The sequence below is a fragment of the Zingiber officinale genome, chromosome 2B (assembly GCF_018446385.1).
Source record: "Zingiber officinale cultivar Zhangliang chromosome 2B, Zo_v1.1, whole genome shotgun sequence".
Lineage (NCBI taxonomy): Eukaryota > Viridiplantae > Streptophyta > Magnoliopsida > Zingiberales > Zingiberaceae > Zingiber > Zingiber officinale.
Window position 1 is genome coordinate 7,113,562 of NC_055989.1, and position 144,179 is coordinate 7,257,740.

General features: G+C 36.7%; 1 non-coding gene and 1 pseudogene across 1 annotated transcript; one reads left to right on the forward strand and one right to left on the reverse strand.

Moving 5' to 3' along the window:
• Positions 1 to 14,419: 14,419 nt before the first annotated feature.
• LOC122048127 lies at positions 14,420 to 76,387 on the reverse strand (annotated as a pseudogene).
• Positions 76,388 to 130,599: 54,212 nt separating this feature from the next.
• LOC122049880 lies at positions 130,600 to 130,705 on the forward strand. Its single transcript, XR_006131130.1, has one exon. It is a non-coding gene; the product is annotated as a small nucleolar RNA R71 (small nucleolar RNA).
• Positions 130,706 to 144,179: the final 13,474 nt, after the last annotated feature.

A 144,179-nucleotide genomic window follows, 5' to 3' on the forward strand; every position in this document is an offset into this window, starting at 1 on the left:
TGGAGGAATCTGACAAAAAGTAGGGACAATCATACATATAAATACACGTGTTATCATCAATAATTTTCACCCATAATTTAAGTGGAAGAGAAAAAGATGAAATATATAGAAAAAAGGAGGTAGTCATTTAAGATTCCATCTATAAATTGTTAATATCGTTTATAAGTTATCAATCAGCCATTTCCTTCTTAATACTCACTCCTTCAAAAATGAAAACGACAATTGGTGTTTTGTTTCTGACGATTATCTTCCTCGTTCTCTTTGACTCATTAGAGACAAGGAGTCTCTTGTAGATCATTTGGTCGCTGAGACTTTGGTGTCGAGATTACGTGAGGATTTGTTGCCTCCCTAATGGCACCTAAGTCTATTCATAACTTAGTGACGTACCGTGACTCTTGTTTAAACCTCTCTTTACACTATAATTAAAAATCATACCGTGGATATTTAAAAGTCTATATAAATATTCTACCACTACATCATAGTGTGAGGGCATGGAGTAAATTCATGATTCTTACCCTTAAATAAAAGACTAAAATAAAAATCATTGATCCACTTAACCAGAGCAACACTAAAATTTTAAAAAAAAACTAAGTGCTATTTTGACCCAAGCTAAGTGGATTAAAATATTTCTATTAAATAATTAAAATATTTTTAAATAAAAAGTGCTATATTATTTGTAAGATGGAAATTTTTTTTATAAAGTCTCTCGAAAAGTTATGTTCAACATATTTTATTAATTACATATTTCTTTGTTCCTAATTATAACTTTTCAACATATTTTATTAATTACATATTTCTTTGTTCCTAATTACAAAATATATTAGCACACGATGCAATTTTCTACCATGATAATACAATTACATTTTAAAAATCTAATTGTGACATTCAAATGATATATTATTTGTTAAAATGATATAATTTTTTATTGTAAAAATATATATAGCATAAATTTAAAAAGTATAATTTTATACTATCAATAGTTAAAGAATGATATTTTTATTCAATTTTAGGTTTTAATTATTTTTTATGATAATTGGTATTGTTACCTAAAGCTAGTAGATTAAAATATTACAAAATAAAAGATTAAGGTTAGATTTGAATTTTAAATTTCTTTATCAAATAAAACTAATATTATTTTATTTTATTTTTTTTTAAAATTAGAATAAACTGTTGATATATTTAGCATTTCAAACTAAAATTATTAAATAAATTAAAATATTTTGAAAAAAAAAGACTAGATTGTTTTGTAAAATTAAAATTTCTGTGTAAAATTGCTCCAAAAGTAATGTTCATGCAACACCTTAACCGTTGCTACGTCTTACACCTTATTTGCTGAGTCCGATCAAACCTCGGCACATCATTAAAGTTCTTCATATTTTGATATGCAGTACCATTTTACTACAGTCTCGTCAGATGAGATGAGATGAGATACAGGCTTCTCCGAACGACACGAATATACTGCCTGCTAGTGACAGCTCCAGTTTTAATATGCTGATTTTTCATTAATAAAATAATATAAATCACAGCATCATTTATGTATGGCAGATTAATGAAAGATAGGTCAATATTAGCGGTGTCAAAATGAATGCATGATGACAAGCACTGGTGCATCGAAATTAATACTTTACAATTATGTTAAAGTTACCCTTTATTAAAATTACTAGACGTGTGACATTCAAAATGATATGTCGTATCATATGATTACGTATCTCCTTTATATATTAATCATTATTTTAAAAATTAATAATTATTCATAATTTATCTTTTTCATATTAATTCTGAAATAAATTGACAAAAACATTAAGGATAAATATATTTATCTTTTATCACCATGACACTATTCTACAATTAATGTTAAAATTGCCCTTTATTAAAATTAGTGTATGTTGTAGTCTGTGTCAATGGATTGATCATATTTGTAAAAAAAAACAAAAACAAATAATTCTAATTAGTTTTATTGAAAAGTTAAAAAAAAACTCAAAAATGGGAGGCCATTTGTTATAAATAGATGACACTACAACAAAATACAGCATTAGAGACAGAATTAGAGATGGAAATATAGTTCCGTCTCTGATTAGAGACGAAAATATAGTTCCGTCTCTATTTTGACCATTTTTAATTTAAAAAAATGAATCCGTAAAATTTAGCGACGGAAATAAATTATCCGTCTCTAAATAGAGACGAACATTTTGATTCCGTCTCTAATTAGGGACTAAATATTACTATTTAGTAGCGAATTAAGCCCCATCATAAACAGATTAGAGACGGAACTATTAGTTCCGTCTCTAAATAGATAGCGACGGAACTAATAGTTCCGTCGCTATGTTCGCGATTTAGGACAGAAACCTCTTCTCCTTGCGATTTAGGGCAGAACGCTCTTCTCCGATCCTTCTCCTCTGTGCTCCCTCGCTCGTCTCCTTCTCCTCTCCGCATACCGCAGCCCTTTCATCTCCTCTTCGCAGCGGCTCCTTCCCAATTATGTCTTGGTAAGTTCTGTCTGGACTCCTTCCCTCACAACGGCTTGCCTCCTTCCCTCGCAGCGGCTCGTCTCTTTCCTTCTCAATTCCTGCAGAGAGCTCTCTGCAACAACGTCTTTGTTTTCCCAGTTCCAGTTCCCAGCGGCTCGCCTCCTTCCTTCTCGGTAATATGTTGAATTGAGTTTACTAGTTTATTTTTCAGTTTAAAGCTAGTTTCTAAAGCTAGATTACTAGTTTACTTAGTACGTCAGATCTCTCTCTAATTTCAATGCCTTGCAAAAGTAATAGTTCTAGCAAAACAGATGCAATGGATCACATTTGTACTGAACACTTGCCTTTTGAACTGTATAAGAATCCAACGGAAACAAATGAAGTAATTCATTTGCAACTAGAGTAATAGTTCTATATTTTATCCAATAAGGTTGTTGGATAAATTAAATTTATCCAGCAAGTGAAATGATGATGACCTAAGTACATCAGAATAGCAATAGTTCTGTAATTGCTATTTGCAACTAGAGTGGTCAAAGAAATATGAGCAAACAAACATATCAAAACAATATAATTATATTAAATATTATTTTCTTTGGTCTATCCCTCACACTTTAAACCACCATAAATTCTACTCAAATGAACTTGTTTGCTTATAGAATCTATTGATCGTCATTAAATCTATCCAATTTTCTATTTAAAAAAAATATAATTTCATTAGGAATGCTGCATATAGGAAATGTAGTTTGCTTAAACACATACAACTTAGTCAATCTATGATCTTTTCCTTTGAGGAAAAGTATTATATTTGATCTTCCTGTGGCATCAAACAGAATTGACTTGAAATGACTACACAAAACATATTACATTGTGTCACTATTGTAAAATTTGATTGTTAGAAACTGTTAAACTCTGCACACACCGCCATTGCTCAAAATGTTGTATTCATGGTATGATTTTTGAATACATTGAATCATATGTGTAATACCTCAATTATATTAATTGCATACTTACTAAGTAATCAATCTTATGTTTATTAGGATACAATGTACTTGATCAAAGATTGGATGTACAATAGATTAGAAAATGGATTTATCCTAGATGAATATTTTGCTGGAGTTGAAGAGTTTGTGAACTTTGCAAAGAGTCATCCAGAATGTATGGATGGTGTCATGTTACGTTGTCCGTGTAATCATTCCAAATGTAGAAATAAAGCTTTCCATGATGAGGATACTGTCAAAGTACATCTATGTAAAAAAGGATTTGTTCCAAATTACTACAACTGGTACTGTCATGGAGAGCCTTATTTGTCTCACCGTATTGGAACTTCGGTTGCTTCATCATCAGGCACAACTCCTTTAGGGGAATCATCATCTAATGAGAATGCAATGCAATCAATGGTTTATGACGCTATGAATGATGTTGATTATTCAAATATAAATGATGTACCAACACATGAAGTTAAACAAATGTATGACATGTTAAAGGCTAGTGAAAGAGAAGTGTGGGAAGAGATTCCGTTTGGTCATTCCCAATTATCGGCTACTGCAAGATTATTGAATATAAAGGCAGAGCATCATTTTTCAGAAAGATGTTACGATAACATCTGTCAATTGATGTCTGAGTTACTTCCTGCTGATAACATAATGTCTGATAGCTTCTACAATACAAAAAAATTGGTGAGAGGTTTAGATTTGCCCGTAGAGAAGATTGATTGTTGCATTAATAACTGCATGATATTTTGGAAAGAAGATAGTGAACTGATTGAATGCAGAATCTGTACTCACCCTCGTTATAAGCATAGTAGTCGAATACCAGGGAAGAAAAATAAAAAGATTTCATGGAAAGTTATGTATTATTTCCTGTTAACTGCTAGACTTCAACACTTGTACGCATCTACTACAACAGCAAGCTACATGAGGTGGCATCATGAGCATGTGCACGAAGAAGGTATAATATGTCATCCTTGTGACTCGTCTGCATGGAAATATCTTGATACAACATTTTCTTTATTTGTAATGGAACCACGTAATGTTAGACTCGGACTTTCTACAGATGGATTTCAACCATTTGGTCAGTCTGGACAGCAATATTCATCTTGGCCAGTTATAATAACACCTTACAACTTACCACCATGGATGTGTATGAAAGATGAATTTATGTTCCTTACTGTACTTATTCCAGAGCCGACTAATCCAAAAGAGAAGATTGATATTTTCTTACAACCTCTGATTGCTGAGTTGAATGAATTATGGAATGTAGGGTCAGTGACTTATGATATTGCAAGCAAAACTAATTTCAGATTGCATGCTGCATTATTATGGACGATCAGTGATTTTCCAGCATACTCAATGTTGTCAGAATGGAGCACGGCTGGTAAATTAGCATGCCCACACTGCATGAAAAAGTCTGATGCATTTTCATTACCCTGCAGTGGGAAGGTATCTTGGTTTGATAATCATCGTAAATTTTTACCAGTTGATCACCCTTTCAGGCGAAATAAGAAAAATTTCATTAGGAATGTTGTAGTCAGAAAACTTCCTCCAACAATCAAGTCAGGTGAAGAAATCCTTGACCAAATAGACAACTATGGTTTTCTACCAGTAGCTGAGACTAATTTTGATGAGATAAATAAATACATCATTAGGCAGTGCAAGTATGGTTGGAAGAAAAGGAGTATTTTTTGGGAGCTACCATATTGGAAGTATCTACTTATTCGGCATAATTTAGATGTAATGCACGTTGAGAAAAATTTTTTTGATAATATTTTTAACACTGTGATGAATGTGCATGGAAAAACTAAAGACACTGCAAAATCACGTGAGGAATTAAAAGAACTAGTTAGCAGACCAGAGTTGCATCAGGATGAAACAACCAATAAATTCCCAAAGGCTTGTTATACATTGGACAAAGATACTAAACAAGTTTTATGTAATTGGTTGAAAGAAATCAAATTCCTAGATGGGTATGCCTCGAATATGGCTCGATGCGTGGATATGAACATGTTAAAGATGTTTGGAATGAAGAGTCATGACTGTCATGTATTCATGCAAAGACTTATTTCAGTAGTTTTTCATAACTTACTTCCTCAAAATGTTTGGCAAGCACTAACAGAATTGAGTCTATATTTTAGATATTTGACTGCAAGGTGTATTATGATGGATGATATGCTTCGACTAGAAACAGACATTCCTCTCACACTATGTAAGTTTGAACGTATTTTTCCATCCAGTTTTTTTGACTCAATGGAACATCTACCAGTACATTTAGTGTACGAGTCACGAATAGCTGATCCTGTCCAGTACAAATGGATGTATCCATTCGAACGGTTTTTAAGGAAATTAAAGAATAATGTTCGTAACAAATCTAGAGTTGAGGGGTCAATCTGTAATGCTTATTTGGTTGAAGAAGCATCCTCATTTTGTTCCTATTATTTTGCTGATAATGTAAAAATCAGACATCAGAAGTGTCCTAGAAATTTAGATGATGCACAGCCTATAGACCCATCTATGCTTTCTACTTTCAAGTTTCCTGGCAAGCCAATGGGAGCATCTGTTTCTAGATGGTTAACTCCACAAGAATATCATGCTGCGAGGACATACATACTTTTAAACTGTGATGAAGTCAAACCCTACATAAAGTAAGTTGACTTCTTGAATCAAACATTTTTCAAAAAATAAGTTGTTTCCTGATAGTGTAATTTTCTTAAAATTACCTTATTTTTCAGCTTGTATGAACAACAACTACAAGTACAAAATCCATCAATTCATGTAAGTGAGATAACTGAAAAGTTAGAGATGGAATTTGCATTATGGTTTCAAATCTATGTAAGTTAGAAGATAATTTTAATTTCTTACATCCATATTAAATTATCAAAGGCTTATTTTATATTCTACTATTGTTATAGGTGTCCGATCGGAGAATATCTAATGTGCAAGATTCCAGGATAATTAATCTTGCATTTGGACCTCTCCGTAAGATAACAGTGTACTCTAGCTACTATGTTAATGATTTTAAATTTCACGTGACACAACGGGATTCACGCAGACTAACTTTCAATTCGGGTGTTTGTGTGTAAGGTGTTAGAGTGTATACTAAAAGCCTAGCTTTTTGTATAAACATTCATTTAGAAATAAGAATCACATTGGTCAAATGTCTACATTTATATGCTAAGTGTAGTTGTTCAATTAATTTATATTGTAGATAACATAGTGTGTGGTGTCACACGCAGAAGATCATGTTATCAATTCCTTATAAATTTTAAACAGTAGCTCACGACTAAAATGGAAAGGAACAAACCATTGGAATAGTCGTAGTGTAATTTGGTATTAGTTTATCTTAACTATAAAATTACACTAGTACACTCTGAGTGTATTGAGCAGGACCATTTAAAGTAAGTTCTTTTTATGCCGACTTAATAAAAGAACAAGACCTTAGTTATTATGGAAGTGTATGCTATTAATCCTAATATAATAACAAGCACATATATTTAGTATTTATTTCTTTGACTTATCAAAGGGTGATAAGTTGGGAAATGATATTACTTATAGTGTGTGTGGTTGATTATAGAAGCAAACTATGTCATAATAATCTAGGTTGATAATGTCCCCAAGAGGAGCTTATAAGAATTGTCATGTTAAACCCTACAGGTGGACTTAATCCGACATGACAATAAAGTTGAGTGGTATTATTCTTGGACTGGGATATTAATTAAAATGAGTTGTCAGTAACTCAATTAATTAGTGGACATTCGACATCTTAAACACAGGGAGACTAACACACTCATAATAAGAAGGAGCCCAAAATGTAATTTGGGATTGGTGTGGTAGTTCAATAATAATTTTTTAGTGGTATGAATTATTATTGATGAAATTAAGTTGAGTGTTCGGGTGAACACGGGAAGCTTAATTTCATCGAGAGACCAAAACCAATTCCTCCTCTCGATCCCTATCGTAACCTCTAATTTATAAAGTATTATACCCACCTATACCCACCTTTATACCCATCCTAAGGTGGCCGGCCAAGCTAGCTTGGAGCCCAAGCTAGGGTCGGCCAAGACCAAAAGGTTGAGCCAAGTAGGTGGCCGGCCAATGCTTGGAGCCCAAGCATGGTGTGACCGACCCTAAGAAAATTAAAAGGATGTTTATTTTAAAAAAATTTCTTATGTGGATTCCATGATTTTAAAAAAGAGTTTAAAATTTAAATCTTTCCTACAAAAGATTAAGAAAAGATTTGATGTCTTTCCTTATTTGTAGATTGAAAGGAAGATTTTTATTTTTGAGAAAACTTTCCTTTTTTGTAACCATATTCATGATTTAAAAGAGAGTTTTAAAATTATAAATTTTTCCTTTTATAAGTTTCTACAAAAGATTAAGAAAAGATTTGATATCTTTCCTTATTTGTAGATTGAGAGGAAGATTTTAATTTTAAAAGATAACTTTCCTTTTTGGAAATCATCCACATGTTTTAATAGAGAAATTTTAATTTATATAATTCCTTTTATAACTAACCATGAAGGGATAAATTATTAGAGAAATTTTTATTTTAAAATTTCTGGAAACAAATTAGGAAGTTTTAATTTTGTGTTAAAACTTTCCTTGCTTGGAGCAATGAGGTAGCCGACCATGTGGATTTAAGAAAAGGAAATTAGTTTTAATTAATTAAAATTTTCTTTTCATGGCAAAGTAATAAGGAAGTTTTTATTTAAATTTTTCTTATTTGCCAAGACCAAGGATTATAAAAGAGGGGGTAGGGGGTGCCTTCATGGGTGATAACGCTATTCTATTCTCCTCCTCTCTTCCTTGGTGGTGTGGTCGGCCCTTCTAGTTCTCCCTTCTCCTTTTTCTTTCTTCTGCTTGGTCAAACCTCTTCATCCTTTAGAGCTTGGAAGGTGGCTGGATATTGCTTGGAGAAGGAGAGAAAGGAGGTTTTGTTTCTTGCATCGCTTGGAGCTTGGTGGTGGTGGCCGAACCTCTACATCCTTGGAGGAGTCTTGGTGGCCGAAACTTGGTGAAGAAGAAATAAGGGCTTGGGTGGTTATTGTCTTGGTAGTTCGTTGCCCACACAACGTCCGAGATAAGAAGAGGAATACGGTAGAAGATCAAGAGGTTGTTGCATACAAAGAAAAGTATGACTAGTAATTATTTTCGGCATCATGCTAGTTTTTCTTTGTATGAATTCTAAACACAAGAGGCATATAATTCTAGATTTTCGGATTAGATATTCGAAGTTGTGTTTCTTTTATTTTATTTTTTCGATCTTGTGATTCGATTGTTCTTTTTGGTTAAACCTAATGTTATTTTAGGAAATTAAATATTGAATTTCATTAAGAGGCTTTGTCGAGGCAGTGGTAGATGTTCCCATACCCAAGAAGGTCATGTGCCTCGCCATGTTTGACCTGGGAGCTAATTTCCGAAATTGATATTTAATTGAATTTATAACATGGGTGGATTTGGATCAATAATGTTAAGTTTCGTTTGCGATCCAAGTCTAAACCATTAAGAACAGATAAGTTAAATTTGGAATCAATAATGTTAAGTTCCGTTTGCGATTCCGAATTTAATTTTTAAAGAACACAATAGGTTATTAGGAAAGGTTCGACACTTGTACAAAATTTTTGTACAATGGAATCGGTACGATCTTCCTAGGACCAACCAACAAAAGGATCTATCAACAACAGTAATTCTGAGTTGGATTATTATGGGAGACTTGAAGAAATCATAGAAGTTGAATATCCTACTTTACCCATCAAAGGATGTGTGTTATTTAAATGTTCTGGGTATGATCCGACTCCAAGAACAGGTACCAGAATACATCCAAACTACAATTTAGTCGAGGTAAATACAAACAAAAGCTTCAACAAGTATGAACCTTTCATTTTTGCGGTACAAGCGGGGCAGGTTTTCTATCTTGAATATCCCACAAAGAGAAGAAGAGTTAGAGAATGGTTAGCAGTTTGCCGCTCAAAGCCACGCTCTACCATAGAAATGCCTAACTCTATCGTGAACCAAAACCATGATGCATTTCAAAATGATACAATGGAGATATATTCAGTGTAGATTCTCAGCTTCAATCAATATCTCAATTATTTGTAGATGTTAATGTACCTTATGAGGAGATAGATGATGGAGAAATATCCAGCAGTGAGGAGCTTATTGAACTAACAGAGTCTAGTGAGGAGGATCTACAAAATGTTAATGATTAAAATTGTTATATCTTCAAATTAAGCATTGTTAAGCTAAATTTTAGATCTAAATATTCATGGTTATATCACTTGTCTTACTCTATTAGTCATTATTATTTTTTTTGATAAAAACTAGTGTGCATGTGTATGTGTTATAATGTAATTCTACAGATATAGACATGTCTGACGTTGGTGGCTAGATTGTTCTACAGATTATCGGGGGTTGATAAGTATTGGTGTTAATAGTATATTTTTTTTAACATATTTGTTTAATTTTATTTGTTAAATGCAGTTTTACCTCATATGGTCATAGAGTAGCAGCATACATCACCTTGAAATTTAAAGAGCGATTTAGCCCCGCTGGTACTACATGGAAGCGGGTAGACCTGGATATGAAGCAATTTTATTACGAAGAGTTTTTGGTAAGACATTTTAATTATCATGATTTTATTATGTTTTTCATAATAATTTGTAAACATATTATTGCAGAAAAGATATACTTGGGAGGCAGGGCACGAGGCAGAATTTTATGCTACCTGGAACGCAGCTTGTGCCAAACTATACAAAGACATGTTATACAAAGCAAGACAAAAGGGAATAAAACCATCCTATGTACCTGAGAACATTTGGGATGCATGGCGAGCCATCTTGGCTGCAGATAGATGGCAGGAAAATGCAATGATAGCTTGAGCCAATAGAAAGAGTGAGCTGACTCGCCCTAGTACCGGAGCGACAAAACATACCGCTGGATCTCGATCGATCGTCGAGCATGCCTTAGACTTGGTGAGTTTTCAATTTTAAAATTCTATAAGAGTTTTGTACCTAGAACATACGGCTAAAAATATTTACATTCTTTAATATTCAGGAACATGATCTACAGCGACCTCCTACGTGTTGGGAGATATTTACCAAGACACACAAGTCAAAAGATGACAACTTTATAGATCGTTGATCGTCGGCATTAGACATAAGAATCTACACTTGAATATATTTAACTATTAATAATGATTATCTATCATTTTAGTAAATATCTAATAATACTTTTTTTAATGTAAATAGGAAGAAATTGCAGTTAGGGTTGCACAAGCGTCTCAGCCTAGTTTAGAGGGAGGTGAGGAGCAGATTCTATCCACTGACCAGATAAATGAAATTTATTATGATGTGGTTGGTGGAAGGAAAAAGTGTTGGAACCCCAAGGTTGTTTTGGTGTGATCAACAAGTTATCTAACCTTGTGTCTAAGTGTGCAGGAGCTTAGGAACACAGGTAGTCGAGCGGAAGACGCAGCTAGCGAGAAGGACGGCAGTCCGAGGGACGAGGTGCTGCGAAAGAGTACACCGGCGGACGAGAAGGAAGCGTGCGGTGGTTCCGAGGGACGAAAGTCGGAGCGGAAGATTGCTCGAGAAGCAAGAGACGCAGCTAGCGAGAAGGACTGCACGCGGTGCGTCCGTGGGACGAAGACTGCGGATGAGTACGCCGGCGGACGAGAAGGAAACACGCGGCAATTCCGAGGGACGAGAAGTCGGAGGGAAGCCCGCTCGAGAAGACCGGAAGTTGGGTTCGGGTGAGCCCTTTTCCGGATGACAGAGATCACCCAACCGAGGTGAAAAAAGCCAACCAGAGTTGACTTAGGGTCCGGGGCGCCCAGACCAGCCCGGAGTAGTCCGGGGCGCCCGGAACAGCCCGGGGCGCCCGGAACAGCTCCAGGTGCCCAGACCTTGAAAATCGACCAGATCGCGTCAAACGCGATCTGAACGTTGGGGGATAAAGTTTTATCCCCCCCAGGGCGCCCGGAACCCCTTCGGGGCGCCCCGACCAAGGCTATAAATATAGCCTTGGTCTAGAAGCTTTTCAACGAACTCTGAATTGTAATTCCAACGCTTGTAAGCTTTAGTCTAGAGTTGAGCTTCTGTTTTATGTGCTTCAACGCTGTACGAGGCTTCTCCACCCGAAGGAGTTTTTAGTGAGCTTAATCTTCCTTGGATTAACAACCACATCGGTTGTAACCAAGTAAATCCTTGTGCCTCACTTTTTCTTTATGCTTTTAATTTATCGGCTTACTTTATATATATACAAGTGTTAGCTTAAAGAGTTCGAGGAAGGGTTGTTTTATTTTTATGTTTACAGGACTATCCAACAACCCCCTCCTAGCCGGCCGTCACAGTCCTACAAAAAGACCTCCACCCTCTATGGTCTTGGAGCCCAGGCAAGAGTTGTATATGATCAGGCGATGGCTCCTAGGGCCAGGAGTCGTCCTAGTACATCATCGAGTGCATCCGAATCATATGCTAGAGTAGACGCCTTAGAGTAAGAAAACACAGATTTGAAAACTCGACTATCGATCTTGGAGGCAGATTTTCGAGCAGAGCGGCAATCCAGATTGGATCTTGAGAAATTTGGGCGGGATATGCAGGCCTTCTTGGATCAAATGAGTGCAACACCGCATCGTTTTGCCTCTCAGGAGACTCAATACCCTAATAATCCCCCTGATCCGTAGATTGCTATAGGTATCTTGATGTTTAACTTTTTAATTTTTTTTTGTTCAACATTGCCATAGTTATCAATTTTAAACTATTTCTAACATTGTATTATATCTTTTCATGAACGTTGATATCTATACAACACTATCATCATATATCTAAACTAGTACTCAGGTATGTCAAATAAATTCATAATATTATATTTAATATGTTACTCATAATTGTGTATTAGTTTATTCTTTGTTTTATTAATAATCTATCATATTAACATTTTTGCAGGATTGATTACTACTCACTAACTTAGAATTGGATTTTCTTTGCTAGAAGGTATTGTATTGTGTTTTTAAATTTCAGATGTTGTAGTACTATACAATCAGTGTTTATGATTGGAGATGTTTGGATATTTATCTTTGTTGTTTGATTGGATATTTAGTTTTAGTTTTGTGCTTGGATTATTGTTATTGGAGATGTTGTAGGAATGTATTGTGCTTGGATTGGATATTTGGTTTGATATTTACATTCATATATTATTTTGTATTGTTATTGTCTAATTGTGTATATATTGTGTTGTTTAAAAACCATCGTATGTGATGGTTTAGATTGATATGAAATGTAAACAATGATGACTGCAGAAACAAAATGGTGCTGCTCAAATTTCCAGATATTAGAGACGGAATATTAAAATTCCGTCTGACCCTGGAAATTACTGTAATATCGATACCTAGCGACGGAACTTTAATTTTCCGTCGCTGAGTGACCTGAATTTGTCTGAAATGTTGATAGCTTGCGACGGAATATAAAAAAATCCATCTCTAATTAGAGACGGAATATTAAAATTCCGTCTTTAATTAGAGACGAAATTTTAATCTAACTAGAGACGAAATTTTAATCTAACTAGAGACGAGATTTCATTGTTAGCGACTGATGATTAAATTTCCGTTGCTAAATTTTAGAGACGGAATATTTATCCCGTCTCTAAATTTAGAGACGGAATATATATATTCCGTCTCTAACTAGCAACGGAATTTAAAATTCCGTCTCTAAATATAGTCAGCGACAAAACTCGTATCGACGCAGTGAATCCGTCGCTAATCTAGTTTAGCGACGGAAAATTCCGTCTCTAATGCTGAATTTTTTGTAGTATGAGATCAATCATCCGTATTGATTAAAAGAATTGTCGCTTTCATTACGAGGATGAGGGACAAGAAAGAAGTTTATATGGAGTTGAAGTATACGTTGAACTACATGATAGATTGATAGCTTATAGATTAAGTTTAAGATAATGATAAATGATTAAAATCTGATCAACTAAAATATACTTTTAAAATTATTATTAAGAATATTCAAGTAAAATTATCTCTCTATATTAATAATTAATTAAATTTACCATTAAGTTAAAAGATAAATTTGAATTTTGATAATAATAATAATAATAATAATATTATTATTATTATTATTATTTTTCTACTTTTCCATCCATTTCTAACGATGAATTCAGTGCTATATGCACATTGATTGCTAATTTCAAGAAAAAGTGATTAGTTTTTCTTATTTTTCTTACATTTATGTATATATATTTAAAAATTAGTCATTAATACTCCTGATGTTTATGTATATAGGATATGTATATAGGATAAATTCGACGCTGCCCTTAACGGCACTACCCTCACCTGTCACATGCAAGTGGATGGTGGGTTCCACCCCTTTTTTGAGGGGTGAGGGCAGAATCCAATTAACCCCATTATAGGTCGAGTGGACCCTAATTTATAGCTGACCCTAATTAAGATATCAGGTAGCCAAAGAAGTATGTGTCAGGACTGCACATTAATATTAAAGGTAGGATAAAATTGGATGGATTTGATGGGATTAATAAATTAACTTCTTACAAATTAACCATCATAATGGATCAAAAAGCAGATCCAAACAAAACTTAATCTCCAAAATTTTGCCTATAAATCAATCGTTCACTCACTTGAAAATTTATCCTCGGCCGTTCAAAATGAAAACGGTTTTCTTGGTGCTGCTGATGCCTGATGATCATCTTCCTCTTCCTTGCCTCTAACGAGTCCAGGAATCTTTTACAGATCATGCCACCGAAGCTGTGCTTTCTCGTTAGAGGCGAGGATGAAGAAGATGATTAACAAGGTAAAGAATCGTTTACAGATCATGCCACCGAGGCTTTGCTGCCGTCTGAGGAAGATTCGCTGCTTCACCACGATCTATTTTGCCTTGGTGATCACAGTTCTTTTTTTTTCTGTATGTTCTAATTAGTATTGGAATTTTTCTCGAGTAGTTAGTGTTGGTGATAAATTAGGGGCGGATCTAGACGAGGGCTGGAGTGGGCTAAGCCCTCGTCAAAATCTGCCGGACAAGGAGAAGCTATGGGGTTGCGGCGGTGGGGCTGACTGCTCTCCACCCTCACCGAGCGACGAAGTCCCAACCATGAGTCGACTGCTGTCTGCCGAGACTGCCGATGAGCGTCCAACCTGCTAACTGCGAAGGGTGGGAAGGGGCGCAGTGGGGGCAAATGCTGGTGCGGCAAGAAATCGAGGCAGTCAGGCAGAAGATGTTCTTCTCGTTCTTCTTGCGGCTTCCATGGGAGCCGCATCCCACGAAGAAGCTCTCCTCTATCAACCTCCCCAGCCATCCCGGCGTTGCTGCCGCCGCCGATCCGCACTCGCCTCCTCTTCTCCGCATCACCATCAAAATCACGCAGTTTGATGGACGATGGAGCAGAGACTGAATCAATGGCAATATGTATCTGGCGATCAATGAATGTGACGGGGTACTAGACTTATCAATGTGATACGGTTTAATTAAGTTATAATTACTATATTTTTTAGATCAAATTTCTTGCCTTCAGTCAAATAAAAATTTAATAATATTTATATCAACTAATTTTGATATTCATTAAAGAAATCTCGATAAAGATGTCAGCAACTCATCCTAACTAGCTAAATTTCACATATACTAATTTCAGTAGTATATATGATCATTTCAACAATAATTATAAAACAGTATCCTGCGCTTGTTTGTCATGTGATACGGTTTATTTCAGATGTCACTCATTCTCCAAATATAAATTGATCGCCTTCTGATACAAACTGCGACATTGGCTAGCAAGATATTCATGTACTCAATAGTCTTCATCGTTGCTCTAATTAAACTCGCTGCACCAATTCTTATTTGTTAAAATAATATAATTTTTTATTGTAAATATATCATTAAAGTTATGCGTAGATTAGATATAAATCATCCATATCAATTTTTTTATCACTACATCTAAAATTTAAAATAAATAATTCATTTTATTCAATTTAAATAATTATTTTTCATTACACACTACATCAACTATCCTAAAATTTTCATTATTTTTCATTTTTTATTATTTTTTTCATCAACTATCCTAAAGTTACAAGTGAGGAAAGCAGCCACGAGAAAAGATTGAGAACTTATACAGAGAAAAATAAACAGGTTTAGGTCTAGTTAGCAATAATGGTTTAGCTGTTGGAGATTAAACACATGCAAAAGAATTGAAGAGCTAGCCTGCGGTGACAATTGTTGTCGCTTGTTTTGGATAAAAGATCGGGGTGCAATAAATAAAGAAGAGTGACCTAAAGAGAAATGAATTGATATTTCAACAAATATGTGAGTTTCTTGAGCGGGAGCTATTACTGCTATCACCATTCAAGGAAGCTCTACATGCATGTAAATCATCATGGCAGTTACTATACTCATATGTCATCTCTCTTTAGTACTATGCACTGTTATCTTGCCTACAAATCATCACAGCATTGGAGCACTGCCTGCATGTTAAAAGTTCCTCGTTGTTCATGTAAGTGGGAACATCATAAGTTGAACAAGTAGACTGAAATAATAATTGTTAATAGTTGTTCAAATCATCATGTAAATTGCACTGCCTGTTATAATGTCACGTCCCAGGTAGTCCTTGTTAGAAGAAATTTCGACAACATCTCCCCTGTACGGGTGACAATATGAGACTATTCTACAATGCCCTCAAGGGCCACATATATCTCGGTCAACACGGTCGGAACAATAACAATAAAATACAACAAGCAATCCACACAGTTTATATATTTTCAGTCTCTGGCTGACACAACCATGCAGTTTATATTTGAAAGTCACCTACTCCACTACAACAATGGAAAATGTAAGCCCACGACAGAAAATCCAACACAGCGAAAAACAACGACAGTACACTAAAACTCGCTAAAAGTCCACCAGTACAGTTATATATCACAAGTATATAAAAGGTAAAACACATAAACCCAATGTCCAAAATGAAAACCCGTCACGACAAGTAGTGGGGGACTAGCGACTGGAACCTCCTGACAGCATCAACCTGAAATGGTAATATCAACGGAGTGAGTCAACTCCTCAACAGATACCAAATTGACATACATAGCAAACTATAACAAATAGTAATAAATATGCTGCAGCCTCCTGAGATAATCTACAATGCAAAACTGAAAGAGAAGGGAGAAGCTGCACTCACTAGGACCTCCTATCAGGATAGGTCGTCAGACCGAAAATAACATGTCCCTGTATGTATATCAATCATATGCATCCATCCAATATACAACTAATAAAGTGCAACAAACACAAGCAATAAATGCATCATGCATATGATGCCAATGACATGTCCTGGTTACCCCTGACGCCAGTCAACCATCTCACACACGATGGTGAGACCGAGTGGGTAGGGCTGTGACAACTGTGCACTCTGCCATCACTGCTCCTAATGAGTGACCGAGTGGACATAATGCTGTCGGAGTACACCTATCCTCCTACTCCAAATCATAAGTGGGGGAGCTCAATGCTCTCATCTCCCTAAGTCAGTCCAGAGGAGGGATCCCTGACATGCTACCATGCTGCAGTCACACTACCCATGAGCAGACTAGCGGAGCATTGACAGAGCAACCTGCTGCAACACACTCTGGCTAAATAAAAACCACTAACCCATGAGTGGTTGTATGTGCAGATTCATGTAACTGCAATGTCCTCAACAATAATGGAGTTGTCAATCACTTAGCATGTAATCATGCGAGATGGTGCATGACACTAAACATGAAAAATCCTGACCATATCTACCTCCAAAAATATGTACCAAAATACGTGGATCAAATAATCAGATCTAGGTATACAGGTCAGATATGGTAAATGACTAGTCCGGTATATCACATGGCATGGTATGTCACTACCTCTATAACATAAATAATAAACAGGGGCATGAATGTTAAACAGGTAACAACAAAACATGCTTGGAAACAAATATTGACATATCGATGTAGATATAAACATAATTATTACTACTTATTAAAAATCTACTAAGTATATCAACATGACATTATTTAAAATATAAGTCAAGGTATCCGCCTCTGATATCGCGCGTGCCAAAGGTAATCTCACGTAAGGCCACTCGTCGCAAATCAGAGTCCTGTAATCAATCGTACATGTATAATTTTATTTAGCTAAATTCAAATGAATTAAGTAGCTAGAGAAAATGCCTAACCTAATTAGGGAAAACCCTAATCAACATAAACATCACTCTACCTAGTCAAATCTAATGGTTAATTAGGGTTAGTTACCTAATCCCTAATCATCCATTAGACTAAAAATCCAAACCTAAATCCAACTTCACATGAACAATTAATCATGTAATCCAAATTACAACATGATCTACCACAAAGATCCATTATCTAAATTCAACTAATCAATCATACTAACCGTCTAATAATCCAAATTCACTATGATCTAAAACTAAGATCAATTACCTACTCCTTACCTCAAGTCATAGCCGAAAAGGTTGTTGCCGGAAACGAGACGCTGCTGGAATCTACCTCTCTGCCTTGATCAAGCTGTTGTCTACCAACCGAATACCCCACAGTACACGGAACCTCACCTCCTGGAATTCTTCCCCTCCGGTTAGATTAGGAAAACATCTCGGATGATAAAGGAAAAGAGGACTTGATCACACAATATCTCAACAATCACCAGAACTCGATGCCTTACCTCCAAGATCGCAGCTAGGGCACGGATCGTAACAAGAACACGATGGATCTAGGGTACGAATCGCAATAAGAACCAGACCACAACGAGAAGAAGGTTCTGTTGCTTACCCTCGGAGCCCTAAATGCCTCTTCACGTGGCGATCAGCTCCCTTTGTGTCAGCGTCGGGGAAGAAGAGTCGACAAATGCGAGAGGAAGGCTCGGGGAAGGCTTGAGAAGAGGAGATCAGGACGATCTGACCTCCTTGTTCGACCTCTGGCTACCTCCGACGACGAGCTCCTCTAGCGATGTCGACAATCGCCAAAGATCCGTCGGCTTTGATTCGTCCGCGAGAGAGAATGAGAGAGTCGGGGAAGAGAAAGGATAGGCCGCTAGGTAGCCAAGAACTTGACGTTGAAACTTGCGAGAACCCGAAAAGAGAAGAATCGCTCACCCTTGGAGCTCCTAGGTTAGATCCACCGGCGATTCCGAAAGAGGAATTGACAAAAGGGGAAGGCTCGCGCTCAAAGCTTTTGTACTCGTGGGGAAGGGGAAGCGAGGCGTCGACGGGTTTGGGGGAGATGATCGGTTCGGCGTCGCTTAGAGGAGAGGAGGAAGGGATTGGGGGAAGAAACGACGAAGGAAGAGAAAATAAAGGAAAAAGAAAAATAAAAGAAAACAAAACTTTTTTTGTCAGGTGTATTAAACAAGTTTTCCTGACACAATATTATCCCCGTAACCTACACCATACGATCTTCGAAAAATTTTCAGAAAATTTCTAAAAATTTCCTTATGATTATTTGCTATTTTTCAATATTTTACATATAATCCAGTGTCACATGCATGTAGTGGGAACATCATGTTCTGGTTTCACCCATGGAACTGATGAAATGTTTATATCTAACTAGTGAAGTAACTAAATTTGCATTCGACATCGATCATTTGCTTGTTCTGCAAGATCAGCCTCTCATGTGTATGATATTTCAACTTGAATGTAATTGTCACTTCTCTAATTTGATGAAACATTGACTTTGTTAAACCATGGCCAAGCACAAGACAGACACGTTAGAGGTACTTATCTTCGATCGGACATATAAAATTATAGAAAGAGTCCAACGGGACAGGGTGGGCTATAGGCTGAATTATTTTACACCATCCTTATGCCTTGCCTTGCCTTGCATCTTGTTTGAGTTGGTTGGGGACTAGGGGTCTTGGCCTCTTGGGGTCTAACCAATAAAATCTAAGTAAAAAATTAATACGATATTTTATAAACTGGTTGCATGGTTTGAAAATTAAATTAAATTTAATGTGGGTCAAGTTGAGGTGAGATAAAACATGAATTCCCATTTCCTGCTCGAGAGCTTTTATGCATGTCATGCCATGACGAGACTAGATAAGCTGTAGGACTGTCGGGGTGAAGCTTGGGTGAGAAATTATTTTGCCTCTTATCAACTGCTCCAGAAGTCTCCTCAAATCTGCAATGGTTTTTGTGGCATTTGCAGATATCTTTATACGATAAAATCTATTATCATTCTTCTCTAAGTTATACACCTGATAAAAAAACAACCAGCTATGAACATAAAATGACAGGCACATATAATTTAATAAAATGGTCAAAACTTCAGAACAATAGTTATTTATTCACTTATGAGTAAGATTGTATAACAGAATGTAACTGCATTAGCACAGAAGGTTGCATGATAAAAAATATGCTTGATAAAAAATGGTAGGTAAATTGTTATCTTTTGATGATGATAAATTGTTGATTGTTCTTTCCGCCATTTTCAAGCATGAGAAATCTAGAAGGTTGCAGGGGATATTATAAAAGTCGCTGACAAAAATTTTCCATGTCCAAGATGCATTAATATTTGAAGTAGCAATAGGTTGTAAGAAGTTCTTAAAAACAGATGCAGATAACAACCATATCGAGGTTTTGCATGAGGAAGCTATCATCCAATTAAGATCATCATCTTCCTCATAGCCATGTTAGTCTCAACTATTTGAGATTGACTTCAGCTATTTGAAAATATCTAGATAATTTACATCACTATCATCCAACTAAGATGACTAGAAAATGTGAATGGTTGCAAGAGGCCAATACCAATTAGATCTGCAACTATAATATTGATACAGGAGGGCAATATTTGGTAACAGAGGCACATGCACTATAGCCTACTTCGTGCAGGAAAGATCTTGTATACAACAACTCCTGTCTACAAGTTTATAACAGATCTTTTGCAAGCTCAGAAATTTAGCTTTTGGAAGGTGCAAGTTGAAAATATGCTACTAATCTTGTTGAACCCTGGTGTGCTAGCATCTCGTTAGAGTCATATAATGTGAAATAAGATATCTTGTATTTGAGTAACAATTGCATACCATAATTCAGTTTGCATCTATAGAGATTGCATGGTTAGTCCACTGGTCACTAACTTCCCTAGGATTTCTAGATAAGAACATTCAGAGCCAACTATCCTTCCTAGGATTTTCTGTTGATATAAATTGCTCTACAAAGCTCACTGAGTTTTTTTTTTAATAGAAAGATGCATTATGGATTTTTAAGTTCATTAAACATCCAATTAGAAAAAGCTTCATTCCACAACGTTACAATTATGGAGATTTTTATCACAATCTCTTAACTAATCATACCGCTGTCATGCCCTTTAGATTGCATTGTAGAGTAGTGAAAACAATGCTTTTACAATCACAAAGCAACAAAGCCAAGAAAATGCACATGGATATAAAGTGAAAAAAAAAATATGTCATCAAGTAGAAGTACAAATATTCCTTTGCGACGACTGAAACTTTCCAGTAGTGAATCCAGATTTTTCCTGATAACATGATAAACATGTGAAGGGAAACACAAAGAACTATGAAATACATGTTGGCATTGAATCTTCTGCCACGAGAGACAACCAGGCAGCACTTTTCCCTTGAATGTGTTCCAAAGCTTTAGCAGCCTCAAGATGCAGACTTCCATCAAATGTAATCATAGCTCTTGTGATTGAATCCTGGGGTGCAGGTCTGAAGATTTCGACACGGAAACTATTGTCAGAGAAATTTTTGTTGCGCATAAAAGGAGAAATTTCCTTGGTAAGTGCTTCTTCAAAGGTGGAAGTTGGCAGGTCAGTAATTACTTCTCTTCTAAGAAGGCGAATGTTGAAGATTTTCCTCTTTGTCAGACTTAGAAAAGCATCATAAAGTTCATCTTCTAATACATCTATGGGAATTCCTTTAACAAACACACAATTTTTAAATTTCTCATAGACCTGAAGATCAATGTATCTGCCTCCAATTGCTAAAGAAAAGCAGTCCTCAACAACATATTCAGCCTCTCCGGGTGCACATGTAACAAGTGCAATTCCCTTACTGGGCTTCCTTGGCCAACAAAGCTTTACTCTAACTCCAGAAAAAGGTATCATCTTCTGATCAGCTGTCCTAATCGGCAGGGCTTTTAGGATAGACCCACCAAACTCTAGCAAATTCAACTTCTTAATAGCATATTCAGCCATGTCAGGAGAAAGGAATGTTATCCTTCCCCACTTAGTTTCATATGCTCCCTCTTGTCTAGTTCCCACATACTTATGGTAGTTAGCTATTCTGCAGACGCAGTTGTCAACCATCATTAGTTGAGGGACACAACCCTCTTCTACTTTGTGGAGACTCTTACCCACTCAGTGGATGGAATTCTCAACAGTTAATGGATGAGGCTATCTCACTAAAGAACCTCCCCGTTGTTCATAAATTGTAAACGATTAAACAAAGAACTTCCAAAAGAATTTTTAAGTAAGTTCGAATGAGCATGTAAATTCTTATCAAATTTTGACGATAAAGCTTTGTTTAATGAAAATTAATGTGTACCTGTTGTTGGCTGTATATAATTTTTGTACCCTTTGATTTCCACCATGAACCAATCAGATATACATTTTCAGCATAGATAAATTCAAGGTAATGTGACAGTCCTCTTCTACTTTTATAAATATAATTGAGTCGGACAAATATATATCCTGAGTGAAATTAATCGTTGAGTGATATAAATGTTCTTTTGAGCTTTTCCCGACTGTATAATAAATCGATCGAAATTAGATGCTCGATTGAAATAAATGCTCCTTTGGGTTTTTTCCAACTGTATAATATACTGGTCGAAATTAGATGCCCGATTGAAATAAATGCTCCTTTGGGCTTTTCCCGACTACATAATAGACTGGTCAGAATTAGATGCCCGATTGAAATAAATACTCCTTTGGGCTTTTCCCGACTGTATAATAGACCAGTCGAATTTAGATGCCCAATTGAAATAAATACTCCTTTGGGCTTTTCTCGGCTGTATAATAGACCGGTCGGAATTAGATGTCCAATTGAAATAAATGCTCCTTTGAGCTTTTCCCAACTGTTTAATAAATCGATCAGAATTAGATGCCCGATTGAAATAAATACTTCTTTGGACTTTTCCCGACTACATAACAGATCGGTTGGAATTAGATGCCCGATTGAAATAAATGCTCCTTTGGACTTTTCCCGAATTTTCTCGACCACATAACAGACCGGTTGGAATTAGATGCCCGATTGGAATAAATGCTCCTTTGGACTTTTCCCGACTACATAATAGATCGGTCAGAATTAGATGTCTGATTGAAATAAATGCTCCTTTGGGTTTTTCCCAACTACATAATAGATCGATCGGAATTAGATGTCCGATTAAAATAAATGCTTCTTTAGACTTTTCTCGACTACATAATAGACCGGTCAAGAATTAGATACCCGATTGAAATAAATACTCCTTTGGACTTTTCTGGACTACATAATAGACCGGTCGAGAATTAGATACCCGATTGAAATAAATACTCCTTTGGGTTTTTCCTGACTACATAATAGACCGGTCGGAATTAGATGCCGCTTGAAATAAATGCTTTTTTGGGTTTTTTTATCTAATACTTATGTCAGGCAGTTTAGTATCATCGGCCGCCTAGTTAAATAATTTTATCTAATATAGTGGCTCTTTGTATGGAAAAAGTTAGACATCCGACAAGTTATTTCACACCCGTTTAGAATTGATTTCAAAATTTATTTGAGTAACCACTCATAAATTACTAATTATGTCGCCTTAATAGGGCTTAATTACTACCTATGCATTCCAATTCACGGCAATGAGTTTCAATTATAGGTTTTTTTTCGTTACTTAATAAAGACCATCATGGTAAAAGATGCAGAGTAGTTGGATGGTCAACTGCTCACCATGCATTGTGCATACATCTTTTTAAAGTTATTGTACATGTTAATAAAATAAAGTTTACGATTGAATAGGAAAGAAAATAACCATTGAGTAGATAGTGATGTGATCACCCTCATAACATGATACAATGAATCCACGAAAGTCATGATCATGAATGCATGGTTTTTGGTGAATTCTTGAGAATGGCAAGTATACCCGTGACAAAAATATTAATGTGAAAATGGACAATTTTGAGGAATCTAGGATAGATAGAGTGCATTTCATTTTGAATTCCTGATTCTCATCTATGATTCACGGAGTAAGCTGACAAAAATGTAAAAACTATATATATATATATATTATGACCAATAAATTTTACTCATGATTTAAATGACAAGATATATAGAGAAAGAGGAGGCAATCATTTAAGATCCTACCTATAAATTATAAATCCCGTCTATAAATTATCAATCAGCCTATTCCTTATTAATATCCACTTTTCAAAAATGAAAATTACAATTAGTATTTTATTTTTGACGATCATCTTTTTCATTCTCCTTGACTCATTAGAGACAAGAGTCTCTTATAGATCATCCAGCTGCTCGAAAAGTAATGCTCATGTAACACCCACCTAAACCGCTGTTGCGTCTTGCACGTGCAGATAATTTCCTTTTAATCTGTCGGGTTTAATCTGCCGGGTTTTTAATAAAATAATATAAACCAAAGCATCATTTATACTGACAGATTAATGGCAGATGAACATTAGGTATGTAATTAATGCATGATGGCAAGCATTGACATATCGAAATTAATACTCTATAATTAATGTTAAAATTATTCTTTATTAAAATTAGTCTCTGTTACAATATGTGTCAGTGGACTGACCATTTATTATTATCCTTCTTCCAACTGTTGCTTGCTTCTAGCTTGGGCGTTTACTACTTTGGTTTGATTTGATAATGGTCTCTTTTATTTTTTTAAACAAGTGTTATGGTAATAATTTTCATTTCATTATAGATTTAAATTGATATTTTATTTTTTTTCTTAAGGCTCATTTTATCTATTGTCACATTAATGAATTTTCGAATTAAAAAATAACTCCATAGATAACTATTTACATGCTTAAATATTAATTAATAAAATTACTAATTTATGAAAAAAAGTATTTACTTTCATAAGTTAATTAGTATAATTTCTCATAAATAGCATTTTTATAAATTGGTGTAAAAAAATACTATTTCAGAATGTCCATTAAAATTTAATAAATGATACATTTATTGTGTACATAAATTTAATTTGTAAAAATATTAATGCGAATAAATTTACTAAATCTCTTGCATATATACGACTTAAACAAGTTAGTTGATATGTTATTGGATTAGAAAATTAAATTTGCTTTTGGCGTCTTGACCTCATTGGTGTACCGGCCGAAGAAGGTGTATGGCAGGATTTATTAGCACTAGGTCTGTGTTTGGCATGACTTGCGGGCTAAGACGCTCCCTCCTAGCCCAATTCGCAGCATATGCTGCACTGGACTCAAACAAAGGAACCATTGTTACCCGACCATGGACTTAACATGATTGTTGACTCAGTTTCAACCTAACTGCTTATCATTTTCACCTCTCGACCATCAGCAATAAATAAATAAATAAATATATATATATATATATATATGAGCATCCGACGATCGAACCTCAGTTTTGATAATGGCAAAGGGATTCAAAGTTAAAATTCCTTGTTATCTAACGTGGTTAAATAAGGTTTCAGGAAAGTCCTAACTGCGGTTAGGAAGGGGAAAATCCTAAGAGGAGGTAACCTTAGGTCCTAGGGGGTGGTAACCCTAGTGAAGGAAAATCCTAAAGGGGGGCAACCTTAAGTCCTAGGGGGTGGTAACCCTAGGTGGAGGAAAACCCTAAAGGGCGGCATCCTTAGGTCCTAGGGGGCGGTAACCCTAGGTGGAGGAAAACCCTAAGGGGCAGCAACCTTAGGTCCTAGGGGGCGGTAACCCTAGGTGGAGGAAAACCCTAAGGGACGGCAACCTTAGGTCCTAGGGGATGGTAACCCTAGGTGGAGAAAAACCCTAGGGGCGGTAACCCTAGGTCCTTGGGGGTGGTAACCCTAGGTGGAAAGTCCAGTCGGTCTGGAGGACCAGACTGACATAAGGTAAATCTCCTGAGTGGAGTAGGTGAGGGCGCGTTCTCCATAGAGGGAACAGTAGGCGTCGGGTCGACCTAGGGTTTCCGGTCGGAAACCCGAAGTCAGACTCAGACAGTCCGGAGACTGTCTATACTTCATTTATCATATTTATTGTGCTAACTTTGTGTTTGCAGGATAGTGTTTGGGACTAACGTATCTTGCAGGTGCAAAGGAGCAACCTAAAGCCTCGGATGAACAGTGTCCGAGGCGCCTTCATGGAGCTTGGAGGCGCCTCGGGTGCAAGGCTGGAGCTGGCTGCGAGAAGCTGTTCAAGGCGCCATGATGAACAGTGGAAGGCGCCTTGAATCTATGATAAGGTTCGACCAGTTCGCCTCTTATCTCCGCGGCTGACTCGGCTCATTCAAGGCGCCTTGGTGAACAGTAGAAGGCGCCTTGAACACCCTTTATAAGGGGTTTCGACCAGCAGCTCTCAATAACGAACTCCAAGCAATACTTACGCTACAAGCTGCTCTAGAAACGCCCAGAAGTGCTGTTACATGTCCCCGACAACCCGGAGCTCCAGATTTTGCTATTTTATTGTTGTCGGTATAATTTGTTTTAGTTCTTTCAGTTGTAATATCTTATTGTACATTTTACGAGCTTATAGTTGTTGCCCACGAAAAGCGATCAAGGATCGCGGGCCTTCGAGTAGGAGTCGTCTTAGGCTCCGAACGAAGTAAAATCTCTCGTGTCTTTCTGTGCGTGTTTGTTTACTTTCCGCTGCGTTACTTCTCCGATAGTTTTGCGATTCGAAAAACGAAATAGCCGCGAGCGCTATTCACCCCCCCCCCCCCCTCTAGCACTTCTCGATCCAACAATTGGTATCAGAGCGGGGTCGCTTTGAACTGGTGCAACCACCATTCAAGCATTTTACGTGGCTTTGTCATTTGTATAGGTTAAAAATATAACCTTACGCCTTTCGTTTTTTTTCCTCCAAAATTGTTTTCAAAAAATTCATTTTCATCTTTTCACCATTGATTGGAATTAGTGAAATATCGTGTTTTCAAAAATTTGTAGTAATATTTTTTTATAATATTTTAATAATATTATAATAATATTTTATTATTTTCTCTCGAAATTCTTAAATTACTATTTTTATTTCTCTCCCGCACTACTAATCCAAGACCAAGTCTTGGAACAAGTTTTATTGTGTTTATTTTGCGAGATTCCTTCTAATGGCCTACGAAGATGGGTACAACTCCACATACCTACCACTACTGTCTGACGAGAACTTCAGATACTGGAAAGACCAGGTGGAGCATCAATTAAAGACCGAAGCAGAAATATGGACCATAGTCCATATTGGATTCACTCTCCCCACCAAAAAAGGTGTACCCTTCACCTGTGACAAGTGGGATGCACAAACAATAAGGACATTCAAGGAAAATGCAAAAGCAACTTACATTCTCCTATGCGGACTAACAAATTCAGATCTTGATCGAGTTGGAAAGTTCAACAATGCTAAGGAGCTTTGGGAGAAAGTGCTCAAGTTTTATGAGATCCCTTCAGAGTTAGAAGATCGAATAGAACCTGAGTCCGAATTTGAAATTGAATCCTCAGAGTCAACCTCCGAACCAGACTCAGAAAAATCAGAGCAAACCGATATCATAGCACTGATGGCCAAAGACGACATATCTGAATCTGAGTCAGAATTTGAAATGGCAACAGTCAAGGGGGAGGATCCTATCACGGATCTAAAAGGTAAAATTATAAATTCAAATTGTAAATCTCTCATAATCTGTTTTAAGTGTAGGGAGAGAGGGCACTATAGAAACGAATGCCCCACTCGTAAGACTCGACCGACACAATTGGAGGAGAAGGAGAAAATGATCAGGAGAGGGAAGAAATACATCAAATGCTCCAGATGCAAACTATTGGAGCACTACAAAAGACAATGCCCAGAAAGAAGACCCAAGAATCCAGAGGGAGAAATCAAGGTTAGTACATTTACATTATATGAAAATCCAATTTTTGCAACACATGATCGCACTAGCTTAACTAATCATGCTTGCTCTAGTATAAATTTCTCTTCAAAATTAGATATGTATGCTAATAATGTAATGAACAAAATTAATTCAAATAAAAATAAGAAATTAACTCTTAGAAAAGTAGAAATACAAAATAATATTTTAAAAGATAAAATTGATAAATTAGAGAAGATTGTTAATAATTTAGTCAAATCACAAAATCTAGACTTGGGTTATAAGTCTAAAGTAAAACTTAAACAGTACAAACCAAGTTATAATCAAGTACCTTTTATTTATTTAACTTAATAAAACGTAAATCAATAACATAGGAGGAGGCTCCAGAATAGCTGACACCTCCGAAATTAATCCACTCGATAATGGTAAATAAGAGTAGATTACCCGGAAGGGTAATTAAGGTTAGATTAAAATGGGTTAAGTTTAACTTAACCAACGGTACTGGTGAAGTTTTTGGATGATAGTACGTTAGGGAAGCTTGGGCATCGCATGTCTAGGAAGATATGGCTTCGACCTGGTGCATTTGGCCAAGTGGAACTGACCGAAGCTACCCTCAAATGGATCCTAACTAGTTAGACCAAAGTTTAGTATTAAGTTCAATGGGTAGGACTATTTGGAAAACTTCAAAGGCATGGTTACTTTAATGAGTTCCTTGTGACTCACCATAGCCCAGAAGTTTATCCAAAGATTACTTATTTGTTGAACCCAAAGCTAAACCTGAATCTAATACAAAGTTAAATCAAACCCTTAAATTGAACCTCAATTCATCTCACAAAAATTATAGGATTCCCTAATTGAAAATTTAGATGGGTGAGATGACTAAGGAATTTAAAAAATTCAGACGGATAGTTATTTAAAAAAAAAATCTAAAACTTAATTTCAAATTTCAAAATTCTTTTAAAATTTATTTGAGAAATCTTTTCAAAATCTTTAAAACTTAATTTTAAAATTCTTTTAAATTTATTTGAAAAAACTTTTCAAAATCATTTCAAAATCTTAAAACTTCATTTCAAAATTATTTGAGAAATCTTTTCAAAATCATTTCAAAATTTTTAAAACTTAATTTCAAAATTCTTTTAAATTTTTTAAAATATTTTTAATTATAAAAAATTTAGGTTTACTTTCTCTCAACTTTTTTTTTAATTAAAAAATGGGGATGTGGCAATGGTAGGGACCATAAAAATTAAGTCTGTAGCAACTGTGTTTGTGTATTAAGATAGATACATTGCAAAAATTAATTTCAACTATTAATTCCTATTAGAATGGACTTAGTCAGAAACCCAGGTGTATAAATTACCGAGCATGCATAATTATTACCGTGCATGCATATGGTTGTTCAACACTTGGATTCCTCTTTCTTAATACTCCTGGCCTCATCCTCGTAATGAAACTTGTGTTGGTTTTCATCGACGTCCTTACCCAAGGGTTCTACTATAGGCGCCACAACTAGATTCTACTGACTTCGAATAGTTTCTCACTTGATGGAGCCCATGGGCCACGTTTCAAGGCCCAATTCCAAGAAAGGCATTGGAACTTGATCTATAGGCCAGCCAAGTGATGCGGTTCCGTGAAACATCGGTCCCGTCCACCTGAAGCCCATAGGCCATATTTCAAGGCCCAATTCCCATAAAGAACTTGCAATTTGATGCGGTTCACCGGAGCATCGGTCCGGTTCATCGGGTCATTCATTCTCTCCAATTTATCAGCTCGATTTGCACGCCCTCGCACAACTTGAAAAGATTTACGAGTTTGATTGTGTCAATAACTTTTTGCAATTATAAATCATTATTGAACTAGTGAACTCAGTCCACTGATTATTTTTTTTAAAAAAAAATCTAGATTTAATTTAGGATAAAAATTAAAAGGTCTCATCTATCGTTTACCAAAATATCAATTAGTAGATAGCCATTACAAAGTGTAACAATTGATTGCTAGTTGATCTTGTCTGAAAACTATAGAGATAACGTGCTGGGCACGATGAACTGACGATTGACCGACAGAAGACTTTTTTCCTCCTCACATAAACTTTCCTACACACATTGAAACGAGCCAACAAATGTCAGTGCCAAAAAATCATGGAGGGGGTCCTTGGCGATGACCCTCCGACGCTCAAGTCAGGATAATACCAGACAGATGGATGAAGAACAGTAGAAGATGTGCACAAAAAGTGGCTTCAGATGGTCAGAGAACGTACTTTGTCAACGAAGAGGACCTTATACCACCTCTCATAACTTTCGTCAGCATGAGGTGGCAATGTGTCATAGTTTGTTACAGGAAATGGAAGTGCGTCACCTAAGCAACATGCAATAATTCTCATAGGAATCTTTCTTTCACTCACATGTATACCTCTTTTGTCTTTTGTGCTTTATATCTTGGCTAAGGTTGTTGAAGACATGTGCTGTTGTAATTTGTCGGCTAATAGGAGGCATAATAACCTGTGAAGAAGGTTTAGAAAAATATTCTCTGACATAACTTATTCTAACAGGCTTTCGGGTTTCTTTACTAGTGTTATCGGTTAACTATATCCCGATCGGTCTATAGAGTCGGTCGGTCCTTTTTTTTAGCATGCTTGAGTTGGCTCGTAAGACCAACCATCCTTATACTTTGGGAACTTCTTTGTTTCTAGGATTCCGATCATGTCATTAACTGCATGTATCTTGGTCGGCTCATAAGTTTGGCTAATTTTTCTTAAGTATTTCTTGGCCAATCTATAAAGTCATCTGCATTTATGTCTACCCTTGTTTATGTCATGTGTTAGCCGTTTATGTTGGAAATGTATTTGAGAATTAATTAGATCCTTCACCTCTTTAGGACGTAGTTAGTCATAGCCTGACGTGGTACCTTCCAAGTGCTTGGATTCTGTTGATATGCACTTCGTGCTGATCCTCGACGTAATGGACATTTTTGGCCAAATATGCTCCAGGCGCCTGGACTAAGTCAACCTCCCGGTTGATCATTTTCTCATTCGGTCACATGGGTGATTCTCCAGTCGTCCAGAGTTGAGCTCACCCAAATCCAACTATAGTCTTTTCCTTGAGCAGTCTTCCTCCTCGGCTTCTCATCCCTCGAAAGTGTCATCCGTGTCCTTCTTGTCCAACGATGTACTCTCTCGCAGCTTTTCGCTCCTCGGATAAACCAAGTCTGCTGACTCCCTTCCCGTTCTATCCTTCTCGTCTGTCACGTCTTCCGATTAATTTTTTATGTTCCTAAATTCCTGCATATTTAGACACAATGTATTAAAATTACATAGCCTATTTTATATATATATATATATATTTAATTAAATAAATAACTACAACAACTTAGGGTCTACGATATGAATCAGTAATAAATGCCAAAGCATTAAAACCTACAACAATATACAAAAAGTTGACTACTAAAGAAAATATGCTTCAAAGTCATCTACAAATGCATGAGAACAAATTAATGTAATTATTAAAATTGACAACAAAATTGTTTTGTGACTAACACAATTAAGTTTCCATTGCTAACTAACATTACACTATTAAAAATAGTCATTTAAACAAATTTATTTAATTTAATTAACTAATTAAGTTTATATACATATTGATGATATTGTAAATATTAAAATAATTATACCATAAATATAAATTATACTTTTATTTATTTCTAAAAATTTTACTTAATAATAAATTGATTATTATATAATATATTACATTTAGACATTAATTATATATATTGTCCGATGGACTTAACGAGGTTATGTATTATTTACTCTTTTGTTTAACATCTATCTTCATTTTAGAGAACGACAAAATAGGGTAAAAATTAATTAAGAATTTTTAATAAAAACTAATTAGGTATTATTGTGGAAAATTAAATATAAAAATAGGCGAGAAAGGATATAATTGACTCATGAAATATGATATTATTATCTTAAAAATTAGATATAATGATCCTAAAACTATAAAAAAAACTCATTCTGGCCCGCTAGAATTTAGTCATTTAGCATTGTCCTTTCAAGATATATATGGAATGGTTCGGTGGAGAGTAGAATTAGATGATCAATTTTTTTTATTTATACCAAGCATCAAATTTAAGTCAACTAATTTTGAGATGAATTACCATACCTAATATTTCATCCATCAAGTAAATTCAGAAAGTAAAGTGAGGTGACTCCCAACGTGGCACTTAACCTCACTAAATGGCATACCGTGAAGGCAAACTCCTAAATGTGTCAAATAAAGTTATTAGAAACTAAAATATTTCAAATCAATAAATAAAGTCATAATTAAAATTCTGAAATAAAAATACTCAAATAAATGTTTTTTGGGTATTTTATTAATTAGAAAAACTATATTGCGTGCTAATATATTTTATTTATATATTTTTTGTTTAATATTGATACTAACTCATTTATTCTTCAGATTTTATGCTACATATGACTGTTCTTGTCGCATTAAAGGTTTATCAAAATTAATGAATAGTTGAACATATTTAAAACCTAATTTCGTTTTAATTTTTTTTTTTAAAAAAATATAAACTAGGCAAACTGATATTTGATACAAATTTAAATATCTTATAATTATTTTTCCTTAATTAGTTAAATATATATTGGAACATATTGAATCAATGTATTATTGATTCTATTTTCACTCTAAATTTTAAAATATTGGTCATTGTTTTACAATGGCTACAAAGCAATGCAATGCGGTACTAGAAGGGCCGTTAAGGTAACGAATCTACCTTTTTACAAAGCAATGCAATGTTTAGACCAGATATAATTAGGAAACTAATCATATGTGAAATGTCTTGATCATCAAAATTTATAATTAGTTATAAATCATTATTTTACCAAATATGTAGTGGGGTTTATAGAATAAATTTGTATGTGTTTACGTTTATGGCCCGAAAACATTTGTGGAATAAGATAAAAGTTAATCAAATTAGATCAATCAATTAATTTCGAATAGTAATTTCTTTGCTATATATATATATATATATATTTTTGCAATCACTTTAATCTCTTTCCTATTATTTTCCCATGTGTATATATTATGGTTCCAATATTCTATAAACAAAGCATATCTTAATAATTTTATTATCTTAGTAATAACACAATAAACTTTTTAATTTTTCAAGTTGATCAATTATTTTCTCAAGTAATAATAATAATAATAATAATAATAATAATGATAAGATGGCCAATGATTCGCCAATTGAACAAGTACAAGCGCGACTGACAGTTCATCTGACGGATGATCCGATATTGCAAGTGCTAACCTTTTGCACATGGCTCATCAGCATTCCACTCTACATTCTGCAGACGATGTTGCTCTGAATTGGCGTTACGTTTTCCAACGGCCAGCAGTCGATCATAATTATATCCTTTGCTTAGCATATCATCCGTTTGCATTCGATCGTGTAGTTCTTGGGGTTTGGATTTGCAGATTGGATGACCATTACGAGCTTCTCAGGAGATCCTTTGCTTTCTCCTGCATTTATGATATTCAATATGTTGGTCGGATTTATTATTGGAGCAATGCATATGAGGCGAGAAAATTTCCACTCTTACGTTCTCGACCAATATCTCTAGAATTGTAGATCCAAATATATACTACAGCACATCGTTATTTATATTGCACTCTACAGGGTGTGATCTTGCTCTAGACACGTCAACTATTTCTCAGATCGCTCTCTTCTATGGGAGGTTCTCAGTGCCCACTCATTTTGTAACTGAATTAATTATTTGTAGTTAAGTATTTGTAGTCTTAACTTCGCCCAAACAATCAGTTCCAGTAAACAAGCAAATTAAACGAAAGGTATAAATAGTACTGTTTCGCAACGGATCGCTCTCTTGATGCTAGAGAGGCTCTACAACAATATACGGTGGAGGTGCTCAGGTGTTCGAGATAACAGTATTGTTTCGCATGCAATCCTATTACATACATAACCCCTCAAACATCACAAAAACCCCAAATAAATATAAGAAATGACACCATTTTCATTAAAACATGCATGTTATAATATCATATATCATCCTCTCTTATACACGTCATTCTAATGCAAATGCGATAATATAAATACATACCCAACTAACTAGCTAAGATACAAATTAGTGCAGAGATAAAAAACACAATCCATAAATACTGAGGATGAAAATATCCGTCACTCTCACCAACTCATGGATTGAGATAGATGATGTTACGAGCAGCAGAATCTTACATTATATCGGCAACAAATCGACGATAAATCTGACCGACATGTCTATAACAAGTTTCTTGCCTCGCTGGAGGCAAAACACAAACCATAAGTACTGGGGATGAAAATATCCGTCGCTCTCACCAACTCATGGGTTGAGATAGGTGATGTTGCAACCTTACATTATAGCGACAACATATCGATGATAAACCTTGACCAGCATACCTGTAGCAAGTGATAATGAAAATCAGCGCTGGGATGAAAAGCACCGTGAGTTTTATGATGAGAATGTCCACGGCAATTTATAGGGAGATAAGACTTATATGTTTAAGTGAATTATTATCACTCAAGTCAATTCCAATAACAATTAATAGTTGAAATTAACTATAGGTGTGGAGTTGCTGCAGAAATTATAGGTGTTCACGTTGGAAAAAAAAAATAACAAAATCAATTAAAAGCCTAGTATTAAAAATAAATAAATAAAATGCATGACAGTGTAAATTTATATGTTTGTGATATGGCAAAGTTTTTGATATCCCACTCATTATCAAATGAGTGAGTTCAGTTGCCTTTAATATCGGCTGTCTTTGAAGAAAGATGATGGACTGAATTTTCAAGAGGCATCTAAAAATGTAAGTATATAAAGATGATATTATTAAAATTGAATGAAGAAAAGAAGATATATTTTACTTACAAATCTTTCCAATACCTCCCATGCTTGGCATCAATTTAGAGTTGTTTTTTTTCTTCTTCCCTGAAGTTCCATGGACAAACCAAAATCACGCTCCACTTATCTTCATCTCTCCAGCCAAGCTGGAACATCCCACTGCACAAGAAAATTTTGCAGTGATGGATCTTGCTGTTGTTCTCACCTAGGAAATAAAGAGAAGAATTAGAACAGACTATTGTGGATTGGGAGGGAAAAAAACAGAAATTAAATGGAAGAAGAGAAAAACACTATTGTTCTTACTTAGCTCGCTAAACAAAATGACAACTGAAACATGTTGTTTAGTAGGATTGAAGGAAATTGGAAAAAAAAAAAAAACTTACTGTTGAGTTGTTGGCCGGCTTGTCAGAATATGGCTGCTAGCTCCTATGGTTGAAAGAGGGCGTTGGATCATAAGCCGTCGACCAAGCTCAGTGACCTGATCCGATGAAGTCGATAGAGGAGGAGGACGAGGAAAAGGAGGAGTTCCAGTAGCATTGGAAAATCCCTCTTTAGTCTTTCCGCCCCTATTTAAAGGCCCCTCGGACTCCCTTGCTTGGGAGAAATGAAGTCGGCGTTGTGAGGTGGTGACAGGGGGCGGTGGCTGCTGCGTTATGTGGAGATGGTTATTTCTCAACAAAAGCTTCGGTGATGGTTATTTTTTTATCGCCGTGAGTATTCTCGATCTGGAATTTAATTTAATTAAATCTTAATCTTATGTTACATAATGCCTAAACTAACATCTTTTCTCTTTAATTTCCTAAAGAAAGAAATCCTAGTGATCATGATCACAGCGTGCATAAATCCTCCTTATCGATAAGAGATATTAATAATCAATCATTAAAATATCTCTACTATTTATTTTTAGGAGTATTAATTTTTAAATATTTTCTTACAACTTTTTTTTTTAACAAACGCACGGAATTTTAAAAAATAAATAAATTACATAGATAAATATTATATATAATATTATCCCTTATCCCTTATTCAATGTTTCAAAAAAAAAAAAATATTCCTTAGAATTTTTTTTATTTTTAAGTGGTATAAACATACCGCTGTATCTAGATATCTTATTTACCTCTCCAAAAAAATAAATATCTTCAAAAAATATTTTTTGTTTAATATTTTCTTTTCTCTCCTCTCCAGGCGAACTAATCCACCTACTCAACTCCTTATATTTAAAGCAAGTTGTGTATCTATTCCAATAATATTATTGTGGACCATTATCAATGAAGATCCAGAAAAAAAAAAAAGCACTTACTCGAGAATAAAAAAAATGATCTACTTTTATTTGATATTTTGGAATAAATTCTTTTGATAGTCTATACTCAATCAAATTCTCTTTTTTAATAATTGAATTTTTGAATTCATCTCTACGATTTCATATTTAGTAATTCTCAAATTATTTCTTCAATCATCAAAAATGTTCGTAAACTATATACTTATAATTTTAAAAATGAATGTTGAATAATATCATATTATCTTAATTTATTCTTGGTTTAAAATTACAAACATTACATCATTTTCTAATGAACTCATTGCAGCAACAACAATCGCCGTGCATCTCTTGTTACTGCATATTGATTCCGGAAGAATCAAAGGAGAAAAATATAAAGAGCAATATGAAACATTTTCATTTTCATTTTCATTTTCAATCTGCAATTAGATGAGATTAAAAGTTACATCGTAAATTTTTCAATCAAACAGATGAATTCCTTATAGAGGTATATTTTTAATATTAAAATTTTAATTAATTATTTATTTACCTTTTAAAACCCATCATAGCAATGGTGGTATTACCAGGGTTGGATTCCCTGACCTGCCCAGCAGCCCGACAATTTTTAGGTTTATATATTAAGGTCAAATCTAATAGCTCAGTAACTTTAGTCTTCCAACTTAGTGGGATCAATAATTTTAGACTTATATATTAAGCTTAAATTTTACAGCCCAACAAATTATATGTTTATATATTGAGCACAAATTCAGTAGTTCAGTCATTTTTAAACTTATATATTGAACCTAATTTTAAAAAGGATTTCCTTTAATTTATCGCTTGATATATCGAGGAGCAGATACGACAGAAAGTACAGTTACAAAACAACAACAGGACAATTAAAAATCCTGACTATACTTACATCACAGAACTAACACGATAGTTTAAAACAACCGCTACAATTTTAATTGAAGCATTTAATCAAATCGAGTATTAATTATATCCAAAGAAATATTAATTAACGTGATTTATTTCTTAAGGTAGTTTTTAATTATTTTTTTTAATAATTAGCATCATCTATGGAATACTTTATCCTTACTTGCAAAAATAACTATAAAATATTTATTAAACTAATTATTTAATACATCGGATTTACAATGTTATTAAATTAATTATGGAATATTAATACCATGGACAAATAATTTAATAAAAAATCTTGAGTTTGTGACAAATAAGACAATAATCATGGTGGTAAAAGAGGATAGCACTCACTCTAAATGTCCCTTATAGTCTGTCCTTAGGTTACGTGAGGGGAGATAAATTACAAAATTTACTTGGGCCCACATCCACCATTAAATAATTAACTGCTTAACTCATCAAATTAAACTAAAATAAAATACTATTATAATTAATTAAATGATCAATAAATAAATATCTCATTGTACATCAACAAATATAAATTTTCTAATTAGACTTATATTTTTAACACTATTTTACCAAACACCTAAGAGGGATGATAATTACAATTACTAGTTACATGTTCATAGATAGTTGAATATCCCAATAATAATTATGTCTTAAATCGCACAATATGAAAAATAAACAATTGTAAAAATTGTCTCAAAATTAAACCTTACCTATGCATTCCATTTGGAGTAAATTAAAGGATGATAATACTTACGTCAGGCAGTTTAGTATCATCGGCCGCCTAATTAAATAATTTTATCTAAAATAGTAGCTCTTTGCACAGGAAAAGTTAGACACCCGACTAGTTATTTCACATCCATTTAGAATTGATTTCAAAATTTATTTGAGTAACCACTCATAAATTACTAATTATGTCACCTTAATAGGGCTTAATTACTACCTATGCATTCCAATTCACGGCAATGAGTTTCAATTATAGATTTTTTTTTTTTCGTTACTTAATAAAGACCATCATGGTAAAAGATGCAGGGTAGTTGGATGGTCAACTGCTCGCCATGCATTTGTGTATACATCTTTTTAAAGTTATTGTAAATAAAATAAAGTTTACGATTGAATAGGAAAGAAAATAACCATTGAGGAGATAGTGATGTGATCACCCTCATAACTACAATGAATGCACGAAAGTCATGATCATGAATGCATGGTTTTTGGTGAATTCTTGTGAATGGCAAGTATACCCGTGACAAAAATATTAATGTGAAAGTGGACAATTTTGAGGAATCTAGCATAGATAGAGTGCATTTCATTTTAAATTCCTGATTCTCATCTATGATTCACGGAGTAAGCTGACAAAAATGTAAGAATTATATATATATATATATATATATATATATATATTATCACTAATAATTTTTATCCATGATTTAAATGACAAGATATATAGAGAAAGAGGAGGTAATCATTTAAGATCCTACCTATAAATTATCAATCCCGTCTATAAATTATCAATCAGCCTATGCCTTATTAATATCCATTCTTCAAAAATAAAAATTACAATTAGTATTTTATTTTTGACGATCATCTTCTTCATTCTCCTATAGATAATCCAGCTGCTCGAAAAGTAATGCTCATGTAACACCCACCTTAACCGCTGTTGCGTCTTGCACGTGCAGATAATTTCCTTTTAATCTGTCGGGTTTAATCTGCCGGGTTTTTAATAAAATAATATAAACCAAAGCATCATTTATAATGACAGATTAATGCAAGATGAACATTAGGTATGTAATTAATGCATGATGGCAAGCACTGACATATACTCTATAATTAATGTTAAAATTATTCTTTATTAAAATTAGTCTCTGTTACAATTTGTGTCAGTGGACTGACCATTTATCCTCGTTTGTCATACGAGCAAGAGGTCAAAATAAGGATGGCTTCTATTCACAATTAATTCTGGTAAGAAGTAAGTTTGATTACATCTCAAAATTCCTCTAATATTATTTTTAATAAATTTTGTTGATAGGAATCTGATCCGTTAGAAATTTTTATCTCTTAATTATAATATATGTATGTATATATATGTAACTAATATATACATATAATATTACTAAAATATCCTTACATACACATGTATATATATATTTTGGTTGATCAAATTCTGATCATTTAATATTACTCTATTACTATCCTTCTTCCAACTGCTGCTTGTTTCTGGCTTGAGCGTTTACTACTTTGGTTTTTGACAAATCACTTGCAACCATTTGTACAGCCCACCAGGACAGATAGGGATGTGCTTTTGGATAAAACTATAATCTGAACGATGAATCCAAGCAACCAAAACTACTTGGTGGTCGATAGCTATATCGTGCGGAAGGATGATTTAGATGTCCAAAGTGATATTGAGCTTCATCTTATAAACATGAAAAGAGGTCAAAGTGAAATTACAATGCCAAGGGACCCTCGCTTAACCCAATGTAAGACATCATAATTGTTGCCCCAACCATTGAGACCATGGGCTAACTCATGTTGAGCCAGCTATAAGAGAGACCCTGGCTAAATTAATATTAATAATATTATTATTATTATTATTATTATTATTATTATATGCAAATGAAATGCACTCACGTCATCGCCCTAAGCCTGATATTTCCGTCTTTGTCTTCTTCATACATCACTGGTGAGAATTAAAGGTGACATCACTCACGTGCTTTACCTACTTCTTCAATAACAAGCTTCAAGATTCAGTTTCAAATTTTGTAGACTATATTCTAGAAACTCTTTTCTCCATGAGATTTTAATGTATATATATGTTTAATTTAAAATTAACATTATATGTTTTAATCCTTTTTATAATTTATTCACATATATATTGTCATTATAATTTTGCAAAACGGAGGAGGCGTTAATTACTGATATATTATTTATATTTTTATTTGGTTAGCTAATTAGTATATAATGTTTGTATAAGTATGCTCATCTATTTTTTTTTAACTAATCAATATCTTTTTATTTGTACTTGAGAATGATAGTTTATAAAAAATATTTATTTATGTAATAAACCTTATTTACCTCCTCTATTAAGGGCGCACACATATTTAGTTCTTTGTTTGCTTTGTTATTTTTGTGTGATTTAAAAGTAATTAACTAGACTAGTAACAGAACAATAAAGATATGTTATTTCTCTATCAGCCTTGCTTCTTTATCCATAGGTCGTTAATGATTTCATCTAATTTATTCAATTAAATGATGATTAATAAGTAAATTTATTTATATATAAATAAGTTAGCAGTGAGTTAAAACGGAAGGAGAGTGTTCATTCAAATATAATGTGTCTATCTCACATCACATCACGTTAATTTATGGGATGGGATGATATTAATTAATAGCTGACAATTTTAATTGGGAAGACAGCTTAATGTGTGCGCTCATGCAGCTCAATATGTGTCAGAAATTAAAGTAAGTAATTACGGTAAAAAAGTGAATATGTTCGTCTTAATGTCTCCGTTAATTTATCCTAAGATTAATACGGAAGATATAAATCATAAATAATTACTAATCTTTAGAATAGTAACTAGCACATATAAAAAATATTTATCTCAATTTTACTTAAATTCGAACCAAGATCTTATCCTCATGTATTAATCTAGATCCAGACATATTAAGTGATGTGATCGCGTGCTTAGTATTTCAAATCATGTGATAAATAATCGGCAGATGATGTCAGCTGCCTATCCCATCAAGGCTAGTAAGTAATGTGATCGCCTACACTGCTATTTTCGTCTCGTGATGACCACCATCTCCTCATCTCTGCCACAGCTTTCCTCGAACTTCCTTCTTCATTCATCTTATCGTTCTATGCCGAGCATTTCTCTGGCGCTGGCCCATTGGACCCATTCCCTTTACTATAGTACTTCAAACCTAAGCAAAGTTGTAAGTCATTAAGATATTTTTTTAATCATCTCAATTTTAATCTCTTTAATTTTACAGTAATTTGTTTATACCGTTGCTGCATGCAATTATATTAATTTCGAATCTTTTTCTTGATTTACTTGGTTCCTAATTACTGTGTGAATTTGATTAATCCTTGAGATGGGCATGACTTGGGTAGACTGCGGCACTGAGCAATAAAAATGCACTTGAACGGGTTACCACTGGGATTATAATAGGAAAAAGGGCAGCTGACTAGCTTTGTGTTGTCATTGTCATGCTCATCGTCTGCCAGACCTTCTGATTGTAATGGGGTTCAGTTAACGACAGAGGATTCAGATTAGATTCTAATGGGATTCAGTTAACCAGAGATTGAGATTAGAAAATTCTTAGTGTTAATTCATTATAATATTTCTATCTTATCAAAAGTATAAAGTTTATTATCATATACTCATTATAATAATATATTTTTTTTATTCATATTTTTTTTAACATTAATATTCATTATTTATGAGTCACATCATTTATTTACTGATTTTTTTTACTATTTTTTAATAATATTAAAAATTTTATAATTTAAAAAAAAATAAAAAAAAAATAAAAGAGAATATCGAAAGATATTTAAATCTTTGATGTTCACTCAAATGAAAAAGAAATATTAAATAGATATTATAATATTCATTTAATATCCGATTGAGGATGCTTTTAATAGCTGTGTTGCTATGCTCGTGATCCTGACACGCCTTTTGAATTACTCTATACGGTTTTGATATCCTGCGCGCCGCACAGTGCGCGACTGTGCGCGCGCGCAGGATATCAGTGATTTTAATTTGTTTTTTATTTTTTTTTTAATTTTTGAATTAAAAAAAATAATTAAAAAAAATTTTAAAAATTTTATTTCTAGGGTTCAGGCTTTGGGTATAGTGTTAAAGCTATTTTTTTTTTTTAGATTTTACATTTGGGGTTTAGGCTTTCCAATTAGGTTATAGTGTTTGGTTTTAAAAAAAAATTAAAATAAAATTAATTTAAGTTTTTATTGAGTATTGTAATATGTTAAGGGGATATATTAAGGTATTAAAAATTTATATAAGGAAATGTTAAATTTTTTAATTGATTTTTTAAATTTAAAATATTAAAAAAATTAAAAAAAAAAAAAAATTGACCGATCTCCTGCGCGCGCGCACAGTCGCGCACTGTAAATACGGTATTGTCAGATAGTTGCAGTGAGGTCACTATGCATCTTGACAGACGCCTTGCAGTAAAAGGAATTTGCCGCCTCACCATTTTCACACGTTCAGTTTTAAAATTATTTGTTAGGAGGTAAATTAAAAAATTACAATTAACACATAGAGAGGACATCTTTCTTGATTTTTAACGAGAGATCCATTACAACGATATTTATTTTACAATAGTCAACTCAATTATATCCAGGGTATAGGTAGAAAAAATACACGTTTTTAATTATAGAATATTATTTTCATCAGTAGTTAATTACTGATATATTATTTGTATTTCTGTTTGGTTAGCTAATTAGCGTATAAGGTTTGTATAAGTATGCTTATCTACTTTTTTTTTACTAATCAATATCCTTTTATTTGAACTTGAGAATGATAGTTTATAAAAAATATTTATTTATGTAATAAGCCTTATTTATCTCCTCTCTTAAGGGCGCGCACACATATTTAGTTCTTCTGTTTGCTTTGTTAATTTTGTATGATTTAAAAGTAATTAACTAGCCTAGAACAGAACAGTTAGAAAGATATGTTATTTCTCTATCAGCTTCACTTCTTTATCCATATGTCGTTAATGATTTCATCTAATTTATTCAATTAAATGATGATTAATAAGTAAATTTATTTATATATAAATAAGTTAGTAGTGAGTTACGTTAAAATTGGAGAGTGTTCATTCAAATATAATATGTCTATCTGACTTCACATCACGCCATTAATAGCTGACAATTTTAATTGGGAGACAGCTCAGCCCTCTTGTCATGCAGCTCAATATGTGTATGTTGTCGCGCCAATTCATTAAATCAAGTAACCAACTGCGGGTAAGTGGTGTGATTCAAATCATGTGATCAATAATCGGCAGATGATGTCAGCTGCCTATCCCATCACGGCTGATAAGTCATGTGATCGCCTGAATTAGGGGTGTCAATTCGGGTGGGTCAGGTCGGGTTGGATCGGGTTGAGTTTTTTTTTTTTTTTTTAACCCAACCCGAACCCGACCCGAACCCGAGTTCAACCCAAAACACCTCAACCCGAACCCGACCAACCCGATCAACCCGAACCCGACCCATATAACCCGAAAATCCGATTCAAAACGATTTTTTTGGGCTATTTTCCCTATAATTCTTCACTTTTATCTCAATATTTCATCATTTTCATACAAACATGATATTAATATACATAAAAACATCCAAATTTTTAAAATAAAATTTGATTTAACCCCAAAAAAACCCACAAAACCCTATATTTAAGTCAACCCGGGTCAACCCGGGTCAACCCGAACCCAACCCGACCCAACCCGAGACTCATTTACTCTCCAACCCTCCAACCCGAACCCGACCCGAACCCGAAAATGCCCAACCCGAACCCAATTTTTTTCGGGTTGACTTGGGTTGGGTCGTCGGGTCGGGTTCATTTTTGACACCCCTAGCCTGAACTGCTTTTTTCGTCTCGTCGATGGCCACCATCTCCTTCTTCTGCCACCGCCTTCTTCTAACTTTAAACTCTTTAATTTTAAGTATTTTTTTTACTACATTAATTTCGAATCTTTTTCTTGATTTTCATCACACCAGTTAATTATTACGGTTAGATTGAGGCACTGAGCAATAATAATGCATTTGAATGGGTTATCCACTGGAATTATAATTGGAAAAAGGACAGCTGTGATGAGGACAGAGAAAATTGACCGGCTGTGTTGTCATTCTCATAATCCTGACACACCTTTTGAATTACTCTATATATTAGGTAAGATTTCTAATTAAATTTCATCCTGACACATCATATAAATATGATGGTGTCAGATAATTGCAGTGAGGTAACAATGCATCTTAAACCTTTGTTGCAGTAAATGGAGTCTGCCACCCAGTATTTTCACACGTTCAGTTTTTAGATTATTTGTTAGAAGATAAATTAAAAAATTATAATTAATAGTATAGAGAAGACATATTTCTTGATTTTTTACCGAGATTTAACTTTTTTTTTTATATATAATAATCAACTCAATCGTATCCAAAAAGAGAAAAAAAACACGTCTTTTTAAAATAATGAATTCAATAATATTGACCATGTTTTTATACGATAATATTTGACGGAAAGTTTTAATCTTATAGTATATATATATCGTAAGGATTAAGATATATGGTAATAACGTGATGTACTTAAAAAGTAAAACGAAATTAAAATTTTAATATGGAATCACTATTTTTTTATTCAAGTTTTTTCTTAAATTTTACAATAATATTTACCCTTTTACCCTTTTTCTTATTCCTCATTCACGTTTTTTTATTCATTTTTTATTTTTTTTTAAATTTTTTGTTTTTTTAACTATTTTTATTTTTTATCAGTTTTATTTTTAATAATTTTTTTATTATTTATTTATTATCTTAGATGGTAAGAGTTATTATTTGTAAAAAATTAAATAATATAAAGTATGGATCAAAATATATATATATATATATATATATATATAATATATGTTAAGCGGCAGTAGTTTTTCCACCTCGACGTTTTATTTTGTTTTGTTTTATTTTATTGATTTTTGTTTTTAAATTAGTTTTTTTTATAATTTTAATTCTTTTTAAATTTTTTTATTATATATTTCTAATCTTTTATTTATTTTTTAATAGTAAATTTTCGCACACACTTTCTTCTTAGTCCCATCATATTATTTCCCTTTATACCATTTTTTTTTATATTTTCTTAAAAATATTTTCTCGACAAAAATGTCATGCTTTTATTTTTGTAATATGAGATTGGATCTTTTGTCCCTAATTTTCTCTGTCCTCCTATTTAATTCGTCGTCTCAAGCCCACTACTAACGACCTTTGGTCGTCGCCCCGACCATAATTATACCCTAGGGGAAGGTGAATCCGGGGGTCACTATCAGGACGGTCGACGTTGAAATTTGGCCGAATTTAAACAGGGACTCAGATTGTCGACGAAGGAAAGTTTACTCAAATCCGGCCAAATTTCAGGGTTGATTGTGTCGATGGCGACCGCATTCACCTTCTCCTAAGATATAGTTTTAATCGGGGCGGCGGTCGAAAGCCACCGGTGGTGCCGCCCCCAATGGGCTAGGACAATGAGTGGAACACGAGGATAGGTAATATTGGGATAGAGGATTCGATATCTTATAATCTTTGTTGTCCTTATTGTTTTTTTTAATAGTAGATTTTAGGAGTTATTATTTATAAAAAATTTAAAAGTTAAATATGAATAAAAATAAAAAAAATGATTAAAAAAATAATAAATAAAATTTATTTTAAAAAATAAAATTAAGGAAGTAAATAAAATTGAAAAAAAATAAAACTAAAGAAAGTAAGTAAAGTTGGAAAAAATAAAATAACTTGTTATTTTTAGGAAAGGGGTAAAAAGGTCATTCAACAGGGGAAAAAGAGGGAGTGTGCTGTTAGAGAGGGTGGAAAAACAATTTACCTTACTATTATGTTAAAGTTTTCCTTTATTAAAATTTATAGATGTGTGACATCTAAAATAATCTGTCATATCATATGATATGGTATGGTTAGTATTGGTGCATGACGCTACTCTATCATTAATGTTAAAATTATCTTTTATTAAAATTAATCGCTACTCTACCATTTATACTCTACTATTAATATTAAAATTGTCTTTTATTAAAATTAGTCTATGTTGTGGTAACGGATTGGTCATATTTGTAAAAAAAAATAATCCTAATTAATTTCATTGTAAAGTTTAAAAAAACTCAAAAATGGGAGGTCATTTGTTATAAATAGATGATCAATCATGCGTATTGATCTATTTAATTATGTAAATAATTTTACATAATAATTAATTTAATAAACTTAAATAAAATTAAAATGCTTGATTATTTTAATTATACAAAATGTAAAAGATAATATATGATTTTATATTATAATTACAGTTTATTATATATCGATGCTCTCTCTCTCTCTCTCTCTCTCTCTCTATATATATATATATATATATATATATATATATATATATATATATATATATATATTAACTAATAAAAAATGAATAGTTATATATTTTAAAACCTGACCACCTAATTAATAACATTGAATAACATTAAAATTCGATTTGCAAAAAATAAATATTTATATATTTTAAAAATCTGACCACCTATTTAGATCAGTTTAAAATCATAATGTACTTACACGTCGAATTCTGTAAAAAAACAAATAAGATATCATTTTTTATAAAAATATACTTATAAGACCATATCATCCCCTCTTATACATGTCCAAAATATAAGAGTGTAATCGAGCCGAGCTGAGTCGAACTCTTGAATATTTGAGTTTGACTCGTTTATAATCGAGTCAAACTCGAAATTTATTTAACGAATATATTCATGGCTCACGAGGTTATTCGTGTTTTTATTGAGCCTAAACGAGCTTAATAAATATAAATTATAAATTTAAATATTCATTAAAAACTAAATTGTATATTTTAAAAAATTATAATATTATGGTTAAAATTTATAATTTATTCTAATAAATAAATTTAATATATTTATCTATGTTTTTCATAAATAGAGTGTAAAATCTATAAATTTAATATCAAAATTATTATTATTTTTATTTAAAAGTTGATTTATGAGCTTAACGAACATGTTCACGAGCTAATAAGCCGAATATTGTGAAGCATGAGCTTGGTTTGTTTATCTTAACGAGCCTCATTAAACGAGCTCAAACGAGCTTTTATCGAATTGAGCTTCGAATAGGTCACGAGCGGCTTGACTCATTTACACCCCTACCAAAACACTATAGTACAAATGCATGCACGTATAAACAAAAATACATAACTAGGGGATGAGAATCTCCGCTGTTGTCATCAAATCATGCGTTTAGATGGATGATATTACAGACGAGATAACAACAGCAGATCTTGATGTGGTGACAACAAAAGCTTTGCAGTTGCCCCGGTTCACTCAGTCATCTTGCCTGTAACAAATTTTTTACCTCACTAGAGGTAAGGAGGATGAAGATCAACACCACCCATAATACAATAAAAATCACAATCATTTTCATTATGAGGATGAGGGAGAAGAAAAAAAGTTTCTATAGAGTTTGAAGTGTATGTTGAACTACATGATATCTTATAGATTAAGTTTAAGACAATATGATTCAGAATCTGATCCATTAAAATACACTTTTAAAATTATTATTAACAATATCCAAATAAAATTATCTTTCTATATTATTAATTAATTAAATTTACCATTAAGTTAAAAGATAAATTTGGATTTCGATATTAATATTATTATTTATTTTTCTTCTTTTCCACCTGTTTCTAACGATGAATTCAGTGCTTTATGCACATTAATTACTATTTCAAGAAAAAGTGATAAGTTTTACTTATTTTTCTTACATTTATGTATATATTTAAAAATTAGTTTATCCTATAGGATAAATTCGACGCTGCCCTTAGCGGCACTACCCTCACCTCTCACATGCAAGTGGATGGGATCCATCTATATGTCTGTGGGTTCCACCCCTTTTGTGAGGGGTGAGGGCAGTGCCCTTAAAGGCAGAATCCAATTAACCCCATTATAGGTCGAGTGGACCCTAATTTATAGCCGACCCTAATTAAGATATCAGGTAATCAAAGAAGTATGTGTCAGGACTGCACTTTAATATTGAAGGTAGGATAAAATTAGAAATTAATAAATGGATAGATTTGATGGGATTAATAAATTAGCTTTTTATAATTTAACCATCATAATGGATCAAAAAGCAGATCCAAACAAAAATTAATCTCTAAAATTTTGCCTATAAATAAATCGTCCACTCACTTGAAAATTTATCCTCGGCAGTTCAAAATGAAAACGGCTTTCTTTGTGCTGCTGATGCCTGATGATCATCTTCCTCTTCCTTGCCTCTAATGAGGAATCTTTTACAGATCATGCCACCGAAGCTGTGCTTTCTCGTTAGAAGCAAGGAGGACGAAGTAGATGATTAACGAGGTAAAGAATCGTTTACAGATCATGCAACCGAGGCTGTGCTGCCGTCTGAGGAAGATTCGCTGCTTCACCACGATCTATTATGTCTTGGTGATCACAGTTCTTCTTTCTGTATGTTCTAATTAATATTGGAATTTTTCTTTAGTAGTTAGTGTTGGTGATAAGACGAGGGCATGGGCTGAAGCCCTCGCCAAAATCTGCCGGACAAGGAGGAGCTATGGGGTTGCGGTGGGGCTGACTGCTCTCCGCCCTCACCGAGCGACGGAGTCCCAACCATGAGCCGACTGCTGCCTGCCGAGACTGCCGATGAGCGTCCAACCTGCGAACTGCGAAGGGTGGGAAGGGGCGCAGTGGGGGCAGATTCTGGTGCGGCAAGAAATCGAGGCAGTCAGGCAGAAGATGTTCTTCTCGTTCTTATTGCGGCTTCCATGGGCGCCGCATCCCACGAAGAAGCTCTCCTCCATCAACCTCCCCAGCCATCCCGGCATTGCTGCCGCCGCCGATCCGCACTCGCCTCCTCTTCTCCGCATCTCATCGACATCACGCAGCTTTGATGCACGACGGAGCAGAGACTGAATCAATGGCGATATGGATCTGGCGATCAATGAATGTGACCGGGTACTAGACTTATCAATGTGATACGGTTAAGTTAAGTTATAATTACTATATTTTTTAGATCAAATTTCTTGCCATCAGTCAAATAAAAATTTAATAATATTTATATCAACTAATTTTGATATTGATTAAAGAAATCTCGCTAAAGATGTCAGTTACTCATCCTAACTAGTTAAATTTCACATATACTAATTTCAGTAATATATATGATCATTTCAACAATAATTATAAAATAGTGTCCTTCACTTGTGTTTGTCATGTGATACGGTTAACTTCAAATGTCACTCATTTCCAAATATAAATTGATCGTCTGTTGATACAGAACATTGGCTAGCAAGATGTTTTACCTCAACGGCATGTACTCAACAGTCTTCATCGTTGCTCTAATTAAACTCGCTGCACCACTTCTTATTTGTTAAAATAATATAATTTTTTATTGTAAATATATCATTAAAGTTATGCGTAGTGTATATATTAAATCATTCATATCAAATTTTCTATCACTATATCTAAAATTTAGAATAAATAATTCACTTTATTCAATTTAAATAATCATTTTTCATTATACACTACATCAACTATCCTAAAATTTTTATTATTTTTAATTTTTTTATTATTTTTTTCATCAACTATCCTAAAGTTACAATTGAGGGAATCAGTCATGAAAAGATTGAGAACTTATCCAGAGAAAAAGAAACAGGTTTAGGTCTAGTTAGCAATAATGATTTAGCTATTAGAAATTAAACAAATGCAAAAGAAATGAAGAGCTAGTCTGCGGTGGCAATTGTTGTCGCCTGTTTTGGATAGAAGATCAGGGTGCAATAATTAAAGAAGAGTGACCTAAAGAGAAATGAATTGATATTTCAACAAACATGTGAGTTTCTTAAGCGGGAGCCATTACTGCTATCACCATTCAAGGAAGCTCTACATGCCTGTAAATCATCATGGAAATTACTATACTCGTATGTCATCTCTCTCAAGTACTATGTACTGCCATCATGCCTACAAATCATCACGGCATTGGAGCTGCCTGCCTGTTAAAAATTCCTCGTCGTTCATGTAAGTGTGAACATCATAAATTAAACAATTAGACTGAAATAATAATTGTTCAAATCATCATGTAAAGTGCACTGTCTTACCAAAAACAGACGCCTCCTTCGTATTTTTTTTTGAGGAATATATATAAACCTCATTTTTAACAAAGTCAATATCGACGCTGATACAGTTGTCCGAACAAGCATTTTGAATCTGTAAGTTTTGGTTTAGCCTTCCACAAAATCTTCTAAGAATGTTATTGCTAACTCCAGTAATCACATTCATCTGGATCTTACGACTTTCAAACTGGCAGACATCAAAAAGAGGAGGCTGAATCATGAGTAATTAAATCACCAAGGTCCACAGTAAAAGAGATAAAAGAGAATTACCAGAATTGACCGGATCAAATCATTAAATCAAATCAAATTAGTTTTATGATTATTCTAATAATTCTATTATAATTATTAGAATAATTCTCAGAATAATTTTTAGAATTATTCTGTTATTTATTAATTGGTTAATTGACCGAGTACTTGTTTAAATCCTATATATTGTATTGTCTTGAGGGTAAATATCAACAAAACAATAAGATTAATTATTACTCTCCTATTTTATCTTCGTTCTATTCTTCTTTTCACATGGTATTAGAGCCATGATCCTTCGTTCCTTCTCTTTCTCTTAATTCTCCCTCACAAATCCTCTTCCCTTCCTTTTTCTGCCGCCGCCCAAGACAAAAGAGGAGTTTCTTTTTTTTTTTGAAATCGCAAAACAAGACGACAAAAGGGCTTCTCCTTTTGTGCTACCGCCGCTGTCCACCGACCGCCGACCAAACTTTGACGTCGACAACAAGTGGTTACTCCAACCAAGGCTTCTATTTCTTCCAAGGGGAGTTTCTCCAGGCGAAAGGCCCCCTTTCCGGCGATTCAGTCTCTCTACAAGATAAGTTATTTTACTTTAGATGTCAAATACTCAACACTATTAAGGAGGCCAAAAACAAAATTCAGTCCGATGTCAAATTTGTCGCATCATTGGCCATACTGGAAATTTATGCCCTAAAAGATTTGATTACTCTCGGGTAAAATGTCAAATTTGTCACATTATTGGTCATCCTGGAAATCTATGCCCTCAAAGATTTGCCTCAAATTTCATTGGTGGTTCTACAGTCTCAAGACAACCGTCTATTTCACAAGCATATCCTAAAGCTCTCTCATCTGTGCCTACTTGCGGTAAACCCCAGAGTTTTCATCTACTGATTGGTATATTGACACTGGAGCAACTCATCATGTCACATCGGATTATAATATCCTTACAGACGTACTGTCATATTATAGCTCAGATACGGTTCAAGTAGGCGATGGCTCAGGTTTGCAAATTGCTAATCTTGGAAACACATATATTCATTTATCTAATCGAACTTTTCACATGCGTAATATCTTTCATGTTCCATCTATCACTAAAAATTTACTTTCTACCCATCAGTTTTGTCTTGATAACAATGTCATTTTTGAGTTTCATTATAATCATTATCTTATAAAAGATAAAGGAACAAATGCTATTGTGTTTCATGGGAGAATCAAAAGTGGCCTCTACTATCTTCAAAGTTCTTCAATCAAAGCTTTTGTTGGTGAACACACAAATAAACCAGCTTGGCATGCTCGACTTGGTCACCCTTCTCTTCATATTGTCCAGTCAATCATCAATAGGTATGGTTTACCTACTTCCATTACCTCCTCTCCATCTCATTCATGTAGGGCCTGCATGGAATCTAAAAGTCATAAGCTACCTTTCTATTCATCCGATTATGTTTATAATTTCCCACTTGAATTAATTCATTCTGATGTTTGGGGTCCTGCACCTGTTTTATCTAACCAAGGTTTCTAATATTATGTTACCTTTATTGATCAATTTAGTAAATATACTTGGCTCTATCCTATGAAAAGAAAATCTGATTTATTGGATATATTCTGTAAATTTCAAAATCAAGTTGAACGATATTTTAATCGTAAAATACTTTCTTTTCATTCTGATTGGGCAGGTGAATATCAAGCTCTCCATCGTCATCTAGTCTCTTGTGGAATTGTTCATCGAGTCTCTTGTCCTCACACTCCGGAACAAAATGGCTCTGCTGAGAGAAAACATAGACACATAGTCGAAACTGCCTTAGCTCTTCTTCATCATGCATCAGTTCCACGTAAATTTTGGGATGAAGCTGTTACCACTGCTGTATATCTCATAAATCGACTCCCTACTCCAGTGCTCAATCATAAATGTCCTTTTGAAGCACTTTATAATCAAACTCCTAATTATACTTTCCTTCGAATTTTTGGTTGCGCATGTTATCCATGGTTACGCCCCTACTCTAAACACAAACTTGACTCTCGTTCACTACAATGTGTTTTCCTTGGTTATAGCAATTTCCACCATGGTTATCGTTGCTTACATATACCAACAGGTCGAATTTATATTTTACGACATGTTACTTTTGATGAGACTCTATTCCCTTTTTCAGTATCTTCTTCGATCTCTCCTCCAGATACAGGTGACACCTTCTTAATACCACCTAATATTGTCATAAATGATGACATCCTAGGTCTTGCTCCGCTCTCTAATAACTCCCCTATACCATCAGAATCACCTCAGGATGCTGCTCCAATCTTGGAAGCCTCGCCGGTCGAAGATAATATGCTCTCTAGTTTTGAATCCTCGGATAATGCAAGTCCGTCATCTACATCACCATGTCAGGCTACTTCCTCATCACCATCAACAAGTGATTCAGATGATAATGTTCCTCGTCGCATACTTCCCATTAGTGACATTTATGAACGTTGCCCACCAAATGCGACTCGATATCCTCTTCCACGGGCTCTAGTGGTTTCTTCAAAATCTATTGAACCAACTTGTTTTTCGCAAGCAAACAAGGATCCAAATTGGCGTAGTGCAATGACTACATAATTTGATGCACTTCTTCGCAATGGAACATGGAGTCTAGTTCCACGCACTTCTTCAATGAATGTTGTGGGCTCTAAATGGATATTTCGTCTTAAGTATTGAGCTGATGGCTCTCTTGAACGATACAAAGCTCGACTTGTAGCCAAAGGTTTTAGTCAGCAACCAGGTATTGACTTCAATGACACTTTTAGTCCAGTCATCAAGATTACATATGTCAGACTATTATTATCGATAGTTGTTAGTTCTAATTGGCCTGTACGCCAATTGGACATCTCAAATGCGTTTCTCCATGGTCATCTTGAGGAAACTGTATTTATGGAGCAACCACCTGGGTTCATTCATCCACAATTTCCATCTCATGTTTGCCAACTTAAGAAATCTTTATATGGTCTTCGACAAGCTCCTCGTGCATGGTTTCATCGACTATCCAATTGGTTACAATCTCAAGGATTTTCTGGATTAAAGACTGACTCGTCTCTATTTCACAAATATAATGATGGATCTATGATATTTTTTCTTATTTATGTGGATGACATCCTGATAACCGGTAATGATCACAAGGGCATCATAACTTTATTAAGTCTTCTCAATCAAGAATTTCCTACCCGAGATTTGGGCATTGCTCGTTTTTTTCTTGGTATTGAGCTTATTCCACATGATGATGGCTATCTTCTCTCTCAGAGCAAATACATTACTAGACTTCTTCAAAGAGCCAAAATGGATGGAGCACGTCCGGTCTCTACACCAATTGCTATAAACAACTCTCTATCTGCATCCTCTCCTGCTCTGTCTAATCCACAGATTTATCGAAATATTGTTGGAGCCTTACAATATGTCACTATCACACACCCTGATATTACTTTTGTAGTAAATCGTGGTTGTCAATTCATGCATGCTCCAACTGAACAAAATTGGGATAATGTAAAAAGAATACTTCGCTATCTCAAAGGTACTATTGTACATGGTCTTCTTTTATATCGTCAATCGTCTCGAGATTTACATGCCTATAGTGATGTGGATTGGGCAAGTTCTCCTGAAGATAGACGCTCTACTAGTGGATATGCGACTAGTACCCTTAAATCTCCGATATTAGATTGTTTGTGTCTAACAAATAGATCATGCAAGAGAGGTATTTAGAAAAGATATTATTAAACATCTGATTCAACATTTGCTTTATGAATGGTTCAGCAAATATCATGTAATTGAAAGTGTTGATCTTAAATCCCGAAGGTATTTCCATAGTTATTAACACACAAAAGAAGAATTGATAGAAAAATAACAACATCGTGTGAGATGATAGCTGGATATGTATATAAAAATATATATATGTAGCAAAAGTTTGCTGTTCTTACGTATTACTCAAATTGCTGGATGTGACAAGCACAGGATGTTCGTGCCCATCAGGCTTGATCTAGACCTTAAGGAAAAAATGTATGTTATCAATAGATAGATGGATAGAGCAAACCTTGAATATTTTTTTTTTTAAAAAAATGCATTAGATCATTAGATGTGTATGTGCATGCGACAAGATTAACAAGCAACAAACATATACCTGGAGAGGAATGTCATGCTTGGATTCCGTCAAGTATGGCAAGTGTTCAGGATCCTGCAACATATTGCATATTAGTTGTGACCACAGTTTTGTCGTATATTAAAAATAGTGCACGTTGCAGACTTGTGAAAATGACAATTTGAGAAAAAATGGTAGGTTGTTGTCCTCCCTTTCATATTTATGGTGTGTTAGGGAAATGAACTTGGAACTCGTGGAGAACCCCAGTTCCCTATTTATGGTATGTCAGGAAAAATGATAGGTCACTACCCTCCACTTTTTCTGTCCTCACTCGTAGAAATGTGCAGGAAACTGAAGAAGGAAAAGTTACAATTGAGGGAAGCATCTACGAGAAAAGATTGAGAACTTATCCAGAGAAAAATAAATAGGTTTAGGTCTAGTTAGCAATAATGGCTTTGCTGTTGGAGATCAAACACATGCAAAAGAAATGAAGAGCTAGTCTGCGGTGGCAATTATGGTCGCCTGTTTTGGATAGAAAATCAGGGTGCAATAATTAATGAAGAGTGACCTAAAGAGAAATGAATTGATATTTCAACAAACATGTGAGTTTCTTGAGCAGGAGCCATTACTTCTATCACCATTCAAGGAAGCTCTACATGCCTGTAAATCATCATGACAGTTACTATACTCGTATGTCATCTCTCTCTAGTACTATGCACTACATCATGCCTGTAAATCATCACGATATTGAAGCACTGCTTGCCTGTTAAAAGTTCCTCATCGTTCATGTAATTGGAAACATCATAAGTTGAACATAAGTTGTTCAAATCATCACGACATTGGAGCACCCTCTTTCCTCAAACCACAGTCAAAGCAATCAAAAATTATTTTCCCCAGTCGTGGCTCAACGCCCAATTTCACCAAATATTGACCTATCTCTGTAAGGTCAAAGACCTCACCTTTCCGTGTGACAGCGCCTAAATGTATTATATTCTGAATTGCTATCTCAACTGCCCTAGGGCACGGAGCATCAACAAACTCAAAGTCATCAACATTCTTAATACCCAAAGCAAGGATTCGCAAAACAGCAACACCAAGGAAGACTTTCCGGATTTCAGGTTCCTAATGCATTTTCATTGCATGAAAATCGGACTCTGAATAGAGTCTGTAACACTTGCCAGGTTCTGTTCGACCTGCTCGGCCTGCTCGTTGGTTAGCAAAACTTTGACTGACTGGACTGACCTTAAGCACATTAGTCCCGCTCTAGGTTCAAACCTGCTCTCTTTAACCATTCCAGAATCAACAACGTATTTAATACCTTTGATAGTAAGAGATGTCTCGGGCAGAAAATAACTTTTCTCTTGCCAGGATAAACCTGAAAAACTTTTCTTTGCTCTTCAACAGAAAGTTTTCCATGCATAGGCATTACCAAAGCAGTAGGATCGCTAAAGATTTCGCAAGCCCATTCTACTTCAATCTGAGAAGTCAAAAATGCTAGGATGGCACCATCTTCTTCTATCTTGTGAATATAACTTTTACCATTTTCAGGACATCCAAGACATATGACGCACATTTTCCAGAAGGGACCTTTATATTAGTAGAACCATAAGGGCTAGCAGATACATCAGCTACATATTTGATTTCCACAGGAAAATTTCTTCCCATGACATAATAGGTGTTGCAACCAAACAAATAATCTGAGAATTTGGTTGCATCAGCTGTCGCAGACATTATTATAACATGCAATTCTGGTCTTTTAAGCAGCTTCTTTTTAATCAATGCTAGAAGAAGATCAGTGTTCAAACTTCTTTCATGAGCTTCATCTATAATAATGCATGAAACGCCCTCCCAACTTGTACCATTCATAAAGTGCTGAAGGAGACAGTGGGCTGTCATAAATATTATGCCTGATTTAAATTCTGGAAAGGGTGAATCACTGGAATAAGAAAGCACAAAGCTGTTAGGATAACACCCATTGGCTTCCTCTCTAACCCTTTGTGCCAATGTGTTCGCAGCAATTTTGCAAGGCTGTGTACACACAACAGCTTTGCGAGTAGCAAATCCCGAATCAGCAAGATACTGTGCCAATTGAGTACTCTTTCCTGAGCCAGACTCTCCAATCAAGACTATGACCTCTTAAAAGAAAAGAAAAAACAACATGCACTGACAAAGAAGTCCTTGATTCAAAAGATACTATATTGCAAAGAGGACCTCGAAAAGTATAACTGTAACAGAAATCCTAGAAGTCGCAAGAACATAATGGGCAATAGCTAAAATAAGAGTCTAGCGTATTCATTGAACAATTACAAAACTAAAAGTTAGCACTAGTTGTGCAAGATAAGAACAAAATCGTCACCCAAGTTAGCAACTCAATTGATCATGTTGTGCATGTAGAATACAGCTAAATAACTTACTCCATGACAATTGACAAGGGCCCTATTGGATCAATGGACAACAATGCCTCCAGTTAACTTCAATGAGCATAAAAGAAAATAAATTTATCTACAAACACACACACTAGCTAGAAAAGGTCTAAACAAAAGGCAATTGGCAATTGAAAGTCTGAAAGAACTTGGATGAATCATCCTTTCAAATTTAAAGTGAATCAACCAGTCAAATCTTCCCCTTCTTTTGGCAATATCTTGATCGACATCAGTTGTTCCACTTGCCAGTTGATCAACAATCTGTTCATTCATCAGCACTAATAATTATATTCCCCTATTCCAGATGCTTACCCAGCTGGCACAATGTTAGGAAACTTTCAGTGTTAGAAAACCAAAGGTTGTGAACTTCATGATTATCCTCTCAATGGTGTCTTTTTGGTGTCATCTCTCTGCTAGCTACTGATGCATTGAAAATATTCATACAATACAGCTATCTGACGGCACTATCTCCGAATCTCAGGCGTGGTAATCAATTGTATAACATCCAACATCAACAATTCCAGAGGCCTAGTTTGACTTTTTTTCGGATGAGTGCTATGGGGGTTCAAAAGGCTGCGAAATAATGTTGTAGATAGGAGCATTTTGAATATTTGCTATGCATATTATGGCTGGACAACTGCTGCACTCAGTTACAAACTCCTGAACCTACTCAATCCAATCGGACCTCAGGTTTGCATTAATAGAGTGAGGTCCGATTGTACATCTTTTTATATTAAATGAAAAGAATATTAAAAATTAATATATAAAAAATGGCAAGCTAAAAGAATTACCTTATTGGAAAAAATATAGGAAAGAATTTCCCTTCTACATCCATAGACGGGTTACCCATCCTCTGACCGTCGGTACTCTCTCATCGTCAATCGATGAATTTGATTCTCCAAGATAAAAAATTTCAACTTGTTCATCCCAATTATTCATCTCTTTATGCAAATCAAAGTGAATATCCTCTACTTGCTCTCCAAGTTTAACAAGAAGGCATCTCATGGCAGCCCTGAACTCCCGTAGTTGATCTCTCAAGTGCTTTCTCTCGCTCCTCAGTTCATTAAACCTCAGAAGAGTAGTATGACGAGCTGAAATATTATTAATCTTCATTGAGAGCTCGCTGATCTTCTGCTCTGAGAATTGCACTCCTATATAATAAAGAAGTCCTCTAATGTGACCACAAAAAAGAGCCTTCAAAAGAATCTCCTCCTCGGATTTATCATATGGAGCGTCGAAGGCGACTTCAATGAGAGGGGTGAGAAGGTGGGAGCCATAAAGGCGGCGGCCCCATAAGAAGAGAATGGCATAAAGGGCGTCGCCTTAGATGTTGAAGAAGAGACGCCCAAAAACAGGGCCTGAGGAGTATATGTAGTGAAAGACCGTGCAAGACGGAATGGAAGAGATGAGCTTAAGGACGTCGAAGAAACACATGTCCTCAGGTACACCGTGAGCCGAGCAATAAAGAACGACGACGAAGGGCGGCCACAGTGGATAATCCACCATTTGATGATGTTGGTGGTGGAAGTTGGTGAACCTAGAGGGAGGGAGAGGAGTGAGGTAGGTTGCTTCTAATTATCGTATAAATAATATATGGTCATGCCTATAAGGGTTTAGTGAATTGCCAATGTTGTCAAACTAGACATTGTTCATTGTATTTTATTTATTTATATATTTATTTATTTTTGTAGTTTTGATGAAAGCTTTAGCAGACCTGTGAAAATGACAATTTGAGGGAAAATGGCAGGTTGTTGCCCTCCCTTTCATACTTATGGTGTGTCAGGGAAATGAACTTGGAGCTCGTAGAGAACCCCAGTTCCCTACTTATGGTATGCCAGAAAAAAATAGCAGGTCGCTGCCCACTTTTTCTGTCCTCAGTCGTAGAAATGTGCAGGAAACTGAAGAAGGGAAAGTTACAATTGAGGGAAGGAGCCACGAGAAAAGATTGAGAACTTATCCAAAGAAAAAGAAACAGGTTTAGGTCTAGTTAGCAATAATGGTTTAGCTGTTGGAGATCAAACACATGCAAAAGAAATGAAGAGCTTGTCTACGGTGCCAATTGTGGTCGCCTATTTTGGATAGAAGATCGTGGTGCAATAATTAAAGAAGAGTGACCTAAAGAGAAAATGAATTGCTATTTCAACCAACATGTGAGTTTCTTGAGCAAGAGCCATTACTGCTATCACCATTCAAGGAAGCTCTACATGCCTGTAAATCATCATGGCAGTTACTATACTCGTATGTCATCTCTCTCAAGTACTATGCACTATCCTCATACCTGCAAATCATCATGGCATTGGAGCACTGCCTGACTGTAAAGAGTTCCTCGTCGTTCATGTAAGTGGGAACATCATAAGTTGAACAATTAGACTGAAATAATAGTTGTTCAAATCATCATGTAAATTACACTGTCTGTTATAATCCAGTGTCACATGCATCCAGTGGGAACATCACGTTCTAGTTTCACCCATGCAATTGATGAAATGTTTATATCCTCATGGGGTTGCATCTCAGCTACGAGAGGTTCTATAGAGTTATGGTTGACATTATCCACATTAGCTAAACTTTGATCCCTAGTTTCTGTTTTTTCAAGATTTAAACAATTATATCTAACTAGTGAAGTAACTAAATTTGCATTCGACATCGATTATTTGCTTGTTCAGCAAGATTAGCCTCTCAGGTGTCTGATATTTCAAACTTGAATGTAACTGTCACTTCTCTAATTTGATAACACATCGACTTTGTTAAACCATCGCCAAAGACAAGACAGACATGTTACAGATAACTTGTCTTCGACCCGAAATATAAAATTATAGAAAGAGCCAGGCCGGACGGGTGGGTCATAGGATGAATTATTTTACACAACATGCACCGACAAAGAAGTCCATGATTCTAAAGATACTATATTGTAAAGAGGACGTCGGAAAGCATAAATGTACCAGAAATCCTAGAGGTCGCAAGAACATAATGGGCAATAGCTAAAATAAGAGTCTAGCGCATTCATTGAACAATTAGAAAACCAAAAGTAAGCACTAGTTGTGCAAGATAAGAATAAAATTGTCACCCAAGCTAACAACTCAATTGATCATGTTGTGCATGCAAAAGACGGCTGAATAACTTACTCCATGACAATTGACAATGCCTCCAGTTAACTTCAATTAGCATAAAAGAAAACAAGTTTATCTACAAACACACACACTAGCTAGAAAAGGTCTAAACAAAAGGCAATTGGCAACTGAAAGTTTGAAAGAATTAGGATGAATCATCCTTTCAAATTTAAAGTGAATCAGCCAGTCAAATCTTCCCATAATTTTGGTAATATCTTGATCAACATCAGCTCTTCCACTTGCCAGTAGATCAACAATCTGTTCATTCATCAACACTAATAATTATATTCCCCTATTCCAGATGCTTACCCAGCTGGCACAATGTTAGGAAACTTTCAGTGTTAGAAAACCAAAGGTTGTGAACTTCATGATTATCCTCTCAATGGTGTCTTTTTGGTGGCATCCCTCTGCTAGCTACTGATGCATTGAAAATATTCATACAATACAACTATCCGGCAACACTATCTCCCTATCTCAGAGGTGTGATAATCAATTATATAGCATCCAACATCAACAATTTCAGAGGCCTGCTGTGACTTTTTTCGGAAGACAGCTATGGGGGTTCAAAGGGCTGGGAAAGAATGTTGTAGACAGGAGCATTTTGAATATTTGCTATGCATATTATGCCTGGACAACTGGCACACACAGCTACAAACCCATGAACCTACTCAATCCAATCGAACCTCAGGTTTGCATTTACAGAGTGAGGTCCGATTATACATCTTTTTATATATTAAATCAAAAGAATATTAAAAAGTAATATATAAAAAATGGCAAGCTAAAAGAATTATTTGATTTGAAAAAATATAGGAAAGAATTTCCCATCTTCATCCATAAATGGGTAACCCATCCTCTAACCGTCGGCACTCTCTCATCGTCAATCGATGAATTTGATTCTAGTCAAACTCATCTCGAAGAAAAAAAATTTCAACTTGATCATCCCAATTGTTCATCTCTTTATGAAAATCAAAGTGAATGTCCTCTACTAGCTCCCCAAGTTTAACAAGAAGGTATCTCAAGGCAGCCCAAAACTCCCGTAGTTGATCTCTCAAGTGCTTTCTCTCGCTCCTCAATTCATTAAACCTCATAAGAGTAGTTTGATGAGCTGAAATATTATTGAACTTCATTGAGAGCTCGTTGATCTTCTGCTCCGAGAATTGCACTCCTATATAATAAAGAAGCCCTCTAATGTGACCGCAAAATAAAGCATTCAAAAGAATCTCCTCCTCGGATTTATCATATGGAGCATCGAAGGCGACTTCAATGAGAGGGGTGAGGAGGTGGGCACCTTCAAGGCTGCAGCCCATAAGAAGAGAATGACATCAAGGGCGTCGGCATAGATGTTGAAGAAGAGACGCCCAAAAATATGGCCTGAGGAGTATATGCAGTGAAAGACCATGCAAAAGGGAATTGAAGAGATGAGCTCATGGACGTCGGAGAAACACATGTCCTCACATACACTGTGAGTTGAGCAAAAGAGAATAACGACGAAGGGCGGCCATGGCGGATAATCCTCCATTTGATGATGTTGGTGGTGGAAGTCGGTGAACCTAGAGGGAGGCAGAGGAGTGAGGTAGGTTGCTTCTAAGTATCGTATAAATAATATATGGTCATGCCTACAAGGATTTAGTGAATTGCCAATGTTGTCAAACTAGACATCAATCATTGTATATATATATATATATATTTTTACAGTTTTGATGAAAGTTTCAGCAGACCTGTGAAAATGGCGATTTGTGGGAAAATGGCAGGTTGTTGCCCTCCCTTTCATACTTATGGTGTGTTAGGGAAATGAACTTGGAACTCGTGGAGAACCCCAGTTCCCTACTTATGGTATGCCAGGAAAAATGGCAGGTCGCTGCCCTCCACTTTTTATGTCCTCAGTCATATAAATGTGCAGGAAACTGAAGAAGGGAAACTTACAATTGAGGGATGCAGCCATGAGAAAAGATTGAGAACTTATCCAAAGAAAAAGAAACAGGTTTAGGTCTAGTTAGCAATAATGGTTTAGATGTTGAAGATCAAGCACATGTTAAAGAAATGAAGAGCTAGTCTGCGGTGGCAATTGTGGTTGCATGTTTTGGATAGAAGATCAGGGTGCAATAATTAGAGTGACCTAAAGAGAAATGAATTGATATTCCAACCAACATGTGAGTTTCTTGAGCATGAGCCATTACTGCTATCACCATTCAAGGAAGCTCTACATGCCTGTAAATCATGGCAGTTACTATCTCGTATGTCATCTTTCTCAAGTACTATGCACTGCCATCATGCCTGCTGTTAGAGTGTATACTAAAAGTCTAGCTTTTGGTATAAACATTTATCTAGAAATAAGAATCACATTGGTCAAATAACTACATTTATGATAAAAGTAGTTGTTCAATTAATTTATATTGTAGATAACATGGTGTGTGGTGTCACACACAGAAGATCATGTTATCAGTACCTTATAAATTATAAACAGTAGCTCACGACCAAAATGGAAAGGAACAAACCATTAGAAGGTCGTAGTGTAATTAGGTATCAGTTTATCTTGACTGTATAATTACACTAGTACACTTAGAGTGCATTGAGTAGGACCATTTGAGGTCGTTTCTTTTATACTGATTTTATAAAGAAACAAAGACCTCGGTTATTATGGAAGTGTGTACTCTTAATCCTAATATAATAACAAGCACATATATTTGATATTGATTTCTTTAATTTATCAATGGGTGAGATTTAGTTCGATGAATCAATAAGCTCGATAAGTTGGGAAATGATATCACTTATAGTGTGTGTTGTTGATTATAGAAGGAAACTGTGTCCTAGTAATCTAGGTTGAGAATGTCCCCAAGAGGAGCTCATAAGGATTGTCATGTTAAACCCTGCAGGTGGACTTAGTCCGACATGACGATGAAGTTGAGTGGTACTACTCTTGGAGCTAGATATTAATTAAGTGAGTTGTCAGTAACTTACTTAATTAGTGGACATTTGTTATCTTAAACACAGGGAGACTAACACACTCATAATAAGAAGGAGCCCAAAATGTAATTTGGGATTGGTGCGGTAGTTCAATAATAGTTCTCTAGTGGAATGAATTATTATTGATAAAATTAAGTTGTGTGTTCGGGGCGAACACGGGATGCTTAATTTTATCGGGAGACCAAAACCAATTCCTCCTCTCGGTCCCTATCGTAGCCTCTAGTATATAGAGATTTATACCCACCGCATACCCACCTTCTTACCCATCCAATGGGGCCGGCCAAGCTAGCTTGGAACCCAAGCTAGGGCCGGCCAAGACCAAGTGGATGAGTTAAGTTGGTGGCCGGCCAAAGCTTGGGTCCCAAGCTTAGGTGGCCGGCCACTAGAATATTAAAAAGGATTTTTATTAAAATTATTTCTTATGTGGATATCATGTTTTAAAAGAGAGTTTAAAAATTAAAAATTTCCTTTTATAGCTTTCTACAAAAGATTAAGAGAAGAGATTAATCTCTTTCCTTATTTGTAGTTTAAAAGGATGGTTTTAATTTTTGGTAAAAACTTTCCTTATTTGTAAATCATCTATATGTTTAAAAGAGAGTTTAAAATTTGAAATCTTTCCTTATTTGTTGATTAAAGGAGGATTTTAAATTTTAAGAAAACTTTCCTTTTAAAACATGTTCATGATTTAAAAGAAAGTTTAAAATTAAATATTCTCTTTTATAAGTTTCTACAAGAGATTAAGAAAAGATTTGATATCTTTCCTTATTTGTAGATTAAAAGAGATTTTAATTTTAGAGATAACTTTCTTTTTATCCACATGTTTAAAAGAAAGATTTTAATTTATTAAATTTCCTTTTTATAAACCAATCATGAAGGGATAAAAATTATTGAGAAATTTTTATAAATTTCCGGAAGCAAATAAGGAAGTTTTAATTGATGTTTAAAATTTTATTTGCTTGGAAATTCTATGGTGTGGCCGGCCAAATAAATTGGAGAAGGAAAATTATTTTTGATTAAATAATTTTTTCCTTTTCATGGCAAAAGAATTAAGGAAGTTTTTATTAAATTTTCCTTATTTGCCAAGACCAAGGATTATAAAAGAGGGGGTAGAGGAGGCTTCAAAGCTAACGAATCCATTCTATTTTTCCCCTCTTTTCTTCTTTGTGGCCTGCCCTTTCTTCCTCTCTTCTCTTTTGGTGGCCGAACCATACATCTCTTGGAGCTCTTGTTGGTGGCCGGACCTAGGAAGGAGAAGAAGAAGAGGAGGAAGCCTCATCTTGAAGATCCCTTGGAGTATTGGTGGTGATCAAGTTCTTCTTCCTTGGAGGTGGTTCTTCTTGTGGCCGAACCTTGCTTGGAGAAGAAGAAGGTGCGTGGTGGTTCTCGTCTCGGAAGATCGTCGCCCACACGACGTCCGGGATAAGAAGAGGAATACGGTAGAAGATCAAGAGGTTTTTCTAAAAGGTATAACTAGTAATTTTTCTTTCCGCATCATACTAGTTATTTTTGGAAATAATACTAAATACAAGAGGCTTACGTTCTAGTGTTTCGAATATGGTTTTTCGAAGTTGTGTTCTTTTGTTTCTTTCTTTTCCTTGTGATTTGATTGTTCTCTTTGGTTAACCTAAAGTTATTTTAGGAAATTAAATATTAGCTTTCTATTAAAGGTTTTGTCTAGTCGGTGGTGGTTGCTCCCATATCCAAGAAGGCCATGTGCCTCGCCACGTCAGTACTGGGAACCTTTTATGGAAATTAATATTTAATGGAATTAATAACTTAAGGAGACTTGGGTCAAACGTGTTCTTCCGGAGATCCAAGTCAAAACCTAAAAGAACAAATAGATTAAGTTTTGGATCAAGCGTGTAAAGCGCAGCGATCCAATTTAATTTAAAAGAACACATGGTAGGTAGGAAAGGTTCGACCTTTGTACAAAATTTTACAGTGGAACCTATAGGTTTTCCGAGTAGCAACCAACAATTGGTATCGAGCTAGGGTTTTGCCTCTGTATTTAGTATTAGTTTAATTATGCACATGTCATACATAATTTAGGCGGGATAATAGTAGGATATGCTAACTTTGTGGATGCAGGATCCAACTATTATGGCTTATAGTTATTATGTGTGATTGGACCCTTGGACATGTCAAGGGCATTTTATTGTGTGTGCATGATTGTATTATAAAATACAGCAGAGTCGTATTTAGTTTTATTAGGATTTTATTTTGATCTAGATACATGTACATTCCTTTTATGGAATATAGGATCAAAATGTAAAATTCTATTTATGTCATGGATCGAATCTTGCAAAGCGTGGAACCTTCTATGGACCGGAGGCACAGCGGAACTAGGAGCAAGATGGATGCGAGACCCAGTGGCGGTGGCCAAATATGGCAGCAGCTTGGGATGACAACACACGGAAGACAACTAGAGATAAAAGCCATAATAGTTGAAAATTAGATTTTCTATTTATTGCTTTTATATTGTCTGTGCATGTTAGTTTACAAGTTTAGTAGGCTAGCATAGTTAAAATTCCTCATTAATAAATAACTAAGTGGGAGAGGATTTTAAGTAAATCCCATGGTCTCCATTACTGGTTTGTAAGTGATGCAAACAAGCTTGCGTTGGCTCGAGTGCCTTCCTCCATAACGGATGAGCTAGTTTGCAGATCACTAGAACAGACTTCCATTTTGGATGACTATAGGAAGTTAATTAAGAGCGTGTGATCTTCCCCAACGGAAGGGCATAATCTTATTAATGGACTTAGTGTCAAGTAATGGTATACACTTAGACACATCTAATAGTATCCTCCCCATCAGACTGCTATTATTTGTGTGACCAAATGAAACCAACTATTAATTTGTCATAAAACTAGGTTGACAAGATAATAAAATTAAAGGGTTAAAACCCCTCTTACAAATGATTGATTTTGTATACATCCACACTAACGTGGCATACAAAATTAACGGTGTTTGAGATAATTTTATTTGTCATAAAGTTACGTTGACAAGATAGTTAATGGGTAAAAACCCTCCTCTTACAAATGTTGATTTTGTATACGTCCACACTAACGTGGCATGCAAAATTCACGGTGTTTTGAGGTGTTGGTAAATTTAAATAGTATTGTTAGAGGAATCAATATTATTTTAAATTTAGAGTCTTGACCAAATATTTGATTAAAGATAGACTAACTATTAATTTTATTCGTCATAAAGTTAGGATGACGAGATAATAAAATTAAATGATAAAATTTCCTCTTTGAATTTGTATACGTCCACACTAACGTGGCATACAAAATTCATGGGATTTTTAAGGAGTTGGTCTTAACCAAATATTTTTGTGATTCATAGGATAATGATCAATCCCTAGCTGATATACTTAGTGGTCCCAATTATAATTGATTGGAAATAGGATTTGGACATTTAGGTAGACTGTCCTCTTAGAACTAAGAACAATATAGGTGTATTTTATTCATTAGTTGAAACATGTTTAGTGGAGAACACCGTCCACATGGGTACTACTGCAAAAGTAGTAGCTATTGCAGTGGGAGAGGTTTATTCTCTAATAGGAATAAAATTTGGATTATTAGTAATTGTCTTTACGTACTAAGTTTAGGAAGAACCTGATTTCAGTTTCTAAACTATTATAGAATAGATATTGTGTCTATTTTGATAACAAAGTTGTTATCAAGAAAAATAGTCAAGTTATCGATTCTAGTATGTTGGTTGACAATTTATAATCCAATAACTCCCACGATGTAATAAATGGAAATTATAACACATCTTCTAACTTTAAGAGGAAGCAACCTTCGGAGATGAACCAATTATATCTTTGGCATCTAAAGCTAGGTTATATTAACTTAAGTAGGATTCATTGGTAGCTGATGAACTTTTGAGTTCATTAGTAGTGGAAATCTTTCCAACCTACGAGTCTTACTTGGAAGGAAAAATAACCAAGAAGCTTTTAAGTCAAAGGGGTATGGAGCCAAAGATATGATGGAATTGGTTCATTCTGATTTGTGTGATCCTATGACTATCCAGGCAAGAGGTAGTATCGAATATTTCATCTATTTTATAGATAACTATTCAAGATACAAATACATTTATTTAATGTGCCGCAAGACTAAGTACTTTGATTAGTTCAAAGAGTACAAGGCTGATGCGGAGAAATGTTAAAGTAAAAGTATTAAGTCACTATGGTAAGATCGTAGTGGCAAGTACCTCTTAGGATAATTTGGGAGTCACTTATCAGAAGTCGGGACTCAATCCTAACTAACTGCACCTGGTACATCCCAACAGAATGGTGTAGTAGAAAGAAGGTATAAGGCTCTTATGGAATAATTAGATCGATGATGAGTTATTACCAAATTTGTTTTAAGGATATACACTAGAAACAGAAGTGAACATAATACCTTCTAAAGTCAGAACTCTCTACTCCCATAGAATTGCAGAATGGGCGTAAGCCTAGTCTGAAGTATATTCGGATTTGGGTGGTCTAGCACATAAGAGACACTGATAAGTTGGGCAGGAGTTCACTTGTTTGTGAGTTATCCTAGAGAAACAAAAGTAGGTTTATAGTCTTAAAAATCAGAAGGTCATTATCAATGACCGATTTTTAGAAAATGACTATATAATAAACCATGTGCCCATAAGAAAATTTGTTCTTAAGGAAATAATAGAAGACATGTCTAATCAAGTACCAACTGTACAAGATGAGATACCACAAGGAAACTGCAACACGTATCACAAATGATACACAATTGCAAAAAGTGCCTTGTCGTAGTGGGAGGGTTGATAAGCAACCTAAAAGGATTCATGTTTTGGGAGAGTTTTTGGACTTGATCCCTGGAGGGCATGAACCTGATCTCCGGACATATGACGAAGCACTCCAAGATAAAAATGCAACATCTTGGCAAAGAGTAATGAATAACAGAATTAGAATATATGTATTCTAATAAAATCTGGAAGCTTGTAGAAACACCAAATGGTGTAAAAAGCCTTTGGGTGTAAAAAAAAGTCTATAATAGGAAAAGAGGAATAGACAGGAAGGTAGAAACTTTCAAAAGCAAGGCTTGATGAAAAAGGAAACTTTTTCACTGGTAGCCATGTTTAAGTCTATCCAGATTCTTTTATCTATTTGGCAAGTGGATGTCAAGACAGCATTCCTTAATGGAAGTCTTGAAGATAGCATCCACATAAAGCAAACCAGAAAGGTTCATTACAAAGGGCTAAGAGCATCTTGTGAGAAAGCTCAATCAGTCTATGGACTGAGGCAAAGCTTCAAGGTCTTGGAACATCCAGTTTATCAAAGTAATCCAGACCTTTCGATTTATTGAGTAAACGGATAAGTCTTGTGTATACAAATGGTGTGATGGAAACGTGGTGGTGTTTCTTGTACTATACGTAGATAACAATTTTGGTAGTTGGAAACAATATCAAAATGTTGTCAGAAGTAAGGGTATGGTTGTCCAAATAATTCGATATAAAGGACTTGGGAGAATGTATATATTTTTGTGATCAAAGTAATAAGGAATCGCAAGAAATATATATAGATATATCCCGAGTTTAATATATCGAAAAAATCCTTACTCGTTTTTAGCATGCAAAACTCCTAGAAAGGTTTCTTACCTTTTAAGAATGGAGTGTTTTTATCTAAAGAGATGTCTTCGATGACATCAAAGGAGATTGAGGACATGTAGGTAGTTCTTTATGCTTCGGCAGTTAGACAACCTAATGTATGCTATGCACGAGATCAGAAATCTGTTTTGCCAAGGGCATAGTTAGCAGATATCAAAGTAACCCTAGACAAGGACATTGGACTGCAGTAAAGCATATAAGTACCTTAGAGGCACTAGAGATTATATGCTAGTTTACAAGGCAGTTATTTTGGTCCCTGTGGGTTGCATGGATTTTAACTTCCAATCGGATAGGGACAATATTAAGTCAACCTCGGGGTTTTGTGTTTACTTTAGGAGGTAAAGTCATAACTATGGAAGAGTGATAAGCATAGGTGTTTATCTGGACTCCACCATAAAAGCTTAGTATATGGCAAGCCTCTAAGGTAGCCATAAAAGCTGAATGACTCAATAACCTCAAGATAGATTTAGAGATGATTTCTGGTTTGTCCAAAGATTATTACAATTTATTGTAATAATGTTGGTGCAGTAACAAACTCGAAGAAACCATAAGTCTATAAGGCAAGTAAACACAATAGAGCGCAAGTACCACCCAATACGAGAAATCGTATAAACGAGGAAAAGTTGTTGCCGCCTAGATTGCATCAGATGATAACCTAAGGTCCTTAACAAGAGTTTGAAAGGCATGGGAATCAGATGTATGGCAGCAGATATGGCAGCTTAGTCTTTTAGTATAAGTGGGAGATTGTTAGAGTGTATACTAAAAGTCTAGCTTTTGGTATAAACATTTATCTAGAAATAAGAATCACATTGGTCAAATAACTACATTTATGATAAAAGTAGTTGTTCAATTAATTTATATTGTAGATAACATGGTGTGTGGTGTCACACACAGAAGATCATGTTATCAGTACCTTATAAATTATAAACAGTAGCTCACGACCAAAATGGAAAGGAACAAACCATTAGAAGGTCGTAGTGTAATTAGGTATCAGTTTATCTTGACTGTATAATTACACTAGTACACTTAGAGTGTATTGAGTAGGACCATTTGAGGTCGTTTCTTTTATACTGATTTTATAAAGAAACAAAGACCTCGGTTATTATGGAAGTGTGTACTCTTAATCCTAATATAATAACAAGCACATATATTTGATATTGATTTCTTTAATTTATCAATGGGTGAGATTTAGTTCGATGAATCAATAAGCTCGATAAGTTGGGAAATGATATCACTTATAGTGTGTGTTGTTGATTATAGAAGGAAACTGTGTCCTAGTAATCTAGGTTGAGAATGTCCCCAAGAGGAGCTCATAAGGATTGTCATGTTAAACCCTGCAGGTGGACTTAGTCCGACATGACGATGAAGTTGAGTGGTACTACTCTTGGAGCTAGATATTAATTAAGTGAGTTGTCAGTAACTGAATTAGTGGACATTTGTTATCTTAAACACAGGGAGACTAACACACTCATAATAAGAAGGAGCCCAAATGTAATTTGGGATTGGTGCGTAGTTCAATAATAGTTCTCTAGTGGAATGAATTATTATTGATAACATTAAGTTGTGTGTTCGGGGCGAACACGGGATGCTTAATTTTATCGGGAGACCAAAACCAATTCCTCCTCTCGGTCCCTATTGTAGCCTCTAGTATATAGAGATTTATACCCACCGCATACCCACCTTCTTACCCATCCAATGGGGCCAAGCTAGCTTGGAACCCAAGCTAGGGCCGCCAAGACCAAATGGATGAGTTAGGTGGTGGCCAAAGCTTGGGTCCCAAGCTTAGGTGGCGGCCACTAGAATATTAAAAAGGTTTTTATTAAAATTATTTCTTATGTGGATATCATGTTTTTAAAGAGAGTTTAAAATTAAAATTTCCTTTTATAGCTTTCTACAAAGATTAAGAGAAGAGATTAATCTCTTTCCTTATTTGTAGTTTAAAAGGATGGTTTTAATTTTTGGTAAAACTTTCCTTATTTGTAAATCATCTATATGTTTAAAAGAGAGTTTAAAATTTGAAATCTTTCCTTATTTGTTGATTAAAGGAGGATTTTAAATTTTAAGAAAACTTTCCTTTTAAAACATGTTCATGATTTAAAAGAAAGTTTAAAAATTAAATATTCTCTTTTATAAGTTTCTACAAGAGATTAAGAAAAGATTTGATATCTTTCCTTATTTGTAGATTAAAAGAGATTTTAATTTTTAGAGATAACTTTCTTTTTATCCACATGTTTAAAAGAAAGATTTTAATTTATTAAATTTCCTTTTTATAAACCAATCATGAAGGGATAAAAATTATTGAGAAATTTTTATAAATTTCCGGAAGCAAATAAGGAAGTTTTAATTGATGTTTAAAATTTTATTTGCTTGGAAATTCTATGGTGTGGCCGGCCAAATAAATTGGAGAAGGAAAATTATTTTTGATTAAATAAATTTTTCCTTTTCATGGCAAAAGAATTAAGGAAGTTTTTATTAAATTTTCCTTATTTGCCAAGACCAAGGATTATAAAAGAGGGGGTAGAGGAGGCTTCAAAGCTAACGAATCTATTCTATTTTTCTCCCCCTCTTTTCTTCTTCTTGTGGCCGGCCCTAGCCTTTCTCCCTTCTTCTCTTTTGGTGGCCGAACCATACATCTCTTGGAGCTCTTGTTGGTGGCCGGACCTAGGAAGGAGAAGAAGAAGAGGAGGAAGCCTCATCTTGAAGATCCCTTGGAGTATTGGTGGTGATCAATTTCTTCTTCCTTGGAGGTGGTTCTTCTTGTGGCCGAACCTTGCTTGGAGAAGAAGAAGGTGCGTGGTGGTTCTCGTCTCGGAAGATCGTCGCCCACACGACGTCCGGGATAAGAAGAGGAATACGGTAGAAGATCAAGAGGTTTTTTTCTAAAAGGTATAACTAGTAATTTTTCTTTCCGCATCATACTAGTTATTTTTGGAAATAATACTAAATACAAGAGGCTTACGTTCTAGTGTTTCGAATATGGTTTTTCGAAGTTGTGTTCTTTTGTTTCTTTCTTTTCCTTGTGATTTGATTGTTCTCTTTGGTTAACCTAAAGTTATTTTAGGAAATTAAATATTAGCTTTCTATTAAAGGTTTTGTCTAGTCGGTGGTGGTTGCTCCCATATCCAAGAAGGCCATGTGCCTCGCCACGTCAGTACTGGGAACCTTTTATGGAAATTAATATTTAATGGAATTAATAACTTAAGGAGACTTGGGTCAAACGTGTTAAGTTCCGCAGGAGATCCAAGTCAAAACCTAAAAGAACAAATAGATTAAGTTTTGGATCAAACGTGTAAAGTTCCGCAGGCGATCCAGAATTTAATTTAAAAGAACACATGGTAGCTAGGAAAAGGTTCAGACCTTTGTACAAAATTTTTGTACAGTGGAACCTATAGGTTTTCCGAGTAGCAACCAACACCTGCAAGTCATCACGGCATTGGAGCACTGCCTGCCTGTTAGAAGTTCCTCATCATTCATGTAAGTGGGAACATCATAAGTTAAACAATTAGACTGAAATAATAGTTGTTAATAGTTGTTCAAATCATCATGTAAATTGCACTGCCTAATATAATTGTTAGAGTGTATACTAAAAGCCTAGCTTTTGGTATAAATATTTATCTAGAAATAAGAATCACATTGGTCAAATGTCTACATTTATGATAAATGTAGTTGCTCAATTAATTTATATTGTAGATAACATGGTGTGTGGTGTCACACACAGAAGATCATGTTATTGGTTCCTTATAAATTATAAACAGTAGCTCACGACCAAGATGGAAAGGAACAAACCATTGGAAGGTCGTAGTGTAATTAGGTATTAGTTTATCTTAACTATATAATTACACTAGTACACTTAGAGTGTATTGAGTAGGACCATTTGAGGTCGTTTCTTTTATACTGACTTTATGAAGGAACAAAGACCTCAGTTATTATGGAAGTATGTGCTCTTAATCCTAATATAATAACAAGCATATATATTTGATATTTATTTCTTTAATTTATCAATGAGTGAGATTTAGTTCGATGAATCAATAAGCCCGATAAGTTGGGAAATGATATCACTTATAGTGTGTGTTGTTGATTATAGAAGGAAACTGTGTCCTAGTAATCTAGGTTGAGAATGTCCCCAAGAGGAGCTCATAAGGATTGTCATGTTAAACCCTGCAGGTGGACTTAGTCCGACATGATGATGAAGTTGAGTGGTACTACTCTTGGAGCTATATATTAATTAAGTGAGTTGTCAGTAACTTACTTAATTAGTGGGCATTTGTTATCTTAAACACAGGGAGACTAACACACTCATAATAAGAAGGAGCCCAAAATGTAATTTGGGATTGGTGCGGTAGTTCAATAATAGTTCTTTAGTGGAATGAATTATTATTGATGAAATTAAGTTGTGTGTTCGGGGCGAACACGAGATGCTTAATTTCATCGGGAGACCAAAACCAATTCCTCCTCTCGGTCCCTATCGTAGCCTCTAGTATATAGAGATTTATATCCACCGCATACCCACCTTCTTACCCATCCAATGGGGCCGGCCAAGCTAGCTTGGAACCCAAGCTAGGGCCGGCCAAGATCAAGTGGATGAGTCATGTAGGTGGCCGGCCAAAGCTTGGGTCCCAAGCTTAGGTGGCCGGCCACTAGAATATTAAAAAGGATTTTTATTAAAATTATTTCTTATGTGGATATCATGATTTTAAAAGAGAGTTTAAAAATTAAAAATGTCCTTTTATAGCTTTTTACAAAAGATTAAGAGAAGAGATTAATCTCTTTCCTTATTTGTAGTTTAAAATGATTGTTTTAATTTTTTGGTAAAAACTTTCCTTATTTGTAAATCATCTACATGTTTAAAAGAGAGTTTAAAATTTGAAATCTTTCCTTATTTGTTGATTAAAGGAAGATTTTAAATTTTAAGAAAACTTTCCTTTTTAACCATGTTCATGATTTTAAAGAAAGTTTAAAAATTAATAATTCTCTTTTATTAGTTTCTACAAAAGATTAAGAAAAGACTTGATATCTTTCCTTATTTGTAGATTAAAAGAGATTTTAATTTTTAGAGATAACTTTCTTTTTATCCACATGTTTAAAAGAAATATTTTAATTTATTAAATTTCCTTTCTATAAACCAATCATGAAGGGATTAAATTATTGGAGAAATTTTTATAAATTTCCGGAAACAAATTAGGAAGTTTTAATTCTTGTTTTAATTAAAACTTTCCTTGATTTGGGGCTTGAGGTGGCCGACCATTGCATTTGAAAAAGAAAATTATTTTTAATTAAATAATTTTTTTTTTCAATGGAAAAAGAATTAAGGAAATTTTCCTTATTTGCCAAGACCAAGGATTATAAAAGAGGGGGTAGAGGAGGCTTCAAGGTGAACGACTCTATTCTATTTTTCTTTCTCTTTTCCTTGGTGGTGTGGCCGACCCTTCCTTCTTCTCTTCTTCTTCTCTTTGTGGCCGAACCTCTTCATGCTTATGGAGTTTTAATTGGTGGTCGGATCTAGCTTGAGGAAGAAGGAGAGAAAACCTACATCCCTTGGAGCTTGGTTGGTGGAAAAGATCTTCATCTTTTGGAAGCTTTGTGCTTGGCCGAAATTTGAAGAAAGGAGAAGGTGCTTTGGTGGTTTCTCATCTCGGAAGATCGTTGCCCACACAACGTCCGAGGTTAGAAGAGGAATACGGTAGAAGATCAAGAGGTTTTTCTAAAAGGTATAACTGGTATTTTTTCTTTCCGCATCATACTAGTTATTTTTGGAAATAATACTAAATACAAGAGGCATATGATTCTAGAGTTTCGAATTTGTTTTCGATATAGTGTTCTTATGTTTTTCTTTTCCTTGTGATTTGATTGTTCTTTTCGGTTAACCTAAAGTTATTTTAGGAAATTAAATATTAGCTTTCCATAAAAGGTTTTGTCTAGTCGGTGGTGGTTGCTCCCATATCTAAGAAGGTCATGTGCCTCGCCACGTCAGTACTGGGAACCAATTATGGAAATTAATATTTAATGGAATTAATAACTTAAGGTGACTTGGGTCGAACGTGTTAAGTTCCGCAGGAGATCCAAGTCAAAACCTAAAAGAACAAATAGATTAAGTTTTGGATCAAACGTGTTAAGTTCCGCAGGCGATCCAAAATTTAATTTAAAAGAACACATGGTAGCTAGGAAAAGGTTCAGACCTTTGTACAAAATTTTTGTACAGTGGAACCTCTAGGTTTTCTGAGTAGCAACCAACAATAATCCAGTGTCATATGCATCCAGTGGGAACATCACGTTATGGTTTCACCCATGCAACTGATGAAATGTTTATATCCTCATGGGGTTGCATCTCAGCTACGAGAGGTACTATAGAGTTATGGTTGACATTATCCACATCAGCTAAACTTTGATCCCCGGTTTCTGTTTTTCAAGATTTAAACAATTATATCTAACTAGTGAAGTAACTAAATTTGCATTCAGCATCGATCATTTGCTTGTTCAGCAAGATCAGCCTCTCAGGTGTCTGATATTTTAAACTTGAATGTAATTGTCACTTCTCTAATTTGCTGATACATCGACTTTGTTAAACCATCACCAAGCACAAGATAGACACGTTAGCGGTAACTTGTGTTCGATCAGAAATATAAAATTATAGAAAGAGCCAGGCGGGACGGGTGGGTCATAGGATGAATTATTTTACACAACATGCATCGACAAAGAAGTCCTTGATTCTAAAGATACTATATTGTAAATAGGACCTCGGAAAGCATAAATGTACCAGAAATCCTAGAACTCGTAAGAACATAATGGGCAATAGCTAAAATAAGAGTCTAGGGCATTCATTGAACAATTAGAAAACCAAAAGTAAGCACTAGTTGTGCAAGATAAGAATAAAATCATCACCCAAGCTTGCAGCTCAATTGATCATGTTGTGCATACAGAAGAAGGCTGAATAACTTATCCCATGACAATTGACAAGGACCCTATTGGATCGATGGACAACAATGCCTCCAGTTAACTTCAATGAGCATAAAAGAAAACAAATTTATCTACAAACACACACACTAGCTAGAAAAGGTCTAAACAAAAGGCAATTGGCAACTGAAGTCTGAAAGAACTTGGATGAATCATCCTTTCAAATTTAAAGTGAATCAGCCAGTCAAATCTTCCCCTACTTTTGGCAATATCTTGATCAACATTAGTTCTTCAACTTGCCAGTTGATCAACAATCTGTTCATTCATCAGCATTAATAATTATATTCCCCAATTCCAGATGCTTACCCAGCCGACACAATGTTAGGAAACTTCCAGTGTTAGAAAACCAAATGTTGTGAACTTCATGATTGTCCTCTAAAAGGTGTCTTTTTGGTGTCATCTCTCCTGCTAGCTATTGATGCATTGAAAATATTCATACAATACAGCTACCCGGAAACATTATCTCCATATCTTAGAGGTGTGGTAATCAATTGTATAGCATCCAACATCAACAATTTCATAGGCCTAGTGTGACTTTTTTTCGGATGAGTGCTATGGGGGCTCAAAAGGCTAGGAAATAATGTTGGAGATAGGAGCATTTTGAATATTTGCTATGCATATTATGTCTGGACAACTGTTACACGCAGTTACAAACCCCTAAACCTACTCAATCCAATCAGACCTCAGGTTTCCATTAACAGAGTGAGGTCCGATTGTACATCTTTTTATATATAAAATCAAAAGAATATTAAAAAGTAATATATAAAAAATGGCAAGCTAAAAGAATTACTTGATTGAAAAAAATATAGGAAAGAATTTCCCTTCTACATCCATAGACGGGTAATCCATCCTCTAACCGTCGACACTCTCTCATCGTCAATCGATGAATTTGATTCCAGTCAAACTCATCTCCAAGACAAAAAATTTCAACTTGTTCATTCCAATTGTTCATCTTTTTATGCAAATCAAAGTGAATATCCTCTACTTGCTCCCCAAGTTTAACAAGAAGGCATCTCATGGCAGCCCTAAACTCCCGTAGTTGATCTCTCAAGTGTTTTCTCTCGCTCCTCAGTTCATTATACCTCATAAGAGTAGTATGACGAGCTGAAATATTATTGATCTTCATTGAGAGTTCGCTGATCTTATGCTCCGAGAATTGCACTCCTATATAATAAAGAAGTCCTCTAATGTGACCGCAAAATAGAGCCTTCAAAAGAATCTCCTCCTCAGATTTATCATATAGAGCGTCGAAGGCGACTTCAATGAGAGGGGTGAGCAGGTGGGCGCCATCAAGGCGGTGGCCCCATAAGAAGAGAATGGCATAAAGGGCGTCGCCATAGATGTTAAAGAAGAGATGCCAAAAAATTGGGCCTGAGGAGTATATGCAGTGAAAGAACGTGCAAGAAGTTTGCAGTTTTGATGAAAGCTTCAGCAGACCTGTGAAAATTACAATTTGAGGAAAAATGACAGGTTGTTGCCCTCCCTTTCATACTTATGGTGTGTCAGGGAAATGAACTTGGAACTCGTGGAGAACCCCAGTTCCCTATTCATGGTTGCCCTCCCTTTTGTAATTTTGATATTAATTAGATGTAAGCAAAATGGAGGAGGAGGAGGAGGAGGAGGGTGTTGGCGAGTTGGTTGAGAGAGAGGAAGGAATTTTCTTAAGCGCGTATATATATATATATATATATATATATATATGATCCGGCAGTAGACCAAGGGTAGGCTGATTAAGCGAGCCGAGCATCTGGGTATGTCCGAGCAGAGCTAGAGTTAACCCATTCAAGAGCTTGGGTTTCCGACAAGGCAGGGAGACCGAAGGGCCGAGCGGGAGTACGCTCGGGCCAAGCGGAAGTCCGCTCGGCAGAAACATGGGCGAGGGTAAAAGATGGCCGAGCGGCTCATGCGCTCGGCCCAGGACCTGGGATATTAGCAGGAGCATGTCTGATGATTAGGCCGTACACAAAATCGCGAGATGGAGGATCTTACCGTCACATCATGGGAAGGTGGGCGCAGTAGCGGTATGGTCTCAGGACGTTTCCCTGACAGATCCATATTCGGGCATGGTCCTTCTGATAAACCCATACTTGAGCATGGTCAAAGGCATGTGGTTGATTTGACCGGAGCATTCAGGTCTCCTCCAGAGGTCTATATAAGGCCTCCATTTCTTCACCGGAGGTATGAAAAAATCTTAATTGGAGAACCACCTTTTTGTTATCCCTCGCCTAACTTGAGCGTCGGAGGGCCGTCGCCGGGACACCCCTCCCGGCTCGGTTTTGTTGCAGGTTCACCGGAGCATTCGAGGATTCCGCAGGAAGCGCCACGTGCCCAGCGTCCCTTGACTCCTGATTCGGACAGGATCAAATTGGCGCCGTCTGTGGGAACGCTCCTGCATCCGATCGGAAACAATGGATGAGGCTGGACGACAACACGTGGTGACGCTTTCAACCGAAGAACTCGAAGCTCTGGTCGAGATAAGGGCTGCCAAACTAGTGGAGCAAAGACAAAAAGCAACAGCCGAGCGGCCGGAACAACAAGCGACGTCTGCGTCTGGTGGCCGAGCGGAAGCACCTCAAGCCACCGTCGCATTCCATCGGGCCCTATTTCGCACCCCTGAAGCAGCACCAGCTCGAAGGGATAGAGGCTCCTCTTCAGACGAAATGCCAAGGCGGGATGACAGAAAAGGGAAAGCCCCCCGGACGGACTCGTCTCCCGAGCGGACCAACCGCCAATTTTCGGAAGCCATTCTGCGAGATCCTCTGCCCAAGCACTACGTGCCCCCTACGATCGACGAGTATAATGGAACAACGGACCCGGATGATCATTTGGGTAAGTTTGATAATACCGCCACGCTCCACCAATACACTGATGGAGTGAAGTGCCGAGTCTTCCTCACCACGCTCTCGGGATCGGCTCAGCGGTGGTTCCGTAGGCTGCCGGACGGATCCATCTCAAGCTTCAAGGACTTCCGAACGGCCTTCCTCCACCACTTCGCCAGCAGTCGGCGTTATCAGAAAACAAGCGTTAGCTTGTTCGCCATCAAACAAGAGCCAAAGGAATCGCTTCGAACTTACATCCAGCGATTCAACCAAGTGGCAATGGATATCCCAACAGCCACATCGGAAACGATGATGAACGCCTTCACACAAGGCCTTGTTGATGGGGACTTCTTCAGGTCGCTCATCCGAAAGCCGCCCCGAGACTATGATCACATGCTACATCGGGCCAACGAATACATAAACGTGGAAGAAGCGCAAGCCGCTCGGAAAAAAGAAGCCCCAACCGAGCGTGCACTTGTTCATGCCGAGCGGAAGCAGCACTCCGCTCAGCAACCACCAAGAGGACCAAGGGCTGAAGCAATTCGATCTCCCCACACCAGATCGCACGTACAAGAAGTGGCTGCCGCTCGGCCCAAGCCAAAGAAGAGGTGGACTCCTATGTTCTGCTCCTTCCACCAGTCAGATACGCACAACACGAGAGATTGCCGGAATCTTCCCTTCGTGACTAATCCCGTTCCCAGAAGGGTTGAACGCCGGTCTCCTCCCCGTGACAGGAGGCAAAGGGCTCAGGAAGCCGACCGGACCCGCATGGAGAGGCAACATCACCAGACGCCCGATCGACACCGATCACCCAGACAAGAGAATCGTCGGGCGTCCAGGGAACGGTCTCGACCATCCACTCGGGAGGAAGAAAACAGGAGCAATACTTCCCGGGGCGAAATCAACGTTATTGCTGGTGGGCCGACCGGAGGAGACTCCAACCGAGCAAGAAAGGCGGGCGTCCGGCAGCTGCAGATCCACGCGGTCGGCTATAGCCAAGAGCGGGCGACTGGACCAGAAATCACTTTCGGGCCCGGGGATTTAGAAGGAGTAGAAGTGCCCCATGACGACGCGTTGCTCATTAAAGTGGTAATAGCGAATTACACCATTCACCGCATATTTGTTGACACAGGGAGCTCGGTCAACATCATATTCAAGAAGGCGTTCGATCAGTTGCAAATTGATCGAGCCGAGCTGCTGCCCATGACAACCCCGCTCTACGGGTTTACGGGCAACGAAGTTCAGCCGGTCGGACAGATCCGGCTGGCCACCTCACTGGGAGAAGAACCGCTCCGGAGGACCAGGACAATAAACTTCGTGGTGGTCGACTCTCCATCATCCTACAATGTCATTCTGGGACGACCGGCGCTCGGCGAATTCCGAGCGGTTGTTTCAACCTTCCACCAGAAGATAAAGTTCCCCGCGGAAGACAAAGTAGGAGAAGTGCGTGGAGATCAGCTAGCAGCTCGGCGATGCTATATAGAGATGATCCGAGCAGAAGCTTCTTCCGCTCGGAAGGCCCCCCGAATCGAGGTACATGCCATAACCGATAAGCCTCCTGCTTTAATTTATGATGAAAAGGAGGAAGTTCAGATCCATCCGACCCGATCGGAGGCCACCACTTTCATCGCCTCGGATCTGGAGGAAAAACAGAAGGAGAGGCTGATCCAATGCCTCCAGCAAAATCATGACGTCTTTGTCTGGTCGACACATGAGTTGCCCGGAATTTCGCCAAGCCTGATGCTGCATGAATTGCATGTCCGACCGGACGCTCGGCCAGTGAAACAGAGAAAAAGGGACTTCAGCGCCGAGCAGAATACCATTATCCGGGCGGAAGTAGAAAAACTTCTAAGGGCCGGCCACATACGCGAGGTACAGTTCCCGAGCTGGCTGGCCAACGTAGTCTTGGTCTCCAAGCCGGGCGGCAAGTGGAGGGTCTGCATCGACTTTCGAGACCTAAACAAAGCATGCCCCAAGGACTTTTATCCTCTGCCCCGGATAGATCAGCTGGTGGACTCTACGGCCGGCTGCGAATTAATTTGCATGCTTGATGCCTACCAAGGGTATCATCAAGTGCCGCTCGCCCGGGAAGATCAAGAAAAAGTAAGCTTTATAACGGCTGACGGCACATATTGCTACAATGTGATGCCGTTCGGATTGAAGAATGCCGGGGCCACCTATCAACGCTTAATGAACAAGGTGTTCAAGGAGCAAATCGGGCGGAATCTAGAAGTTTATGTGGACGACATTCTTATCAAATCCGTCCGGGCGGCTAATCTTTTCAAAGATATGGAAGAAACCTTCCGAACACTGCGCAAATATGGAGTCAAGCTAAATCCACAGAAATGCCTGTTCGGAGCTAAAGGAGGGCGTTTCTTGGGGTATATAGTGACTGAGCGGGGAATCGAAGCAAATCCCAACAAGGTGAAAGCCCTGCAAGACATGCCGCCCCCAAGAAATACAAGAGAGGTGCAAAGGTTGACCGGTCGGATAATTGCTTTATCCAGATTCATCTCTAGAACCGCCGATCGGAGCCTGCCCTTCTTCAAGATCCTGCGAAAAGCTACTAAGTTCCAGTGGGACGAGGAGTGTAACCAAGCATTTGAAGAGTTAAAGACATACCTAAATTCCCTGCCTATACTTGCCAAGCCGATCGGCGGGGAATCACTGTATATGTATCTGTCATCAACTGAGCATGCTGTAGGCTCAGCACTTGTGAGGGCAAGTGACGAAGAGCAGCCGGTGTATTTTCTGAGCCATATTTTGAAAGATGCTGAATCTCGCTACACCGGGCTCGAGAAGTTGGCCTTTGCTCTGGTTCTAGCCGCTCGGCGCCTTCGACCATATTTCTTAGCCCACACAATCATTGTCCGGACGAACAGTCCACTCGGAAGAGTCCTGTTGAATCCAGAAGCGTCCGGACGGCTTATCAAGTGGACAACAGAATTGAGCGAATTTGATATCCAGTACCAGCCCCGCCCGGCGATTAAAGCCCAATCCTTGGCTGATTTTGTGACCGAGGTACAGAGGCCAGAACTGGAAGCTCTATGGAGGATATATGTGGATGGGTCTTCCACTCGGCTCGGAAGTGGGATTGGGATATTGCTCATCTCACCGCAAGAAGAAAAGATGCACCTATCAGTCCGGCTGGACTACAAGGCCACCAACAATGAAGCAGAGTATGAGGCTATTATAACCGGATTACAGGCAGCACGGCATGTGGGAGCCGGTCGGGTGATTCTCTATTCCGATTCACAGTTGGCCGCTCAACAACTTTCTGGCACCTTTGAAATCAATAGCGTTCGGCTTAAGCTCTACGCTGAAGCCTTTGAAAAACTCAAAGCTACTTTTCGAGAAGTGCTTATTCAGAAGATTCCCCGAACGGAGAACCAGGCGGCCGATGAATTAGCCAAACTTACGAGCTCAATAACGCCGATCGCCATTCAACAGCCAATTGAGAAAACGCTGCTGGTGGCGCACGTCGACCGGATGGAAGGACTCTCATTTCCAGACGACTGGAGGACATCCATCATAGAGTTCCTCCGCTCGGAAAAAACACCTGCCGATCGGGATGAAGCCCAGCTTCTCAGGAGGAGGGCCGGTCGGTTTACACTCATCGGAGATCAACTGTACAAGAAAGCTTTCTCGCGCCCTTTGTTGAAATGTGTGAGCTCAGAAGACTCGGCGTACATCCTTCAAGAAGTACACCAAGGATCATGCGGCGGTCATCCGGGCGGGCGCTCGTTAGTCAAGAAGATCCTCTTGGCCGGGTACTTTTGGCCAACATTACAAGCAGACGCCGCTCGGACAGTATCTACCTGCCTTTCATGCCAGAAGTATCACAACTTCTCCCACCGACCGGCAGAGGAGATGAAGGTATCAACCATCTCATGTCCGTTCGATCAGTGGGGAATGGATATTGTAGGTCCATTGCCGATGGCGACCGGGCAGAGGAAATTTTTACTAGTGGCAGTAGATTACTTCTCCAAATGGGTGGAGGCCGAGCCGCTCGCAAAGATTACGGAACAAATGGTAAAAAAATTCATCTGGCAACACATCATTTGTCGGTTCGGCATCCCTCGCCGACTAGTGTCTGACAACGGGCGGCAGTTCACAGGGAAGATGTTAGAAGATTGGTGCAATAGCTACGGCATTGAGCAACATTTCACATCCGTGGCCTATCCTCAGAGCAATGGTCAAGCTGAAGTCGCCAACCGGGAAATCCTTCGTATTCTGCGCGCTCGGCTCGATCATTTGGGAGGGAGTTGGCCAGATGAAGTGCCGAGCGTCTTGTGGGCCATCCGGACGACGCCAAAAGAAGGGACGGGAGTCACACCGTTCCATCTGGTATATGGCGGTGAGGCCGTCATCCCGGTTGAAGTCGGCGTTGAATCCGCTCGGATCCAATGCTATGATGAGGTCAACGCCGAGCGGAGAAACATGGAGCTGGATTTGGTCGAAGAGGAAAGGGCAAAGGCGTCAGTTCGGCTGATGGCATATCGTCAGCGGATGAAACAAAACTACAACCGACGCGTCATTCCCAGATCATTCCAAGTTGGCGATCTCGTCTGGAAAAAGGTCAAGCCGGTCGGCGACGTCGGTAAGTTGGAAGCTCCATGGGCAGGTCCTTTCAAAATCATCGAAAAGCTCCGCTCAGGCGCGTATTATCTGGAGGATGAGGGCGGTCGACAACTAGATAGGCCGTGGAGCGCGAACCACCTCCAGCCTTACCGGGCGGGGTGAAAGGGGTATCACTGTAAACCACCACGTGTACATTCTTCGACTGATTATTGAAAATGCAGAAATGAAAAGTCGGAGGAGCAAAAATAGGACCAGATCATCAGAACACGAAGACCCCGAGCCGTTTGGCCGGGCTGCGTATGGGAGACGAGCTACACGCTTGAAATCTAAGACCTCAACCATTCGGTTAGGTCGAGATTATCGTAAGTATCCTCGAGCCATTAGGCCGGGGAGGGTATCACGAAGACCCCGAGCCGTTTGGCCGGGCTGCGTATGGGAGACGAGCTACACGCTTGAAATCTAAGACCTCAACCATTCGGTTAGGTCGAGATTATCGTAAGTATCCTCGAGCCATTAGGCCGGGGAGGGTATCACGAAGACCCCGAGCCGTTTGGCCGGGCTGCGTATGGGAGACGAGCTACACGCTTGAAATCTAAGACCTCAACCATTCGGTTAGGTCGAGATTATCGTAAGTATCCTCGAGCCATTAGGCCGGGGAGGGTATCACGAAGACCCCGAGCCGTTTGGCCGGGCTGCGTATGGGAGACGAGCTACACGCTTGAAATCTAAGACCTCAACCATTCGGTTAGGTCGAGATTATCGTAAGTATCCTCGAGCCATTAGGCCGGGGAGGGTATCACGAAGACCCCGAGCCGTTTGGCCGGGCTGCGTATGGGAGACGAGCTACACGCTTGAAATCTAAGACCTCAACCATTCGGTTAGGTCGAGATTATCGTAAGTATCCTCGAGCCATTAGGCCGGGGAGGGTATCACGAAGACCCCGAGCCGTTTGGCCGGGCTGCGTATGGGAGACGAGCTACACGCTTGAAATCTAAGACCTCAACCATTCGGTTAGGTCGAGATTATCGTAAGTATCCTCGAGCCATTAGGCCGGGGAGGGTATCACGAAGGCCCCCGTGTCGTTCGGCCGGGAGGTTTATATCCGAGCCACGAGCTCGAAGCCGAAGGCCCCCGAGCCGTTCGGCCGGGAGGTTTATATCCGAGCCACAGGCTCAAACACGAAGACCCCGAGCCGTTCGGCCGGGCTGCATACTATTATGGCAGGATGAGAAACCAAAACCCTGCGCTGTTCAGGATGATAGAGGGAGGTTATTGCCTAGGAGCGAAGGCCTGAGCCGCTCGGCCAGGTACATTTTAGCTGAGTACTACCTCAGGGAGCGAAGGCTTGAGCCGCTCGGCCACGTACATTATAGCCGAGACTACCTCGGGGAGGATTATATGCGAGCCAAGCGCTCGATGTGAAGGCCCGAGCCGGTCGGCCGGGTATATGGTATCCGAGCCCAGCGCTCGATGTGAAGGCCCGAGCCGTTCGGCCGGGTATATGGTATCCGAGCCCAGCGCTCGATGTGAAGGCCCGAGCCGGTCAGCCGGGTATATGGTATCCGAGCCCAGCGCTCGATGTGAAGGCCCGAGCCGTTCGGCCGGGTATATGGTATCCGAGCCCAGCGCTCGATGTGAACGCCAAGCGCTCGATGTGAAGGCCCGAGCCGTTCGGCCGGGTATATGGTATCCGAGCCCAGCGCTCGATGTGAAGGCCCGAGCCGTTCGGCCGGGTATATAGTCTCACTTGGAGACCGACGAGCACCGTCGTTAAAAATCGAGAGTCGGACCGGCGACTATAAACCTCCGGGCGACCGACCAAGAGTCGGGACGCAGTCGGACCGGCGACTATAAACCTCCGGGCGACCGACCAAGAGTCGGGACGCAGTCGGACCGGCGACCATAAACCTCCGGGCGACCGACCAAGAGTCGGGACGCAGTCGGACCGGCGACCATAAACCTCCGGGCGACCGACCAAGAGTCGGGACGCAGTCGGACCGGCGACCATAAACCTCCGGGCGACCGACCAAGAGTCGGGACGCAGTCGGACCGGCGACTATAAACCTCCGGGCGACCGACCAAGAGTCGGGACGCAGTCGGACCGGCGACCATAAACCTCCGGGCGACCGACCAAGAGTCGGGACGCAGTCGGACCGGCGACCATAAACCTCCGGGCGACCGACCAAGAGTCGGGACGCAGTCGGACCGGCGACCATAAACCTCCGGGCGACCGACCAAGAGTCGGGACGCAGTCGGACCGGCGACTATAAACCTCCGGGCGACCGACCAAGAGTCGGGACGCAGTCGGACCGGCGACCATAAACCTCCGGGCGACCGACCAAGAGTCGGGACGCAGTCGGACCGGCGACCATAAACCTCCGGGCGACCGACCAAGAGTCGGGACGCAGTCGGACCGGCGACCATAAACCTCCGGGCGATCGACCAAGAGTCGGGACGCAGTCGGACCGGCGACCATAAACCTCCGGGCGACCGACCAAGAGTCGGGATGCAGTCGGACCGGCGACCATAAACCTCCGGGCGACCGACCAAGAGTCGGGACGCAGTCGGACCGGCGACTATAAACCTCCCGAGCTGAAGATCTCTGCACGGATCAACATAATATGTTCTATCTCCCCCGTTCGGGGTCGAGTTATCACCAAAGGCCCCCGAGCCGATCGGCCGGGTTTGAATTAGTCCTCAGGGTCGTCTAGCCCAGACGTTAAACCGTAGAGTTGAACCAGCGACAATAAAAACTCCAGCTGGAACGACAAAGCATCCTAATTGAATAGCCGAACGGCCTAACCTGGCACAAGGACCGAACGGCTCAAACAATATTATAGGCGACGGCCGCCCGCTCGGACATGCAGTCCAGTCAGTCGGACTTACTGCCTCCTTCGACTAGACTTGAAGGGAAGGCAAGTGATCCGGCAGTAGACCAAGGGTAGGCTGATTAAGCGAGCCGAGCATCTGGGTATGTCCGAGCAGAGCTAGAGTTAACCCATTCAAGAGCTTGGGTTTCCGACAAGGCAGGGAGACCGAAGGGCCGAGCGGGAGTACGCTCGGGCCAAGCGGAAGTCCGCTCGGCAGAAACATGGGCGAGGGTAAAAGATGGCCGAGCGGCTCATGCGCTCGGCCCAGGACCTGGGATATTAGCAGGAGCATGTCTGATGATTAGGCCGTACACAAAATCGCGAGATGGAGGATCTTACCGTCACATCATGGGAAGGTGGGCGCAGTAGCGGTATGGTCTCAGGACGTTTCCCTGACAGATCCATATTCGGGCATGGTCCTTCTGATAAACCCATACTTGAGCATGGTCAAAGGCATGTGGTTGATTTGACCGGAGCATTCAGGTCTCCTCCAGAGGTCTATATAAGGCCTCCATTTCTTCACCGGAGGTATGAAAAATCTTAATTGGAGAACCACCTTTTTGTTATCCCTCGCCTAACTTGAGCGTCGGAGGGCCGTCGCCGGGACACCCCTCCCGGCTCGGTTTTGTTGCAGGTTCGCCGGAGCATTCGAGGATTCCGCAGGAAGCGCCACGTGCCCAGCGTCCCTTGACTCCTGATTCGGACAGGATCAATATATATATATATATATATATATATATATATATAGAGAGAGAGAGAGAGAGAGATTTATGTCAAATTTAATTAAAATAATGATGATCCAATGATATTTAAGTTAATGTGTGACATTTAGATTTATTTTGTGGTTTTAAAAATCTATTAGATGGACTAAAATATTTCCAATCAACAATAAGATTCATTAGGCAAAGTAAGAACTTTAAATTAGATAATTTCAAATAAAAACTAAGTAATAAAATTAAATCTTCATTCTTTATCTTCCATCATTAAATGAAATGTGAAATATTTGAATTTAAAAATAAGTATAATCACTTGAACAATACATGGCACTATGATTTTTTTCGCAGACAAATATACTGTTGATGATTTAATTTTCACTAAATTCATATAGAATCATATTTTAATAGGTGAGTTTATTTTATATTTGAAAAAAAAAATTTAAATATGTTCAAATCTTAGCTTTAATTTTGATAAAACTTTAATACGAAATTCAATATAATTATAAGAAAAGAACAATCTTAGTATTAAAATCTTAGTGGACAATAAATGAGTTAATGTAAATGTTTTAATAAAAAAAAATATATAAACTATATTAGCACATTGTACAATCTTTCTATCTTGGTAATACAATCTCATTTTAACTTAGAAAAAAAAAAAATCCAATTGTGATATTCAGATGATATATTATTTGTGAAAATGATATAATTTTTTGTTTAAAAAATATACATAGGCCTAGACGGATCTGGTAAGGAGCTGTCCTGGTCTATAGCCTAGTCCAACTACTAAACATATAGGGTTAGGCGTCGGACGCTTATTAATCTTCGATTAACTATTGGTTGCTGCAAAAAAGAAATATAAAAGTTTCTTCTAAGTCACTACGTCACATGTAAATCTGTAATCCATTTAATTTGTGTCTCTCTATTTTTTTTTAAAAAAATTCCATTCTACAAGATGCACGTTTCTAATATCAACAACAGTGTCGCGAATTGATATATGGAGTCATGAGTTGGTGCCTGGTGGTGGCATCCTGAGGCTACAATGACGGCAATCGACAGCGTCAAGCACGATGACGATAGCGTTGTGAGGCCATGACGATGAAGACATGGTGCAAAGATGACATAGAGCATAGTTGGCGTGGGGCCACGACGACAGCGGCATTGCAAGTCCACGACGACATAAGGCTACAACAACGACAATGATGCGAGCCTATAGTGACAGCGACGACTATACGCCGCCCTTGCCATGACCGGGTCGACATGTCTTCTACGTCGGTGTACCCTTACAATTATCTCAACGCAGGAGACGAGTAGTTGTGTATTGAGGTCCTACACAAGACGCTCGAAGTTATTCTTGTGTATCGACTACCTCTATTTCACAGTCGACAACTTGCTCTTTAACTCAAGTATTAGCAGCTAGGATTTTTATCATAGCCTTAAATTTTCAACATCTATGAATTAGATATCATTATCGATAAATTAACTTAACAATTTTATAAATAATGAAAAAAAATCAAAAATAAAATAAAATAAAATTCGGTCAAATAGTTAAAGAAGAGATGACAACGGGCTCGCATAAAATGAAACTCAGACTTCTTTTATAGTGGACTGGGTCAACTTAGGATCATCCCAGTGCACGTCTAATTTCCGAATCCTTCCCTTTACATAGCTCCAATTTAAAGAAATATAATTTTAGATGGTCAATCGTTAAAGAATGATATATTTATTAATTTTTTATTCCTATTATTTTTTATGATAAATTTGGTATTTTGATCAAAAGCAAGTAGATTAAAATATTACAAATAAAAGATTAAGGTTAGATTTGCTTTACAAAAAATCATGGTGAACATTAAGTATGTGTTAGCATATGATGGCAAACATTAATGTTAAAATTGTTATATATTAAAATTAGTCTACGTTGGAGTTTAGGTCAGTGGACCAACGGTTTGTATTTGAAGATTGTGTGATATCCAAACTTTGTCATATCACATGGTAATTACTGGTGATACAATAATAATGTTCTACAATTAATGGTAAGGTTGTCTCGTAATAAAATAAGGTAATATGCTACATTTAATATCATACATTTGGGGAATACGTGAGATATCCAAACTATGTCATTTCACATACCAAGTACAATGATAATATTCTACCATTAATGTTAAAATTGTCTCACATTAAAATTAGATAATATGATGTAGTTAATGTCACGCATTTGTATTTGTGAAATATGTGACATTTGAAATAGAGGTATAAATGAGTCAAGCGGTTCGTGAACCGTTCACGAGCACAGCTCGACTCGAGTTCAGAGTTGACCAAGTTTGAACCAGTTCGTTTAATATTCGAGCCGATATCGAGCTCATTTAATACTACCTCGATGTCTTGTCGAATCTGTTTGAGTCAGGTTAGTTCAATATTTTAATATTTAAAATAATTATTATTTTAAAATTAAATAATAAGTTGAGGAGGTGTTTATGTCTAGAGAATTTCATTGAATTTTGAAGGTTTAAATCTTAGCTGTACTGTTTTTATTTCATTTTAATTCAATATTTTGAGCCCAACTCGAACTTAAATTCACAAACTCACTCACCTCTTTAATTTTCTCGAGCTCGAGTTCGAGCTGATCCAATTTTGAGCTCGGCTCATTTGCACCATTAAAGAGGATATTATAATTATAGTAATTAGCTAGTATAGTAATTATCCATATATAATCTAGTCCAATATTAGCTAATATAGTAATTATCCATATATAATCTTACAATTAAAGTTTAAAGTTCTCTCTGTTTATTTGTTTGTTTGTTTTTTTTTTGTTTGTTTTTTGCATTCTAAATTTCCATCACACTAAAATTGAGATTTCAATTCACGACTTCAAATTATATATAGCTGAAAGACATTAACTATCTAAATTATTACTATATATATTTTTTAAATTGATAATTATTAATTATGTATCTCAATAGGGTTTAATTATTACCTATGCATTCCCATTCACGACAATAGGTTTCAATTATAGATTTTTTTTCGTTTACTCTATAAAGACCATCACGGTAAAAGCTGCAGCTAGTCCGATGGTCAATTACTTGCCATGCATTGTGTATACACCTTTTTAAAGTTGTCGTGGATGGTAAGAAAACAAAGTTTGTCATTGAATAGTAAAGAAAATAATCGCTGAGGAGATAGTGATGTGATCATCCATTCATAACATGATACAATGAGTGGGACAATGTATGCATGAAAGTGATCATGAATGCATGATTTTTGATGATTTCCCGAGAATGACAAGTATACTAGTGGCAAAAATATTAATGTGGAAGCGTACAACTTTTGAGGAATCTAGGACAGCTAGGGTGCGTTTCATTTTGAATTCATGATTATCATTCACGGAGGAATCTGAAAAAATAAATAAATAAATAAGGACGGCTATATATATATATATATATTATCATTAATTATTTTCATCCATGATTTAGATAAGAGAAAAAAAGACTGAGATATATAGAGAAAGAGGAGGTAGTCATTTAAGATTCCGTCTATAAATTATTAATATCATCTATAAATTGTCAATCAATCTTTTCCTTCTTAATACCCACTTCTCCTTCAAAAATGAAAATAGCAATTGGTGTTTTGTTTCTGGCGATTATCTTCCTCATTCTCCTTGACTCATTAGAGGTAAGGAGTCTTTTGCAGATCATCCAACTGCTGAGGCTTTGGTGTCAAGATTACGTGAGGATTTGCTGCCCCCCTAATGGCACCCAGGTCTATCTGAACTTGATGGCGTACCACGACTCTTGTTTAATCCTCTCTTTACACTATAATTAAAAATCATACCGTGGATATTTAAAAGTCTGTATAAATACTCTACCATTGTATGATAGTGCGAGGGCATGGAATAAATTCATGATTCTTACCCCTAAATAAAAAACTAAAATAAAATTCATTGATTCACTTAACAAGAGCAACACTAAAAAATTTTAAAAAAACTAAGTGCTATTTTGACCCAACCTAAGTGGATTAAAATATTTCTATTAAATAATTAAAATATTTTTAATTAAAAAGTACATTATTATCTTGTAAGATAGAAAATTTCTTTATAAAGTCTCTCGAAAAGTTATGTTCAACGTATTTTATTAATTACATATTTTCTTTGTTCCTAATTACAAAATATATTAGCACACGATGCAATTTTCTACCTTGATAACACAATTGCATTTTAAAAATCCATATTATTTGTTAAATGATATAATTTTTTATTGTAAAAATATATATAGCATAAATTTAAAAAGTATAATTTTATACTATCAATAGTTAAAGAATGATATTTTTATTCAATTTTAGGTTTTAATTATTTTTTATGATAAATTTGGTATTGTTACCTAAAGCTAGTAGATTAAAATATTACAAAATAAAAGATTAAGGTTGGATTTGAATTTTAAATTTCTTTATAAAAAAAAACTAATGTTATTTTATTTAATTTTTAAAATTAGAATAAACTGTTGATATATTTAGCATTTCAAACTAAAATTATTAAATAAATTAAAATATTTTGAAAAAAAAAAGAGACTAGATTGCTTTGTAAAATTATGATTTCTGTGTAAAATTGCTCCAAAAATAATGTTCATGCAACACCTTAACCGTTGCTACGTCTTACACCTTATTTGTTGAGTCCGATCAACCTCGGCACATCATTAAAGTTCTTCATAGTCTGATATCATCATATGCAGTACCATTTTACTACAGTCTCATCAGATGAGATGAGATGAAATGAAGATACAGGCTTCTCCGAACGACACGAATATACTGCCTGCTAGTGACAGCTCAAGTTTTAATATGCCCATTTTTTATTAATAAAATAATATAAATCACAGGTTAATGAATGATAGGTCAATATTAGCTGTCAGAATGAATGCAGGATGACAAGCACTGGTGCATCGAAATTAATACTTTACTATTATGTTAAAGTTATCTTTTATTAGAATGAGTGCACCTTATTTTTTTTTTTGTTAGTAATGGTAAAATCTATGAGTAAATCTTGCTGGTTAGAATCTGGTCAGTTAGAAATCTCTATCTCCCAATTAAAATGCATGTATGTACATACATATAATTAATATGGTCATATGAAATTACTAAAATACCCATACATATACATGCATGCATATATTCTAACTGGTCATTAATTACGTATATGTATATATTATAATTGGAAGATAAAAATTTCTAATTAATCAGATTCTGATCAATAAGATTTACTATATTAAAATTATTAGATGTGTGACATTTAGGGATATAAACGAGCCGAACTGAGTTGAACAGTATTAGGCTCAAGCTCGACTTGTTTAAGTTATATTCGGGCTCGAGCTCGGCTCGAGTTCGAATCGAGCTTTTATCATAAGGCTCGAGCTCGACTCGTTTTAGAATTATCAAACTCGCGAACAGCTCGAGCTCGGCTCGTTATTAGCTCGATTATCAAAGTTAACGAGCCTAACTCCTTAAGCGAGCTCGGACTCGTTTAGAGCTCGTTTTTTTGGCTCATTTTAAGGCTTATTTTTTTGACTCGTTTTAGAGCTCATTTTTTAGCTTGATTTAAGGCTCATTTTTTTGGCTCGCGGGCCTATAAACGAACATGTTCGCAAGCTCACGAGCCGAATATCCTTAAGCTCGAGCTCGACTCGATAAAATTGTCGAGCTCGAAATCGAGCTCGAGCTCAGCTCGATAAGATAAACGAACGAACTCGAACGAGTTTTTTACCGAATCGAGTTCCGAATAACTCACGAATTGTTTGGTTCATTTACATCCCTAGTGACAATCAAAATGATCTGTCGTATCATATGACTCATTATTCCAAAAAATAATAATCGTTCGTGATTTTTCTTCTTCGTATTGATCTGGGACGGATTGATAGAGACATTAGGATGAACATATTCATCTTTTATCACCATGACACTACTTTACAATTAATGTTCAAATTGCCTTTTATTAAAATTAATGTATGTTGTAGTCTGTGTAAACGGATATTTGTAAAAATAATAATAATAATAATTCTAATTAATCTTATTATTGAAAAGTTAAAATAAACTAAAAAATGGGAGGCCATTTGTTATAAATAGATGAGATCAATCATGCGTATTGATCTATTTAATTATGTAAATAATTTTACATAATAATTAATTTAAGAAGCTTAAATAAAATTAAATGTTTAATTATTTTAATTATACAAAATGTAAAAGATAATATATGATTTTATATTATAATTAATATATTGTTACATTAAACAGTTATAAAATTATATATCTATCCTTTATATATATGAATAGTTAGATATTTTAAAACCTGACCACCTAATTAATAACACTGAATAACATTAAAATTCAATTTGCAAACAATAAATATTTATATATGTTAAAATCTGACCACCTATTCAGACCAGTTTAAAATCATAAAACAAACTATGTACTTACATGTTGAATTCATAAAAAAAAACAAATAAGATATCATTTTTTTATAAAAACAAGCTTATAAGATCATATCATCTCCTCTTATAAATGCCCAAAACATTATAGTGCAAATGCATGCACGTATAAATAAAAATACATAACTAGAGGATGACAATCTGATCAGCTGTTTTGATCAAATCATGCGTTTCCATGGATGATATTACAGACGAGATAGCAGCAGCAGATCTTGATGTGGCGACAACCAAAACTGCCACCCATAGTACAATAAAAATCACAGTCATTTTCATTACGAGGACGAGGGAGAAGAAAAAAGTTTCTATGGAGTTGAAGTGTACGTTGAACTACAAGATAGATTGATAGCTTATAGATTAAGTTTAAAATAATGATAAATGATTAAGATCAGATCAATAAAATATATTTTTAAAATTATTATTAAGAATATTCAAGTAAAATTATCTCTCTATATTAATAATTAATTAAATTTACTATTAAGTTAAAAGATAAATTTGGATTTCGATAATATTATTATTATTATTATTATTATTAATTTTTCTTCTTTTCCACCCGTTTCTAACGATGAATTCAGTGCTATATGCACATCAATTGCTAATTTCAAGAAAAAGTGATTAGTTTGTCTTGCATTTATGTATATATATTTAAAAGTTAGTCATTACTACTCCTGATGTTTATCCATTATGGCTCGAGTGGATCTCAATTTATGGCCGATCCTATTTAAGATATCAGGTAGTCAGTGTCAGGACTGTACATTAATATTAAGGTAGGATAAAATTAAAAATTAATAAATTGATGGATTTGATGGCATTAATAAATTCGATAAATCTATATGGTCAGAATCGTTAGAAAATTAATTAAATATTATTAATAATATTTATATTTAAAAAATTATTAATTAGCCCTTACTTAAAATATTACTTATTCCTTTCTTGAAATTACTTAAAATTAGTTAGAAAATTTATTAGAAACTTGAAATCAGTGAGAGAATTTATTGGAAACTGACCCGCTAGATTTTTCTATAAAAATTAATAATTAATTCTTAATTATACTACTTTTAAATATTGTTACTAATATTTATATATAATAAATCATTAAATCTTGTTTATTAGAAATCATTTAGAGAATTTATTAAAAACGGTTAATGATATTTCCCTATAAAAAATTAATAATTCGTTCTTAATTATACTATTTTTAAATATTATTAATAATATTTATATATAAAAATTACTAATTAGCTCCTAAAATAAGGATTGATTTTATTCAATAATTCGTATTATGAGATGTTACATATTATGGAAATTTGGATTGGATCCATAAATTATGGAGGTGGCCCTATCACATGGAGAAATATCTCATAATCCGTATCAAATTTATATAAAAAATAATAACATTTAAAAAAAAGAATAAAAAATAATATTTATTGGCAAGGGGAAGGAAACGATAGAATAGGATATTGAGGATTAGATTATTGAGAGAATGAAATTTTTAGAATTAGCGCCCAAGATGAGTTTCTTAATGATAGCATAGTCTCCCATGTATTTTGATTTACCATTGCAAAACATACAAGACTCTTCAACTTCAGTTCATTAAGAATAGAGTATGTGCAATAAAAAAGAACATTTCATATTCTTAAAAAATTTTAAGATTTTTGAAAATTCTTATTTATAAAGGATTCCTTCAATGAATGAATATCTCTTAGAAATGCATGTTATCTTGGAAATATAATTAGTTATTAATATGGAGAGATAATTTGCATGTCTCTTGTAAATACATGTAATTGGAAATGTAATTAATCATCAATATCAATATAAAGTGATAATTTTTAAAAATTAAATATTAAAATAAGTGGAAAGGGTATAATTGACTTATAAAATATGATATTACTTATATACCCTTAATAATAACCCTTAAAATTACTAAAAGGTCCTCTCAACCTCTCCTTCTCTCTTCCTGAAACATAGTTATCTTCTTAGCCATTACTTTTCATAATTCATAAAAGAAAATTATGGATGACTATTTGAGTTTATTTTCAAATAGTTGGTCAATTGAGAATGATGTTTTCAGTGGAGAGAGTATCACCAACAACCGTCGTAATTATACAATCGAATTTACCACAGATCATGTTAGTCATTATCATTGTTTTATGCATATTCATTGTTTATTTTATAAGTAGAGAAATTATGTTAAGATTGGATAATATAATACTTATATATCTTTGTTATATTTTTTTATATAGATATTTAAAAGTAGAGAAGATATGATAAATTGGACAAAGACAGTTAGTCTGAAGAATAATATTATAGTGGTTATTAAAAATTCTGCTAATTTAAAAGGTGGCAAGCTACCAAAGTGTCATGTGTGAAAGAGATGGAAAGTACAAACTGTCATGATATCTAGTTGATGCACAATCCTTAAAAAAAAATTGGGACTAAAAAATATGAATGTCCATTTAAGCTGCGAGGTATACCTATACCTCCAAATGGTGTGATGTGAGATTTAATGGTTGTCTGCGGTTTTCATGATCATCAATTAGCAGAGTATATTGATGGTCATGAGTATTCGTGTAGGTTAAAACTAATAGAAAAAAAATTTGTACTCGACATGGCCAAAAGCACCACACCTTATGAAATTCTTAGTATTTTGAAGGAAAGAGATCCGTCAAACACTACGAGGATCGAAAGCATTATAAAGCCATTTTCATAAATAAATCCGCTAAATGGGGCAGCCTAAATTCTATTCAGTATGCCTTGGAGTAATTAATCAAGAAAGAATAGCTCCATAATTACTGTACAAATCCAGACATCAACAAAATCACAAATATTCTTTGGGTTCATCAAAAAAGTCTAGAGCTGTTTGTCAACTTTTCGTTTGTATTTATTATTGATGTCATATATAAGACCAATGAGTATTAGATATCACTATTGGAGGTTGTGGGTATCACATCTATAATGCGAACTTACTCACTTATGTTCGCATATTTTAGTGATGAGATGACAGAGCAACTGACACATGTTAGATCACAAATAACCTTTGCCTTAGTACATTTAGGACTTTTGTCCAAGTACACTTAGGACTTTCCTGTAAACTCATTCACACATGTTATATCACAAATAACCTTAACTTTCAACCCTTTGCTATTATCAAAACTCGGGTTCAATCGTCGGATACTTTTCACACCAACAAGTACTTTGTCAATAAATTGTCTCTGACACATACCTTAATAGGGCGAGCATATATCTGATGTGACAATGGAAGCTTCCATCATACGATCTGCCTGTTAACCATGTTTGGTGTTAGCGGCGTTATCTCCCAAGAGACTACTGTGAGATACGTTCGCAACCTCTCTGTCTGGCCGAGCGGGATAGCCGGTCGACTGCATATCCCCCACTCAGCTAGATTGTTTGTAGAACATAACAAATACTAGTAAACACACAAAAAAAAAAAGATCATAGTTTTTCCAACAATAGGGTAATAGATCATGCAAGAGAGGTATTTAGAAAAGATATTATTAAACATCTGATTCAACATTTGCTTTCTCAACGGTTTAGCAAAAATCATGTAATTGAAAGTGTTGATCTCAAATCCCGAAGGTATTTCCACAGTTATTAACACGCAAAAGAAGAATTGATAGAAAAATAACAATATCGTGTGAGATGATAGCTGGATATGTATATAAATATATATATTTGCAGCAAAAGTTTACTGTTCTTACATATTACTGAAATTGCTGGATGTGACAAGCACAGGATGTTCGTGCCCAGCAGGCTTGATCCAGACCTTAAGGAACAAATGTATGCTATCAATAGATAGATGAATAGAGCAAGCCTTGGATATTTTTTTTTTAAAAAAATGCATTAGATGTGTCTGTGCATGCGACAAGATTGACAAGCAACATGCAGATACCTCGAGAGGAATGTCATGCTTGGATTCCGTCAAGTATGGCAAGGGCTCAGGATCCTGCAATATATTGCATATTAGTTGTGACCATAGTTTTGTCGTGTTTTAAAAATAGTGCACGTTGCAAACCTGTGAAAATGACAATTTGAGAAAAAATGACAAGTTCCTGCGCTCCCTTTTATATTTATGGTGTATTGGGAAAATGAACTTGGAACTCATGGAGAACCCCAGTTCCCTACTTATGGTATGCCAGGAAAAATGACAGGTCGCTGTCTTCTACTTTTTCTGTCCTCAATCGTAAAAATATGTAGGAAATTGAAGAATGGAAAGTTACAATTGAGGGAAGCAACCACGAGAAAAGATTGAGAACTTATCCAAAGAAAAAGAAACAAGTTTAGATTTAGTTAGCAATAAATGTTTAGCTGTTGGAGATCAAACACATGCAAAATAAATGAAGAGGTAGTCTGCAGTGGCAATTGTGGTCACCTATTTTGGATAGAATATCGGGGTGCAATAATTAAAGAAGAGTGACCTAAAGAGAAATGAATTAATATTTCAACCAACATGTGAGTTTCTTGAGCAAGAGCCATTACTGCTATCACCATTCAAGGAAGCTCTACATGCCTGTAAATCATCGTGGTAGTTACTATACTTGCATGTCATCTCTCTTAAGTACTATGCACTGCCATCATGCCTGCAAATCATCACGGCATTGGAGCACTGCCTGCCTGTTTAAAGTTCCTCATCTTTCATGTAAGTGGGAACATCATAAGTTGAACAATTAGACTGAAATAATAGTTCTTAATAGTTGTTCAAATCATCATGTAAATTGCACTGCCTGTTATAATCCAGTGTCACATGCATCCAGTGGGAACATCACGTTCTGGTTTCACCCATGCAACTGATGAAATGCTTATATCCTCATGAGGTTGCATCTCAGCTACGAGAGGTTCTATAGAGTTATGGTTGACATTATCCACATCAACTAATCTTTGATCCCTGGTTTCTATTTTCTCAAGATTTAAACAATTATATCTAACTAGTGAAGTAACTAAATTTGCATTCGGTATCGATCATTTGCTTATTCAACAAGATTAGCCTCTCAGGTGTCTGATATTTCAAACTTGAATGTAATTGTCACTTCTCTAATTTGATGACACATCGACTTTGTTAAACCATCGCCAAAGACAAGAGAGACACGTTAGAGGTAACTTGTCTTCAATCCGAAATACAAAATTATAGAAAGAGCCAGGCAGGACGGGTGGGTCATAGGATGAATTATTTTACACAACATGCACCGACAAAGAAGTCCATGATTCTAAAGATACTATATTGTAAAGAGGACCTCGAAAAGCATAAATGTACCAGAAATCCTAGAAGTCACAAGAACATAATGGGCAATAGCTAAAATAAGAGTCTAGCGCATTCATTGAACAATTAGAAAGCCAAAAGTTAGCACCAGTTGTGCCAGATAAGAATAAAATCGTCATCGAAGCTAGCAGCTCAATTGATCATGTTGTACATGTAGAAGACGACTGAATAACTTACTCCATGACAATTGACAAGGGTCCAATTGGATCGATGGAAAACAATGCCTCCAGTTAACTTCAATGAGCATAAAAGAAAACAAGTTTATCTACAAACAAACACACTAACTAGAAAAGGTCTAAACAAAAGGCAATTGGCAACTGAAAGTTTGAAAGAACTTGGATGAATCATCCTTTCAAATTTAAAGTGAATTAGCAAGTCAAATCTTCCCCTACTTTTGGTAATATCTTGATCAACATCAGTTCTTCCACTTGCCAGTAGATCAACAATCTGTTCATTCATCAACACTAATAATTATATTCCCCTATTCTAGATTCTTACCCAACTGGCACAATGTTAGGAAACATTTAGTGTTAGAAAACCAAAGGTTTTGAACTTCATGATTATCCTCTCAATGGTGTCTTTTTGGTGTCATCTCTCTGCTAGCTATTGATGCATTGAAAATATTCATACAATATAGTTATACGACAACACTATCTCCTTATCTCAAAGGTGTGGTAATCAATTGTATAGCATCCAACATCAACAATTTCATAGGCCTGCTGTGAGTTTTTTTCGGAATAGTGCTATGGGGCTTCAAAAGGCTAGGAAATAATGTTGTAGACAAGAGCATTTTGAATATTTTCTATGGATATTATGGCTGGACAACTGTTGCACGCAGTTACAAACCCATGAACCTACTCAATCCAATCGAACCTCAAGTTTGCATTAATAGAGTGAGGTCTAATTGTACATGTTTTTATATATTAAATCAAAATAATATTAAAAAGTAATATATAAAAATGGCAAGCTAAAAGAATTACCTGATTGGGGAAAATATAGGAAAGAATTTCCCTTCTACATCCATAGACGGGTAACCCATCCTCTATCGTCAACACTCTCTCATCGTCAATCGATGAATTTGATTCCTGTCAAACTCATCTCCAAGACAAAAAATTTCAACTTGATCATCCCAATTGTTCATCTCTTTATGCAAATCAAAGTGAATGCCCTTTACTTGCTCCCCAAGTTTAATAAGAAGGTATCTCAAGGCAACCCTAAACTCCCGTAGTTGATATCTCAAGTGCTTTCTCTCGCTCCTCAATTCATTAAACCTCATAAGAGTAGTATGATAAGCTAAAATATTATTGATCTTCATTAAGAGCTTACTGATCTTCTACTCCGAAAATTGCACTCCTATATAATAAAGAAGTCCTCTAATATGACCACAAAATAAAGCCTTCAAAAGAATCTTCTCCTCGGATTTATTATATGGAGCGTCAAAGGCAACTTTAATGAGAGGGGTGAGAAAATGGGCGCCATCAAGGCGGCATCCCCATAAGAAGAGAATGGCATCAAGGGCGTCGCCATAGATGTTGAAGAAGAGATGCCCAAAAATAGGGCCTGAGGAGTATATGCAGTGAATGACCATGTAAGAGGGAATGGAAGAGATGAGCTCATGGACGTCGGAGAAACACATGTCCTCATGTACACCGTGACTTGAGCAATAGAGAACAATGACGAAGGGCGGCCATGGCGGGTAATCCTCCATTTGATGATGTTGGTGGTGGAAGTCGGTGAACCTAGAGGGAGGGAGAGGAGTGAGGTAGGTTGTTTCTAATTATCATATAAATAATATATGGACATGCCTACAGGGATTTAGTGAATTTCCAATGTTGTCAAACTAGACATCGATCATTGTATTTTTTTATTTTTTTTTGCAATTTTGATGAAAGCTTCAGCAGACCTGTGAAAATGGAGATTTGAGGAAAAATGGCAGGTTGTTGCCCTCCCTTTCATACTTATGGTGTGTCAGGGAAATGAATTTGGAACTCGTCGAGAACCCCAGTTCCCTGCTTATGGTATGCCAGGAAAAATGGTAGGTCGCTGCCCTCCACTTTTTTTGTCCTCAGTCGTAGAAATGTGCAGGAACTGAAGAAGGGAAAGTTACAATTGAGGGAAGCAGCCACGAGAAAAGATTGAGAACTTATCCAAAGAAAAAGAAACAGATTTAGGTCTAGTTAGCAAAAATGGTTTAGCTGTTGAAGATCAAACACATGTAAAAGAAATGAAGAGCTAGTTTGCGGTGGCAATTGTGATCGCCTATTTTGGATAGAAAATCGGGGTACAATAATTAAAGAGTGACCTAAAGAGAAATGAATTGATATTCCAACCAACATGTGAGTTTCTTGAGCAGGAGCCATTACTGCTATCACCATTCAAGGAAGCTCTACATGCCTATAAATCATCATGGCAGTTACTATACTCGTATATCATCTCTCTCAAGTACTATGCACTGCCATCATTCCTGCAAATCATCACGGCATTGGAGCACTACCTGCCTGTTAAAAGTTCATCGTCGTTCATGTAAGTGGGAACATCATAAGTTGAACAATTAGACTGAAATAATAGTTGTTCAAATCATCATGTACATTGCACTGTCTGTTATAATCCAGTGTCACATGCATCCAGTGGGAATATCACGTTCTGGTTTCACCCATGCAACTGATGAAATGTTTATATCCTCATGGGATTGCATCTCAGCTACAAGAGGTTCTATTAGAGTTATGGTTACATTATCAACATCAGTTAAACTTTGATCCCGATTTCTGTTTTTTCAAGATTTAAACAATTATATCTAACTAGTGAAGTAACTAAATTTGAATTCGGCATCGATCATTTACTTGTTCAGCAAGATCAACCTCTCAGGTGTCTGATATTTCAAACTTGAATGTAATTGTCACTTCTCTTATTTGATGACACATCAACTTTGTTAAACCATCGCCATGCACAAGACAGACACGTTAGAGGTAACTTGTCTTTGATCCGAAATATAAAATTATAGAAAGAGCTAGGCAGGACGGGTTGGTCATTGGATGAATTATTTTACACAACATTCATATTGTAAACCAACAAAGAAGTCCATGATTCTAAAGATACTATATTGTAAAAAGGACCTCGGAAAGCATAAATCTACCAGAAATCCTAGAAGTCGTAAGAACATAATGGGCAATAGCTAAAATAAGAGTCTAGCGCATTCATTGAACAATTATAAAGCCGAAAGTTAGCACTAGTTGTGCAAGATAAGAATAAAATCGTCACCCAAGCTAGCAGCTCAATTGATCATGTTGTGCATACAGAAGACGACTGAATAACTTACTCCATGACAATTGACAAGGGCCCTCTTGGATCGATGGACAACAATGCCTCCAGTTAACATCAATTAGCATAAAAGAAAACAAGTTTATCTACAAACACACACACTAGCTAGACAATGTCTAAACAAAAGGCAATAGACAACTAAAGTTTGAAAGAACTTGGATGAATCATCCTTTCAAATTTAAAATGAATCAGTCAGTCAAATCTTCCCCTACTTTTGGCAATATCTTGATCAACATTAGTTCTTCCACTTGCCAGTTGATCAACAATCTGTTCATTTATCAGCACTAAAAATTATATTCCCCAATTCCAAATGCTTACCCAGCTGGCACAATGTTAGGAAACTTTCAGTGTTAGAAAACCAAAGGTTGTGAACTTCATGATTGTCCTCTCAAAGGTGTCTTTTTGGTGCCATCTCTCTGCTAGCTACTAATGCATCGAAAATATTCATACAATACAGCTATCCGACAACACTATCTCCCTATCTCAGAGGTGTGGTAATCAATTGTATAGCATCCGACTTCAACAATTTCAGAGGCCTGCTGTGACTTTTTTCGGAAGACTGCTATGGGGGTTCAAAAGGCTGGGAAATAATGTTGTAGACAGGAGCATTTTGAATATTTGCTATGCATATTATGGCTGGACACCTGTTGCACGAAGTTACAAACCCATGAACCTACTCAATCCAATCGAACCTCAGGTTTGCATTAATAGAGTGAGGTTCGATTGTACATCTTTTTATATATTAAATCAAAAGAATATTAAAAAGTAATATATAAAAAATGGCAAGCTAAAAGAATTACCTGATTGGAAAAAATATAGGAAAGAATTTCCCACTACATCCATAGACGGGTAACCCATCCTCTAATCGTCGACACTCTCTCATAGTCAATCGATGAATTTGATTCTAGTCAAACTCATCTCCAAGACAAAAAATTTCAACTTGTTCATCCCAATTATTCATCTCTTTATGCAAATCAAAGTAAATGTCCTCTACTTGCTCCCAAAGTTTAACAAGAAGGTATCTCATGGCAGCCCTAAACTCCTGTAGTTGATCTCTCAGGTGCTATCTCTCACTCCTCAATTTATTAAACCTCATAAGAGTAGTATGACGAGCTGAAATATTATTGATCTTCATTGAGAGCTCGCTGATCTTCTGCTCCGAGAATTGCACTCCTATATAATAAAGAAGTCCTCTAATGTGACCGTAAAATAAAGGCTTCAAAAGAATCTCCTCCTCAAATTTATAATATGGAGCGTCGAAGGCGACTTTAATGAGAGGGGTGAGGAGGTGGGCGCTATCAAGGCGGTATCCCCATAAGAAGAGAATGACATCAAGGCCGTCGCCATAGATGTTGAAGAAGAGATGCCCAAAAATAGGGCCTGAGGAGTATATGTAGTGTAAGACCATACAAGAGGGAATGGAAGAGATGAGCTCATGGACGTCGGAGATGTTGGTGCGGGAAGCATTCACTGATCGAACCAGTGTTTTGATAATGACAAATGATTCAAAGTTAAGGTTATGTTGTGATCTAACAGTTTGAATGAGCTTGCAGGAAAGTTCTAAGTATACTTAGACAAAAGTCCTAACTGAGGTTAAGCAGGTACAAAACCCTAGGGGGTGGTAACCCTATGTCATAGGGGGTGGTAACCCTTTGCAGAAAGTCTTGGGGGTCGAGGGCTTCAGGCAAAAGTCCTAGGGGTGGCAACCTTAGGTGGAAAGTCCAGGTGTCGCGAACCAGATGGAAAGCTGGACGGGTCGGGGAGCGGGCGTCCAGCAGAAAGTTTGGAAGCATCGAGTACTGAGCAAAAGTCTAGTCCATCTAGAGGATCGCACTGACAACAGGTAACTCTCCTGAGAAGAGTAGGTGAGGACACGTTCCCTCAGAGGGAACAGTAGACGTCGGGTCGACCTAGAGTTTCCGGTAGGAAATCCGAAGTCAGAACCGGACAGTCTGAAGACTGTCAATCTATTTTTTCGTATAGTATTTGTTGCGTTCAAACTCTGTTTTGCAGGTGACTAACATTTTTGAGCATGGTTAGATCTGACCTGGATCGATCGACCGAACCTTAGGATCAGTCGACCGAACCCCCAAGCCAGCAGATCAGATTTACAGAGATTGGACCAGGCTTGACCAGAGAATCGGTCGACTGAACGGTGGGATCGATCGACCGAACTAGGGATAGAAGTTGACCAGATCGAAGCGGAGCGAGCGGATCGGGCGGATCGGATGAGGAGAAGATCGCCTGATCGGTCGACCGAACCGGGGATCAGTCGACCGAACCGGGGATCGGTCGACCGATGCGCATCGGGTCAAAACTGATCGTAGGTTTCGATGATCTGGATCAGATCTGTAAAGGCTATAAAAGGGAGCCTCGGGCTGCAGCTTCAAAATAATGAATTCTGAGCAACCCTTCTGTGATAAGCTGTTAATGAGACGATCCCAAAGTGCTGCAACAATGTTCCGATAACCCGGAGCTTCGTTTATCATTTCTCTGTTGTCTGTATTAATTTAATTACTATTTTTCTCTGTACTTAGATTGCAATAATTCTTGCGATTATAGGTGTTGCCCAACGTAAACGCTCAACAAGCGTGGGCTTTAGAGTAGGAGTCGACACAGGCTCCGAACCAAGTAAACGACCTATGTTCTCCTGTGTTTGTTTTTGGTTTTTCCGCTGCATTTTTACTCGACATGTTTTAAATCGTAACGAAATAGCCACGAGCGCTATTCACCCCTCCCCCCCTCTAGCGCTTCTCGATCCAACAGGAGAAACACATGTCCTCAAGTATACCGTGAGTCGAGCAATAGAGAACAATGACGAAGGGAGGCCATGGCAGATAATCCTCCATTTGATGATGTTGGTGGTGGAAGTCGGTGAACCTAGAGGGAGGGAGAGGAGTGAGGTAGGTTGCTTCTAATTATTGTATAAATAATATATGGTCATGCCTACAGGGATTTAGTGAATTGCCAATGTTGTCAAACTAGACATCGATCATTGTAATTTTTTCTTTTTTTGCAGTTTTGATGAAAGCTTCGGCAGACCTGTGAAAATGGCAATTTGTGGGAAAATGGCAGGTTGTTGCCCTCCCTTTCATACTTATGGTGTGTCAGGGAAATGAACTTGGAGCTCATGGAGAACCCTAGTTCTCTACTTATGGTATGCTAGTAAAAATGGCAGGTCGCTACGCTCCACTTTTTCTATCCTCAGTCGTAGAAATGTGTAGGAAACTGAAGAAGGGAAAGTTACAATTGAGGGAAGTAGCCACAAGAAAAGATTGAGAACTTATCCAGAGAAAAAGAAACAGGTTTAGGTCTAGTTAGCAATAATGGTTTAGCTGTTGGAGATCAAACACATGTAAAAGAAATGAAGAGCTAGTCTGCGGTGGCAATTGTGGTCGCCTATTTTGGATAGAAGATCGGGGGTGCAATAACTAAAGAAGAGTGACCTAAAGAGAAATGAATTGATATTTCAACCAACATGTGAGTTTCTTGAGCAGGAGTCATTACTGCTATCACCATTCAAGGAAGCTCAACATGCTTGTAAATCATTGTGGCAGTTACTATACTCGTATGTCATCTCTCTCAAGTACTATGCACTGCCATCATGCTTACAAATCATCACGGCATTGGAGCTTTGCCTGTCTGTTAAAAGTTCCTCTTCGTTCATGTAAGTGGGAACATCATAAGTTGAACAATTAGACTAAAATAATAGTTGTTCAAATCATCATGTAAATTGCACTGCCTGTTATAATCCAGTGTCACATGCATCCAGTGGGAACATCACGTTCTGGTTTCACCCATGCAACTGATGAAATGTTTATATCCTCATGGGGTTGCATCTCAGCTACGAGAGGTTCTATAGAGTTATGGTTGACATTATCCACATCAGCTAAACTTTGATCCCTGACTTCCATTTTTTCAAGATTTAAACAATTATATCTAACTAGTGAAGTAACTAAATTTGCATTCGACATCGATCATTTGCTTGTTCAGCAAGATCAGCCTCTCAGGTGTTTGATATTTCAACTTGAATGTAATTGTCACTTCTCTAATTTGATGACACATCGAATTTGTTAAACCATCGCCAAGGACAAGACAGACACATTAGAGGTAACTTGTCTTTGATCGGAAATATAAAATTATAGAAAGAGCCAGGCGGAATGGGTGGGTCATAGGATGAATTATTTTACACAACATGCACCAACAAAGAAGTCCATGAATCTAAAGATACAATATTGTAAAGAGGACCTCAGAAAGCATAAATATACCAAAAATCCTAGAAGTCGCAAGAATATAATGGGCAATAGCTAAAATAAGAGTCTAGCGCATTCATTGAACAATTAGAAAACCAAAAGTTAGCACTAGTTGTGCAAGATAAGAATAAAATTGTCACCCATGCTAGTAGCTCAATTGATCATGTTGTGCATGCAGAAGACGACTGAATAACTTACTCCATGACAATTGGCAAGGGCCCTATTGGATCGATAGACAACAATACCTCCAGTTAACTTCAATGAGCATAAAAGAAAACAAGTTTATCTACCAATACACACACTAGCTAGAAAAGGTCTAAACAAAAGGCAATTGGCAACTGAAAGTCTGAAAGAACTTGGATGAATCATCCTTTCAAATTTAAAGTGAATCAGCCAGTCAAATCTTCCCCTACTTTTAGCAATATCTTGATAAACATCAGTTCTTCCACTTGCCAGTTGATCAACAATCTGTTCATTCATCAGCACTAATAATTATATTCCCCAATTCCAGATGCCTACCCAGCTGGCACAATGATAGGAAACTTTCAGTGTTAGAAAACCAAAGTTTGTAAACTTCATGATTATCCTCTCAATGGTGTCTTTTTGGTGTCATCTCTCTGCTAGCTACTGATGCATTGAAAATATTCATACAATACAGCTATCCGGCAACACTATCTCCCTATCTCAGAGGTGTGGTAATCAATTGTATAGCATCCAACATCAACAGTTTCAGAGGCCTGCTGTGACTTTTTTTCGAAAGAGTGCTATGGGGATTCAAAAGGCTGGGAAATAATGTTGTAGATAGGAGCAATTTGAATATTTGCTATGCATATTATGGCTGGACTGTAACGCCCCGACCCGAGCGGGCCCCACCCAGATTGAACCGTGAACGCCACCAGAATTGTCCATCAGGTTGACGACTAGCTCCACCGACCACCGGAGGTCCTTTCAGCATGCTTTGTCCTCACTCGCACGCACCCTGGAAAACTTCACAGGAGGTCACTCATTCTCAGATTTCTCCAAGCTAAGCACTCTTAACTTTAGAATTCTTAAGTTTGTGCTTCCGAAAAGAAAGGTGCACCTTGGTGATATGAATTGTATCATCTAACCTTTTAAACCATACTTAACAAGAATCTCAGAACCTGGGTATTACAATCACCCCCACTTAAAGACACAACATCCTCGTTGTGTAACCACGAATCACACCATAGATTAATCTCAGAATCTCCCTCACTAGGTGGTGCCCTGGGTGCTCCTCCCACAGGCACACTCACTGTCGCAAGGTCGCTCTGATACCATCTGTAACGCCCCGGCCCGGGCGAGGCCCGCCTAGACTGAACCGGGAACGCCACCAGAATTGTCCATCAGGTTGACAACTAGCTCCACAGACCACCGGAGGTCCTCTCAGCGTGTTTTGTCCTCACTTGCACGCACCCTAGAAAACATCCCAGGAGGTCACCCATCCTCAGATTTCTCCAAGCTAAACACACTTAACTTTGGAGTTCTTAAGTTTGGGCTTCCGAAAAGGAATGTGCATCTTGGTGATATGGATAGTACCATCTAACCTTATAAGACATACTTAACCAGAATCTCAGAACCGGGGGATTACAGGACAACTGTTGCACGCAATTACAAACCCCCTGAACCTACTCAATCCAATCGAACCTCAGGTTTGCATTAACAAAGTGAGGTCCGATTGTACATCTTTTTATGTATTAAATCAAAAGAATATTAAAAGTAATATATAAAAAATGGCAAGCTAAAAGAATTATCTGATTGGAAAAAATATAGGAAAGAATTTCCTTTCTACATCCATAGATGAGTAACCCATCCTCACCCATCCTCTAACCGTCGGCACTCTCTCATCGTCAATCGCTGAATTTGATTCCAGTCAAACTCATCACCAAGACAAAAAATTTCAACTTGTTCAACCCAATTGTTCATCTCTTTATACAAATCAAAGTGAATGCCATCTACTTGCTCCCCAAGTTTAACAAGAAGACATCTCATGGTATCCCTAAGCTCCCGTAGTTGATCTCTCAAGTGCTTTCTCTCGCTCCTCAATTCATTAAACATCATAAGAGTAGTATGACGAGCTGAACTATTATTGATCTTCATTGAGAGCTCGCTGATCTTCTGCTCTGAGAATTACACTCCTATAAAATAAAGAAGTCCTCTAATGTGACCGCAAAATAGAGCCTTCAAAAGAATCTCCTCCTCGAATTTATCATATGGAGCATCGAAGGCGATTTCAATGAGAGGGGTGAGGAGGTGGGCGCCATCAAGGCGGCGACCCCATAAGAAGAGAATGGCATCAAGGGTGTTGCCATAGATGTTGAAGAAGAGATGTCCAAAAACAGGGCCTAAGGAGTATATGCAGTAAAAGACCGTGCAAGAGGGAATGGAACAGATGAGCTCATGGACGTCAGAGAAACACATGTCCTCACGTACACCGTGAGTCGAGTTTCTTGAGCAGGAGCCATTACAGCTATCACCATTCAAGGAAGCTCTACATGCCTGTAAATCATCATGGCAGTTACTATACTCGTATGTCATCTCTCTCTAGTACTATGCACTGCCATCATGCCTGCAAATCATCACGGCATTGGAGCATTGCCTACCTGTTAAAAGTTCTTCATCGTTCATGTAAGTGGGAACACCATAAGTTGAACAATTAGATTGAAATAATAGTTGTTAATAGTTGTTCAAATCATTATATAAATTGCACTACCTGTTATAATCCAGTGTCACATGTGTTGGTTAGTCCTAGAAAAACGTACCGGTTCCACTATACAAATTTTTTTTTGTACAAGTGTCGAACCTTTCCTTAAATAACCTATTGTGTTCTTTAGAAGTTAAATTAGGAATCGCAGACAGAACTTAACATCATTGATTCCAAATTTAACTTATCTGTTCTTAATGGTTTAGATTTGAATCGCAAGCGAAACTTAACACTATTGATTCAAATCCACCTATGTTATTAATTCCATTAAATATTAATTTTCAAAATTGGCTTCCAGGACTGCATGGCGAGGCACATGACCTTCTTGGATATGGGAGCAACCACCACCGCCTAGACAAAGCCTTTTAAGGAAAGCTAATATTTAATTTCCTTAAATAACTCTAGGTTAACTAAAAAGAACAATCGAATTACAAATTCAAAAAAGAAGAAAACACAAACTCGAAAAAATAATTCAAAAAACTAGATCTAATTGCCTCTTGTGTTTGGAATTCTTACAAAGAAAATAACTAGTATGATGCGGAAGAAAATTACTAGTTATACCTTCTCTTTGTAAGCTAATGACCTCGAGATCTTCTGCTGTATTCCTCACCTCACCTTGGATGTCGTGTGGGCAACGATCTTCCTGTTGAATCGTGATATTTCAATAGAGGGGGGGGGGGGGGGGGGGAATATCGAATACGAAAAATTCTTCGATAAGAGTTAAACGTAGCGGAAAAATTAAGCAATGCTAACACAGACCAATTTTACTTAGTTCGGAGCCTGTGTCGATTCCTACTCCAAGGCTCGCACTCTTTGAGTACTTTCGGTGCGCAATCACTAGCAATTCGAAATTTATTATAAACTATGTACAGGAAATGCTAATGAAAAAGAAATACCGACAAAGAAATAAATCGATAAGGAGAATTGTGTTGTCGGAACTTCGTTAGCGTCGCAGGAGCGCATAGCAGCAGAGTAAGCAGTAGAAGATCTTCTTTTTCAGTTGTTGTTTTGAGCTCCACCCCTGACCCTCTTTTTATATGATGCTCGGGGCGCTCCGGATCCCTTCCGGGCGCCCTGGTGAGACGTGGCAGGTCCAACCAGTGATCTCCACATGGCGACAACGCGATGGGATAAAAGTTGCCTCCCGGGCGCCCGGACCACCTTTCTCCAGGGAACCTCTTTCCTGCAAGACAAGGTTAATCCGAGGCAAATATAATGTATATCCTGCAAAACAAAGTGTTACACAGTTTATAAGTTCAATATAAGAAGTATGACTTAGATTTCGTCTTTCCGAGACCGGAATCTAGTCACGATCTCGACTAAGATATCCGAAATGGATCTAAGCTGGATCGACGCCTAATGTTCCCTTCCCGGGAACGCATCCTCACAGTCACTCCCTTCTAGTGACTTACCTTTAGTCACCTGCCAGACGTCCGGTCAGCCCTTCGACCCGTCTGGACTTCTTGCCAACTATCCGGTCAGCCCGTCGACCTAGTTGGACTTCTCGTCAAGCGTCCGGTCAGCCCGTCGACCCACTTGGACTTCTCGCCAGCTATCCGGTCAGCCCGTCGACCTAACTGGACTTCTCGCCAAGCGTCCGGTCTGCCCGTCGACCCACTTGGACTTCATGCCAGACATCCGGTCAGCCCGTCGACCTGTCTGGACTTAGCCTGCACACTCGGTCAGAGTGTTAGATCACGACAAACCTAACTTAACCTGATTTGTCATTCATCAAAACCTGAGTTAGACCGTTAGTACTAACCGCACCAACAATTCCAAGATGAACACCACCCAAAAGCTTCCTTCCTCTTCTTCTAAAAACCGGCCACCACCACCACCAAGGAGAAGAGAGCAAAAGGGAAAAGAGAAGGGAGAGAGAGGGTCAGCCACTTGATGATCTCTAAGCAAGAGAATAAGAATTGTGTCTCATGAAGCCTACTCACCCCTTCTTTTATATTAGTTGCCCAAGGCAAATAAGGGAAGAATTTTTACAAAAATTAAAATCTTCCTCTAGCTTTTCCTTTTCCCTTTTAATTTTCCTTTTCTTTCCTCTTGATTGAATCAATCACCAAATTTAATTGATGATGATTTTATTTTTTATAATTGGCCGGCCCCTTGCTTAAGCTCCAAGAAAGGTGGCCGACCACCACATCAAGAATAAGGAAATATATTTTTTTTAAAAAATTTACAAGAAGAAATCCTCTTATAAAATTTACAAGCTTTCTTTCCTAAAGTAAAAGTTAAAAAAGGAAAGTTCTAAAATTAAAACCATGTTTTAAAATTTAAAATTTCTCTTATAAAATTTTCTTTTTTTAACATGATGATAGAAAATTTAAATTTTAAAACTTATCTTTCTTTTTTTTTTCCTTAAACCATGAGGATGATTAAAAATGGAAAGTTTTAAAACTTTTAAACTTTCTTTTAAAACCTGTGACTTAATTCAAATAAGAAAAGTTTTTAAAATTAAAATATCTCTTTTAAAACTTATAGTTTTCTACAAAGAGAAGATTTTAAAAATTCAAAAACAACCCTCCTTGTTTGAATATTGTGGCCGACCCCTACTAACTTGGTCATCAAGCAATAGGGCAGGCCCCTATAGAAGAGGATGTGGTCGGCCCTTGCTTGGTCACCAAGCATTGGACCGGCCCCCTTCTTAGACACCAAGAAGAGCCTTACATTTGGATGGACTTGAGGCTATAATGAGGCTACGACATGGACCTAAAGGAGAAATTGGTTTTGGCCTTCCGATGAGCTTGAGTATCCCGTGTTCACCCCGAACACACAACTCAAGTTCATCGATAATAACTCATTCCATTAGAGAGTTATTATCACACTACCGCACTAATCCCAAATTACATTATGAGCTCCTTCTTATCATGAGTGTGTTAGTCTCCCTGTGTTTAATATAACGAATGTCCACTAATTAAGTAAGTTACTGACAACTCACTTAATTAATATATAGCTCCAAAAGTAGTACCACTCAACTTCATTGTCATATCCGACTAAGTCCACATGCAGGGTTTAACATGACAATCCTTATGAGCTCCTCTTGGGGGCATTCTCAACCTAGATAACTAGGACACAGATTCCTTCTATAATCAACAACACACACTATAAGTAATATCATTTCCCAACTTATCGGGCATATTGATTTATCGAGCTAAACCTCACCCTTTGATAAGTCAAAGAAATAAATATTAAATATATGTGCTTGTTATTATATTAGGATTAAGAGCACACACTTCCATAATAACTAAGGTCTAGTTCTTTTACTAAGTCAGTACAAAAAGAACTTACCTAAAATGGTCCTACTCTATACACTTAGAGTGTACCAGTGTAATTTATTAATCGAGACAACTAATACTTAATTAAACTATGACTATTCCGATGGTTTGTTCCTTTCCATCTTAGTCGTGAGCAACTGTTTATAATTTATAAAGAACCGACAACATGATCTTCTGAGTGTGACACTATACTCCATGTTATCTACTATATAAATTAATTGAACAATAACATTTAACAAATAAATACTGATATTGACCAATGTGATTCTTTTATTTCAAAATAAATGTTTACAAAAACTAGGCTTTTAGTATACACTCCAACAACATGCATGTAGTGGGAACATCATGTTCTGGTTTCACCCATGCAACGGATGAAATGTTTATATCCTCATGGGGTTGCATCTCAGCTACGAGAGGTTCTATAGAGTTATGGTTGACATTATCCACATCAGCTAAACTTTGATCCCCAGCTTCTGTTTATTCAAGATTTAAACAATTATATCTAACTAGTGAAGTAACTAAATTTACATTCAACATCGATCATTTGCTTGTTCAGCAAGATCAATCTCTCAGGTGTCTGATATTTCAATTTGAATATAATTGTCACTTCTCTAATTTGATGAAACATCGACTTTGTTAAACCATGGCCAAGCACAAGACAGACACGTTAGAGGTACTTGTCTTCAATCAGAAATATAAAATTATAGAAAGAGCCAGGCGGGATGGGTGTGGGGTCATAGGATGCATTATTTGACACCATCCGTATTCCTTGTCTTGCATCTTGCTTGAGTTGGATTGGGGACTTTGGATCTGGGCTTCTTGGGATCTAAATAATAAAATCTAAGTAATAAATTAAAATTAATATGATATTTTATAAACTGCTTGCATGGTTTGAAAATTAAATTAAATTTAATGTGGGTCAACTTGAGGTGAGATATATAATTTTATATGTCCTATCTATATTATATTATGGTGTGGAACAAGAAGCCACGACTGAGACAAAGCATCACACTCGATCTATAATTAATAGATAAGGAACTTTCACTTTTAGCAAATACGTCAGATGCTTTTAATTTTATAATAAATTTGTCAAAACAAATTGGCAAAATTTAATAATTTCTTCAAAGAGTTTTTTTTTTAAAAAAAAATTACTTATTCTCACAAATTATGTTTATATTCATAAAAGAGTGTCATTTAATTTGTAAAGGCAAGAATAATATTGTGATAGAGTTATTACAAATTAAGTTAAAGTTAAAACTTATAAGTGTGTGATATTTTTCTCAAAAAAAAGTAATTCTAATTAATCTTATTGAAAAGTTAAAAAAAAACTCAAAAATGGGAGGCCATTTGTTATAAATAGATGAGATCAATCATGCGTATTGATCTATTTAATTATGTAAATAATTCTACATAATAATTAATTTAAGAAGCTTAAATAAAATTAAAATGCTTAATTATTTTAATTATACAAAATGTAAAAGATAATATATGATTTTATATTATAATTAACATATGGATACATTAAACAGTTATAAAATTATATATCTATCCTTTATATATATTAACTAATAAAAAATGAATAGTTATATATTTTAAAACCTGACCACCTAATTAATAACATTGAATAACATTAAAATTCAATTTGCAAACAATAAATATTTATATATTTTAAAATCTGACCACCTATTCAGATCAGTTTAAAATCATAAAACAAACTATGTACTTACCCGTTGAATTCTGTAAAAAAAAAACAAATAAGATATAATTTTTTATAAAAACAAGCTTATAAGATCATATTATCCCCTCTTATAAATGTCCTAAACACAATGCATACACGTATACATAAAAATACATAATTAGAGGATGACAATCTCCGCTGTTCTCATCAAATCATGTGTTTAGATCATCTTGATGTGGCGAGAACAAAAGCTTTGTGGTTGCCCTGATTCACTTAGTCATCTTGCTTGTAATAAATTTTTTACCTCACTAGAGGCAAGGAGAATGAAGATCAACGCCACCCGTAGTACAATAAAATTCATAGTCATTTTCATTACGAGGATGAGAGAGAAGAAAGAAATTTTTATGGAGTTGAAGTGTACGTTGAACTACATGATAGATTGATTGATAGCTTATAGATTAAGTTTAAGACAATCATAAATGATTAGAATCTGATCAACTAAAATACACTTAAAATTATTATTAAAAATATTCAAGTAAAATTATCTCTCTGTATTAATAATTAATTAAATTTACCATTAAGTTAAAAGATAAATTTGGATTCCGATATTATTATTATTATTATTATTATTATTATTAATTTTTCTTCTTTTCCACCCGCTTCTAACTATGAATTCAGTGCTATATGCACATTAATGGCTAATTTCAAGAAAAAGTGATTAGTTTTCTTATTTTTATTGCAGTTATGTATATATATTTAAAAGTTAGTCATTAATACTTCTGATATTTCTCCATTATAGCTCGAGTGGATCCCAATTTAAGGCCGCCCCTAATTAAGATATGAATACTACTAAATGATCAGAATCTAATCTGATCAATCAAAATATATATATATATATATATATATATATATATATATATATATATATATATTTTATAATATTATATTTATATATTAATTACATGTATGTATATATATATATTACAAATCATTTCTATTTGACCAAATTCTGACTAACAAAATTTACTGTTGGCAATTAGGTCATTAGGGTTCTGGCCAATTTATGATTGAGAAGTATATGTCAGGTATCCAAAGAAGTATGTGTCAGGACGGTACAATAATAAATTGAGGAGGTGTTTATATCTAAAGGATTTCATTAGATTTGCCCGTGATTGAAGGTTTGAATCTTAGCTGTACTATTTTTATTTCATTTTAATTCAATATTTCGAGCCGAACTCGAACTTAAATTCACAAGCTCACTCGCCTTTTTAATTTTCTCGAGCTCGAGTTCGAGCTGACCAAGCTTGAGCTCAGCTCATTTGCACCACTAATCTGGAATTTGCCATATCACATGTCAAAGCATCGAGGGGCACGTGTAATGTGCATTTGGTGGTATATTAGTGAATATAATTCAATTCAATTTAATCATTCAATTTAAAAAGGCAAGAAACTCAATTTAAAAAAAATATATATAGTAATAATTTAGATAGTTAATGTCTTTCAGCTATATGTAATTTGAAGTCGTTAATTGAAATCTCAATTTTAGTGTGATGGAAATTTAGAATGCAAAAAACAAACAAAAAAAAAACAAACAAACAAATAAACATAGAGAACTTTAAACTTTAATTGTAAGATTATATATGGATAATTACTATATTATCTAATATTGGACTAGATTATATATGGATAATTACTATACTAGCTAATTACTATAATTATAATATCCTCTTTAACAAATTTTAATGGATAAATAGTAATATTATTTATCAAAATTAAATTAATATTCTTAAAATAGATGAGATGGATGATGTTGCGAACAAGATGCAACAACACAACATTATGTTGTAGAGTTAGTCATTAAACACTAATGCCTTTAATTAAGTAATTATACCTCAATTTAAATTTTAAAAAAATAAGGTACCAAAATTATTATTAACTAGTCCATCTATCATTGGACTTGAATCATCTAAATTTATTTAGTTCACTTGAGGTAATAATGTTTATGGCCGACTCAAATGTATTAACGTTCTCAAATGTTGATAGATTGTCCAAATTATTATCTCATTTTTTTTCGATAGGTGTCGGACTTACACTGAGGTAAAATTAACACCAACCTCATGAATCTACAATGAATCACACGCGAATGTAGGCTGAGCATCGACTTTGTGGTTGAACTAATATATGATTATTTCATATATTAGATTTTTGATGCTATTAAAATAATTACAATAAAATTTATATATTTATTTAATTTGTTAAATATTGACTCATTATCAATTAATTAATCTTGATATTTTTCAAAAAATATTCTTAAAATTTAAAAAAAAAGACTAAAGAAAATAATATTCTCATACTGGACTTTGAATATGTTTATTCACGATTCACGAACACAAAAATATCATCAATGTACTAAAGAAATATAATCATGGATAATACTAAATTAAATGGTCAGAGTCGGATGAGTCAGAATGAAATTTTTTATATTTATTTTTTAATTAAGATACAATAATTAAAATACCGCTTGGCCCATATCCAAATTGCGATGGCTAGCTGGCAATTGCCTCATTTATATTAGCCAAGATAATCATGGTCCGCTGCGTTTGGTAGGGTGTAATCTACTTTATAATGTAATCTAGATTACATTACAAGGCTGATTATTTTGTTTAGTTTCATTTTTAACTTGTAATGTAACGTAATTTAGATTACAAAAATGTAATGAAGTTTTGTAATCTGGATTACAAAAGAAATACATTGTAATCCGATTACATTACGAGGTCACCTTTTAACAAAAATTTGAATGTCAAATATACCCCTAGTCTGTCGCCGCCTATCTTCGCCCGCCGCCACTGCCACTGCCCACCACCGCCCCCGGCGGCTGACAACCGACAACCGCCGCCGGCGACTGCCGACGGCCGACGGCCAGCGATCGCCGGCGACAGACGGCCGGCGGCCGACGACCAACGTCCGGCGACCGACGATTAACGACCGCCGACAGCCGACGACGCTCAGCGATGGCCGACAACAGCGGCAGCCAGCGACCGACGGCAGCGACCACCGCAAGCTCCTACAGAGATGTAGCACCCTCCGGTAGAAGTCGTAGGATATTTTTGTCATTTTATAATAATACGAATTACATTCCTTATACAAATAATGGACACCAAACAAAAGAATGTAATTACCTTTGTAATCAAAGATTACATACATTTCATTACCAAACGTAGTAATGTAATCAAGATTACATTACATTATATTACAAATTTAATTACATTACAATTTCAATTACATTACGCCCAACCAAACGTAGCCTTACGAATGATAGAACAGGAGAAGATAGAGAAGTTGATATAACGTGTTTTGCAAGAGTGAGTGAATTCTCTTTCAAAAATCACTTGGGCCCCACATCCAACACTAAATAATTATAACTAGTGTAATTGTGCACACGCGTTGCGTGTGTAATATAATAATATATAAATTATTTGGGTCTTTGAAAATTGAATTGTTTGGATTTTCTAATGTCACCCTTATAAACTAAGAATTAATTATTTGAGTATCAACAAACTATTGTAACGGGCTTCCCTATGTAAAAAATTATTTTAATTTAATATTATACTTGTCTTAGTAAAAAAACTAAGAAAATTATATTTTTTAACATCGTCGGTCTAAAATATTTATAGAAGTTTTTTTTATCATAGTGTTGTCAATTCTAAGATATTGGACTAAAAAGAACTATATTTTTTTTATATAAAACAACTAGAGAAAATTAATGATGAAAAGAATTCATAATAATACGCTGTAGTTGAGTCTCGAACTCTAGATTATTTATTGTTTCGCTTGTGGAATTACTAATAAAGTTTGGAATTATTTTTAGTGTAAATAGAAAAAAGGACATTAACGTAAATACATTTTAATCTTCACTAAAATTAGTCAGTAAAGGATGAAGATTTTTAATAAAATAAATAAATAATAATAAGATTATTAGTTGTATGTTTATAGATAGTTAAATATATACTTCAACAACAATTATATCTTAAATAGTACAACATGAAAAATAAACAATTTTAAAAATTGTCTTAAAATTAAACCTTACCTATGTATTTCATTTACAGTAAAGGATTATAATCCTTATGTCAGGCGGTTTAGTATTATCCGTCCCCTAACTAGATAATTTTATCTAATAAAGCGGTTCATTGCATTGGAAAAATCAGACACTCGATGGGTTATTTCACACCCGTTTGGAATAACCACTCATATAATTACTAATTATGTCATCTCAATACTGTTTAATTATTACCTATGCATTCCAATTCACGACAATAGGTTTCAATTATAGATTTTTTTTCGTTTACTTTATAAAGACCATCACGGTAAAAGCTACAGGAGCTCGATGGTCAATTACTTGCCATGCATGGTGTATACATCTTTTTAAAGTGGTTGTAGATGGTAAGAAAATAAAGTTTGTCATTGAATAGTAAAAAAAATAACCGCTGAGGAGATAGTGATGTGATCACCCATTCATAACATGGTACAATGAGTGGGACAATGTATGCATGAAAGTCATGATCATGAACACATGGTTTTTCATGAATTCCCGAGAATGACAAGTATACTCGTGACAAAAATATTAATGTGAAAGTGGACAATTTTTGAGGAATCTAGGACAGCTAGAGTGTGTTTCATTTTAAATTTATAATTACAATTTATTGGTCAAAATCTGATTAATTAGAAATCTTAATCTTTTAATTATGATGCATGTATACATGTAATTAATATATACATATGATATTATTAAAATACTCATATATATACATGCATATATATATTTTGAGTGGTCAGATTCTAATCATTTAGTACTATCCTTATGATTATCATCCATAATTCATGGAGGAATCTGACAAAAAGGTAGGAATGATCATATATATATATATATATATATATATATATATGTGTGTGTGTGTGTTATCCTAAATAATTTTCACACATGATTTAAGTGGGAGAGAAAAAGACGATATATATAGAGAAAGAGGAGACAATCATTTAAGATTCCGTCTATAAATTATTAATATAGTCTATAAATCGCCAATCAGCCTTTTCCTTCTTAATACCCACTCCTCCTTCAAAAATAAAAACAACAATTGATGTTTATTTCTGGTGATTATCTTCCTCGTTCTCCTTGACTCATTAGAGGCAAGGAGTCTATTACAAACCATCCGGCCGCTAAGGCTTTGCTGCCAAGATCACGTGAGGATTTGCTGCCCCCTAATGGCACCCAGGTCTATCCATGACTTGATGACGTACCACGAGTCTTGTTTAATCCTCTCTTTACACTATAATTAAAAATCATATCATGAATATTTAAAAGTACTCTATATAACTACTCTACCACTGCATTATAGTGCGAGGGCATATAGTAAATTCATAATTCTTACCCTTAAATAAAAAACTAAAATAAAATTCATTGATCCACTTAACAAGAGCAACACTAAAATTTTTTAAAAAACTAAGTGCTATTTTGACCCAAGCTAAGTGGATTAAAATATTTCTATTAAATAATTAAAATATTTTTAAATAAAAAAATACATTATTATTTTGTAAGATGGAAAATTTCTTTATCAAGCCTCTCGAAAAGTTATGTTCAACACATTTTATTAATAACATATTTTACTTTGTTCCTAATTACAAAATATATTAGCACACGATACAATTTTCTACCATGATAATACAATTGCATTTTAAAAATCTATATTATTTGTTAAAATGATATAATTTTTTTATTGTAAAAATATATATAGCATAAATGTAAAAAGTATAATTTTATACTATCAATAGTTAAAGAATGATATTTTTATTCAATTTTAGGTTTTAATTATTTTTTATGATAATTGGCCTTGTTACCTAAAGCTAGTAGATTAAAATATTACAAAATAAAAGATTAAGGTTGGATTTGAATTTTAAATTTCTTTATAAAAAAAACTAATGTTATTTTATTTTATTTTTTAAAATTAGAATAAACTGTTGATATATTTAGCATTTCAAACTGAAATTATTAAATAAATTAAAATATTTTGAAAAAAAGAGACTAGATTCTTTTGTAAAATTAAAATTTCTTTGTAAAATTGCTCCAAAAGTAATGTTCATGCAACACCTTAACCGTTGCTACGTCTTACACCTTATTTGTTGAGTCCGATCAACCTCGGCACATCATCATATGCAGAAACCACTTTAATTTACTACAGTCTCATCGTCAGATGAGATAAGATGAGGATACAAGCTTCTCCGAGCGACACGAATGTGCTGCCTCCTAGTGACAGCTCGAGTTTTAATATGCCAATTTTTTATTTTATTAATAAAATAGTCTTTTATTAAAATTAGTCTATGTTTTAGTCTGTGGCAACGGATTGGTCATATTTGTAAAAAAAAAAATAATCCTAATTAATTTCATTGAAAAATTTAAAAAAACTCAAAAAATTGGAGGCCATTTGTTAAAAAAGTGGGGGCAGATGCTGGTGCGGCAAGAAATCGAGGCAGTCAGGCAGAAAATGTTCTTCTCGTTCTTCTTGCAGCTTCCATGGGCGCCGCATCCCACGAAGAAGCTCTCCTCCATCAATCTCCCCAGCCATCCTGGCATTGCTACCGTCGCCGATCCGCACTCGCTTCTTTTCTCCGTATCTCATCGAAATCATGCAGCTTTGATGGACGACGGAGGAGACTGAATTAATGGCGATATGGATCTGACGATCAATCAATGTGACGGGTAGCAGACTTATCAATGTATAATCTTATAATTAAAGTTTAAAGTTTTTTGCATTATAAATTTACATATCATGGGATCAAATTTCTTTCCGTCAAATAAAAATTTAATAATATTTATATCAACTAATTTTGATATTGATTAAAGAAATCTTGATAAAGATGTCAGCTGCTCATACTAACTAGCTAAATTACACATATACTAATTTCAATAGCATATATGATCATTTCAACAATAATTATAAAACAGTGTCCTGCGCTTGTGTTTGTCATGTGATATGATTAATTTCAGATGTCACTCATTCTCCAAATATAAATTGATCGTCATACAAACTGCGACATTGACAAGATGTTTTACCTCAACTGCATGTACTGAACAGTCTTCGTAGTTGCTCTAATTAAACTCGCTGCACCAATTCTTATTTGTTAAAATAATATAATTTTTTATTGTAAATATATTATTAAAGTTATGCATAGTGTATATATTAAATCATCCATATTAAATTTTCTATCACTATATCTAAAATTTAGAATAAATAATTCATTCTGTTCAATTTAAATAATCATTTTTCATTACACACTACATCAACTATCCTAAATTTTTTATTATTTTTAAATTTTTATTATTTTTTTCATCAACTATCCTAAAGTTACAATTGAGGGAAGCAGCCACGAGAAAAGATTGAGAACTTATCTAGAGAAAAAGATACAGATTTAGGTCTAGTTAGCAATAATGGTTTAGCTGTTGGAGATTAAACACATGCAAAAGAATTGAAGAGCTAGTCTGCGGTGACAATTGTTGTCGCCTGTTTTGGATAGAAGATCGGGGTGCAATAAATAAAGAAGAGTGACCTAAAGAGAAATGAATTGATATTTCAACAAATATGTGAGTTTCTTGAGCGGGAGCCATTACTACTATCACCATTCAAGGAAGCTCTACATGCCTGTAAATCATCATGGCAGTTACTATACTCGTATGTCATCTCTCTCTAGTACTATGCACTGTTATCATGCCTGCAAATCATCACAGCATTGGAGCACTGCCTACATGTTAAAAGTTCCTCGTCGTTCATGTAAGTGGGAACATCATAAGTTGAACAATTAGACTAAAATAATAGTTGTTAATAGTTGTTCAAATCATCATGTAAATTGCACTCCTGTTATAATGTCACGCCCCAGGTAGTCCTTGCCAGAAGAAATTTCGGCAACATCTCCCCTGTACGGGTGACAATATGAGACTATTCTACAATGCCCTCAGGGCCACATATACCTCGGCCAACACGGCCAGAACAATAACAATAAAATACAACAAGCAATCCACACAGTTTATATATTTTCAGTCTCTAGCTAACACAACCATGCAGTTTATATTTGAAAGTCACCTACTCCACTACAACAACGGAAAACGTAAGCCCACGATAGAAAATCCAACACAGCGAAAAACAACGGCAGTACACCAAAACTCGCTAAAAGTCCACGAGTACAGTTATATATCACAAGTATATAAAAGGTAAAACACATAAACCCAATGTCCAAAATGAAAACCCGTCGCGACAAGTAATGGGGGACTAGCGGCTGGAATCTCCTGACAGCATCAACTTTGAAATGGTAATATCAACGTGGTGAGTCAACTCTTCAGCGGATACCAAATTGACATGCATAATAAACTATAACAAATAGTAATAAATATGCTACAACCTCCTGAGATAATCTACAATGCAAAACTGAAAGAGAAGGGAGAAGCTGTACTCACCAGGACCTCCTATCAGGATAGGTCATCAGATCGAAAATAACATGTCCCTATATGTATGTCAATCATATGCATTCATCCAATATACAACAAATAAAGTGCAACAAACACAAGCAATAAATGCATCATGCATATGATGCCAATGACATGTCTTGGTCCCCCCTAACGCCAGTCAGCCATCTCACACACGATGGTGAGACTGAGTGGGTAGGGCTGTGACAACTGTGCACTCTGCCATCACTGCTCCTGATGAGTGACCGAGTGGATAGGATGCTGTTGGAGTACTGTTACGCTCCGCAAGTGTATGGAAATGTCGCAAGTAATATAAAAGATTATCGTATCCACAGGGACTGGAATAAGCACTAGAAATGTCTCAATGCGAATTAGCTAAACAACTATCCAATTGTTTCAAATGCAAAGTGAAGGTAAACAAATCTAATATTAAAGATCAACAAACAAGAGTTTAGTGTTTTGGGTTATGATAAAGGGAGATTCTAGGAGTTTCGGGTTCTTTGTAAGATTTCTTGAATGTAAATGGTTCACCAATTCTTATCCCTCAATTGCCAAACACTAGTAGAAAGTTACCGGTTCTCTCTTGCAATAGATAACCGGCTAAGGACTGAGAAATGTATCTAAATATGATCAATTAGACGTGAACCTACGTTGTCCTTACACAGAAGCGCACCTATTACTATGCCTTCCTTGGATATCAACATAGAAGCCCACAACTTATTAATCTATCAAGATACAAGAAACTAATCACAAGATCCATCCTACTCTCTTGAATATTCCTATTTCCTCTTCAAGATTATCTCTCAAACGTCCTTACACGGGCTTGCACCTGTCACGTGGATCCCTCGGATGATCGAGTGAGAGTTTATCTTTACAAAGTCCACAAGAAATCCAAACAATCAATAAAGAATGAGAATTAAGCACAAATCACCATTAATCATTCAAGATCTAATTGATACAAGCAAGACAATGTCATTGAAACAAGAAATTGGCAAATCCACAAGAGATTACATCAATCCATCATACAAATACTCCCTTAATCCTAGAATACAAGATCTACTCCATGGATCGAGGAAAAATACCCGAAGAAATAAAGATTGCAAGCATTTCTTAAATCCCCAATCTAAGAAACCAAGAAAAGGGGAAAAGAGAAAACTTATCTACGAAGAAGCCTTGTCTTCGGATCCAATCCTCGCTCCGGAGTCGAAATCGTCGAATCGCCCTGAAATCCTCCCAAGAATGGGAGGAAACCACCAAATCTTGCCTTCTCCCAAAGGGGAGAGATCCCTTCAATTCATGAAGGAGGGTTTAAATAGAGGAGGAAATCAGGCGCCACACGGCCCATAACACGCCAGTGTGAGATTCACACCATGTCCAGCCTTCTCTCGCACGGCCGTGTGACTCACATGGCCAGGACCCCGTTCTCTCGAAATGCTACACGGTGTGGTGCACACGCCACCACTGGTCATCCCACACGCCATGTAGATCTACACGACCATGTAAGGCATCCGCTCTAATTTCTTCAAATCAAGACACGGAGATTCACAGCCATGTCCTCTTCCCTTCCTGTTAATACACGACGTGTGTGGTACACGGCCTGATGCTCTCTCCTTCAATTCCTTCCAAGCTTGTCCGAGGACGCATAATCTTCACCATTTCGACTCCTGTGTACGGAAAATGCACAAAAGCAGATCTCCGAACCAAAAGAGTAAATATGCTAAAAGGAAAGTGAAGTATAAAATGCATAGATCAAGCATGCTCAAAGTATGTAAATATGCGTAAAAACATGCATAAAAGAGTATATAATCTACGCACATCACACCCCCAGACTTAAACCTTTGCTTGTCCTCAAGCAAAATGCTGCAGTTTAAATTCATATGTTCTACAACACATTCATAAAACCTAGTGCACTTTCCTAACTCTATCAAAAAGTTTCATTAACAAGCGTGATCATGGAAACAAGTAAAGTATGGTTCGAGCATAAGAATCTTGTGCACAGTGTAAAAGTAACTCAACACCCTTCAAGTTTCAATCCATGTCCTAGTCAAGTCGTCATCAAATTTGAATTCCTAGTGTTTCCAGTGAAAGACAAGTAACCAGTGATAGGCACTTACTCACCATTCACTTGGTTCATATTTCTCAACTAACCCAAGGTCTCAAAGGTGTGCTCAATCTCAAGGGAAGCTAAGCAGTCATTTCCCCAGTAACCTAACTCGGTCTCAAAGGGGTGACTTGCTAGATTCCACTCATGACAACTGTTTTTTATATCCCTTATTTATTTTTTTTATAAGTGTTTGCATTGTGCAAAACTTATTCACAAATGTACTTTTAGCACACATGTTGGGATATTTTGATTTTTCCAAATGAGCTTTAATGATTTGAGCTTCATCCAGTAACCAAAATGAAAGTTGAGAAATCACCATGGAAACCAAGTACTAAGCAAACAAGATGAATCATGACTATTTCAATGACATCAACTATTCAAGCATCAAGCACAAGTGTAGTGAAGATAAACTCCTTAAGGTTGAACCAAAATTAAAACTCATCACCATAAGATTCTTAGCTTATTAATGCTTCCCAAGATAGAAAAAAGAACTACACAAAGTTTACTACTAGCATCATTCGAACATCATGAATCAAGACAATAATCGGGCTAACATTTCACTTGAATCCAAGAAAACATATAAGTGAAGATTTGATGTTCTCAAAGATTTTTTTTAACAAGCAAAATAAAACAACAAGCAATGAAAATATGAACCAACATGAAAAACTAACAAAAACTAAAAATTGAAAACCAAACTAAACAGTACATGACACCCCCCCAGACTTAAACTTTTCATCGTCCCGATGAAATCAATATGGTGGAGGAGGTGGACGAGGGAAAGGAGGTCTACGACGTGGTTGGCCAATAGGAAAACTAGGAAAACCTGGAATCTCACCCAAGGATCTATGATACTCATATAAAGCATCTACTTGTTGGCTAGTAAGCATCATGCTCTGCATAAAATCTCTCATCCTAGCCTGATCAGTATCATAATCCTGCACAAACTCAGCGACTTGACCTTGAAAATTCCTCGTAAACTGAAAATGATTTTGTACCTCCCTAAACTGATCATCAGATAAAGAGAAGCACCCCTTCAACATTTTTCGTTGGGAATCTTGCTTCCCATGAAGTGATTCTAGAGACGTACGAAAATCTGAAAAATCAAACCTAGAAGATCCCGTGCCATATGCAAAAGAATGCCTAGCGGGCTCCATAAAACTAGAAGGCTGCAGGTGTCCATATGACGAGGGCTCATGATGTGGCTCAGTGTCTCCAGGTATAGAAGGGTTATCCTCAAAATCTAACTCAGAAATTACCCAATTAGCCGGGTTACGAATAGTAGTTCGTTCAGGAAAAGGAAGGGGTAAAGGAGAACCACTCCTCTTAGGAAACGCGAAACCATTCTCATCCCGAACAATCATTTTCATAGCAAGACATGCATCAATGTCAATCATGTCATTACCATGAATTATTTCCAACCCATCATCATCAAGATTTAAATTATAAGTTATTCGGGTAATCAAACCACCAAAAATAATTGATCCCGATGATGCCCTAGCAGATCTTAATAAGGTTTGAACAAAATGAAAACCAGAATCAAATTCAACCTTATAAAGCATAGCCCATAAAGCATAAAGCTCTATCTTTTTAACCACCCCATCACTCTCTCCCCTACCAAAAATAGTTTTATCCATGACTCTATGTAGATACCTAAAGATGGGGTTTTGCATATGGGAGGCCTTAGCTCTTGAAGGCTCATAAGGTTGATCTAACCCAGTTATTGCATTCCAAAAATGATTCCAATTAAACCTTGGATCAAACCTACGAGGGCTACCGGTGGTTAATCCAAAACAAGAATTAAAGTCACTAAATGCCCAGATAAATTCTTGATTCATTAGTCTAAATGAGATTTTTCCAAAATAATCATCTTCATTAGTAAAATGGACATCCAATGAACTTAAAAATTCCAAAACAAGACGAGGATATGTAGGCAAATGTGTGTACATAATATCACTCCAATCCAAAAACCCAATCATCAAATCTACATCTTCCCTAATTCCAAGCATATCAAGAACAGTTGGGTCCATATATCTAGTACACACTATCTTTCTATTGACAAGAATTGCAAATCTAGTTACTTGATCATCATTTCTAAACACAATATTGAATTCATTGTCATTACCTTCGTTGCGTGAAGTCCTTTTGCCTTTGCCCTTCACTGGTTGTTTTCCTTTGTCCCTTGATGGCTCCTTCTCTTTGTCTCCATTGGATCCACCACCTCCTTTGCGAAGTTTCTTCAAAATATTGGACATCTTGATGAGTTTAGATAGGGGAAGAATTATTTAGGGTTGGAAAAATGGAACTCAAAGAACAAAACTTCAAAGAGCAAAGATCTTAGGTTAGGAGAACAAAAAGTCCAAGTCTTAGAGAGGAGGAGAATCTGGATCTAAGAGATCTTGAGAGATTAGAGAGGAGTTTTTAAGAGATTGGGAGAGAAAGATATGTTTTGGAGAGTTGGGGGTGTGCGGAACACGGCCAAGATCTGGCCGTGTAAGGTAGAAAGAAGACTTTAATAAGTCTCCTACACGGGTCGTGCAGATCCACACGGCCTCCCCCTCTTCCTTCTCTGGATTCTTCGCACGGCCGTGTTTGGGACACGACCTCTCCATCTTTCTTCTCTGGATTCTTTACACGGCCGTGTTTGAGACACGGCCTCTCCATCTTTCTTCTCGGGATTCTTTACACGGCCGTGTTTGAGACACGGCCTAGACCTTTTTCTCCTCGGGAGATCCTACACGGCCGTGTCTGGATGACACGGCCCAAGCACTTCCCTTCTCTGCAACCTTTGCCTGACCGTGTATAGCACACGGCCGGGCTCTGTTTTGCACCTAACCTGAAAACAAAATCAAAAGAATGCATCAAACTAAAAGAAATTAAAATACAAATCAAAACTAACTAAAAGAACCCTTGGGTTGCCTCCCAAGAAGCGCTTGTTTAAGGTCTTTAGCTCGACCATACTTGATCATTCACTTCTTTTCCTCGCCCTTGGAGGACAGATATACTTTTCATTTTTGTTGGGAGATCTTCTCCCAACATCTTCCACCACATTGTCTCCTTCGTTTGGTGGCCTTCCATGAGGATGGAAATTCCATTCCTCAAGTTTATAAATGTTTGTCCTGCTACAAGCATTTAAAAGAGACGAGACATGGTTAGAGATATTAGATAAATCATATTCCAACCTTTCCTTACCAATTACCAAAGAAAGCTTATGATTTTTGACATCAATTATAGCTCCAGCTGTAGCAAGGAAAGGTCTTCCTAATATGATAGGAATCCTAGGGTCCTCTTCCATGTCCAACACGACAAAATCTGTGGGAATAACATTCCCATCCACCTCTACTGGCACATCTTCTATAATACCCAAAGGGTACCTGCAGGAATGATCGGCAAGTTGAAGTGCCATAGTAGTAAGTTTAATGTTTTTGAGACCTAATTTATTACAAATTGAATAGGGAATGAGGTTAACACTTGCCCCCAAATCACAAAAAGCTTTTTCAAAAAATTCTTTTCCTATGTTGCAAGGAATATAAAAGCTCCCTGGGTCCTTTAGTTTTGGGGAAGTGTTCTTCTCCAAAATAGCACTATATTCCTCACTAAGCGCAATGGTCTCAACCTCTCCTCTTCTTCTCTTGTTTGACATGAGATCCTTCAGGAATTTGGAAAATCTAGGCATTTGAAGAATATCATCAATAAGAGGTACCTCTACACAAATTTCCTTAATTTTTTCTAAAAACTTGCCAAATTCTTCATTTTTCTTGAGCATCGTAAGTCTCTGAGGAAAAGGGACAGCTTTGCTCTGATGGTTCAGTGGAAGAGTCTCTTCAACCTCAATGGTACTCTCCTCATTAGCTTGAATCTGATTTGGTATAAGAGGAGAGAGCTCTTCTTCTTTTTGTATCCCTTTTGGAGCAGTCACTTGGGAGTCTCCCAAGTGACGTCCGCTCCTAAGCTCAATTCTATTGCAATGCTCCATAGGATTCACATCAGGTTTTCCTGGAAGTTGTCCTGGTGCTCTGGATGACGAGGAAGCTAGTTGGGCAATTTGACTATCCTGGATCTTTTGATGCTTTTCAGAATTATCCATTCTCTGAATGAGCTTTGCTAAATCTTGCTTCATTTCATTCTGACTTGAGATAATTTCTTCAAGCATCTTTTCAATATTTGACTTTGGTAAGCCTTGAGAAGATAGATGTTGAAAATTTTGTTGCCCAGCTTGAAAATTTGGTCTTGCCCCCATAGATGGTCCTTGATCTTGATTATTTCTGTAAGAAAAATTGGGATGGCTCTTCCATCCAGGGTTATAAGTATTTGAGTATGGGTTGTTCTGACTTTGATTGTAACTCATGATTGCATCACATTGTTCCAGTTGATTGATTTGTGCAGTGATAGCTCCCAATGGACATGAGTCATTTGAGTGCTCTGAACTCCCACATACTTTATAAGATATACTAATAGCATTGACCATATTAGCACTAGTCCCCATATTCTAAAATTTCTTTGTAAGAGCGTCTAATTTTATAGACAAAAGAGTAACTGCATCTACATCATGTTGGTTGCTACTCGGAAAACCTATAGGTTCCACTGTACAAAAATTTTGTACAAAGGTCTGAACCTTTTCCTAGCTACCATGTGTTCTTTTAAATTAAATTTTGGATCGCCTGCGGAACTTAACACGTTTGATCCAAAACTTAATCTATTTGTTCTTTTAGGTTTTGACTTGGATCTCCTGCGGAACTTAACACGTTCGACCCAAGTCTCCTTAAGTTATTAATTCCATTTAATATTAATTTCCATAAAATGTTCCCAGTACTGACGTGGCGAGGCACATGGCCTTCTTGGATATGGGAGCAACCACCACCGACTAGACAAAACCTTTAATAGAAAGCTAATATTTAATTTCCTAAAATAACTTTAGGTTAACCAAAGAGAGCAATCAAATCACAAGGAAAAGAAAGAAACAAAAGAACACAACTTCGAAAAAACATATTCGAAATTCTAGAACGTAAGCCTCTTGTATTTGGTATTATTTCCATAAATAACTAGCATGATGCGGAAATAGAAATTACTAGTTATACCTTGTAGAAAAAACCTCTTGATCTTCTACCGTATTCCTCTTCTAACCTCGGACGTTGTGTGGGCAACGATCTTCCGAGACGAGAAACCACCAACCACCTTCTTCTCCTCCAAGCAAGGTTCGGCCACAAAGGAAGAACTTTACCAAAGAAGAAAATCAAAATACTAACCAAGCTCCAAGAGATGCTAGCTTTCTCTCCTTCTTCTTCTTCTTCTCCAAGTAGTATCCGGCCACCACAAGAACTCCAAGAAAGATGAAGTATTCGGCCACCACAAGAGGAAGAGAGGGAGAGGGTAATGGCCGGCCACAACACCAAGGAAAAAGGGAGAGAAAACAATAGAGGTTGTGTCTCATGAAGGCACCCCTACCCCTTCTTTTATATTCCTTGGCCTAGGCAAATTAGGAAATTTATTTACAATAAAATTTCCTTAATTTCCTTGACATGATTTATTTGAGAAAAATAAAATAAAATTTCCCAAATAAACTCTAATGGCCGGCCACATCAAGAGGAAGCAAATTGGACAAGTTTCAATCAACAATTAAAACTTTCCTTATTTGTTTCCAGAAATTTTAAAAAAATAAAATTTCTTTTTAAAATCTCTTCATGGTTAATAAAAGGAAATATCTATAATTTTAATTTTATTAACATGTGAATAATTTTAAAGAGAAAATAAAACATCTCTCCAATCTACAAATAAGGAAAGAGATCTAATCTCTTTCTTTAATCTTTTGTAAATTTTTACAAGAGAGATATTTTAATTTTAATTCTCTTTTAAATTAAATCTTCCACATAATAATAAACATTAAAATTAAATTTTCTTTTTAATTAATTATGGCCGGCCCTACTAGCTTGGGTTCAAGCTAGGGCCGGCCACCTTAAACCCAAGCTTAGGCCAGCCCTAGCTTGGTTCCCAAGCTAGCTTGGCCGGCCCCCTTTAGGTGGGTATAGAAGGTGGGTATATGTGGGTATAGTACTTTATAAATAAGAGGCTACGATAGGGACCGAGAGGAGGAATTGGTTTTGGTCTCCTGATAAAATTAAGCATCACATGTCCCCAACACACAACTTAATTTTATCAATGATAATTCATTCCACTAGAGAACTATCATTGAACTACCGCACCAATCCCAAATTACATTTTGGGCTCCTTCTTATTATGAGTGTGTTAGTCTCCGTGTTTAAGATATCGAATGTCCACTAATTAAGTGAGTTACTGACAACTCATTTAATTAATATCTAAATCCAAGAGTAGTACCACTCAACCTTATTATCATGTCGGACTAAGTCCACCTGCAGGGTTTAACATGACAATCTTTATGAGCTCCTCTTGAGGACATTATCAACCTAGTATCATTAGGACACAGTTTCCTTCTATAATCAACAACACACACTATGAGTGATACCATTTCCCAATTTATCGGGTTTATTGATTCATCGAACTAAATCTCACCCATTGATAAATTAAAGAAATAAATATCAAACATATGTGCTTGTTATTATATTAGGATTAAGAGCACACACTTCCATAATAACTGAGGTCTTTGTTCCTTTATAAAGTCAGTATAAAAGGAACGACCTCAAATGGTCCTACTCAATACACTCTGAGTGTACTAGTGTAATTATATAGTCAAGATAAACTAATACCTAATTACACTACGACTTTCTAATGGTTTGTTCCTTTCCATTCTGGTCGTGAGCTACTGTTTATAATTTATAAGGTACTGATAACATCATCTTCTGCATGTGACACCACATACTATGTTATCTACAATATAAATTATATGAACAACTACAAACAAATGTAGACAATTAGACCAAATGTGATTCTTTATTCATAATGAATGTTTACAAAGCTTAGGCTTTCAGTATACACTCCAACACATCAAACTTCTCTGATGCTTTAATTGCTGGGTTTACAGAAGAATAGCCACCACTTCTTTCATTTGCCCATTGATGATGATTTTGTGCTACACTGTCAATAATTTCTTCAGCTTCATCTAAACTTTTATTCATAAGTGCCCCTCCAGCAGCTGAATCAAGGGACACTTTGGTATGATAGTTGATACCATTATAAAAAGTGTGCAACACTAACCATCTTTCCAACCCATGATGTGGGCATTGTCTGAGCATACTATTATATCTATCCCATGCTTCAAAAAGAGATTCTGAGTCATTTTGCTTGAAGCTTGCAATTAAATTCCTCATATGAGCTGTTTTGCTTGGTGGATAGAATTTATCAAGAAACTGTTGCTCACACTGCTCCCAAGTGGTGATGCTATTAGGGGGCCAAAGAATTCAGCCATTGCTTTTCCCTATCTCTTAAAGAAAACCCAAATAATAATAATCTAACTGCTTCTGAAGGAACTCCATTCATTTTCATGGTACCACATATTTCATAAAAGACCTCTAAGTGTTGATTGGGGTCTTTATGAGGTCCTCCACCAAATTGGTTCTGCTGCACCATAGATATAATTGCGGGTTTGATCTCAAAGTTATTAGCTTCCACTGAAGGTCTTGAAATACTAGATCGAAAACCTCTTGCATAAGGTGCTGCATAATCCTTGAGTGGTCTATTCGCCATGTTCAAATGTTCCTGTTCTTCAATTTGCCTTTGCAGAATTCTTATTTTATGGAAAGTTCTGTCAATCTCAGGGTCAAAAAGAAAGAATTCCCCTGCAAAGTTAGATCTTCGCATACACAAGAACAAGATAGCAAATGACAATTCAACAGAAAAAGAAAAATAAAAGAATAAAAATTGCAGAATTGAATTTGTACAAAAAGAATTAACAAGAAGTAAAAGTTATACAAGAAAGTAAAAACAGAAATCTAATGATTAGTTACAACTATGCAATATGAAAGGAAAACCAATGTTATGTTTAGTCTAACTCAATTGATAATTCCTAATGTTATAGCGCAGTCCCCGGCAACGGCGCCAAAAACTTGTTACGCTCCGCAAGTGTACGGAAATGTCGCAAGTAATATAAAAGATTATCGTATCCACAGGGACTGGAATAAGCACTAGAAATGTCTCAATGCGAATTAGCTAAACAACTATCCAATTGTTTCAAATGCAAAGTGAAGGTAAACAAATCTAATATTAAAGATCAACAAACAAGAGTTTAGTGTTTTGGGTTATGATAAAGGGAGATTCTAGGAGTTTCGGTTTCTTTGTAAGATTTCTTGAATGTAAATGTTCACCAATTCTTATCCCTCAATTGCCAAACACTAGTAGAAAGTTGCCGGTTCTCTCTTGCAATAGATAACCGGCTAAGGACTGAGAAATGTATCTAAATATGATCAATTAGACGTGAACCTACGTTGTCCTTACACAGAAGCGCACCTATTACTATGCCTTCCTCGGATATCAACATAGAAGCCCACAACTTATTAATCTATCAAGATACAAGAAACTAATTACAAGATCCATCCTACTCTCTTGAATATTCCTATTTCCTCTTCAAGATTATCTCTCAAACGTCCTTACACGGGCCTGTCACGTGGATCCCTCGGATGATCGAGTGAGAGTTTATCTTTACAAAGTCCACAAGAAATCCAAACAATCAATAAAGAATGAGAATTAAGCACAAATCACCATTAATCATTCAAGATCTAATTGATACAAGCAAGACAATGTCATTGAAACAAGAAATTGGCAAATCCACAAGAGATTACATCAATCCATCATACAAATACTCCCTTAATCCTAGAATACAAGATCTACTCCATGAATCGAGGAAAAATACCCGAAGAAATAAAGATTGCAACCATTTCTTGAATCCCCAATCCAAGAAACCAAGAAAAGGGGAAAAGAGAAAACTTATCTACGAAGAAGCCTCGTCTTCGGATCCAATCCTCGCTCCGGAGTCGAAATCGTCAAGAACTCCCCTCGAATCGCCCAGAAATCCTCCCAAGAATGGGAGGAAACCACCAAATCTTGCCTTCTCCCAAAGGGGGAGAGATCCCCTTTCAATTCATGAAGGAGGGTTTAAATAGAGGAGGAAATCGGGCGCCACACGGCCCTATGACACGGCCGCGTCCAGTTCCTTCTCTGCCAAAGCTGCATGGCCGTGTGACTCACACGGCCAGGACCCTTCTGTTCTCTGGAAATGCTACACGGCCGTGTGGTGCACACGACCACCACCTGCTTGGCCTCTAGAAACCTCACACGGCCATGTAGATCTACACGTCCATGTAAGGCATCTGCTATAATTTCTTCAAATCAAGACACGGCCGTGTGAGATTCACACGGCCATGTCCTCTTCCCTTCCTGTTAAAACTACACGGCCGTGTGTGGTACACGGCCTGATACTCTCTCCCTTCAATTCCTTCCAAGCTTGTCCGAGGACGCATAATCTTCACCAATTTTGACTCCTGTGTACAGAAAATGCACAAAAAGCAGATCTTCGAACCAAAAGAGTAAATATGCTAAAAGGAAAGCTGGAAGTATAAAAATGCATAGATCAAGCATGCTCAATGTATGTAAATGTGCGTAAAAACATGCATAAAAGAGTATATAATCTACGCACATCAAGTACACCTATCCTCCTACCCTAAATCATAAGTGGGGGAGCTCAATGCTCTCATCTCCCTAAGCCAGTCCAGAGGAGGGATCCCTGACGTGCTACCACGCTGCAGTCGCACTACCCATGAGCGGACCAGTGGAGCACTGATAGAGCAACCTGCTGCAATACACTCTTCCTGAATAAAACTTACTAACCCATGAGTGGTTGTGTGTGCAGATCCATGTAACTGGCAATGCTCTCAACAATAATGGAGTTGTCAATCACTCAGCATGCAATCATGCGAGATGGTGCATGACACTAAACATGAAAAATCCTGACCATATCTACCTCCAAAAATATGTACCAAAATGCGTAGATCAAATAATCAAATCTAGGTATATAGGTCAGATATGGTAAATGACTAGTCCGGTATATCACATGGCATGGTATGTCACTACCTCTATAACATAAATAATAAACAGGGGCATGAATGCTAAACATGTAACAACAAAACATGCTCGGAAACAAATAGTGACATACCGATGCAGATATAAACATAATTATTACTACTTATTAAAAATATACAAAACATATCAACATGACATTATCTAAAAGATAAGTCAAGGTACCCGCCTCCGATATCGCGCGTGCCAAAGGTAATCCCACGTAAGCCCACTCGTCGCAAATCAGAGTCCTGTAATAAATCGTACATGTATAGTTTTATTTAGCTAAATTCAAATGAATTAAGTAGCTAGAGAAAATGCCCAACCTAATTAGGGAAAACCCTAATCAACATAAACATCACTCTACCTAGTCAAATCTAATGGTTAATTAGGGTTAGTTACCTAATCCCTAATCATCCATTAGACTAAAAATCCAAACCTAAATCCAACTTCACATGAACAACTAATCATGTAATCCAAATTACAGCATGATCTACCACAAAGATCCATTATCTAAATTCAACTAATCAATCATACTAACCGTCTGATAATCCAAATTCACTATGATCTAATACTAAGATCAATTACCTACTCCTTACCTCAAGTCACAGCCGAAAAGGTTGCTGCCGAAAAGGAGACGCTACTGGAATCTACCTCTCTGCCTTGATCAAGCTGTTGTCCACCAACCGAATACCCCACAGTACACCGAACCTCACCTCCTGGAATTCTTCCCCTCTGGTTAGATTAGGAAAACATCTCAGATGATAAAGGAAAAGAGGAATTGATCACACAATATCTCAACAATCAACAGAACTCGATGCCTTACCTCCAAGATCGCAGCTAGGGCACGGATCGTAACAAGAACACGATGGATCTAGGGTACGAATCGCAACAAGAATGAGACCACAGCGAGAAGAAGGTTCTGTTGCTTACCCTCGGAGCCCTAAATGCCTCTTCACGTGGCGATCAGCTATAAAATACTGAACCAGATAATAATTAAATAATAAGATTAATGGACGAATAATCTTATTGAAATTTTTAGAAATTTTCAGAAATTTTCAGGGATTTAATCGGAGTTCGGATGACGTATTTAGAGGGGATGTATTCATGGGCCCGAGAAAAGCCTGTTTGGAATACCCAAAGGTGGGAGTTGATTAATTTGATTAACGTATAGTTGAATTAATCAAAACCTAAGTTATAAATAAACCTTAACCTCTTCCCCCTTTTCACGGCCGAACACCCTTCTTATCCGTGCCCTAAACCTCCTCACGCGATCTCTCGCCCGCCGAGCCGAGCTTTTCCTCTCCTTCACTTCCGCCTAAGCAACACCGAGCCTCTTCCTCATCTTCGTTGAGCTCGCGACGCCGTGCCCTAGCCAACTCGGCTCTGTTTCCTTCCTCCGTAGCTTCTTCCCTTCTCTCCCGAGCCGCGTCGCTTGAACTCTTCTCCTCCTCCGTCGGCCGTCTTCTCCTCTTTATCTCACGGCGTCGCCCTAACATCGCAGGGTCCAGCGTCGCTGGAAGGGAGGTCCTCATCGTGCCGACAATAGCCTTCCCCTTTCCCCTAGCGCCAACAGCCAACCCTTTCCTCTGCCCTTGATCGCTGCCCAACATTGGCTGCCATATCTCTGCCCTAGCGCCGGCCAGTCGAACCCTAGTTGTACTCGACGTTGATCGCCACAGAGAGACCGCCGACATCAGTTTTTCTTTCTGCCCTAGCTCAGGTAACCTTTTTCCTCTCGTGCCCTAGTTCTTGGTGCTTGCTGTTCTGAAGATTGGCAATTGTCTGTGTTGCTGCCACATAAGCCACAGGGTTCTAGCAGCTCCGTTGTGTTATGGCAGCAACTTCATTGAAATTTCGGCCACCAGATTTTGGCGACGATTTTCTACAGCTGTGAAGCGTAGGCTAGGATATCAATTTGGGTGAGTTTGTTTGGATAGGTTTGATTCTTTATATAGTTGGTTGTTCATATGTAGTTAGGTTAACTAGTGGTTAAGTTAGGAATGAGTTGTTTTAATTAGATTTAAGGTTAGGTTGGATTTTAATCTAATCGATTAGTGGAATGATTTAGGTTTAACGAAGTTAACCCTAGATGATTAACGGATTAGATTTTAACCGGGGATTTGTTTTAGCTAATTAATTTATGTAATTAGCTAAATCTGTATATTATGTGTTACAGGACTTTGATTCAAGATGGACGTCTCGACGGAGGATTTCTAGATTTGATTTTCTATTGAGGCGGGTACTTCTTACTTTGTCTCTTTAGTTCTTTGAACTTAGTGCATGAGCTATGGTTGGATTAGGACTGTTTTACCTTAACTCCACTCTTATTTACTTGCGCTTGATACTTCCACTCAAACCTTTGAGTTATTCGTTTCTATATCCATACAGTCTCTTGTTGTCACCTATGATATTTAGCAGATACTAGATACCATGTTTGCATATTTTGATTATTGTTTAGTTATGTTTTGTATTGAGCATGCTGGCTTCCTGTAGCATATCTGATTCTTATATATATATATATATATATTGACTGTTGCATTTGGTGCATCATATCATGACAGACATGTCAACGATCAATTCTCTCTTGCGGTCGAGAGAGTCGTTGACCAGGGTCGCATCCTCAGCCACTCGACAGAGTGGTAGCTGGAGTTGATGCCGCTTGTCTTGTCGTGCCGCACTCGGCCACTTGCAGTTGGTGGTAGCTGGAGTTGCGAGCAGCAGAGATCCCCTTCGCTGTGTAGCTAGTTAGCTACTTAGCACCTGTCCATCCGGTCACTCGAGAGTAGTGGCGGCTTTTGGATGGTACAGTTGTCATTGATCCCGCCTCTCGACCATACATGGGTCATGGTACAGAGAGGTGGGCGGGGTGACCATCTGTGCATACGCTGTTATTATACTTGCTTTGGCTGTTGCAGTTTACATATGCTGTTATTGCTTACTTATGTTGCTGTGGTATGTTTATGCTGTTGTTGCTTCTTGTTGTTGTTCACTTATGCTGATATGCTGCCTTATGTTGAGATATGCTCTCGTTGTAGGTGGTTAGACCTTGGGTTATTTATTGGAAATGTTTACATACCTTACGCATTTCCTCTGTAGTTATGAGCAGTACTGTAGCAGATTAGTTCTACTCCTGACCTTCTATTACCTAGCCTAGCATATGGTTTCAGGTATGAGCATTGATTATGATTTTATTTTGTATCTGCTACTTCCCTTATGAGACTGTATACATTTTTGCATTCTCTATTTATTTATTTTATATTCATGCACTATCTTTCCTATACCCGCTGAGTTCTAATACTCATCACCCCACAAAATGATTTTCTTTCACCAGGTAACAGTAGATGATTCATGGATGCTTGGAGAGTCCCGGCTGCCAATCCCACGTCACACTCGAGGATAGTTTTTTGCTTGGTTTTGTTATTGTTTGGTGGTATGTTGATTCTGCGTATTTTGCTTTTCAATAAGTTGATGTGAATTTTGGAGTCAAGTCTGGTGATTGCAGGTATTTTCATTAGTGCCGTCGTTGATCTTATGTTCGTGTTGTTTTGTGTTTTTCATCTGTGCATGTTTCTAGCCGTGTAGGCTTATTAAACTACGTGGTTGTGTTTATTTTGTTCCCGCCGAGTGGACTGATGATATAAACTGCGTGATTGTGTATATATTCCAGCCGTATGTGACTGATGTATATTTTATACGTAGAAATGTTTCAGATTGTTACCCGTATAGGGGAGATGTTGCCGAAATTTCTTCTAGTAGGACTACCTGGGGCGTGACATCAGCTCCCTTGGTGTCAGCGTCGGGGAAGAAGAGTCGGCAAATGCGGGAGGAAGGCTCGGGGATGGCTTGAGAAGAGGAGATCAGGATGATCCGACCTCCTTGTTCGACCTCTGGCTACCTCCGGCGACGAGCTCCTCCGGCGATGTCGACAATCGCCAAAGATCCGTCAGCTTTGATTCGTCCGCGAGAGAGAACGAGAGAGTCGGGGAAGAGAAAGGATAGGCCGCTAGGTAGCCAAGAACTTGACGTTGAAACTTGCGAGAACCCAAAAAGAGAAGAATCACTCACCCTTGGAGCTCCTAGGTTAGATCCACCGGCGATTCCGAAGGGAGAAGGAAAGAGGAATTGACGAAAGGGGAAGGCTCGGGCTCACAGCTTTTGTACTCGTGGGGAAGGGGAAGCGAGGCGTCGACGGGTTTGGGGGAGATGATCGGTTCGACGTCGCTCAGAGGAGAGGAGGAAGGGATCGGGGGAAGAAACGACGAAGGAAGTGAAAATAAAGAAAAAAGAAAAATAAAAGAAAACAAAATTTTTTTTTGTCAGGTGTATTAAACAGGTTTTCTGTGGCCCAATATTTATCCCCATAATCTACACCATACGATCTCGGAAAAATTTCCAGAAAATTTCTAAAAATTTCTGAAAATTTTCTTATGATTATTCGTCATTTTTCGATATTTTACATATAATCCAGTGTCACATGCATGCAGTGGGAACATCATGTTCTGGTTTCACCCATGCAACTGATGAAATGTTTATATCTAACTAGTGAAATAACTAAATTTACATTCGACATCGATCATTTGCTTGTTCAGCAAGATTAGCCTCTCAGGTGTCTGATATTTCACACCATCCTTATTTCATGTCTTTCCTTGTATCTTGTTTGAGTTGGGTTGGGGACTTGGGGTCTTGGCCTCTTGGGGCCTAAACAATAAAATCTAAGTAAAAAATTAATATGATATTTTATAAACGGCTTGCATGGTTTGAAAATTAAATTAAATTTAACGTGGGTCAAGTTGAGGTGAGATAAAACATGAATTCCCATTTCCTGCTCGAGAGCTTTTATGCATGTCATGCCATCACGAGACCAGATAAGCTGTAGGACTGTCGGGGTGAAGCTTGGGTGAGAAATTATTTTGCCTCTTATCAACTGCTCCAGGAGTCTCCTCAAATCTGCAATGGTTTTTGTGGCATTTGCAGATATCTTTATACGATAAAATCTATTATCATTCTTCTCTAGGTTATATGATACACCTGACAAAAAAACAACCAGCTATGAACATAAAATGACAAGCACATATAATTTAATAAAATGGTCAAAACTTCAGAACAATAGTTATTTATTCACTTATGAGTAAGATTGTATAACAGAATGTACCTGCATTAGCACAGAAGGTTGCATGATAAAAAATATGCTTGATAAAAAATGGTAGGTAAATTGTTATCTTTTGATGATGATAAAGTGTTGATTGTTCTTGCATGAGAAATCTAGAAGGTTGCAGGGGATATTATAAAAGTCGCTGACAAAAATTTTCCATGTCCAAGATGCATTAATATTTGAAGTAGCAATAGGTTGTAAGAAGTTCTTAAAAACAGATGCAGATAACAACCATATCGAGGTTTTGCATGAGGAAGCTATCATCCAATTAAGATCATCATCTTCCTCATAGCCATGTTAGTCTCAACTATTTGAGATTGACTTCAGCTATTTGAAAATATCTAGATAATTTACATCACTATCATCCAACTAAGATGACTAGAAATTGTGAATGGTTGCAAGAGGCCAATACCAATTAGATCTGCAACTATAATATTGATACAGGAGGGCAATATTTGGTAACAGAGGCACATGCACTATAGCCTACTTCGTGCAGGAAAGATCTTGTATACAACAACTCCTGTCTACAAGTTTATAACAGACCTTTTGCAAGCTCAGAAATTTAGCTTTTGGAAGGTGCAAGTTGAAAATATGCTACTAATCTTGTTGAACCCTGGTGTGCTAGCATCTCGTTAGAGTCATATAATGTGAAATAAGATAGCTTGTAGTTGAGTAACAATTGCATACCATAATTCAGTTTGCATCTATAGAGATTGCATGGTTAGTCCACTGGTCACTAACTTCCCTAGGATTTCTAGATAAGAACATTCAGAGCCAACTATCCTTCCTAGGATTTTCTGTTGATATAAATTGCTCTACAAAGCTCACTGAGTTTTTTTTTTAATAGAAAGATGCATTATGGATTTTTAAGTTCATTAAACATCCAATTAGAAAAAGCTTAATTCATCTCCACAACGTTACAATTATGGAGATTTTTATCACAATCTCTTAACTAATAATACTGCTGTCATGCCCTTTAGATTGCATTGTAGAGTAGTGAAAACAATGCTCTTACAATCTCAAAGCAACAAAGCCAAGAAAATGCACATGGATATAAAGTTAAAAAAAAAATATGTCATCAAGTAGAAGTACAAATATTCCTTTGCGACGCCTGAAACTTTCCAGTAGTGAATCCAGATTTTTCCTGATAACATGATAAACATGTGAAGGAAACACAAAGAACTATGAAATACATGTTGGCATTGAATCTTCTGCCACGAGAGACAACCAGGCAGCACTTTTCCCTTGAATGTGTTCCAAAGCTTTAGCAGCCTCAAGATGCAGACTTCCATCAAATGTAATCATAGCTCTTGTGATTGAATCCTGGGGTGCAGGTCTGAAGATTTCGACACGGAAACTATTGTCAGAGAAATGTTTGTTGCGCATAAAAGGAGAAATTTCCTTGATAAGTGTTTCTTCAAAGGTGGAAGTTGGCAGGTCAGTAATTACTTCTCTTCTAAGAAGGCGAATGTTGAAGATTTTCCTCTTTGTCAGACTTAGAAAAGCATCATAAAGTTCATCTTCTAATACATCTATGGGAATTCCTTTAACAAACACACAATTTTTAAATTTCTCACTGACCTGAAGATCAATGTATCTGCCTCCAATTGCTAAAGAAAAGCAGTCCTCAACAACATATTCAGCCTCTCCGGGTGCACATGTAACAAGTGCAATTCCCTTACTTGGCTTCCTTGGCCAACAAAGCTTTACTCTAACTCCAGAAAAAGGTATCATCTTCTGATCAGCTGTCCTAATCGGCAGGGCTTTTAGGATAGACCCACCAAACTCTAGCTAATTCAACTTCTTAATAGCATATTCAGCCATGTCAGGAGAAAGGAATGTTATCCTTCCCCACTTAGTTTCATCTGCTCCCTCTTGTCTAGTTCCCACATACTTATGGTAGTTAGCTATTCTGCAGACGCAGTTGTCAACCATCATTAGTTGAGGGACACAACCCTCTTCTACTTTGTGGAGACTCTTACCCACTCAGTGGATGGAATTCTCAAGAGTTAATGGATGGAGGCTATCTCACTAAAGAACCTCCCCGTTGTTCATAAATTGTAAACGATTAAACAAAGAACTTCCAAAAGAATTTTTAAGTAAGTTCGAATGAGCATGTAAATTCTTATCAAATTTTGACGATAAAGCTTTGTTTAATGAAAATTAATGTGTACCTGTTGTTGGCTGTATATAATTTTTGTACCCTTTGATTTCCACCATGAACCAATCAGATATATATTTTCAGCATAGATAAATTCAAGGTAATGTGACAGTCCTCTTCTATTTTTATAAATATAATTGAGTCGGAAAAATATATATCCTGAGTGAGATTAATCGTTGAGTGCTATAAATGCTCCTTTGAGCTTTTCCCGACTGTATAATAGATCGGTCGAAATTAGATGCCCGATTGAAATAAATGCTCCTTTGGATTTTTCCCGACTATATAATAAATCGGTCGAAATTAGATGCCCGATTGAAATAAATGCTCCTTTGGGCTTTTCCCGACTACATAATAGACTGGTCGGAATTAGATGCCCGATTGAAATAAATACTCCTTTGGGCTTTTCCCGACTGTATAATAGACCGGTCGGATTTAGATGCCCAATTGAAATAAATGCTCCTTTGGGCTTTTCTCGGCTGTATAATAGACCGGTCGGAATTAGATGCCCAATTGAAATAAATGCTCCTTTGGGTTTTTCCCGACTGTTTAATAAACCAATCAGAATTAGATGACCGATTGAAATAAATGCTTCTTTGGGCTTTTCCCGACTACATAACAGACCGGTTGGAATTAGATTCCCGATTGAAATAAATGCTCCTTTGGACTTTTCCCGACTTTTCTCGACTACATAACAGATCAGTTGGAATTAGATGCCCGATTGAAATAAATGCTCCTTGGACTTTTCCCGACTACATAATAAACCGGTCGGAATTAGATGTCTGACTGAAATAAATGCTCCTTTGGGCTTTTCCCAACTACATAATAGATCGGTCGGAATTAGATGCCCGATTGAAATAAATGCCGCTTTGGACTTTTCTCGACTACATAATAGACCAGTCAGAATTAGATACCCAATTGAAATAAATGCTCCTTTGGGCTTTTCCCGACTACATAATAGACCGGTCGGAATTAGATGTCCGCTTGAAATAAATGCTCCTTTGGATTTTTTCCGACTGTATAATAGACTAGTCAGAATTAGATACCCGATCGAAATTGTCCTGTTGCAATATAACCGTTTCTAATATTAAGTTTCGTGATTGTTTGAGGGTTTAAAGTCTCCGGTTCCCCTAAAAGGAGCCTATCCGGTCACCCTTTAAGGTCCCCGATCGACTAGATGGAGGTTTAAAGTCTCTAATTCCCCTTAAAGGAGCATGTCCGATCACCCTTTAAGGTCCCCGATCGGCTAGATAGAGGTTTAAAGTCTTCAGTTCCCCTTGAAGGAGCCTGTCTGGTCACCCTCTAAGGTCCCTGATCGACTAAATGGAGGTTTAAAGTCACAAGTTCCCCTTAAAGGAGTATGTCTGGTCACCATCTAAGGTTCCCGATCGACTGGATGGAGGTTTAAAGTCTTCGGTTCCCCCTAAAGGAGTCTGTTCGGTCACACTTTAAGGTCCTCGATCGACTGGATGAAGGTTTAAAGTCTCCGATTCCCCCTAAAGGAGCCTGTTCGGTCACCCTTTAAGGCCCCCGATCGACTGGATAAAGGTGTAAAGTCTCCGGTTCCCCATAAAGGAGCCTATCCGGTCACTCTTTAAGGTCCCCGATCGACTAGATGAAGGTTTAAAGTCTCCGGTTTCCCCTAAAGGAGCCTGTCCGATCACCCTTTAAAGTTCCTGATCGACTAGATGGAGGTTTAAAGTCTCCATTTTGTTAAAAAGAGTATAGGTGTTCTTCGAATAATGTTACTTGCATTGTTTTTGTTATTCATACCAACAAAATTTGAAGTACACAGATAGTTTACAGGCATACTTGTTAAGTTTTGTATGGTTGCAAATGATTAGCACTCCAAGGCCGTTCGAGTTTTCTCCTGTCTACATCTTGGAGATAATAGGAACCTGATGCAAGTTTCTGTATCACTTTATAAGGTCCTAGACCTCCCACTGAGGTTCCAGTTTGTTAGCATCTCCAACATGTTTGATGTGCTTCCATACGAGGTCCTCCACTTAAAAAAACCTTGGAATGACTCTCTTATTATAATTTTGTCTCATCCCCTGGCGATATGAGATGAGATAGGTCACCGCTTTGTTCTGTGCTTCCTCTATTAAATCAAGTTCTATGAAGCGCCGGTCGACATTGTTATCATCATAAAGCCTCCTTCGGTCGGACTCCACTCCGACTTCGATCAGAATTACTGCTTCACTTTCATAAACTAGTTGAAAAGGAGTGATTCCCGTGGCTTATCTAGGAGTAGTACGATATGCCCATAATATGTTAGGCAATTCATCTACCCAGCTACCTCCAACATGATCTAATTTAGTTTTAAGTCATATGATAATTTCTCTGTTAGTTACCTCGAGTTGCTCGTTGCTATGTGGATATGCCACAGAAGTAAAAGCTTGCTTGATGTCGTAATCTGAACACCATTTTTTAATTTTGTTGCCCTGAAATTTCCTTCTATTATCAGAAACTATTTTGTGGGGAATGCCAAATTGACAAACAATATGCTGGCATAAAAATTTCATAACTGCATGTTCAGTAATTCTAGCTAGTGGTTTTGCTTCCACTCATTTTGAAAAATAATCAATGGCTACCAATAAGAATCTCCTCTGAGGTGTAAGAGGAAAGGATCTCACTATATCCATGTCTCATTGATTAAAAGGACACGATACCATAGAAGTCTTTAATAATTCAGTGGGGCGGTGAGGAATATTTTGATGTTTCTGACAAGACAAACATGTTCTCACAAGTTGAGCAGCATCTGCTTGTAGAGTAGGCCAAAAATACCTGACTAATAATATTTTTCTAGCAAGAGATCGTCCTCCCATATGACTACCACATGAGCCTTGATGCATTTTTTTTGTAAGATATACGGTATATCATCTGATCCAACGCACTTAAGTAAAAGACTAGAGAGAGCCCTTTTATACAACTGATCTCCAATCATAGTATATTGACTAGCCCTCTTCTTGAATACCCGATGATCCGGCGGTAAGAATGGGGGATCCACTTCCTGAAGGGTCTCAGCTTGAGGACAGATGGAGGGCTGACTAAGCGGTTAATGGCCGCGCCGAGCAGCTGAGTAGGTCCGAGCGGAACCAAAGATAACCCAGTCATGGGCTCGGGTTTCCGACGCTAAGGCGGGAGAACCGAATGGCCGAGCGGGGCGTTTGCCCGGCTGGGACCGAAGGGCCGAGCGGGTGGTCCGTTCGGCCAGGATAAGGGCGAGGGTACGAAGGTTAGCCGAGCGGCCTATTCGTCTGGCTCAGGATATGGGATGTCAATAACGGCATGTCTGATGATTACACCGTACACAAGGGTGCATGATGGAGGATCTTGCCGTCACATCATGGAGAGGTTGATACAGTAGCAGTATGGCCTCATGGACGTCTTTCTGACAGACCCATATCTGGGCATGGTCCT